Below are 144179 nucleotides of genomic sequence, written 5' to 3' on the forward strand. Positions count from 1 at the left end.
AGCCGGAGCTGGAGCCAGAGTCACGGCAGTAGCCTTCCCCCACGTCAAACCTCTGCTTCTGAAGCATCTCAGAGCTGCAGTCCATTTGATTGCAATTATTTAGACCCTGTTTCCCTGCACTGATCATTCAATTACACAAACTAAATATACACCTTTCTGCGGTCTGCATCGAACTTGCACTGACTGCTAAACAGGGGAGAGACATCGGCTAGTTTTGACAAGAGTGGGAGGAAACTAGTCTCCATTTCAAACTGGGTCTCCTCTGCTACGCCCAATGTGAAAATGTGCCCGGCGTGGAAAGCGGTTTATAAATCTACGCTGGAGTCCCTGTAATGCGGATTGAATTAGAGCCCACTGTAATGCCAAAGCAAACACAGGCTGCTGAATATATTTTAAAAGAGTCTCACACAGTCTACAAACATAATAAAGGGCCATATTTCTGGGGCATGGTTACTATTTCGCTCTCCTGCGCATTGCTCAGGTTGGGCCAAATCCATACGAGTTCAAAGCCAGAATTCACATATTTGGCAATTAATTAATAACAGATTCAGGAACGATTCCAAAGGAAATAACTCTCGAACAGCCTGATGTAAAAGCATAAACGTTAAAACGTCCATCTTGCCCGTCTCGTCTGCATGAGAGTGTTGATTAACACACACTGTCAATCGACTCTGGACAGATACAGTCGTAACAGAAGATTTAAATAATTAATTTGGGAATGCTCCCTGCATTCCTGAAAGGGTGGGAGATGTGCGTACAGGGGTCACTCATGGTCAGTCTTGTATTTCGGTCCCCTCCCTCCAAAAAAGGAAGACATTATCCAAGAAGGAGGAAATGTGCGCCAGCGTGACAGAGGAGAGGAATGAATCCTTCATCTGTGGGACAAAGAGCTTTCAGATAAGTGCAGAGGAAGAGGGGGAGAAATGGAGCAAGGTCAGAGAACATCCTGGAACATCCTGCCGAAGACAAAGCAGTGAGAAAAACAGACGATCTCTCGAAGCAGGGCGGGGAAGGCAGGGGAAAAGGACCGGTTTTCGGTTTACAGACAGAAAGTATTAGAAAAGAAACTCAGACTGATAACTGGCAATTCAACATTTGTCTCTTTCAGCATTTCAGAAAAAGAGGAACAGAGAACTGCTTCTTACCAGACTAAGTTTATTTTAGGTATTATGACTGTTACTATTGCTTTATTTAAATTTGTATACATCTTCGTGTTTGTGTTTTTTATTTTATGTTTTTAAAGGATTCACTATCATAAATGTCTTTTACATAAGGTATTTTCAAAACTATTAATGTAATATCCTCTTAGGGATCCTGTGACGAAATATGAAATGTTGTGTAATTTCAGGTTCTGTCTTATTTCGAGACACATGTGCATTTCCAAAAAATCGTGTTGATTTCTTTAGACAAGCACTTGGCCTGGGTCCATTACGCACACACACACAAAGTTTCATAATTGAAAACTGCTGTTGGAGATACTGAAACATTCCGGGTATTTTAACTATAGCGTCCTTTAATCTATCTGGGCTAATCAAGGCACGGACCTTGCAAAGGTCTCCTGGAGGATAGGGGTTATCTGGAGAGATGTGAAGACTAATTATTCTTTTTTCCCCCTGCTAAGGTAAACAAGACACAAGTAAAAACAGCTGTACACAGTCACACGCTACACCGGTATTTCAGAAGGGTTCAGAGTTTTGGGGAGGAGGTGATATTGCTGGGGGGGTTGTAGGTCCAAGGGTCATCACAGGTCGTCGCGAGTCACGGTCATGACATCAGCTTGTAGGCTGTTAAGCAGGATTAGAGCTTTGAATAGGGGACAGACAGAAACAAAAACACAGATTAGGGAGGTCCAGTGTAACCAGAGAGAGATGACCTCTTTGTGGCTGACTGCAGCGCTAGTGTCAGTGGGACACGTTGTGTGTGAGGGAGCAGTAACACGCAGGATGTTGAAGGGGAGGTTGGAAGCATGCTGCAGGAAACATATGTCCACATACCAAGAGAAAGACTGCATTTTATTGTATAGTTTTAGATGCAGGCTTGTTTTTGCCCATAAAAGGAAAAGGGAATTTCAATATTGAGCAAAAACTTTAAAACACTAATGAGACTAGTCATTTTGTCATAAACCCTGATAGGGACTCCCAAGATTGATTTTGTTTACAGCCTATTGTTTAACATGCTCGTTTAAAAGGTTTAGTGGAGTGAAAATGTTAAGACTCTCACTCAGTCATCGTGTCCGGCTTCCTAGGTCAAAAAGGATTGGCTAATTCACTGCGAATGTGTAGTCCCTGCATTTACTTTTGATATATCTGTACTATTCTAAGCACGTATTAAAGTTGTATTATGCTCAGAGAGTTCCAGAACCTCATATTTTCAGGAATCTACCGAGATTTTTGTTGTTGTTGTAAAGTGTCTCTCTGTCAAACTTGGAATGGTTCCAAGCAAAGACAATCCTTCTGAGATCTGAATGCAAACTGTCCAGAGATACCAACACACAGCATGATTTATAAGCCAAAAACCATGAAACATTGCTGGAGCGTTTGTGAAAATGACGACTCCATCTTGAACACAATAATTCTGGCTTTACTCTTCGGGTAATTATTTCTGAAACCACCACTGAGATGATATCATATCATCATCCATGGATGTGTAGCTATTCATGTGGAAAAGCTTGGGGAGTGCTCTCTATATCGGAATGAAGACATCTGCACATTTCCTTTGTGCGCGAACAGCAATATTTATATTCATTCTGCCAAAAGGATACTTGGAAAATCTCCATTCGCAGCCGTCATGTTAAACCTCTGACCGAACTCCTTAAGGATTAGGTGTGTGCACTTAAAACACCCCTAACTGTCTGTTTCTTATTAAGCATAAATGTTTTTATGAGATACTGTCACAGATTCATTTATACTGGTCACTTATTGTGTTGTACATTTAGTAAAAAACTCCTTATTTCACTGTAATAAATTCTAACATTTGTACGTATAAAATAAATGTGTATATTATGTTTGGCTGACTATAGCATAACCCTGAACTGATGGTCTGGATCAAAATAATTACTTGAGCATCATGATAATCACATGTACAGTACTGTATTCTTCATGTGACAACTTACAACATGGAACTTTATCCCTCCAAAACACTCAACCCTAAACCTATACTATTCAACACAGCAAGAGTTTGTCAGGTCATTTCCTGATAAACCGGCTAATGGGGTATTAAACTGCTATTTAAGGATTTTTTTATCCTACTGGCAACATGCATTTCTCATTCAGAACAAAGAACATCTGCATTAGGTTACACATGTCAGTTAATTGAAATAATGACTAATTCATGTTCAGATAGCCCTGGCAGGTGATGAAAAGTAATTCGTTTTGCAACTGAGTGAAACAGCACACAGACTATGCTGCTCAATGTAGTGAATGCATACCCTGAGTGTAAAAACAGCAAAGATAATATGTACAAGCCTTCTCCTAATCAATCACCAAGTCTAACATGCCATGAAAGATTTGGCATAATCTGCTGCAGTGTAGACCATCTGTAGACAAGAATACAGGGGGAGGTGGGAGCAAGTGTGTACTGCCCTAAAGAGTGGAGCATTTTATAAAGGTAAAGGGCTAGAATCACCACCCACCTGTTATTCTATGAAAAATAGATAGATAGCCATAAAGATAGACAGACAGATTTGGCTTTTACCTTAATTAATTAATGGAAAATTGGCATGGAGCAATAAAGCGTGAGGAGAGCAGCATGGCGTTTTATACCGCCGCACTGTAACACTAATCCCTTAATGAACCACTGAGCTTCTGTGGTCATTGGTTATTAATGCGTCTGGATCAGGCCTGCACACAGACCCGCATGTTCACACTGACAGCCTTAATTTTTGGGATGACTGAAGATTAATACGGCTTCACAATGGTCTCTTTCCCCCCGCTTTCACACTGGATAAATACCGTCACCTGACATGTCAGCGTGTGGCCAGGGCTGGAAACAGCACAGTGGTAGACATGAACAGTGAATGTGTTGCTGGCAACAGGACTATAGAAACAAGGAGATTTTGGGGTGTATATTTTGTTTTAGTACTAATGGATGCTATAGATCCAGAGACAGATGTAGATATATTGATATGTACCAATAAGGGAGGGAGAATGACAGGGATAGAGAGTGAGAGAGAAAGCAAGAAAGAGTGCACAGAGAGAATACATTTAGAATTATTTCCATTTAGAATAAAATACATATATTAAAAAGAAAATAAAGAAAATGATGAGCTAACAAAAAGTACTAACTGAAACCAGAAAAAGTCCCAACTCCAGCAGAATGCACAATAGAGCTCACATTAACAAAATCTGGGGAAATTATGATTTTAACCTGGGAAAAGTCTCACATAGGAGGTTGACTTATGGTTTATCTTCCAGCATGGTTAGTTACTCTATGGATCATATCAGTATATTATGGGCTACAGTTTTATTAATGCTAGGCCCTATGGTTTTATAATTACAAGTGTGCAAAAAAAAAAAGTGATATTAGCTGTAAAGAACAATAAACTGTTCAAAAGGAAAGGCCCAAGTACAAGCACAAAGTACTGTAGTGTATTAATATTTACACATCTGATCATGATAAATAATTAAAGCGCAAATAGCATGTTTATTATGTATTCCCTTTTTCATCTGCAATCAAGAACACTCTAGGGCAGTAAACAACAACGATTCCCCTTAATAGTGATAAACAAAATCTAACATCTTTCACATATGTCTCTATAAAGACAACGGAAAAAAAAAACCTGCCTCATAGCCAAAGCACAATCACAAAATCACAATGTAAAATGATGCATGAAAACATAAATAGCCGATTTATTATTAAGACATATTTTGAAATTCTTGCCAGTAAACACAGCTGAATTTTTGGGCAGCACATTTCCACTTCTCTATTCGCTCATATCTGATGTATTCCTACTACGTTTCTATTTCAAGTACTTACCACTGATTTAGTGTCTTCTCAATTTTTTTACATATATATATATATACACTCACCTAAAGGATTATTAGGAACACCATACTAATACTGTGTTTGACCCTCTTTCGCCTTCAGAACTGCCTTAATTCTACGTGGCATTGATTCAACAAGGTGCTGAAAGCATTCTTTAGAAATGTTGGCCCATATTGATAGGATAGCATCTTGCAGTTGATGGAGATTTGTGGGATGCACATCCAGGGCACGAAGCTCCCGTTCCACCACATCCCAAAGTTGCTCTATTGGGTTGAGATCTGGTGACTGTGGGGGCCAGTTTAGTACAGTGAACTCATTGTCATGTTCAAGAAACCAATTTGAAATGATTCGACCTTTGTGACATGGTGCATTATCCTGCTGGAAGTAGCCATCAGAGGATGGGTACATGGTGGTCATAAAGGGATGGACATGGTCAGAAACAATGCTCAATTGGCACTAAGGGGCCTAAAGTGTGCCAAGAAAACATCCCCCACACCATTACACCACCACCACCAGCCTGCACAGTGGTAACAAGGCATGATGGATCCATGTTCTCATTCTGTTTACGCCAAATTCTGACTCTACCATCTGAATGTCTCAACAGAAATCGAGACTCATCAGACCAGGCAACATATTTCCAGTCTTCAACTGTCCAATTTTGGTGAGCTTGTGCAAATTGTAGCCTCTTTTTCCTATTTGTAGTGGAGATGAGTGGTACCCGGTGGGGTCTTCTGCTGTTGTAGCCCATCCGCCTCAAGGTTGTACGTGTTGTGGCTTCACAAATGCTTTGCTGCATACCTCGGTTGTAACAAGTGGTTATTTCAGTCAAAGCTGCTCTTCTATCAGCTTGAATCAGTCGGCCCATTCTCCTCTGACCTCTAGCATCAACAAGGCATTTTCGCCCACAGGACTGCCGCATACTGGATGTTTTTCCCTTTTCACACCATTCTTTGTAAACCCTAGAAATGGTTGTGCGTGAAAATCCCAGTAACTGAGCAGATTGTGAAATACTCAGACCGGCCCGTCTGGCACCAACAACCATGCCACGCTCAAAGTTGCTTAAATCACCTTTCTTTCCCATTCAGTCATTCAGTTTGGAGTTCAGGAGATTGTCTTGACCAGGACCACACCCCTAAATGCATTGAAGCAACTGCCATGTGATTGGTTGGTTAGATAATTGCATTAATAAGAAATTGAACAGGTGTTCCTAATAATCCTTTAGATGAGTGTACAGTGAGGGAAAAAAGTATTTGTTTCCCTGCTGATTTTGTATGTTTGCCCACTGACAAAGAAATGATCAGTCTATAATTTTAATGGTAGGTGTATTTTAACAGTGAGAGACAGAATAACAACAAACAAATCCAGAAAAATGCATTTAAAAAAAAAAAAGGGAAATAAGTATTTGACCCCTTCGACTTAGTACTTGGTGGCAAAACCCTTGTTGGCAATCACAGAGGTCAGACGTTTCTTGTAGTTGGCCACCAGGTTTGCACACATCTCAGGAGGGATTTTGTCCCACTCCTCTTTGCAGATCCTCTCCAAGTCATTAAGGTTTCCAGGCTGACGTTTGGCAACTCGAACCTTCAGCCCCCTCCACAGATTTTCTGTGGGATTAAGGTGTGGAGACTGGCTAGGCCACTCCAGGACCTTAATGTGCTTCTTCTTGAGCCACTCCTTTGTTGCCTTGGCTGTGTGTTTTGGGTCATTGTCATGCTGGAATACCCATCCACGACCCTTTTTCAATGCCCTGGCTGAGGGAAGGAGGTTCTCACCCAATATTTGATGGTACATGGCCCCGTCCATCGTCCCTTTGATGTGGTGCAGTTGTCCTGTCCCCTTAGCAGAAAAACACCCCCAAAGCATGTTTCCACCTCCATGTTTGACGGTGGGGATGGTGTTCTTGGGGTCATTCCTCCTCCTCCAAACACGGCGAGTTGAGTTGATGCCAAAGAGCTCGATTTTGGTCTCATCTGACCACGACACTTTCACCCAGTTCTCCTCTGAATCATTCAGATGTTCATTGGCAAACTTCTGACGGGCCTGTACATGTGCTTTCTTGAGCAGGGGGACCTTGCGGGCGCTGCAGGATTTCAGTTCTTCACGGCGTAGTGTGTTACCAATTGTTTTCTTGGTGACTATGGTCCCAGCTGCCTTGAGATCATTAACAAGATCCTCCCGTGTAGTTCTGGGCTGATTCCTCACCGTTCTCATGATCATTGAAACTCCACGAGGTGAGATCTTGCATGGAGCCCCAGACCAAGGGAGACTGACAGTTATTTAGTGTTTCTTCCATTTGCAAATAATCGCACCAACTGTTGTCACCTTCTCACCAAGCTGCTTGGCGATGGTCTTGTAGCCCATTCCAGCCTTGTGTAGGTCTACAATCTTGTCCCTGACATCCTTGGACAGCTCTTTGGTCTTGGCCATGGTGGAGAGTTTGGAATCTGATTGATTGATTGCTTCTGTGGACAGGTGTCTTTTATACAGGTAACGAGCTGTTCACAGATTGCAGTCTATATCAGACTTTGTCAAACAGTTGTCTTGAGATACATGAAAAGCTATTGAGCACCGCTGAACAAAAGAAAGCTGACTGTTTTTTCTCTGAAGATCGTGTCCTCCTCCAGTTCCAAGCACTGAGATTACGCACACTGAGACACAGATTTGTTCTTTAACCTACAATTTGATAGTTAAATTGGGACTTATGGGCTGATGTAACACACAAACTGACAAAACTCCCAACTCTATATTGAATAAGTACTTCTTTATGTTAAAGGCTTGTGAAATAGTTTTTAAACAAATACATGGTGAAAGCATAAAGTTACGTTACAAATTTTGTTACAAACTTCCGGGGAACCCCATCATACAAATATTATTAGCTGATTTCTTAGCAGACACCCTTATCCAGGGTGACTTACAATTGTTACAACATATCACATTATTTTTACATTTGTACCCATTTATACAGCTGGACATTTACTGCAGCAATCTAGGTAAAGTACCACAACCCTCCACTTCACTACTGCACACTGCTGTCCGATGTGGCTTTCTATTGCATCCTTAACAGAAAGCACACATTGACTAGCAAACTGACTTGTGCAACATCAGAGTGGGAAGAGGCTGTCTGTGTGTGGCCACAGCCTAAACACACAAACCGGGAGACAAAGGATTGCATTAACAAAATATCAATTAAAATAAAGAGAATCACAGGACATTGCACACTTAAACATTATACATCCTAAGAAGTCAAGGTTTAGTGTCTGAAACATGTATATCAACTGTTAAGAAGAAATTAAAAAATTAAGAAGAAAAAAGGTTGTCTGGGCTGCTAGTAGCAATGGCCTTCACTTCTGCAGTCTAATCTGTCTTATCTTTTTACTATTACATAGAGGCTAAGCTGTTTGCCTCCGCTGTGAGATAAGTCCGCAATATTTCATTTCCAGGTGTCAGTGGTAAAGGAGTCAGGAGTTCTGCACGCCGACGTCCGCCCACCTTGCCTCAATAACAATAGAGCCACAGTGTGAGACGAGATTGGTTTTCCCCTGTTGGCACGGGGGCAGAGTTAGTTACACATCAGCACTACTGATCTGAGCATTACACATGCCACCTGAAAACCGATGATTCCTACTGGAGCAAAGTGCTTCACTGGGTCACACAGCATTTGGCCTTGATTGGAAATGTTATTTTTAATGGGTAGAGAATTTGTATTTAAGGTTATGCACTGAATTTGGGAAGTAATATTCTGCACCTGCTAATTCAATGCAGAATCATGCTACTGAGCTGACTGTGACAACCTCTGAACCGCCTGGAGTGCATTCAATCTGTGTATCACGCCTTATAAAATTACATTACAAAACCAGTTACAACTGAAACAAATGCACTGACTTGGCTTCCTCTCCAGCCACAAAGAAGATGTTAAGGAAAACTACTTTTAGGAAAATACCTCAAATCCTCCAGCTCAGCCACAGAGCTCTCTTTGCTTGTGAAAGGCAAAACTACCTCTCCCTCCAACATTGCTAGCCTAACAACCGCAAAGAACCTCAGAGACCAAAGCCAACAACAATATCCTTCCACACTCACAGTCTCTGACACACAAAGTCACAGAAACACACTAGTGCTCTTTGTCCTCATTAAATGTATTGGACTTTAGATTTTTTTTAAAGAACAAAACAAAGTTTGAATTTTCCCATAAGCTTTTTTCATGTATGTATTGTCTTTATTCAGAAGCTATATCAGATAGTAGGGTGGCCTTCTCTCTCAGTTAGGAGGGAGCAGCATCGCCTTTTATTTATCTATAAAGCACTGTTGTGTAAATTACCTTACTATCTCACAGCACTGTTAACATTCAAAATAACACAGTATGACACTCGTTCTCAAAGAGGGTTTATTCTGGAAACTCCTTTTGTTTCCACTGCTCTTGGTAGTACAGCCTTTAGTTTTTAGTTTGTGTGCTCCACGTGTATGGAATGCTTTTCAACATTCAGACTCTCTGGTTGCACTTGGTCACTTTAAATATCTGATTAAGGATCTGTTTACGGAGGTGTGTGTGTGTGTTTCTTAGGTTTTAAGTAACCTAACTGTAATTTTATCTGGTATGTTTTTGTGTTTGGTTATTGTTGACTTCAAGATCATCCATTGTATGTTAGACTTTTACATTTTTGTATATTTTTATCTGGAATACTGTGAACTGCCTTTTTATGACTTCCCTTGTAAGAGGGCACCCTTGAAAAAGAGAACTAGTTCTCAATGGGTTAAATAAACTTTAATAAATTCCTATTTCATGATTTAGAAATGTGGAATTATAAATCACACATACTAGTGCATTTAAAACTTTACTGGTATTTAAAAGAAGGAACCAGAATATTAATTAAAATCAAAAATCCACGGCCAATAAAATACAACTAACATTCCAACATAAAATATCATAGCGTTTCCCTTTACCTTTAATTTTACTAGCAGCATTATTGTACCAAAACATGTTTTCATTTTAGGAGTGTTGCTGTTACAATCAAAACAGTTATAAATATTACAACTGTGCCAGAGTCCATTGCTTTCTCTCTCTCCCTCCTCTATTTAAAAACAAACACACACACAAGCATCAACATCTAAATAATTGGAAGCCACTTGGTTTGTGATTTCATTTCCTCATTGTGGTAATGCATTATCTTGAAAATAGTCATTCTTCTACTCAGCATCTTTAGAACTTGCTCTCAGTTTGTTATCTACTTCCTGGGTAAAGATAACCTTCTGCAGTAAAAGTTTCTTTTCAAAACAGCAGCCAGAGTTTCCAGCCCTTGCATTAAACTCGTCAGTTCAGAAAGTTATAAGGTCAGCTTTACGATCTGGAAGCCTGAGGTAGCCAATAAAACTCAAGACTCCAAAGGAAGCTGTCGTCAGTGTATCGTCTTCAAAGGATGGGAGGCAGATAACCGTCTCTTGGTGGCCAAACATCTTTGATCGCTTACACTTGATTTAGTATGCCTTTACTATCCACAAACAGCATTAAATTGTAATAAAAAGATAACTCCCAACCTTACAAGCCACGACAGGAGCCAAAGCAACAATAGAACTCGTGCAATGAAATGGCAATATATATCTAACAGAGACATTTAACAAATATATTTTATTATATTTCTTAGCAGACGCACTTATCCAGGGCGGCTTACAATTGATCACATTGTTTTTACATACAATTACCCATTTGCACAGCTGAGATTTTGCTCGAGCAATCTAGGTACAGTACCATGCTCAAGGGTACAACAGCAGTGTCCCCCACCTGAGACTGAACCCAGACCCAGAGTCCAGAGCCCTACCCACTACGCCACACTGCCACCTATTTATTTCAAACACCACTATGTGTGAGGAAGCAAACATAATGTTCACATGAAATAGGTTCTAGAGAGATTTAGATTTTGTATCAGTTCTGCATCACTACTAGCATCTGTTGGTATTTTAAACTAATGTGCATCAAGTAATGGCTATACATTTTCCTTCATGATCATCATAATATATCACATCTATTCTTATAGAGATTGCATGAACCACCATTCTTAAATGTTACTGAAGACTAACAGAAAAAAACCTCCTTTGATTCTTGCATCTTGGAGATACTTAAGTCTAAGATTGTTATGTGTGTTATCTGACTTCATATTTTCATGTCTTCATGGTGACCCAATGCATTACCATAAATGTAATCAAGCCTTCATATTATCAAGTGTTTAAACTAACATGCCAGGGTGCTTGATCCAGCAGGAGACCCAGGCTGAAGGTGTGTAAGTGTTTGAGAGTAATTGAAGTTGAGCCCTGATAGTGGATGACTGGGTAGGTCATTGCAGTTGCTGTTCTGACGGAGTTAAACTTTATCTGGCAGACACACTGTTAGCTGCGGTGCCGTGAAGTTATTGTCAACAGATGCTGGATCATAAACTGTAATTAACATCGTCAGTTGAGACAGAAAGTTTAATATTTCACTGAATGCTTGGCTCTGCGCCATAAATGAAAACAAAACGAATTAGCAAAAAGCCAAAAACAAAAAAAATGGAAAAACTGTGTTTACTGTAAAGCTAGCAGTTAGGCTTCAGAATTCGATACCCTTGAAGTGATTAAGAATGAAGTTAAAGCATGACTGTCTACCTATTAAGGGAAGCTGCTGGAGGCTGCTGTGCATTTTGATGATGACATTTAGAAGAGCTGCACCATTTGGACAGTGTGGGGCAGACAGAATTAGACCGTGTAGGGCTAAAGGGCGTGCCATAGCATAACCTGAGACCTCTCTTGGGATCACTGCAGGCAGAGATACCACTACGATGAACACTAGAGCACTGGACTACGATGAACCCTAGAGCACTGGAGTATTCTCAACATGCTTAAACTCGTGTCACACGGGATTCAAAAATTGGTACACAGGCGTGGCATGAGCCTAAATTCACATGGCTAATTCACACTGTGTTGGGTTATCACTGGGTTAAGGAGAGTTCATGTATATTGAATTTCTCCCCGCCCACTAATCAAATCACTTCTCAGGTCTGGAGAAAAGAGAAACGCCCTGCCTTGCTTTCACAGCCCCACCCACGTGTGCCTCCCAGAGACCCTGGGCCAGCTCTCAAACAGACAGCAAAGTCCGCGCTGGCGGGAAGAGTACACCCACTCAGAGATCTCTGGGTTTTCAGGGCCTAGAAACAAAAGCAATCATGCCAGCTGTAGGATATCGAGAGACATTTACAGGGCTGAGAGCAGAGGCCGTCTTCAGCTGCGTGTGACACGACTGCTGTCCGGCCACAGCTTCCTTTCCCAGAGAGTTCCATCTGTTCCACAACGAAGTGGTGCGATCCGGCATAGGCAGGAATTCTTCTGGTAGAAATCATTTTTTGACCATGACGTGTCTCACCACAACGAGTCCAGCTCTCGGTTGCAAATTTGCACCCTGAGATCCCAAACCCGCCAATGCCCTCTAGTGGGAGGCTCGTTACAGCCAAGGAAACACCTCCCTTCACGTGGAAATGGATGGTTTGCAAATGCATTCCAGGGCCAACGGATAAGACTTCTCAAGCCACTAAATTCACACAACTATTTTCTTGGCATCAGTCCCTTGAATGATTTCAGCACTTGCTTGGAACTGAAAGGCACCCGCAGTGCAATATGAATGTGGAACTGAGGAACTGCTGTAGTGCTCTTTCTTCAGCACAGTAATGATCGTGCTAGGTGACAGAACCTGGTTCCAGATTCTAGAATGACAGCACCCTAGTTCTGGAAATGTGCCGGAAACAAAACTCTGCTCCACTTCAGCAGGACATTCAGTTAAAGCTGAAACACTGTGCTGTGAAATTAAGCAAAAAAACTAACCAACTAAAAATAAATAAATAAATCAGTAAACCCCAAAGGGAATCAATATTCCTGGGGTATTAAAACTTGTTTTACCCCAGTAAATAAAAAAATTACAGACACAAGATGAATGCACCTGAAACTAATTTCCTGCTTAATTTGTACTGAAAGTATCAAGCATCTGGCGATTAGAGACTAATTTAAGGCCTAAATCTACCCATCTTTTGTATTTTATCTCTTAAGTGTTTCATTTTTTTTTTATTTGTCTACTGAACGCATCCATCCATCTGGGGGTAAAATGAATACTTAATTCAGCCATGTGGCATCACAAACACGTAAACAAAAAACAAACGAACAAAAAAGGTTAAATAGCACTACTCGTAAAATTGTGTTGAACATCTTTCACGATTCCTTTAAGAGAATTATTCTCCATAGTCATCCGTTTGTTTGCATTTCTGTGTATGTGAGTGTGGGTGAGTGTGGTTATTGATGTGATCCGACCTTGAAATAATATTAACTGCTGACCTTTTCCCTAATGCATGAAATTGCCGCCGTGAATAAATAGCCAGCTCGACGCAACCAGATGCGCTGCAGCGCCACTTTGATTGAGAGCAATAAATAGAAGGTGGCCGCAGCTGCCGGAGAATGGATACTGTCAGCCTCTCTGGGCTCCTCTGGCAGGAGAAAGCAGCCGCTCCCCATGGAGAGTGCTGTCATCTCTGGGCCCTGTTCCTCCCCAGAGCTCTGCCACCGAGACGCGGCAAACACATCTGCGTGGCATGACTGGCTTACTCTAATGCTACAGAGAGAGAGAAAAAGCAACACCCCCTCCCCCCTCCACCAAGAAAAAAAGCACATCAGCTACAATGCAACATACAACAGAGACTGTGCAGTCTTGGAGCTGGTCAGCAGGGTTTCATTGTGGCTCAAAGACAGTGCTGAATCTTTCTTCCAATTTATTCCAAAAGCCAATATTTGGGACCCATAAAAAATAAAAATAAATCAGTTGTTTACAATGTTCCTTTTTTATATAATTCACAGCATGCCTGTCAATGCCATGGAAACTGTACAATGCATGTACCATTGCACTGTGTAACAAATAACTAGATTGGACACATATCATTAATACTCTTCACACTCTGTTTATGTAGACCCAGTTTGGAGATCCTCCACACACTGCAATCGAGACTCTTCGACTGTTTCTTAATTTACACAATTAATTCACTCTTGAAGCCTGTAAATTTAATTTAACTGTGCTTATTAAATTAGGAATTTCAGATTGTGTTCTGCCACTTCGCAACGTGATTACGGCATGGCTTCATTTAAAATTAGTTAATATATTCCTTCTTATTAAAAAGACATGGAGTTGTCAGCTGATGACACAGTGCCATAGGCTAGGAAACATGGGAGTAATGTATTACAAGATGCACACTCGGTCAAAGTCACCGAAATAAATTAATAGAAAACTCTAATGCTCCCAGAATGAACTCCAACATATGCCTGCTTATTCCATACAAATAAACCTCTGCTCACTATCCTACCTAGTCAATTAACATATAGAGGGATGGCATGTGTCAGCAGGTTAGAACAATGAAGAAAAAGTGTTACTAAGCAGAATAAAACAGAAAAGGTAATAATCATACAGCTTAAAACACAACATGAAGATTTACAACAAGAGGATATTTAATAATAAAAAATATTAATAAATATATCATGAATGAATCCTCTCATTTTCTGGTTAAATTGGGTACAGTAAGTGAGTATTTCCAGATCAACGGCCTCTTTTACATTAACCTCCCAGCCTTGTCACAAGAGGACTGGATATGAGGAACCCTTGGCCCCCCCGAACAGCCGGGGTCAACCGCTCATGTGAACTCATCTACAAGCATGCTCAATGAGATGGATTCTTTATTCCAAGAAACGCAGCCACGGAGAAGTACAACTGCTTATGGGAATTACGCCTGACCTTGATATCTACAAACCCAGGATCGCCTGGGGATTCGTAAGAAAAAGCGTGACAAAAACAGTATTGTGTGTGTATGCTTACAAACATGAACTGCGGTCCTGGTAAAATTCAAAAATTCCCATGAAACCAACCAACAATGCCCAATCTGGAAAGTACATAATAAGGGTAATTTTACCCATTTATTTAATTAATTTTTTCAGGACTCTGGTTCTGGACAACCTTTTTCTAACCTTTTTTTAACAAATATTGTCTGCACAGGGTGCCTTCTAGTCTCTCCTGGTCAAACTGGCAGCCAACACCATAGCTGATGGAGACAAAGCTTGATGAATGATCACAAAACTAGTCATTGCCCCCAACTTCAGGGAAAAAAATGAGGAGTCAAGGTTCAAATTTTAGCTTCAGGGCATTTCAGTTGAGAAAAGCCCTATATGCTAATTCTGGGAGCACGAGACTGACCTGGCACAGAATATTAGGAAGGATCTTCTTTCAGTGTAAGCACTCTGGACCCCATTAATCAAGAAGCGGTGCTGGTTTCATGAGCACACACCATTTGGCTCCAGTCAACACCAATACAGACCTCCTGTATCACATTGGCTGACTGACTGGGCTGAGCTGCATTAGGCAGTACACAGACTCAGTCATGGTGGGCAAGATAAATCTTCATTAGGATGTAATTAAGCAAGGGGGGTTGACTCTCGAGGAATTACACAGGGCCAAGGAGTGGGGAACTTTCTGGTTCGGGAAGCAGTACAAACATTCACCTAGTAAAGTAAGGAAAACAATGGAAAAATGCCAATGAATTTACCCGTGCAGAATGTGTTTTTTTTTCCTTCTGTTGTTTTTTAAAACGACAGTTTACTTGGCAAGGGCCAGTGCTCAGATCCCCCTAGACTCCCCCAGGTCCACTTAAAATCCACTCTGCATTCCACCAGAGAACGGGGCTGAGAAATGGAGCTGGAATGTGGAGCTGATGTCTAATTCAGTGACTGCATAATTAAATGGCATTTGTGTTTGTAGATGCTGTCTTGAGTAACAGCGTTGATTCATCAAATGTAAAGAAATACTGCACTCTAATTCAAAACAGACCCAGTTCCCTCCAGCTTAGTGCAGCCCAAGCCGCGTGCCATGGCCCTGAGCAGGCATGATCAGGTGTGCCAGAGAAAACTGGAAAAGTCGCAAAGGAGATAAGAGAGATCAATAGATAGATTACAGAATTGTGTGGGTGGAGCTTAAAGGCAACCCTTACCTTGAACATCCAAATCCACACTTCATACAGGGATAAAAGGTCATTAATGTAAAACCTAAATAATAGGCAGAATCAATATTCTGAACGGATGGAACAAAATTGTATCACCTTACTTACTTACTTACCCAACCCATTTGTGATCAAACAACACCCTGAACAGCACAAAAATAAACTGTTCCCAATAACCCACCCGATTACATCAGTGGGTAACCGATTTTAAGACCAAACAACAACCTGAACCCCAACCCTCACCAACACCCAAATTTCAAACTAGCTTCAGACACATCTAAACACGTCTCAGTTAGGCGAACAGAAGTGCGACCCTTACCTTTACGAAAGCTCAAGTTTACCGAGATCTCTAATCCTAACCCTAGCACAGAACATAACATAAACCTAATTTAAATACTTAACTTCATTTCCATGGAAAATATAGCTAAATAACTCTAAACAAACCTAAATGTAACCATAACACCTTTACCACCTTCATCTGCATACCTAATTTACTCGTATGTGGTCAAATTTGGTTGTTTTTCCCTCTCTCTGTATTTCAGCCTAGGATGTCAATTTCTGTCACAGTCCCTTACTAATGTACCTGCCCAGGAATAACCTCAAAATACACTCCTGTCACTCGCCCTTGGCATCGCCAGGGAGCGGAGAACCACAGAACGGCATCAACAACCTGAAAAAGCACAGAACTCAAGACAACAGCCACCAGCAACTGTTGACGTCAAGCTCCTGATTCCAGTTCTGAGAACACGTGGTTGGGAATTGGATCGCTTTATGCATTTAAAACCAACAAGAACACAAGAAAACATAATACAGATTGATCTCATTTATCAAATTATTCAAGAATGATTTCAACCTCACCTATCTCCCTTGATGGCTATTCAGTGCTCAATTAAGTAATGTGGGAATATGCTGCATGAATATTTTAATGCCAGACAAGACCAGTGAACTTTTCATTTTCATACGGATATACGGTTGACCACTAATGCTGCTTCTTTGAAATGTGTAGATCCCACTTCTTTCACCTCTTTGAATATAAATAAATGAATGATGACAAGTTTAAGTGTTTTCAACAGATGTATTTTAATGTTCATTATTCCTGACTATTGTTTGCCGTGACATTATATTGGGGGAGCAGAATAATATAATAAAATAGAAAAAAAAGTCACATTCTTTTTATTGATGTGTGATAATATCGCTTGTTAATTACTCGGACTGGTTGAAGGAGGGAGGTAAATGGCATACTTCATTACCCTAGAAATTACTTTTTTAAATGTAATTTGAAAGAAAGGAGAACAAAAAAGCTTCAAGTTTAGTTTGACAGATGACAGTGACTGCTTTGCTTGCTGCACACACTTTCGGTCCTAACTATCCCTGAGGAAATGAATAACCTCATTACCACTGGATTTTATTAATCTTTTTAAATGTTCCTAAATGCATTGGGGAGGGTTCCCTGTTTAAAATGCTGCCCATCTCACTATCCATCTGTAACAAAGAAAAAGCACATGCACTCGAAAAGCCTTTGTAAGGTGCAAAGTACAGAACTGAATCAATAACAGAGGAAACAATGCACACACAATCTCTAATGTGCTTCGCAGATGTCAGTATTCAGAGCCAAAACAAACAAGGACATTTGAGAAGTGCATTAGAGACACACATCTGTAACCGCGACAGCAAAAGGACAGAACGTCTGGCTGTGGAGAAGACAGACTGAACTGCAGTTGCAGATCCACAATGACACATTTGAAAAGAAAAATACAACATTTTCAGTTTCATTTTATATAAAAAGTACATGAAATTAGTTTTTTTTTTTTTTTACCACTAGCACATTACTCTAAGGCAGTACTATTTCTCCAGTGGAACATTAATAATACACATTTCTAGTTTTGACACCTATGATTAAATCAGATTTCTCCTTGTCATCTGAAGCCAGCTTCTGAATTTATTGGAGTTATTTAATAATGATTATTATTATTATTATTATTATTATTATTATTATTATTATTATTATTATTATTATTATTATTATTATTATTCCTAACAACTCAGGAGATTTTAATTATTGTGTTTTATAGACTGCATACCATATCAACTGAAAACATAAACCAAGATTCGTTAAAGAATCTTTAAGATTTATATGCACAACCTAGGGAAGGATGCTCATTTTGGATGCTAATAGCTGGATATGCTCACAAGAAAGGACACTATAAATCAGTAAATTACACAATTTATAACGATAACCGTGGTGCTGTTTATTTAAACTCTCAAAGAAAGACATAATCACAATGGAGTGGTCTATGTTCAAACATTTTCCTTAAACCCTACTGTTCTGAGGTTTAATAAAAACAAACTACAGAAGTGTACTTTAATCAAATAATAAGTACGGTACAAAGATTAGCATACCATAATCAAATAAAAAAATGAAATCGAAAGACAAGCATGTATATATACAAAGCATGTATATATATGCTTTTTGTAGTCAAAAAGACAAGACACAGAGGAAGCTCATATTCTCTGCATCTTCCCAATAGCTCTCCTACAACTTGCATAGATCCATCGTGTTATATCCACTTCTGAATCCTGCTTGTTCTGTTGGTTGGGGAGAAGTCCAGTGTGTCTTGAAGGCAATGTGTCACTATCATTGTAAATACTTTGTATAAGATGGGAAGTAGACTAATGGGCCTATAGATCTTCAGATCTTCTCCATCTGCTTTCTTGTGAAGGAGGGTGATGGTTGTGTTGTTCCAATTCTCTGGTATCTGTTTAGTTTTGAGACACTTCTTTGCAAAGCAAGTACAAGAAACCCAGAAATTTATTTTCTCCTACATGGCATCCATAGGAGTTTTAAGTTTATCTCTACTCCATGCCAAAATGGTTTATTTAAATGTTCATTCACTTTATTTTAGATCATGTAAACTGTTTAAAGGTCTATTTTTATTTTACTTAATTGTATTATTGATGTGTTATTTTATTTTGCTGTATGTTTGTTGTATGTTTACCAGTCTGTAAAGCATTCTGTGGCTACCCTGTGAAGGGTACTATACAAACAAAAATTGATTGATTTATTGATTTGATTCAAGTTAAATGGAGTTTATTTTGAGCAACTTACAATTCGCTGATGACAATGTCATGTTTGCAAAAAACACCTGAAGACCTGCAACTTCAAATTCAAGATCTCTTAGATGCAAGCAAGAAAACTGGACTTTAAATGAGTTATGTTCCACAGCTTTGTTAAATCTAAGAAAACTGAAGCAGATCAACGCACGCTTCAAGAAGTCAAAAGCTAAGTCTACCCTGGACAACAAATCTGCGCAGAAGAAGAGTTCAAATGGGATGGAGTGCATTTGGAACAAACAGCACACTGTTGAAAGGAAATCTACCCACTTGCCTGAAGGGAAAAGTATTTGATCAATGCATACTCCCCGTGCCCACTTATGGCTGTGAAACTTGGTCATTAAATGCAAAAATGTTACAGAAGCTAGAGACGACACAAAAAAGCACAGAAAGATATATGCTTGGAATAACAAGAAGAGATGAACTAATGGATCTGAGAGCAAATGAAAATGTGACATCATTGTCAAAGAATGAAAATGTTAAAATGGCAATGGGCTGGACGCATTACAAGAAGAACAGATCAAAGATGGACAAAGGAAGCTATCAAATGCATGTCAAGAGATGAACAAATACCAAGAAGATGACCACATGAAAGATGGGAAGATGAAATCATACACTTTCCAGGTGTGAAAAGAGAAGCTAGTGGAAACACCTTGGGGAGGCCTTCATCCAGCAGTGGATCGATATGGGCTCATGATGATATGCATGTGTGTGTGTGTGTGTGTGTGTGTGTGTGTGTATACATACACACACAAACGGGGAGTGTCACACTTTAGGGAAAGACCATGTGGAACTCACATGGGTCTGGACTGCCCTTTGACCTAGGGGTCCCGCAAGGGGCAGCAGATTGGATATGTCTTCTCCGCAGTGGGAGACCCTGAGGGTGTCACAGAACAAGAACAACAACTTAAGGAGCACAGGGCTGGCTTTTGTTTATGGTCTCCATACAGATTCACAAACAATTTAAGTCAAGCCATAAGGACAGAGGCCTCTTTCACATACATTAAAATTCCATTAGTGGAATCAATAGGCTGAGCCTGCGAGGGAGAAAACGATAGAGGGGCTAACAGGATTATGCAATCAAGGACTGACCCAGTGCTGATGCAAAGACTAGGACAGGGGAATTATTTTACAGACCTGCCTTAGGCCCTCAACCCCCTCTCCCTCCCACTCACGGAACAGAGACCTTACATCCAGATTACAGAGCGATAAGGAACTGTGCATTACAGTGTGGTGGACAGGGTTACAGTACAGTGTGGTGGCAAGGGCTCGATTTACTGTCGGACAATATGGCGGTGCAGAGGAAGCTACGAGAGGTACCAGTGCATTGTGTTTGGGGATTTGATATCCTGTCAAGAAACACTGAAACATTCTCATAAACATTGAGCACTGGCCAGTTTTACTTTAAAAATAGTTTGCCTAGGACTGGAGGCCAGGTTTCCTAAACTAACATGTCCTAAATCCATTAATTTCTCTGCCCCTCTTGGCATCCATTTATAAGGTGAGTTTATAAAGGATTCAATAAAATGAATTAAAAACAGATGGAATATTAGGAGAGAAAGAGATGCTTTCAAGGTACGGTAAATTCTAACTTCCTAGTTCCATTTTAAGTCAAATAAACACATCTGCAATCGTCTTCACATTTATTCATCCTTTACAGCTGAAATTTGGGACAGAGCCCCATGGACTGCACTAAACTGTATTGTGTCATTTATACATATTCTTCCTGCTACTTTAGGTTTTTTAAGGTCTTACATTTCAGTTATGCACAGGGTTCTATAAACAATGTTTCTCATCCACTATTGATGTCACGTTCCCACAGACCACCTGATAGAAGCTCCTGATGGGTGAGTGATGTTTATTGTTTGGTTTTTTAATAAAGAAAACAAGCTGGGTCTTGTGAAAAGATTAGCTTTGTGATAAACATTTTGTATGCATTCTACACACTGTGTCTAACAAAGGAAGTGACAGGGTGGTAGGATTGTGAAACAGGGGACAGAAATGTGTGGAAGGGAGTAAGGAGCTAATGTGGAGTCCCGATGGATTCAAGAGTAGAACTCGGCATATTTATGTGAAAGAAGTGTATCGATACAAGTCCATGTTGGCTCCTAAAAGCCATAACATCCCATCAGCTCCAGGAAGGCGGATCGAATGGAAAGAAGGCATTGTGTCTGGCCCCTGATTCACAGAGACACTCCCTCTTCTCCTCCACTCTGCACAGTGCGTCCTGTGGCAGACTGCTGCCTCTGGCAGGTCCGCTCTCCTGCACAGGCCCCCTGCGCTGCTCTCTCTGCACCATTAATGTGCATTAGAGCCTGTTAACTGAACGGCACCACTGAGCCCAGGCTAATGGAATGGATTCACTTTTTGACCCACAGTCACACTGTCACTATCTTTTCTGTTTTTTTATTTTTATGCGAGGGTGTATAAAATGCTTAACTAGCAATTCTAGTTGTCAGCACTATGCAAGTTTACCTACTGCATATTCCTCTAACTGTATACCATAGCTCTCTACATGTCCAGAGTACATATTTTATATATATATATATATATATATATATATATATATATATATATATATATATTACACACACACACACACAACTGTCCATGTGTAAAGAAAAATGCACTCTCTCTCTATTGACCTGGGGCAGTTTTATGGGTTGAAATGCAGTACAAATGAGCGATGGACCCCATAAAGAGATCGCAAAAGGACAGGGTTTGCTCTTTAACCTCTGTCTCCCAGCCACACTGATTATAGAATTATTATGTAAAAATCCCATTTTCATGCAACCAGGTCACAGAGGTAATAATGGACTGTGACAATGCTGCATGCTGAAAGCATAATTGGTATGATCTGTCTCTGCAGAGAACACTGGCAATTATCTAGCAATGGCTCACTAAAAGAATAAGCTCTTAAAAATAAGTATATATAGTATATAAGAACTAGAGATTCTTCGGTCAATCAATAAAACTTTGTGGAAGTATGTTGGCAACTTCAGCTTTAAGCTGGCCTGGCATGACTTACTCCTAGTCATAAGGCCCCAAACCCCCCTCCCTGTTAGCTCCAGACTAGACTCCTAAGTGGATAGTGAGGGGGTTTGCGATTTAACAGATAAGTGGACAATGCCATGAGGAAGGACATCACCTTGGGATCAACAACACCGATCTACTTTTAGTGGAAGCTGACCCAGGACAGTTCACAGACAGGTCAGAAAAGGCCATCCACTGAAAATGGGTCTGGAAGGGGCTCTTAACCCAATCTGCAAACAAAGGCAAAGAAAAGCCATAGGTTCAGAAACTGCAACTGTCACTCTGTCAGCAATCTGCCCCCCCTGTAATTGACAGCTGTTTCACAGACAAACACCACCATGAACCCACAAGCCTCCACTTGCCAGTTAAGCCAGTAAATACGCAGGTACTGGTACTTCCCCCCTTGTCTCAAAATACCCATTAGAATTTATTTTAATTTATTTCTTATCATGATAATGGCCACATGTGCTTGATTTAAAAGCCCTCAGAGATCCAGGTGAAAAGTCGAGGTCGAGCGTGTCATCCACACGGTCGTCCCTCACAGTGTTCACTGCACACCCACCGTTGGACAGGACTGTTGTTTTTATTTATTTTTAATCGCGGTTTTCATTGCCGTTTCATTGCTCTTTCCGTCCGACTGAGCAGAGTTAGGCTAATCTGACACAGTTCGCTCTCTCTCTTTCCTTTTCCTTTACTCTCTCATCTGAAGATTATTAATTATTAAAGCGTTCATTAAAAGATGAAGGGGGAAGGAAAAAAAGGGGGGGGAGAAGTAACTTTGCTCAGTTCTTCTACGCTGTCCCTTTCTATTGAGGTTACCCCAAGATGAGCCCAGGAATAGAAGGCGCTGCTTTGCCCTGCTTCTTATTTCGACAAGTGTTTTGCTTCACAAAATGTGCTCTGGCTGATGCGATGTGACATTTATTGCAGCCTGCCCTTTAGGACTGGCTTTTTTTTTTTCCTCTTTCTTTTTTTTTTTACATCCCAACTCCTATCAGAGTTAAAGCAGATCAGGAGTGATTGCAGTGAGTCGGAGGTTTGGATTATTGATGAGGCTGTCAGAAAGATTATTTGTCAGTCCTGTGCGCAGGCCCGGCACATCAGAGTTCAGCTGTGCAAGGTTTAAAGAGTTGGCTGCTCTGAAGTTTGCAGTGACTACTGAAACACCGATCTGAGTGCATGTGAATGTGTGTGTGTGTGTGTGTGTGTGTGTGTGTGTGTGTGTGTGTGTGTGCGTATGGTTCACAACTTTTAACACTGTATCACAGTTAAGGGGCACGTGGAGGAAGTGGATTCTCGTTTGACCTTTAGGTCCTCTTATTTAAAAAACATGTTTTGTTTATCCTTTGAAAATAGTTTAGAAGATTTTTTGGAATGACAGTGACATTAGGACATATGTGCATTGTGGTTTTAAAACGGATGTAATTTTTTAAATTCTACTCACTGTGCCTTTGGAACTTTCTCTTCCGGGTCACACAGCAAGGAACTTCCCATAATTCAGTGCTCACCCTTCTGGAAGTGTGATAAGAGGCTGCTCATAATGCAGTCAGAAGTTGGGGAGAGAAAATCAATCCATATATAACACAGTCCTCCACTAATAATGTCTGCAAAAACATTAATAATGCTCATGTACAACTTAAACTAAGCAGGCAGTGGCATAGAATTCAGAAGTCTCTGGGGGTCATTGTTAGACTAGATAATTTTAACCTTCCCCCCCAACTCAAAGAAACTCCCTTCCCCAGTTTGCCCAGCTCCCTGATTCTCACAAAACCTGCTATTCTTGTGATGAGATAAAGGAGATCTGCAATCGAATGTGATAACTTTACATTACTTTATGGCAAATGCAAACGTGTCATCTGCTTTGCTTCATAAATGGGAGAGATATTGACCTGTATCCCATCTTGCCGCAGGATCTATGGTATTACAATAAAGCATCATGTGTTGAAATTCATCGAATGTGATAAATATTGACTTATTTGCTACACAAAATATTTGACTCAAACAAAGTAAAGCATCATTCCTACAAATCCAAGCTAAAACAACCTGAATGGAAATTAGCAGACTGAGAAGTCCAAGACCCACAAAAGTTATTGTTTTCCTCCTTTTTACCTTTGTAAATTTGTACCTTTTCATTCAAATGACCGGAGTAAAATGCTTAGTGTAAACCATTCAGTTGCATGGTGAAACAAAACGACATGTTGACCAGCAGTGTTTTCTGCATTTCAAATAATGGTTTTGATGGTGCTGCAGGTACCCACATTGGGATCATTGTGGTATGTCAACTTTCACTTTTGGAGAGTTTTTGTAAGAAAACATTCTTCAAATATTTCCTGTGTTTTTATATTCCATTAACTCTGAAGTAGGGAAAAAAAGGAATTTTGACTCCTATCCAACAAGGAAATATATGTTAACAACATATACCTAACTGACGTTTGGTAAATTCAGAGATGCATAAACTCGTACTTTTCTGAACAAACTCCTCTCTTTTCAGTAAACATTTGTCTTCTTCCTTTGGTGAAATCCAATTCTATGAGTAGACTGACCTATCTTTTTTTTTTTTTTGTGCCCATTTGTCTAATATTTGGGACACAATTTGACGACATTGCCAAAATTTGTTTCGGGCTAACAGTGCCACGGAGAGCACCGATATCTAATGGGAAACATACAAATAGATTAGCTGAAAAGTCAATGCCAAGCCACTCCGATCATTTACAATAAACTTTGTACATCAGCGCTTTTAATATGAAAAATGTGTGGTTTGGATTGAAACCTTGATCAATGCTGACACTCAGAAAATCGCGAACTCTGCTGGCCTGCGAGCACCTCTCACAACACACTCCTGGCAAAGGACCAGGGTCTAACTCAGCAATTCTGGCCACACTTCGCTAAATTGTAAGCAGCTGAATGATATTGATTGAGCATGCCAATTCCTCACTGCTGTCTGGCTCTTGGTTGCATTCTCCGACCTGATTAAAACTGAAGAACTGAAGAGAATTCAGCACACTCTTATGTTTAAAATAAATGCATACATAAATTCATGTACAATCAGATTCTAGTTTATGGAGGACACAATCCACTCCAAATTAAGCCCCACTTGCTATTTATTGCCCTCTTCCTCCAAGCCATATTGCCTAGTAAAATTAAATACAGAGCATTTACTTCATATCACTCCAGAAAGATCTGATTTATGGGTACAAGAGAAACTGATCTAATTGCTTCAGCACTAGAGCATTTTTTTCATTTTTTTGTAATCCTTCATTTGTTGAAGTCAGAAGTATCCAGGGCATAGGAGAGGGTAGAGATCATGCTGGTGTCAGATTTGTCACGTCAAAAAAACATACGCTTGACAGGGGCTCAGAGTGCCAATGTGCTTTGTAGTTAAAATTTTGGCATAGTTAGGAACTAAGACCCAGAATGTCCTTTCTTTTAGAATGTACCGCTGAAAACTTTTCAATCAATCTACACCACTGCGAAAGAGAATCAGTTTCAGCCAAATCATTACATCCTTTCCTGCAGAATTGCATCACTGTGATCGTATAATTCTTCCACCCTCCCACATTCTTTTTTAAATAAGACAAAAATCATAAAATCCATTCGGTTTCAAAATGCCTAAAGTACGCAAATGATGTAATGTGTTGCAAGACAATTGCGTCACTTAAATTTTCCTCTTTTGCAAACCCAAGAAGCATGCATATACATTGGGGTTGTGGGTCATTACTGGATCTGGTGAGGGTGCCGGGACAGTATTGCCGAAAGGAGAGCGCAAGATCTAGAGAAAACAAGCAAAGTTGACAAGAACTGATTGCTTCACTTCAATTTGTTTCAAGCACCAGCAAATGTGTAACAATAAGACTTGACACATGAACGGGGAGTGGTAAGCGACTCATTTTCTCATCATTGCTTACTCCAGTGACTGGTGCTAGCTGTTTCTTCCGTTATTTATTTTTAAATTGTACCTGAAATCCTCTCAGACCGAATCTATGAGACTCGCAAAACATATCGTGAACTTCTCTCTCGTCGAACCCTTAAAACCACCCCCCAACCCCACAAGAATGTGGGGAGTGACATATTGAAAGCACTCAGCGCCACTCTGGGAGGTGGGGGGGGGTTGGGTTGGGAGGCCCGGGAGAGAGCTCAAGGGTACAGTCGGGCCGCTTCCCCAGTCACACACAATCACTCTCTCGAAGTCTGCTGGCTCTAGCCTTGTGTTCTTGCTGACAGATCGGATAGCGGTGTAAAGATGCTAGTCCTAGGTCAACCTTCCCAAGATGTCACGCTTTCAAGTAATATCAACCCCCACCACCACCATCACACACACTCCTTCCCGTCTCCCCCTCACTTCAAAGAGAAAGGAAAAACAGAAAAGAGGACAAGGCACCAACCTTAGACAAGACTGAGACATGCACATTTTATTTTTATTTTCTTAGACTAGCACATTTTAATTCAACAAACACGCAACCCGACCAAACAAAGTTCAGTTCCTAAACAATCCCATCTTTTTGAACACATCAACTGTTGACAGCAAAAGCTCGTCAGCAGCTCAAATGTAGAGAATGGGTTTATTAAAACGCACATAGAGCTGCTACATGATCCATATTATTTTAATATATTTTGGGCAAATTCACTCAGGTTTTGCACAGGTCATTCATGCAGATCTCAGTATTTTGAATGTCCTAGAGTCACACAGTCTGAAAACCATCCATGGCTTATTAGAATGGAAAACAGATGATGCCTGAAAGCAGGGTGTGATGTATTGCAACAAGGTAAGCTGAAACTTGCTGTGTTTTGTCAGCTTTCTCAACGAGGATCATTTTTCCCCACTCAGTTTTCCAAACTTTATTATGGGACCCCCTTGGGCTTTCTCGATGTCTCTCAGACGCCTTACACACCGTTTCAAAACATCTTCTAATTTCCATTCAAAACATTGTTTGGGTGGGGAGAAATACATATATATATATATATATATATATATATATATATATATATATATATATATATATATTAAACTACAAAAAAACTTTTCAATAAATAAAATCAAAATATCTGACAGCAATGAGAAACGACTACCAGCCTGCGGTCTTGGTGTCAAAATTCGGCTCTCGAACAGCACGATTGTTTAGCTGTCTATGCTTTTTTCATTTTTTAAAACACGGAGGAGACAATTTGATGGCACTTTTCCTAAAATAATGTACTGTAATGTACTACAGCAAGGAAAGCATTTCCTTTTTAACCTGAATATCATGGGCAGATGTCTCAAAGGCTAGGCTAACTGTTCAGATATCTGCTAAGAAAATAAGATATTCAAAGACAGAAAAAGGCTATAATATGAGTAATACATTGAGAGATAATTGGAAGCCAATGTCCTCTGAATGTTATTGCTTGTATTCATAGTTTCATTAATTCCGCTTCTCTGCATCCTAAGACACAAACTGAGGCCTCTCTCTCTCATTCGCTCCTATAAGAAGACTTCTGATAATTACTTTTAAGAATTTTTAATAATCTGTTTTTTAATGACAACATGCAAGAGTTCCAGTGGTGAATGGCAACACCTTGCTGTTTTTTTGTTTGTTTGTTTTTTAATGATTTTTAAGACCACAGTTCTTTACTTTTCCCTTCAATGCAGAAGACATAGTCTTCATTGGCATACTGGGTGGCAGCTCGACAGCAGCAAGGGACTGTGTAAACACTGGGGTTTAAGATGGGGCTTCAATAAATTACAACTGTACATCCCCCTTCTTGTGCTCTTCATTAGTTATTTATAAGTCGTGTAAGAAAACCCATAAAGTGTCTTTAATTTGTCTGTTTTCTACAAAGAGCAAACATAAATTGCTTGTTTATTCAGCAAGCTTATTAAACACTTAAAACATTTAAATCCCCACAACCCGTTTTACAACAATAATCACAAAAAACAACTAAAAGAAACTGAAAAAAGTACAAATAGCCCTTTCTTTCTCTAGCCCTTACCTCAGCAGCTCAATAGCTCCAGTGCTGACTACCACGTGCAGCCATGTGACTACATCCCTGATTACTGATAACAGCCTCATTGATGTACTGAAGTCTGAAAGGCTTTCAATTAGTCATGATGCCTTTCAGGTTGATGCGAAGATGGGCTGTATTTAAGGGGATGTTTGAATTTCACTGCAAAGAGAGAGAAAGGGCATCTGTGTAGTTTCCATCCTTGCTATACTACCATTAAAGACACTGCCATGCTTTTGTGTAATGAAACAGTGTAGTTACACTCTGTGTTCAGGAGACGGGGGAAATGAAAAAACTCTTTGACTTCGTAATGAAAAAAACTCAATTGAAACTTAAACCAATTCTAGCAAAAGCAAAAACAAAAATATAACATTAGAATTGTAATAAACCATGCAAAACTATACATGTTTAAACTCAAAACTAAAAGACAGGAAAACCAGCGGTGTGGTTTCGACCCCTGACACATTCCCAGGCCTGATGAAACTACAGCTCCAGGGCAGACTGATCGCCAAGGGCTTCGCAAGAATCCAGACTGATGTCAAAAGTCAGAATCGGACCCACACTAATGTAATCAGATGCAAACAACACCAACAAAGATCATTCCCAGCAACTCTGACATTTAAACTTTAAGCCCTGCAGGCTGCTTCACCATTTCTCAATAATCAGGCAGGGTTAAATAAGAGAGAAAAAAAAAAAAAAAAGAATTTACTGCGAGGCTTTCTGACATTTCCTAGATTAAAACAAAATGCAAGAATGCTTCCGATTTGTTCTTGTATACTTAAGATCTTCAGACGAAAACAATAATAGATTACAAAAACTCACTCTCACAATAGCAGCGGTTGCAAATAACAGTAATTGATATATATTTTAGCAAAGCTTTTAATTTCTGCTATTTAAAGGGGGCCAGGAAACGATGAGAACTCATTCCAGTCAATAGCAGCACTTCGGATATTTGCCAGAGTATCACTGACCTAGATTTTCAGTTTTTCCAGAGTAACAGAGATTCATGAATGTTTGATTGTGCCACACATAACAGAGGTGCATTAGATGCACAATAGCTTTTGAATTTACAACAGGGTAAAATATAATAATTCCTTTTCATTACAGTGAATAGTAATAAAAAAAATGAAAGTGATAAACCAAATTAAAGTCTCTTTACTAGAAGATATGGTGATTATATGTATAAATGCAGTGACATATAATGCTACTGCACTTATTTATAGAGCGAAAGTAATAATAATGACAATAATACCAATCATTTTCTAATGATTCATAAAGAAAATATCATATGATAATGTTTTAAAGGTACTGTGAAACTAGGAGAGACAAACAAAATTTTAGATTTAAGAAAATCAATGCTTATGATAGACAGAGGGCAAGTTAGGTCATGGCATTATCATTATTATTATCATTATTATTATGGATTATCAGGGAGCTGCTATAATATAATATAATATAATAATATAATATAATATAGTGCAGAATATGTCTGATGCGTCTCCCTGCTCCCTAAGAATCAAGAATACAAATTCCAACTCTTGTGTTTGGAGAATTTGTCATGAAGGAACAGCACAGGGAAAAAAAGGTCGTTTTCATCAAGCTTTTTGCTTTGTTAATGTGGTAATTACTGTGGTATTCATGAAGCTATATACTTCCTCCCAAACTCATTCCCAGGAGCACCAAACCACAGTACTGTACTCCAAGGCACGCGGGAGGGATTCTGACGAGCCAAACCCTCATCTGCATGCTGGCTGTTGGTGTACAGTAATTTTTTTCTGTTTTCCTACAGCAAACACTTGGATGAGGAGACTAAGGTTGCCGAGCATTAATTGGTGTGATCCACCCCCCGCCCACTCCCTCCTTACTCCTCTGCTCCCAGCCCCCGTCCCCAAAACCCTGTGATATTACAGCAGATCGGCGCGCATCAGCCGTTGTCATGGTCACAGTTTCACCTTTTTTCTTTTTTCTTTCCTGGAGTTGCCACGGCAACTATTCTCGGGTCTCAGCATGCCTCCTCGGCACGGAGCGGCCCGGAACTAAGAAAATGGCGCCAAGATCACTTAGCAAGACTGTCTCGCTAACACGTCGCGTGAAGATGCACAGATCCGTGCATGTGGGCAACAAAGGCAAAGATCTGTTCATCTGATTGCCATGAGACCAGAAAGAACTGGTTTAGAACACACAATCTCCAAAAAGCACAGTTTTTGGCAGCGTTGGGACAGCAGGGCACACAGCAGAAACAATCCACTGGGCTTGGTCTCTTACAGTATTGATATTTCATCACTCACAGGAAGAGGAAAGGCAACAGCTGACTAGACAGAGGTGAAGTACAGGTTCTGCAAATTGGGAGTGGGATCCAAAAGTCATCTAATTTTAGAGTTAATGAAGCCCCCTATCTACGGGATTTGATGATGTCCTCAAAGGAGGTGGCTTTTAATAATAATACATACTCTAAAACAAACACACACACACAAACGCACAAGGTAAAAAGGGTCAGTGAGCTTTACTTAATACAAGCATGTGTGTATCACTCTTTAACAACTCAGTCAAAAACCAAAAGAGGGGAAGGGACAATGAAAAATGGTCTATATCTGATCTCTGTCATGGCCATCCACTTGATCACCCTTTAGGCCTGGCTTGGAAAGCGCGCTCTCGCATCCAATCGATAAAGTCTAATCCCTAGGTCTCCTGGTTCCCCCGTTGCTATGGAAACGAAACTGTGACTGTGGAGAAGCTTCACAGATATAATGGGACAAAAACAAACAAACAAACAAACAAAAGACAATTAAATGTATTGAGCTTGATACGAGTCCAAACCCCTGCTTTGATAACAAAGACAAACACAATAATTAAAGATAAACATCTTAACACCTTTCTCTGAAACGTAATCTGCTCTTTATTTAGTCAGTCATACTCATGTCCCAAGAAAATAAAATGTGTATTATTTTAATTTGAGCTGATAAACACTGAAGGAAGGCAAGCAGGAAAAAAAGCTTAGATTGAGAAAAATAACCATAAGGATTGTATTTTGGTGTTCACAATCACAGTGATGTTTCTCAGACAATTGTAACTGCTTAAGTATTAAACACATATCTTGGGTAGCTGGTATTCCACAGCTTAGCTCCAACACTTTTTATAAAGCACCCATCTTAAAGGAAGTGAAACGGGGCACGACAAATGACCGCAGGCTATTTGAGGAAAGAAAACAAAACAAGGCCAGTTCAACCCGTCATAGTGTTTCTGCTTTTTTCAGGGTTCTGGCTATTGCAATTCAGGGAGATATAGGGCCGGATTAAATCAAAAACTTTGACCCACCCGCTAATAGAAAACTACAGAACTATACTCAGTTGCGGCTACATTTTCAGTAAGATGCCACTTTCTTTTAATCATAAATGTAACTGATATGTACAGGTTTGTAGTTTGCTATTAGTGGGTGGGTCAAAGTTTTGATTTAATCTGGCCCATACACTAGTCTCTGAAGTCTCTTGTGTGGGTTCTAGAGCACCTCCACACAGTCCAGCAGTCTCTTCTCCGAGTCCTAGAGCACCTCCATACGCTCCAGTCCACACACACATCACCTGATGTTTCGGTTTCTCTGGGGTTGAAAGCTAGTCCACATACAGCATAACAGCCTCTTGAAAGGAAAGCCCTGACAGGGAATATTCTTTTTGTCCCACAATAAAGAAAGTGAACTGATACTGAGCATGTTAGTTAACTATAACAACTCAGTTACTCTATCAGAAATATGTTTTTGGGTCAGTAGTGTTTTGGGTCTGCGAACCTTATCCAATCATGCAGGAATGTGCTGCTCTTAAGTGGCATATGGGGGCAAACAATCCACATGTTTTCTGCATCACTTAACTGTACATTTCATGCTTGCCCTGATGCACCATGACCCTGGCCTATCACGGCATCCTAATGTTAATGTGAGAAGTGGCAGGGAAGTCTACATTGCACATCTGGCATACGGAGGAAGTACACTCGCATCCCACTACATGTGTACCAGAAAGAGAACAAATGAACGAGACACGGTAAAGGGAGTGCAGGTGAACATTGGAAGATCACACTAAACCACTTAGACAAAGTCATGGCTTGGAAAATACATTGTTATCTACTTTAAATGGTTTAATAGACTTAGAAAAGGCCAGGGTAAAGTGTGTCAAGAAAAAAAGATGGTAAAATTCTGACAGACTTGTTGGAAACAGCTCAACCAATTAGAGAGCAGCAGAGTAAGCCTCTTCTGCGTTTATGCACCCAGACCCACAGGGGGATTATGCTAACGACATGAGATAGTCTTATGCTAATTATGATGGCTAGAAGCAAGAATTAATGGTTTTAACTATTAGCCAAATAGACAGGGAAGCGCAGCCACTCCTTGCCTTAGTGCTTCGTCAACATGAGGGCCGAGGAGAGGAAAGTAACGGGAGGATATCTTGGGCTGGAAAGATGGCAATGCCAAGCTCTCCGGAGAATCGCCAGAAAGACCCCCTGGCCAGCAGAGAGCAGGGGGCAGCATCTCACAGCCTCTTCACTGAGGAGCGGAAAGACAAGATGACAGACACACAAAAAGAAGGGACTGTATAAACACAACAGCAAGCCTGAAAATACATCTTTCCCTCCATTAAAAAACTAAATGAAACAAAGAGTTCTAATGTTATACATACAAACATACATACATACACACATGCAAACACACATAAAATGTCTGCCAAGCTCTGCAACCATTTTGCACTTACACAAAAAAAAAAAAAAGGTTTCTTAGCTGGATCTTTTCCCAAGCTATTCTCATTGCGTGGAATTTAGGAAATAAGAACGCCTTTAAAAGAAAAACACAGTGCAGTGAAGTAGTTTAAAGACTGTTATATCCCCAGTGACACCTGTCTCCAGTGATTAGAAACTATAAGTAATCCTATCAATGAGTGACAAACAGCACAGCAGTTGAGAACGCTGTTCAATAGCCAGCTAAGGATGGTTATTGAGCGGGTATTTAGCATAATACTGTGGAAGTTATGCAAATCGTCGCTTAGCTTATCCGCTTTGCAAGAAACCCATCTAACAGCAACCTTGATTATGAAGAAAGCCGCACATTTTAACACTGCAGTGACCAAAGACAGATGTTATACAGCTTTGTGTTGTCGGTAAAAGCAGTATTGTCTCCTGTGGGCAGTTTGTTGCAGGAGGAGGAAAACAAAAACATACAGTCATAGTGGTGACTCTGTATAGCTTTGCAGGGCCAACCTGAATACAGACTAAGGACAGGACTCTCAGCTGTACCAGGCTAAGTCGTGAAGCCTCTCAAACATTCCCATAAGGGACCTGTGCAGCCAGCTTCGTGGGACAAATTTGTTTTAAAGATGAGCCAGGCCTGTCACTAAAAAGCAAACAGAAAAGGAGAAGAAGAAGAAAGAAAAACAGGATGCCGGATCTCACCAGCAAGCTGTGGGGAAGGTTAGTGTGAAGACGCTCTCTTCTCCTCACTTCTGCTCAATCCCATGCTTATGTTTATTGCAGGTGGAATTCTGTCTTGGATATTTAATGACCATTTTTGATTAAAGTTCTGTTGACCTTGCTTCATTGTCTACTAGTTTTAAATCTCCTACCTGCACTTATCAGATCTAGATGTACCGGCCTTCATTGCTACCATGAAATGGTCTCTTGTGTTTGCAACATGGCCCAAGGTGGGCAGGCACCCTCAGGTCCAGAAAACACCACTCGACAATAAACGCAGCTCCAGCAAAGAACACCGCACATAAATCCATTTCAGATGCCAGATTGTCTCTAGATAACACAGTGGATTTAAGTAAAGAAAGACAAGCGGCCTGTCACTAGTAACTTGTTCATCAAAGAACCTTTGATTATATAAAATGTCAAGTTTCATCATGGAGAGACCAGTGAGAAATTGGAATAGAGCTGTCAACTGGTTACAAGATTAATATAATATGGCACATCATAAGTTGAGATAGTTTGAGGAGGGAAATATTAAAATACAGGTACTGTAGAAGAAACTGGCTTTGCTTCCTACAAAATAATAAATAAAAATTGTGAACTAACAATGCAGCAATCAGCAAAATTAGATGAGAACAAATTCCTGTCTTCTTTACGTTTTGAGTATTTTTTTCTTCAAGTGATTTTTTCACCAAGTCCTAGGCAACCCCAGTAAATGATCATTTCACAGTTCAGTACACCATGTAATTGATGCCATTCTTCGCGGCAGCCAGTCTTACGGGCATGTCGTCTGCATGCACACTCACCCCCCCAAAACACAAACTTTTTTACATTACGTGAATCTAAAAGTCACCCCAGGCCCCTTTCACTAAAATTATTGCATCAAGGGCAAAGTTTATAATTAAGAAGATTAACTTATAAACTCACCTATACAAAAATGTGGACGTTGATACAGAGAGACTTGACTGAGAGACTTGTAGATTTGTCTTTAATTGATATAGGGGCAGGACAAAGGGATTCACATTTCATTTAGATTCTCCTCTGTGCTCACCTCTTTGTCTCAGATGTAATGATTTATAGGTAGAGAAACAAGCTAGCAGCCACAGGTTTCTGTCTTTATGAAGACATTGACTTATGGGATAGGAGGAGAGGGTAAATCATGTCAGCATCTAACGACCTTAGCACAAACAGTTATTGAGTGTCAAGAATGATGAGACTTTAAATGGAAACTATACAAGTGTTTTAAGAAAATATTTAAAAAACGGTTAATAAATATCTTTAAATCATTAACAAAGCTCCATGTATTTCACTTCAACAAAAAATGCATACCCTTTAAATTATTTTTTTCCCCAAACGTTTTGTTTACAGGAGTGAAAGGTTCATTCAATAACAAATCATGCACAGAACGGATTTTAAAACCCTGCCAAGTGAGACTTACAGATTTGTAGTTGCAATTCGGCAATGCAGTCGATCTATAAAATCGTGTAATAGAGCTGTCAGACTCAACGCTCTTGTTTCCATAAGTATTCTGTTCATCTGGTGGGTTTCACTGGTTTGAATCAGAACCGCAGTGTTCACCTTCACCGCATGGATCTGATCCAGGCACACTGTTCTGCAGACTGAAGAGAACTTAATGAATAGACCTGACAGCTATTAACTATGTTAGCATGTATTTCTTTCTGTAGAGGAGTTACAATGAGCTGGGAGGGCATCACCGTACTGAAGGAAATCAGACATTCCTGCTGGGACAGACACAGTTGATGATGCATCTACCCATCTGAGAAACGTATGCCTCCATTTAAAACAGATCTCAGGGGGAAAGAAATGATCCACATTCCTGCAACAATTAAGGACAGGAATACTAAGCATTTTCACATTGTATAGGTCACACATGTTGGATTGGACCCTGGAGATTTTTCTTTATACATAAGGTTTTCTTAAAGGAACCACAGTGTGACTAGTGCAACAGAGTAAGCAAAGGGGAGAAAAAACAGACTTTAAAACCCAGACAGCAAACAGCATTAAGATGTGTAGCTCAGGTAGACAACACGCCACAAACAGTTTACATTCCCAGTGATGGTGACATTTTATGCCCTCATAACCAAGCAGTTTAATGTATTTAAGAACAGGAACGGAAATCTGCATTAGGAACAGTGACAACTGAAAGCAAACTAAGTTCTCACCCGAACGCGCTCCGCCACTGCACACACATGGCCTTGGCATAGAGACCGCACTACATCTCAGACCAGCTCTCCCTAATCACTGTACAACCCCCACAAAAAATTTGGCCCCTCTCCTCAAGCAACACACATGACTGAAAGGCCGGGGGTCTGCATCGAGAAACGCACTACCCCCTCCAGACAGGGCAGGACCCGGCGTTCTGAGCCACTTTGTGCGACGGGACATTGAATCCTTTTGTGTTGCAGAAGCCGGGAGTTCTCCGGCGATTCATCATTGACAGCCGAGCCCCTCTCTGAGAAAGAATGAACCGCAGTACCGCTCTCAAACCCCTCGATAAGAGTCGTGCCCTTAGCCAGACATTCTTCCATGTCAGATTCATGTGAATAAAAAGACCACATTCCGGATTCCTTTCCCTCCCCCCTTTACACACTGTAACAATGACAGCAAAGAGCAGAGCTAGCTTTGTTAATGTGGGGGACACAATTCTGTCTTGTATGAGGTCATTAATGGGGTTCAGCTGGTAGGCAATGGGGACAGAATAAGTAGAAGAAAAAGAAGAGGAAAGGATATCAAACTTTCTTTTTTTTTTTTTTTTAATGTCCTCCCTCGAGTGAATACTCCCCCTGCCCCCTCCCACCCTCTTCTCTCCCCCCACCTTACAATATGTCCTCTTCCACAGCAATCCCAACTTGTGACCCCTCCCATATTATTAGGGCACAATAGGCTTCGGTTGTGGATTGTGAGAAAAAGGGGATCTGAGAGACGATGTGCATTCTCTGGGACAAAATGGGCTTTGGCAGGGGCGTTTGTGTGTGTGTCAGTGTGTGTGTGTGCACTAATGCCTTTTTTTCCCAGCAGCGGCAGCAGCAGCAAGATTTTTTTGGTGGTGACATTAAAGCATGGGCCCCCAGAGATAAATAGGAATTACAGGGCTGTGCATGGCTGAGCAACAGCCCGAGAATTCCTCCAGATGCATTCTTCAGAGGGGGGGGCGATATGCACATTGATTAGGCTAACCAGTTCATTCCACTGGGACACCAGGGCAGCAACCACATTCTTCACCAACTCATGAGGTTAGGCAGTCCAGTGGCCTAGGACAAGGCTTTTGGTTAACAAGAGGTTCCTGTTGAAGGCCCAACTCTACCACTGGTCATTTAACATCCTTCAGATGGCCCTGTTGTCATTAAATGTGTAGATGCATTGGCCATGATTTACCCCCCGATCAACTATGTAAGTTGCTCTGAATTAAAGGATATACTAAATAACATTATTAGTAGTATTTCTATTGTTATTATTTTTGAGTGAGAGCACAAGTAGTGTTCTTGAAAAATATACTCATCCTTACCTGATACAGCTCTTTACATCTAGTTTTTTATTATTCACAAAAAAAGCTGATCATAGTATCATATCATAGTAACTTGTTAAATCTTTGGCACACTTGTTAAATCTGTGCCTGTTGAAAACTTGCTTAGTATTTTCTAATACATAGTTGTACAGTTTTCTCTGACCTTTTGAACTTTTTCTCTCTACATTTTGTTTTAGCTCCCTTAGTTAAGGACACAATGCACAAGCCCCATTCCATATGTATATCAAGCTATTGTTGTTGTTTTTTTGCTTTGCCCCTTTCTGCACATTACATTCCACACAATTAAGCCATCATTTAAGTGGGTTCACTTTAAATAATGTAATTTTAATTAATATTCCCAAGTTGATTCCCAAGGTTTTTCCTGAATCAAGTGAAGACTCCAGTAGTAATCAGACCTTACAATTCAGTAATATCCTCACTTGTTATGTATTTATGAACTACAGTATCTGAGAATCACATAATGAAAACAACCTTTGCTTAACCAGAAGCCTTTGGGGAGCTGTTGTGTAGTCAGCCATCTCAAGCTGATCTCAGAGCTTCACAATAATTGCATTAAAAGGGGGCATTTGTGCAGCTTTGTCACAGGGGTAGTCCTCTACTAGCTGACTGCTCTTGCAGTTGGAAAGCATTTGCCTATAATAAGTGGGGGAAGAGGTCGAATTGTCCTATGTAAAAAATGTCTGGGAATAAATGGAAAATGGATAAATTCCACTGGGTTTAAATAACAAAAAAATTGATGATTTGGAAAAAAGCTTTGCTGTGTAGAATGAAAATTGGGCAGGAACTGGCTGTTCTCATGATTATGTAAGAAAATGAACTTCCTTCAAAACAGCACAGGAATTGGTTACCAAGAGAAAATAGAACATAACACCAAACTAAAGATGCCAAACTGTAAAACTGTCAAAACCATAACTGTGAAGACTGCTAAGGGCATCTGTTAAGAATGAAATAATAAAAATATACTATAGCTAGCAGACAAGATGCATCTTTAGTTAATCTCACAATTGCGGTACGCTTGTTTTAATATTTGGATTTTAGCTGAAAACAAGCAGGAACATTTTACTGCAGTGCCTGAAAAACACACAGCCAAAACAAATTGTTTTTTTCTTAATTCTTCTCTGTAGTAAATACAGAAGAATATGAATCTGTCTTCTCTCTAGAATACACGTCTTTGCACTGTGTCAGTTTGTACGGTTCAATGTTTAATGCACATTTTCTTGGACAAACGCATCAACCAAATAAAACCATCACCATCGTCATCATCTAAAAGATAGTTGAAACACACAATGATTATTCATTAATATCATTTTAAATGTAAAAAAATATATAATAAATAAAAAACTCATGAGACCTATGCATTACAGCATTTCAAACTGATTAGCAGCTAAAATGTATTATGAATTTTAACATTTGTCTTGTCTCCATTACAGTGCACGTTTTCCAGTTGTTATTGTCCAGCCCAGATGAGCACCACTGAGAGACAAAAAAACTCTTTGTAGTTGAGCAGACATCTCTCAGATTGAAGAGCCATGTCCCGTCTTAAATGCCTTTCATTTGTAACAAATGCTTGAGCCCCAAACTGCTGAGAATTCCGTTGCCATGGGCAACAAGATTAGCTCGGCTGGACATGATACAGGCCTCTATTCTTCAGACAGCATCCCCTATTCTATGCTAATTATAGGCAGCACTGATCTTTTGATCTATATTAAGACTAATTAATAGCAAAGGAAGACATATTTTGCAACTGCTGGCCCCCTTTGCCATGGTATCAAAGCCTTGGCATTTGCGGCTCTCCAGCCTGCAAATATTTGAGGTATTTCTGCAGATTTTTCAAAGACACTGGAATTGCAATCAAACGGGCACTGTGACACTAAATAACAATATTGCGAATTCTGAGAGGGACTTATTACTCATGAATAGCACCACTGTGTAACTGCAAAATAGGAATGCTTGCTCTGTTTTTGATAAAGATTTTATTTTTTTAATTTAAAAATTAAAGAAAAAAATCCCTGTAATGCAGAATGAGCTGCACACTTTCGGATTTCTTTGTTATGAAAAATTCTCCCTTTTCACATTTGCACGTGTCATTGTTTTTCCTCTTCTGTAATTTTCAGTGTACAGTAACAGACGTGTCCATGGTAACATGTTGAGGGTACTTACTGTCAATTGGGTAATGAGAAACCTGTGTTTGACTTCCATGACAACTCCCAAATTGGAAACTTGATAGCCGGTCATTGTGCAGTGGGAAATTAGCTGACCTAGCCTCACCCACTGTACCGCTCTGTGACCAATTTCAAGAAGAAAGTGGTGAATTACCAGATCTCTCTGAAAAAAGCAACAACCAAAAAAAGCAATCAAGCCTTAGATAAACATCAATAAAACTATTGAGTTCCCGTACAAATATGCACCAGTCTTACACAAATTCAGTCTATGGTTATCAACTGTTTTGCCAACCCAGCCAAAGGTCATAGGTCACAGCTTGTGCACAGGTTTCTGTAGCATCAACAAACACCAGGCGAGAGGAGATCCTGTCTGGAGGGATCAGAAGGAAAACTCCTGGATTGATTCCTGTCTGCACAGGCCAGCTTGGATTTCACATTTTCTGCAAACATTTGTCTCTAAAGAAATAAACTAATTAATAAAAAAGTGAAGTGAACATTCGGTCTCTCTACATGTAGTATGTTTTCATCATATTTGTTTTCCAAACAAATCACATTAAAATAAACAGGCTGGCCATACAATTGTCTCATTCCCCTTATTAAGGAAAGATGGCAAAACTAATTTTCCTGCAGTTCACAAAGCATCTCTTTATCCAATAAACTACCATGATATGACTGCATCTGAAACATCAATGACCGTGTTAGGAAACTTATATCACTTTAGTAAGAAGACGCTTCTCATGATGATGATGTGATCACTGCTACACACATACTGGCTTCTTTTAAGAGATATTTGAGTATGCCAACAAAACACGCACAAGCCATGAGAAGATAATATGATATGCTCTCCATTTCATAAACCTTCTCTCACTTAACAAAAAAGCTCATAACTTTGGCCCCAGGGTACAGTTGCTAAGCAGCTCAAGTAAGGGCAGCTGTTTTCCATTAACACTAGACATACAGAGTCCAAAACATACACCTGTGATAACTGCACTTCGGCTATATGGCATGTTAATAAGAAAGGTTTTTTTCTTCTTCTCTTCTAAACGATAATACATGAAAGACAATATGCCCAACAGTCAGATCAAAATCTGGCTTTTCCAGAAAGCTCCCTAGAATAAAGGAATCTGTACAGTACCACTAAATTGACTCTCTTATAAAATGTAGTACAGGAATGGTTGTTACATTAATTTCACATCCCATAATGAGGTCCTGTGTCATAGTATACAGACTAAATAAATGGGCTCATAAATAGAAAGCAAGTAAAATACACAGGCAAAATAGCTGGTCAGCCCAATTATCAGAATAATGAACATTACATTACAAATATATATAGGCTATATATTCTGATGATATCAAATGCGAATGGTGGGTTGTTTTAAATTTGATTGTGTGAAAACATATATCCAAGTATGTGAAAATCAATGGCATGCCAGGAGATAACTCTGAAACAGAGAGATACAGGCAATGAGAACTGGGTGGCAAAGCTGACCTTCTTGAATTGCACTAAAAGGAGAGTGATGTTGAAGCCTGATTAGATGAAAACCGATACAGAAAACTAATGGCCCAATCTAAACCAACTAGTGCAATCCAACGACTGTTATGCAGTGCAAATTGAAATCTCCCCAACATTCCAACAAGTACATTTGGCTGCTCTGCAAAATAATCCTGCCAGTTTGTTTTAATGCTGTATTTAGCACCTTGATTAAGGAGTATTATTCATTTCCCACAGCAATAAACAAAAGAGAAAGACTAATCAACAGAGAAAGGATGTTTGTCTTAACACATGCCAGCTTCCAACCCAACAAGCCAAACTGCCTGATTTACTTTAGCTTTGCTGAAGTCACGTTTCCAAGATTCCTGTGTACCACACTGTGTTCCACCCGGTGGCATATTCTGGGCTGCAGCATTAAAATTCGGCTTTAGCTTTGGTAGAAATATAAAACATAACGCATATATATATATATATATCAATGTATTAGGAATTTTGTCTTTAATTTGTAATGCATCCATAAGAATCTTTGTTTGTGTGACAGAATAAAGCTGATAGGCCCTAACACCCCCACCCCAACCCACCCCCCGGCCACCTCCGACCCCCCCTTATGAAGATTAATTGTTAAATGTGCCCTCTCTCTGTCTGTCACTTACACTCTTTTTAATTATTGACAAAGGCAGGGCTGGCTCAGAGTGCACTAAAATAGCTGGGAGTATTCTGGCTAGAAGCCGATGCAGAGAGACTGGAGTGGGGCTGATTTGGGAGTGGGGGGGGGTGATGTTAGTATAAACGCTGCTACAGATAAACAGTTAATGTGCTGTGCAGTGGCCACAGTGTTGGCGATGTTCATCGGGGGTGCTTACTGACTGTCCTCCTTCTTCAGCCTCCCGTTGAGCTGCAAGAGGAGATCCAAAGGTTGGACTTATCTACCTTAATGCCGACACAACTGCCCTCCCCCCTCACCACAATGGTGCCTCTGACGTCTGCGGGCAGCGCCTCTTGTGATGGGAGATGCTTGTAAGCCACTTGCTCAGGCAGCAGGGAGCACGGTGATGCGAGCTTCCCTTCCCTCCAAGTAGAGCACACCCCCCTTTGATGCTTATCCCTGTCATCGTTGCAGTGTTCAATATCTCTCTCTCTCTCTCTCTCTCTCTCTCTCAGAGGAGAGCACGGTGCTGTAATCACAGACTTCCAACACCCTGACAAAAGAGACCTCCCCTCCACTTGCAGCTCAGGCTGACTCAAGAAACGCAGTCCCGGTCCACTGCTAAAAGCCACACCTCCTCAGTCCAAACACAGCACTCTGCAGCACCCCCATAGACGTCTTCTCCAGCACATGCACCCACAACTGGCTGGAGCCATCACGGCTTGCCTCTGTCAAGCTCGATGACCTGATTCGGCGGCTGGATGAATAAATGATCCCAGACCATATTTTATTCACTTTGCTGCAAAAAGGAAGATGAGGGCAGGCTGTTCTGGCCACAGTCAGCCACAGTATCGCAGACTGCCGAGGGAAAAGTCACCTCTGGCAGCTCCGCAGGGCTCCTCACTTCCAGCAGGGCCGGCGCTCGGTTCGGAGCACCGCCTTGGGGCGACGCAGGGCTTCTCCCATTGAGCCTCCCTTTACCCCCGAGAAAGTGATTCACAACACCAGCGAACACTATCAAGAAGGGGCTGGGGTTGGGTTATAAGTGTCCTGACTGACCAAACAAACAACAGACAGTCCTGATGTGGCACTGAAATTCTATTCAAACACTAATACCAATCCACTCCACTAACTTACTTCCATATCTCCAGACTACTGCATGTTAACCTATCTGACTGTAAGATTCCCCATTTAAATATCTAAAGCAGAATCAAAACACACACACGTACACAGAAATACACAAAACACACAGTAGTGCAGGAACACAGGATTCACAGCATCCTATGGAGGAATGTCTTACAAGGGGCTTTTGTGGGACCTGGTTGACACAAATCCCTGGAGTGGACTTTCCTCCAATCTTTATCCTCCAGCCACCTTATTGCTGTTGTTCTTCTATGCCACAGACAGCTGAATAATTGCGTCTCGATGGTACTTAAGTGTCTTATGTGACCTGTGATGCCCCACCGGCTTTCCAATACAGGGCAGTCCAATCTTCCAGAAGGCAGCAGCACAAAATGGCCGCCCCTCCGCTGACTGCTGAGTGCCACCCTGCAGTGATGGCTGCCTCCGTTTGGTAAAATATAAGCCATATGGACAGATGTGAGTCTGGTAAGTCAAAGAACACTAAATGAATACTGTGTTGCAGAGGATTAACTTTTAAAGGCTCTTTGTATTAAATCCTGTAAGTGTCTCTGGGTTACTATTCCCAGGGCAAGACAGCTGTAAAAATTTTAAGCACTGAAAACATACAGTTTTAGCACACTACACTACTTCTGATGGTGGCTCGGATTAAAGCAAAACTTTGACCCACCCGCCAATCACAGATCGCAAACCCGGTGCTTAACAGAGGCTTTCTGTTGGGTAGACGCAAAGCAGCCCCTGGCATACAGATAGCCCCACCAAGGGACAGATTTGAGATTTGCAATGGATGGGTAGGTGACAGTTATGTCTTAATCCAGGCCTGTGTTTTACAATCAATGTCAATCTTTCTTACTGGAATTTTAAAACATTCTTCTTACGAGGGATTTTTATGGCCATTTCCAGAGTTACCCGAGTACAAGAACCATAAACCAGGCAGGGATGAAATTACTTAAATCATGGGTCACACTACGTTGTGATCATTATGTTAGATTAGTCTCATATAGCATGCTGTTTGCAAATATTTAGACATTTACCACCATTTTTAAAGTAAAAGCTTACTTGTAAAGCTGTAAGGAAACAACAAGCAAAAAAGATTTAAATAGTCAACTAGCACTAACAAAACCTTAAGCAGGATGGTACCGTCTCAATTCCACATGTTTATTTAGCTAGGCTGAAGTTAAAGTAAGCATATATGCAAGATGTGAATCATTCAGGCATTTGTCATGAGCTTTAATGAACATTTTTGCTGGCGAACAAAAAGAGAAGGAAAAGGGCTCTGTCAATGTCACCTGATGAGCCGAGTTTCACTGCAGATGCGTACACTTCCTTCCTCTGTGAGAGTACTAGACTGTATGCTGTATCTGCTGAAGCAATGCCATAATTTTTTTTTTTTTAATGCATTAATGCATTTTTATTTATTCTATTAAAGAAACTGTTGAAACACGTATCGTGGTCACATTGAGCGTTAAAGTTCAGCTCTCACATGGAACATTAAAGATGTAAGAGATTTAATCAATGTGCAAATGAGCTATTATTGAGATTTAATGGAGAAGTAACAATTGATTTAAAGGGACTGTCAGGAGGTAGCTGAAATCCCTTGTTCTAACTGCTGGCTTGCATTATACGTAGGATGGGTGCATTTAGGGATACAGTGAAAAGAAAATGACAGGGATACAAAAATAAGACATTCGATGTTGTTGCTTTGCACTGATGATGAGCATTATCTCTTGTCCTGCAGACACTAACTACAGTGTTAAAAAAGGACAATTACACCGAAACCGTGGAAATCTTCCATAAACCCATGGTTACATACTGATATTTTAGAGAAGGCCCTACAGTTAAATAACTAGAAAACAGGAAACAGCACAATACATTGTCAATATTAATACATACGGTCTGTATCCCAGCATGCAATACAATATGAAGTGTGACACGCTTCTTGTGTACACCACACTCTCTTGTGAGGACATGTTTGCCAAAAATCAGATGGTTCCTTAAAAAATAACAGACATGTAAAATCCCCGTGGCCTAGTTTGAGGCCTGTAACTGATTGTCCATATGGCCAAAAACTTTTGCATACCGAATTACATCAATCCTTAAGCAGGAGAAAGAGTTATTTGTAGACAGTGTTTCTTATTCAATGGCTTCAGTTTAAGCCAGAAATCCACTAACCCCCAAAATAAAATCAATACATGATGCTGACTTTGGCTCAGGCACAACACCTTACTATGCTAAATAATGCAACACACTAAGCCATATATTGACTTTATTAGGTATGATTTGCCACATAATTAAAATTAACTCGCTGTAATGAATATTGTGATTGGGATCCACCCGAGTCCAACCACACGATGAGTGGTTTGATGTGGAATGTATTAAGTCTGACTAGACACTTAAAAATCTGCATTTAATTAAAGACATCGTTTCCCAGTCACACAAGTCTCCTTCAACCATCCCGACAAGATCCTGTGGCATTCAGAAGGAAAATTCTGCTTCAAGTCATTGTCAGAGCGGCTTCCAAAGCAGTATGTGCAAACTACACAAAGGCTTGGTTGTCATAAACTTAATAGTCAACTAACTGAGAAACGTTTACAGACAAAACTTGATACCTTTACTTGCAGTCTTCAATAACTATACAAATATTTTTAAATATAAAAAACTTGCACAGGATATTCTTGTATTTCAAAATTTAACATCCTAACTGTTGTTGCAGGCGCATACCTAAGCACCTTAAGGGAAGATAGCCTGCGCAGATCTTCTTCACACCCTCTACCACAACTAAACTTATCTCCCCGTCGGTAACTTAACCACACTGTCTCTGTTGAGCCACAGCAGGCAGCTGCTGACTGAAATCCGACTATGCCACTCGATTTCCTGTCCCTCGTCTCACCCCCAGAGATGGCGGTATGAGAGCAAAGACTGGCCTCTTCACCGCTGTCTGACTCATGTCTCCTCCACACATGACAGACTGCAGCGCATTTCGCTTCAGCAAGTTCAACCCCCTGAGTCCTGACTTTCGAGTGTGTTAGGTTTTGTGTCCTGTGTTTGCTGTGCAGGACGCAATAGATGCCCGCCGCGTCGTTTTTGTTGTGAAAACAATAGATTTCGATCAAAGCACTTTAATAAGACTCATACGTCCCATTGCATAGCATAGGGTGATCCATATCAGGTTTTTACCAGCTGTGCAGACTCTGCAGATCTGCAGCTTATTTGTTTACGCTGAGATAACTTAGCCAGATGGGGTGGGGGTAAACATCAGTACAACTTGAAGCTGCTTAGCAATGGGTGTGTTACTAGTTTCCCTGAACAGCTATTAAGCATGGAATTTAACCCTGATGTTTTTCTGCTTAACAACATTGATTCTAAAGTTTGGCTCTGATTTCTGGGTAGCAGCCGTGTGTTCTTGGCTTAACTGTGGCCTCTGTCTGGCATGTAACAACAACACAAAAAGAAATACAAATAAGTGGACAATGTCCTTTCTTAAGACAGGGTGAAACCTAATCTACTGCGCATGAAGCTGTTAATGATTAAAACTTCATAAATCATGCATGGATCTGGCACATATTCGCTCCAGATGTGTGGAATCCCTCTGGCTGGGATTCGAGCAACAGAGGAAAAAGCCTCCTGGGCTCACGTGTTTAATGTATGAATTATACACTCTCCCTGCCGTACGAACACTGGATACCCAATTACACTGCTCTCCCCTGGCCAGCGCAGGCATGTAAACCCCTTCCAAGATGGAACAGCTGTTTGGCCCTGCGTCACACCAAGGAGAAGATTCCTGTGGGGGCTGGCTTTGCGTTGTACCTTCTACAGAGGAACAAAGTTCCCACATTTGCACACCTATCTGTATAACCTGAATAAATAAGACTTTCATATATTATTATTATGATGAATATTATTTTTATGGGTTGTGAAAATCTCTGAACCACAAAGTTGAGTGTGTCTGAGAATTCCCCCCTATCGGCCACGTGCTCCACCCAGACAGAGTTCACCAGAGCCGTCTAACCAGGCCATTAATAATTCTCTAATGGCAGCTGATATATGGGCAGTTTAAGCAACGCACACACAGAAACACACGCACAGATGGCTTTCAACAGCTCCTATTACACGAAGAGAAGTCAGAAGTTTAGATATACTAATAACAAAATTTAAAAAAAAGAGCTGTCAAGACTTTGCTCAGAAACAAAGCAGAATACAGTATAATAAAAAACACATGGCAGTACAAAAATGCAAACACTGAGAGAATGCATTTTATGAGTAGATAATTTGGGTATGAAAGCAGTGGGTTGTTTTTTTTCCCTCATTCTTTTATTGGGTCTAAGAGCTGCTTCTTGTGCATACATGCTGTAAGTGCTTCCATGTGTGAAACGTATATACACTCACCTAAAGGATTATTAGGAACACCTGTTCAATTTCTCATTAATGCAATTATCTAACCAACCAATCACATGGCAGTTGCTTCAATGCATTTAGGGGTGTGGTCCTGGTCAAGACAATCTCCTGAACTCCAAACTGAATGTCTGAATGGGAAAGAAAGGTGATTTAAGCAACTTTGAGCGTGGCATGGTTGTTGGTGCCAGACGGGCCGGTATGAGTATTTCACAATCTGCTCAGTTACTGGGATTTTCACGCACAACCATTTCTAGGGTTTACAAAGAATGGTGTGAAAAGGGAAAAACATCCAGTATGCGGCAGTCCTGTGGGCGAAAATGCCTTGTTGATGCTAGAGGTCAGAGGAGAATGGGCCGACTGATTCAAGCTGATAGAAGAGCAACTTTGACTGAAATAACCACTCGTTACAACCGAGGTATGCAGCAAAGCATTTGTGAAGCCACAACACGTACAACCTTGAGGCGGATGGGCTACAACAGCAGAAGACCCCACCGGGTACCACTCATCTCCACTACAAATAGGAAAAAGAGGCTACAATTTGCACAAGCTCACCAAAATTGGACAGTTGAAGACTGGAAAAATGTTGCCTGGTCTGATGAGTCTCGATTTCTGTTGAGACATTCAGATGGTAGAGTCAGAATTTGGCGTAAACGGAATGAGAACATGGATCCATCATGCCTTGTTACCACTGTGCAGGCTGGTGGTGGTGGTGTAATGGTGTGGGGGATGTTTTCTTGGCACACTTTAGGCCCCTTAGTGCCAATTGGGCATCGTTTAAATGCCACGGCCTACCTGAGCATTGTTTCTGACCATGTCCATCCCTTTATGACCACCATGTACCCATCCTCTGATGGCTACTTCCAGCAGGATAATGCACCATGTCACAAAGGTCGAATCATTTCAAATTGGTTTCTTGAACATGACAATGAGTTCACTGTACTAAACTGGCCCCCACAGTCACCAGATCTCAACCCAATAGAGCATCTTTGGGATGTGGTGGAGCGGGAGCTTCGTGCCCTGGATGTGCATCCCACAAATCTCCATCAACTGCAAGATGTTATCCTATCAATATGGGCCAACATTTCTAAAGAATGCTTTCAGCACCTTGTTGAATCAATGCCACGTAGAATTAAGGCAGTTCTGAAGGCGAAAGGGGGTCAAACACAGTATTAGTATGGTGTTCCTAATAATCCTTTAGGTGAGTGTATAAAGCTCTGTTAATGGATTTTGATATTTATAAACTGTAACAATACCAATCCCCTTCGTGTTTAAAACAAGGAACGGCAACACAAAGGGAGGATAATAAAAAAACTAGGAACTTACAAATATATTTTCATCCTAGATGAATACAGTAAGAATTAGAACAGCTACGTTAAGTTATGTTACACAGAAACACACGTGGTGTATATTGAGTCCAACAAGGCCGAACTGGAACATGGTTTTACTTACCAAAATAAATTTCCCTTTTTCCACGTTTTTATTCAGGGATTTGAGACGGACTATGATGAGTGGTGGGGGGGGAATTATTGAAAGGTCTGCATTGCTTTCAGTCGTAAATCATTTTCCTGCAAGGGTTCCAGATTTTGCAGTACTGAGCGTTTCTATAGGGCTGCTGGTATAAGATAACAATTTTAAGTGATGGAACCACAGAAGCAGCCAAAGCAGTCATGCAAACCCCTTGGCAAGACTACACAACACTATCTGAATGATGTCATCGGCATCAGTAAGACAAACCGGGCCTAGCACACATATAACCACAGCGCGGCAGGCAGGCAACTCTCTCTCTTCAAAATGAATAAATCCCGAACTTTTGGAAGCTATCAATTTCTGACTTTGACATGGATGGCAACCTGATCCCTATGGAGTAAAGAAATGCACATGGTAAAGTGATACCAGGTTAGGAATGTGTCAAACGTAACTGCAGTAAATGAGAAAGATTCTTACAGAGTGCAGTGATCCAAATTTCCCGGGAGACAGGAGGAATCGGATATTTCATTGGTTCATATAGGTGGGGTAATCGTAGTGAGCGGTTATGTGATATGTGACTCGAGATGAAGGGTCGTTGTAGCACCTTTATGTGTTGCTTACATTATGAGCAAAACCTTCAAAACATTTTACCCTAGAGCACACGCTTAACCTTTGCTGAAAGAAATACGGTCATATTCAAGAACACAAAGCCCAGTCATCCTCACCATGACCAAGCTATTCTTTGATATTAATTTTCTCTCTTAAATATCAGTGGCTTTGAAATTTGTCATGTCTGTGGAAATAATTATTAAGCATTCAAGCGACAGTGTCCTCTGTGTGCCCTTGAAATAACATTGAGACTAATTTCAAGGTTACTGGCACAAAGTCAACTTTCACTGGCGTTTGTGTGATTCAAGTCTCGGTGTGAAGTCATGCTGTAGGGTAGAAGGTCCCTGCCTGCCTGTTAAATCACTATTATATATTTATTTCTCACCTTTCATGTGCAATAGGACTGTTTCTTTACTCAAGCATGGAATGTCATATAGCAAATGTACCTGACAGGCTGAGTTTAGTGAGCACATTTTGGATTCCTATCCTCGCAGATATGGCATCGTAATCTTAACTCAATTATTTATATATACAGCTGTGGATAAAATTAAGAGACTACTCCATGTTCAAAAATCAGTGTTAAGTGGTCTCTTCATTTTTTCCAGAGCTGTATATATGACATCTTAAAATTGCCTAAACAATAATGAAGTCCCCATCTTTCACTACATTACGAGCTTGCAATATTTATGAAGGTAATATTTCCAATTTCCAGCATCTACTGTGCACTGACTTTACCCCATATAAAATGTTTCGGACTCGGACAGAAGTGGATGAGTTTCTTGCTTGAGAAAATAAAATAAAACTGTTTGAGAATAATCCGGTATTTTGCAGACTCATTCAATTACAGAAATTAACGACTACAGCAATGCCTGCTGTAAACTGATTAATCAGTGGGTCTCTGTCTAATTATGCTTGAATTACCATCAATCGTGTCTGTGGCACACTCACCGGTAATCTGCCGAAATGCATCCCACAGCCAAATTGCCCTTGAAATAATTAAGAGGGTGTCTATAAGACCCTCAGCACTGCCTGGCAGACTGAAACACGGCCAGCCAAATCAACACTCAACAACAAATAAATAAAGTGCAAAAAAGGCTTCCCACCCATCCAATCCCTGATGGAAAACACTCAATATTCTTTACATCAATATTTTTCTGTTGGAAGGTGTTATACAGTAGTGTTTGAAAGTATTTACACCTTTTCATGTGAAAAAAAATATTACTCATTTAGTTGAAGAAATCACGTTAAACTGTTGTTACTTATCTAAGATAGCTGCCGAACCTTTGAAATAACTGTAAAGATTAATTAATCAACTGTTGATTAAAGCCAGTTAAGACCAGTGTAAACATGTACACAATGGGCTGCTATTCCATAGAAATCGATGCAGTTGTAAGCAGTTTTGATTTCATTTTTAAGACCAACAGGTTTTTCAATGTTGACTACCGTAGTCACAGTCTCACTAAATTACATTACATTGCAGTGCCGTATCGCATCTCAGTCTGTGGGTCAACTGTTTGTAATACAGTACAGTACAGTAGAAGAGCTAACATTAACCTGGAAGTGTGGCTTCAAACACTGCACAAGAACTTCAGTCACCACAGCAACTGAGCAATATGAGCTCAAGGAGGTTGTGGCACCAAAAAAGTAACAAAGTCATCAGGTGTGCAACTGGGTACTGGGTGACAGGTGGCGTTCTCTGTCACTCTCTCCTGCGACGTGCCTGCTGTGTAAGAGATGGAGGACGGACCTGTGAGACGGGGGCCGGGAGCCCACCAGTGAGCTCTGTCATTTTCACTTTTAATTATCTGGGAAATAAATCAGTGCGAGGCTGTTGCCATGGCAGCCAGAGGCCGGCTCTGCGTTCGCCAATCAGCCTGCAATGGGTGAAGCCATTTCATTAACCTTTAAAAGACTTGATATTTATTTTAGCAGCGGTGCTATGCATATAAATTTCTCATTTTGAAAGTGAAATGGCCCAGTTATAAAAACCTCTCTCTAGGCATGACACTTCAAGCCCCCCCCACCCACCACCAAATGCAATCAGTTTGCCAGACGGCTTTCTAAACACATGTTAATAAAACATTTTACGCAGGCCTATTCCAGGAAAAATCCATAGACACTACTTATACTTATGAGCTTTTGGTCCTGTGGTGTCTGGACACATATCATCACTCCTTATGCTTCACTGGAAGGCGGCTGCTCACACAAAGCTACTTGAATTAAGAAATGTATTTATTTGTCCCAAGGCAACTCAAATTAGTAGTATTTAATAAAATATATGTAAATTATTGATTATGCCTCTATAAAAGATTTCCTAAAACTGCAACTCTATACTCGTGAACTGACGTGCTGGGAAATCTCCAAATAATAAAAATGTCTAAGAACCACAACAAACACCAAGCCGCTGTGATTACAGCACGGCCTTCTCGCTACACTGCCTTGTATCTGGACCAGTTTTCAAACTTCAAAGACAGCCAAACCTTTGTTGACTTTGCATAATAGTCACATTAAGCACAGTACTATAATGTAATCTCCAAACCGGTTTCAGCACATATTCCTGGGGCTTCATCTTGCTGATGATTTATTCATATTAAACTCTGCCATTCAACACCCTCCTTTCAAGCCATTTGTACAATGCACTCTCTCCCACTTTACTCTTACACATCCAATTGTTTTAAGCCCATAACTTCAACTTCTTTTTATTACTGTTACTTCTTTCCAGATTCCATATAAAAAATAAAAAAAAAGATAATCTGATGAAAACATTTCAAAGAAACAATGAGAGATGTTATAGCGCTTTAAGGATTAATTTTATTTAAAGTGTGGTTGGCATGAAAACCTCTCGGAGCAATCGAACTTGAATTGCACCAAAGGATGTCCCTTGGCAGTTCAGGAACAGAAAGGACCCTTTGTGTATTGGTATGTGCTAGTTAAAAGGCAGCAAAAATCTCTGGATGCTTAAATTGTAACAAAACCTCTTGTGTGGGTAATTCGATTGTAATGCATGATTTCGTAGTGAGTAATACAAAATCAAGTCAAGAAACTGTCCACGTTGCATTCCATAATCCCTGAGCAACAACTCCGACGGGGAAATAAACAACACAAAAGATTTTCACTTCCGTGCCCGACTTCCGAACAGATACGTGGAGCTGCTTCAGCCTAATTAAAACAGGAGTCATCTCATCATGAGCAAGAGAATACAGCTATCAGGTACAACGAAATTACATGGGAACCAAGCACTACACTGGGTCATCTGCAGTCAACGATGCGCAAGGTGGTCTGTAAATACTAATTAGACGACACTCCTGAGCTGAAACGCGTTCAGGTTGAGTGAAAACTCTGTTGGAGCAAAACAAACATGCCTTTATTGGAAAGGACACAGTTCACGCAATCAGTCAGGATTTTTCCAGAGTTTCAGCATTTTTCCATGACTTCGCCCTGAGCCCCATCCCCAGATACTGATCCTCTCTGTTCTTTAACACTTGCTTCAATTTTGAACAGATGTCACATTCAAAGCTGTTGTTTCACCATATGTGTTCATAATCTTTCAGTCAGTGTCAGGATATCGTGACAAACTGCAGAACTATCATTCTGTAAAGGCTGACATTTTTTACGATCAGTATGTTTTGTGACTTTTTCTAGCCAGAAATGTTTCCAGGTTTTCCACATATCCTGCCAATAAACAGAACACCCCTCCACGTGTTTCCTGACGATGTTACTCAATGTCATTCAAAGATGCAGTGGGCCATCATTTTGCACTGGTTTTTGGATGGTGCCCGAGTTGCTCATTCCCCACGTTCAGTCGTACCAGTCCACACGACACTTGTTAAGGCACCGGAAAGCGTGCCAGTCCTCAGGGGCTCATAATACTCCTGCTATCTCCAAGACTACTTCAAAATAAACAAAACACTTGAAATGCTGTAATCAAGCCTGTTTCTATTAGTGGTTAAAGTAAAGTGCACACTGTGATGAAACAGATTCAAATCAAAGCTCCTTATACAGACACCTCTCTGTTAAACGCTGACTGATGTACAATGTGCAAAGGATGCTGGGTGTATTAAAATCATCCTGGCCCGCAATGGTGCAGCCGCTTTAAGAAGTGAGTGTAAACTCTTCTGTATCTTTATATAAAACCTTTTTTACTTTTTTCTTTTTAAAATCTTTTTGGCAGATGATGTATGTGTAATGAACAGTTTTATTTCAGGGCCACAGATCACCACGCGGGTAGAAACAAGGGAGAGTACTCTCACAGACAGTGGATGATGCGACTGTCTGCGAACTTGCAGGAGTGTGTCTGGAGATTTGACTTAGTAAGCACTCATTTATTCTGAAGCAATTGGGAGCTGTTCACCTCTCCGCTGCACAGCAGAGAGCTACTCAGATCTCACAATTAAGCAGCTCTACAGTACATACCCGGCACTCTTGACACTCTCACTGGTCTCCATGGCATTTACAAATCGGTTGTGTGTGTAACCCTGGAAAATGATCAACAACGAGGCAGTATTTGCCACTGCAAGTGTGTTGATAAATCACCCCAACCTTCTTCTTTTTTGTACTGCTACCTCAGCATTTCATTAATATCATAATTAAACAGATATGACATCAAGCCACCAACCACCCCCTCCCCCCAACCACCATTAGCACCAGATGACATTTTAAGATGGATGGGCTCCGAAACCTTTCTAAACTTTTCTGCTTTTCTTGTGTAGATAGCACAGTACCTGGTTTCCAGTGCGTGGTGTGCAGGAATGGTCCAAGCTAAACAGCACAGCTAACGAACAAAAGGGGGTAGGGGCAAAATGTTGAGAATACTTAAATAAAATAACCAGATCCAATATATGGGAGGTAACATTTTTTTAATCACTGTCACATAGCACTAAAGTCTAAGACTGATGGCTTTACAATCCGCAGGTTCTATTTTTAGTTTTTACCATTCCAACCCACAGAAGAGTCCAAAGGAGTATGTTTTCATATCATTGCTGTCAAATGCTCAGATATTATCATGCACTGCATACAGAACATGCCTCTATGCAGTAGTATTGCAGTTGTGTCTTTTTAGAAATTCCCAATATTTCCAAGATTCCCTGGTTACAAAAAAAGATGAAAGCACTCAATCTCATGCTTTTTGGTGAATGTATGGACATAAATGTTGTTGTATTGCATAAAGATATTTTATTTTAACTTATTAGTTAACTGCTATAAAATGTTCTCCAAAAGATGAAAGGAATGTGCTGTAATTACTATACACTTTGTTCTTGAATACACACAAAGACATTTCTAAAACCAAACCCTGTCTAGTGAAATTCCCTTTAAAAGGTGATATCTACACAATGTACAATGCCACCAGGAGACCGATCTTTTGTTTGTTTTCTTCTGAGCACTTAAATTACTGCCTTGATCACTTAAAAAGAAACAGAAAAGCGAAAGGGATGACGGTGTGCCGGTTCAGCTGAAAGCGAGAAACCGGAGCCTAAACCTCTTTCAGATCAGAAGAGCTCATTCTCAGCTGCCTAAGTGGATCACAGTCTTAACAAAAGCACCGCAGTGATTAACACAATCTGACTCAACCAAAGACTGGTGAGAAAGTTTCACGTTTTGTTTCGCATTTTCATGGGCTTGAGCTGTTGGGATGGCAATATCATTCAGGCAAGAGCTCCTTCTCCGGAGCCCTGGCTGCATCTGATTACTTTCTAAAAGGTTTCAAAGGAAATTGGGGAGAAGAGAAGAAAAAAAGTTAATTAAATCAAATCTGTGGAGTTAATACAGTAGTACAGGAGCTGGGACAGATAAGGGAGACAGCCAGACTGGAGAGAGAAAGAAAAAATCTATTTAAGCAATAGCTTAGACCACGGAGGACAAAGCTTTTTGATGTCCACTGGCGTTTTGCAAAGTTATTGGGCAGCACAGACATTTTGCCCGAGAACCGTTAATTGCATTATTAGCAAGTTAATCCTGCACTGACTGTATTCTAAATGTCATCCATTGGGAAGATAATTCCGATAAAATTTCTAACGGGGTCAATGAAATGGAAATGAATTTGAGATTAGAAACTATTAGTGGTACATAAGTGCATTCCTTACAGCAAAACGATTCCTAATCTCCCAGCTCATGTATGAAAAAGAGACTCATCCCACTATGTAAGATGTATGGTGCATTATTCTGCCAGCAGAAGAGACTGTGGCTGAAGACAGTTCTGGAAATCTAAGGAACATCAGTGCTGCATTCTGAATGTGTGAGGGGTTTTTTTTGGCGGTAAGTAAACGAACATTCGAGTCACCGGCCCGTAATTCTTCTGGAAGGGTCACGTATACATGAAGGGCTTCAAAGATGGAGAACACAGGAGGTTTGTTGTGAAGCTGACCACAAGAAGCTGTGTGGGTTCTGCCGCTACACAGGGGATGGTTTGATTTCCTGGAACACTGGTCATCAATAGTTTTAATAACCTTCTTCAGACAAGCCTCCAGCCATGCAGCGCTACAGGAGATAAACATTTCACCATCCATGCCTCATTTATTATGCTGCTGGGTGTTGTGGTTACTAGCAGTTCTGGAAAGCCAATGTGCCTACCACCCTAGTGAGCAGTCAGCTGGTAGACACCCAACTGAGCTACAGCATGCAGCCGTGGTCCACCGTATCAGCCGTATCACGCACCAACCCAGCTCTACTTATTAAACAAAACAGAACGGGGGCTAAAAAACATGAAAATCCTGAGCCATGACTGCTCGTCTAATTGCTAACATACGGACCAGGTTTCTACTGCGGGGAGAAAGAAGAGCCGACTCCATGCAGAAAGGGTGGGGGGGTTTAATGAGTGTTCAAAAAGGTACCTTTAAGTGTGGAGTGCGGAGGCGATGAGTTATTTATATGCTCCGTCTGAAAGAAGTGACACGCACAAAGCGAAAAAAGGGAATGACGACACAAGGAGAAAATGACTCGTTTCCATGGAAATGAGCTGCGATCCCTTTTCTGCTGCTCCTTGGTGACTGTCAGTCTTCCAGTTCACCTGTGAACAACAACGCTGACAAGCATGGCCACTGCAAAGCGTAGGCAAAACAAACAAACACAGAAAGAAGAAAAAAAAAAAGAACATGAAACCCGCTTTAGATAAAAGACTGCGGTTTAATTCCTCCATCATTCAGAATGGATGAGGTTGTTTTTTAAATGTGTAGCTCACTGTGGAATTGCCCTATGAACAAAAACCAATTCAATCAAAAGGGAATGAGTAAGGTGTACACACACACATTTGAATAAATCCAACTGAGTCTTTCAGAAAGTCCCTTGTGGGGGTGGGGGGATGCAATAAATATCTTTTAACATCACGGAGAGTTTGTTTCTGAAGAAGAGAACAATGTGCAGGGGTGACAAGAAACTGATTCTCATAAACATACTCAATGACAGGGACAAATAAAGGAAACAAAACCACAAGACATCCTTCAAGATCTTAAGACACTTTGGAGTAAAGGAAGCATCCGTGTGCACAATTTCCTAATCGTGAGCCCGAGTTGCTCAAGTCAAGAAACTTTTGACAGCAATGATTAACTTGCAAATACTGGGAAACACGAGCAGAAAATAAGCAAGTCAGCAATTAGTAAAAGTAGCCCAAGCACCAGATACAGTGCCAAGTGAGATGGATGTTATATGCACTCTGACATTAACCCGTCCTTAGATGATGCAATAGTTAGTCTTTTGGTTTTTTTTTTTTCCACTAAACATACATAACTGATACACACACCACACTGTGCTTCCAGAGGAACAGGTGGAGAGCACCGAAGCTGTAAAAGATGGTTTTGAACATGTTTTCCCAAACACCTTCCACAGACAAGTAAGCGTCCTGGTGGAACAACTACCAGCCACCCCACAGAGAGACCAAATTTGAATCTGCCTTGGCACAACGTGGCTTCAGCTAGTCCTAACCCTCGTTTTTAATCTAGAGCTTTCTTCTGCTTAAAGTACAGTCATCACTGACACAGCTGTCCCGTTAAGGGCCAGTCAGAGCCGACTCTTGTCCTTGTTTCATCTTCCTTTTGCTTTGTCAAAAGCCTGCTCAGTCTGTGCAAGTGGCAAACCTGTGCCTTTATGGCTCATCATATCTGCAGAGATTTACACTGGAAAAGTAATCTGACAGAGGACTGTTCCTCTGTATCGTAGAGGTTACAGGAAATTATTGTCCCCTTTGACCACCTGAGATATGAGAGGATGGTTCAGTGCATTACTGGCCTATATTTATTATTTAATCTCACCGTAGGTCGTCTTGTTTTATTTCTGGTAATCTTGTCAAGACAGATGGTGCTCTTGTAACCCAGATTCCACACTGAATTCTGCCAGTAAGAAAGTGATGGCTGCCAGGCTGCTTCCTCTGGGATTCCCAAGGTGTTTGGTAAACTCGTCCATGGCATCACATGTGGCTTGGAGTTCTTTAAAGGCTCAAGTCTTGAAGAGAATTCAACTGCACTGCCGATTAGGTGTGTATATATATTGTACATGTATGGTGACACGGTGTTTGAAGTAAAGAATGGCAGACAGGCAAGCAATACATCTCAGTGGGACCTGGTACACCCATCTACTGTCCGGAGAAGTCTGGTCAGAAGTGGCCTTCATGGAAGACTTGCGGCCAAAAAGCCATACATGGCAACAAGGCCGAGCGACTCAACTATGCACGAAAACACAGGAACCAGGATGCAGAAAAATGGCAGCAGGTGCTCTGAACAGATGAGCCAAATATTTCAAATTTTGGCTGTAGCAGAAGACAGTCTGATCGCCGAAGGGCTGTAGAGCGTTACACAAATGAGTGTCTGCAGGCAACAGTGAAGCATGGTGGATAACTGTGGTTAGTTCTCCAAGATGTTTGGGCCAACCTACCTGCCAAGTAAACTTCAGAAACTGTGTGCAAGTGTACCAAGAAGAACTGATGCTGTTTTGAAGGCAAAGGGTGGTCACACCAAATATGGATTTGATTTAGATTTTTCTTCTGTTCACTCACTTTAGCTAATTGATAAGTATAATCTATTAAAATGTCTATTTTTGAAAGCATTCTTACTTTACAGCATATTTTCACACCTGCTTAAAACTTTTGCACAGTACTGTACCAGGTAATAAGATAGCTGCTTTATTAATAATCAGTTGAAAGCGTTTTTTTTCTATTGTGTTTTGTACTATTGTTTTTCCACAAATAAAAAAATTCACAGTCTTGAAGTCTGACTATTTTCCCAATTATTTCCACCTTTAACATCTGGAATTCTGGGACCTCAGCACAAAACTCATCCACAAAAGTGTGCTCTTGTGTACACTCGATTGTCACTTACTTGTTCCATAAGGAATTGGGACACCCCTTAAGATGGCGAACAGACTACATCTGCCCCACAAGGGAAGGTCACAGGGGAGCAAGGGAGACCTTTGGGACACAGCCAAGGAGCGAAGACCTGAGAAGAACAGTTACCTGCACCAGGAAGCAGACCACAGAGTAGGACACGACTCACTGGTAAATACACCTTTGCATTTGGACTTGGACATCAATTTAGGATTAAGATTTGGGCAGTTTGCTCCGTTTGTATTAGTGTGGTTTTGTTTTACTAGAGAGGGAATTAAGAAGTCAGTGAACCTCTAAAGGAGCTAAGCTTTTGTTTTAGTTTTGTTTTCACCCCTGCACTGTAAAAAAATCATCAACTTCTGCACCATATCCCTGCCTTAATGTAAGTTTCCCAAGACAGTGCCCACCCTCCACGGTGTTACTATATATACGTCTCAGTGCACATCAAAGAGCACACTTTTAATCTCCTTCCGAATAGTTCTGTGCTCACTTTTTCACACCCTTTATGATAAATCCCATCTTCCAATTCATGTAACTTGTGCAGTGATGCTGAAATGAGCTGATAATGTCATGCAAACAAATCAGGAAATTCAGCAAAATTACTCTCTGGCTTGTGGTAGAATTAGTTAAATGGCCATCAAATTTGTAGTCTATATATAAGAAAGGATGTTAGCTTGCCACAATCCCGATGACTGGACACTTATTGCAGATTTCTCTGGTGCACATTCCATTCAGCAAAAAATTTAAAGGCCCCCCCTTTGATGATGAAGCAGGTGTCTGTTGAAGATATTAGCCCCCCTTTAACTGGTGTTAATATTCGGTCTCTTGGAATTGATCTGTGAAATTCACACCTCAGAGCAGGACTCTCTCTCCACTTCATCTTAACCATGACAAGTGCACTGAAGGAAATATCAATCACTCTGGCTCATATCGCCACTTATCAGACCAGAGAACAGCAAGAGGCATTTCCCATTACTAGGCCTAGTCAAAGCCACAGAAAAGAAAACACATTTAGTTATTTTTTAAAGGAGAAAATTTACAAACTCATTATATACACACACTGCTTAAAAAAAGTTAAGGGAACACTTAAATCACACATCAAAAAAGATCAAAATCTTTACTGTACATTGTGTAATTCTTTGAGAACAAAATGACGTAACAATGGTCAATGGAAACCAAAATCACCAACCAATTGAGGGCCGGATTCAAACTCACACAGAAAATCCAAGTAAACAATTGAAATCACAGGCTGTTCCACTTGTGTGAATTTCATCACGGCAACTCATAATGTGACTCAGTAGTGTGTATGGCCCCCACGTGCCTGTATGTACTCCCGACAACGTCTGGGCATGCTCCTGATGAGACCTGGGGGATCTCCTCCCAGACCTGGATCAGGGCATCAGTGAGCTCCTGGACAGTCTGTGGCGCTACTTGGCAGCATCGGATGCACTGATACATAACGTCCCAAAGGTTCTCATTTGGATTCAGGTCAAGGGAAACTTGAGGGACAGTCAATGGCATCAATGCCTTCATCATCCAGGAACTGCCTACACACTCTGGCCACATGAGGCCGGGCATCGTCCTGCACCAGGAGGAACCCAGGGTCCACTGCACCAGCGTAAGGTCTGAAGATGGGTCTGCGGATTTCATCCCGGTACCTAACAGCAGTTAGGGTACCCTTGGCTAGCACATGGAGGTCTGTGCGACCCTCCAATGAAATGCCTCCCCAGACCATCAGTGACCCACCACCAAACCAGTCATGCTGGATGATGTTGCAGGCAGCATAACGTTCACCACAGCGTCTCCATACTCTTTCACGTCTGTCAAACGTGCTCAGTGTGAACCTGCTCTCATCTGTGAAGAGAACGGGGCACCAATGGCGGACCTGCCAATTCTGGTGTTCTCTGACGAATGCCAATCGAGCTGCACAGTGCTGGGCTGTGAGCACAGGTCCCACTAGAGGACGTCAGGCCCTCATTCCACCCTCATGGAGTCTGTTTCTGACAGTTTGGTCAGAAACATGCACACCAGTAGCCCACTGGAGGTCATTTTGTAGGGCTCTGGCAGTGTTCCTCCTGTTCCTCCTCGCACAAAGGAACAGATACTGGTCCTGCTGCTGGGTTGATGCCCTTCTACGGCCCTGTCCAGCTCTCCTCGTGTAACAGCCCGTCTCTTGGTATCTCCTCCATGCTCTTGAGACTGTACTGGGAGACACAGCAAACCTTCTTGCGACGGCACGTATAGATGTGCCATCCTGGAGGAGCTGGTCTACCTGTGCAACCTAAATGGGCTGCAGGTACCGCCTCATGCTACAAGTAGTGACAAGGACAATAGCAAAATGCAAAACTAGAGAAGAATCAGTCAGGAAGGATAAGGAGAGAGCAATTGTCTGTGGCCTCCACCTGCAAAGCCATTCCCTTTTGGGGGGGTGTCTTGCTGATGCCTCTCCAATGCACCTGTTGTCACTTTCATTTGCACCAAAACAAGTGACATTGATTCACAATCGCTTAGGCTTCCTAACTGGACAGATTGATATCCCTGAAGTTTAATTGACTTGGTGTATGACTTTTGACAGTAAACTGTCTTCAGCAACCTCACCTTGTTAGTTTGGCTGTTCCTCACCCAGTTTTATTCCTCCTGCACAGCTGTTTCTGTTTCAGTTAATGATTGTGTTTCAACCTACATATTGAATTGATGATCATTAGCACCTGTTTGGTATAATTGTTTAATCATACACCTGACTGTATGCCTATACACGTTTCCTTAATTTTTTTGAGCAGTGTATATATATACAGCTCTGGAAAAAAATAAGAGACCACTCCAAGTTCAGAAATCAATGTTAAGTGGTCTCAATTTTTTCCAGAGCTGTATATACAAAAATCAACCCTAACCACAACTAATCCTACCTGAATTACCCAACTCAATACATGAGCACATGTTCAGATTTCTCACCAACAGTAACTTTTGTTTGTAAGTTTGTGAGTGTGGGGGCAGACAGGAGGAATGGAGGGAGGGAGGAGTTGGTGTGCTGGACAAGTTAAGTGTCATGAAAAGGCTGGGAATCACTATTGAACTGTTCAATTCATATTCTTAAAAGGGTCACAATTTTTAACCCCTGTATATGGTATTAATGCGTGAATTTGAGAAAGTTACAAATTTACATTCCAGAGCTCCGAGTACATTGTGATTTTTCAATTAATGTAAATATTCAGACACCATACCAGCAGGGCAGAACCATGTTTTAGCCTTTAATCAGAGCATACTTCATTTTAAGCAAAAAAAAACTTCCGACATCCAATTAGGCAAAGGTTATTTTTATGCACTGCAGTTTTGTAATGGAACAGACTTTTCACATTCAATTAAGGAGAAGGATGGCAATAGCTCAGAAACCATCTCATTTTAAAGATGAGTCCATTAAGCGGAGAATCGGGCTGAAGAATCTGACCGAGGAGAGAGAGAAAATAATGAATAAAGGAATTACACAGCAGGGCTAACGAGGGGAGAAGACAAACAAATAACTAAATAGAAAGCTCCCGCTGAAATTTGTTCGGGTTGAATGCTCGGGGAGAAAAACACCACAAGCGTTTAGTACCGCACATCTCTGGAGCATTTTGAGTTTCAGAGTGGAGACCAAAAACAAAAGTACGAACCAATCTGAGATGATCAAGTTATGTATCTTACAGTTATTTCATCAGGGCAAACTTATACTGAAGTCAAATAATAGCCCAAAGTGTTGAAGTTGTCCAAGGTTTTACCAGCTGCCGGCTCCCATATTTAAGCCAACAGCAAGTGCTTGAATTTCATGATTGTCTTTGAGGAAAAGTACACTGACAGCCCCAGGAGCCCAGCAAAACAATGTAATCAATACTATAAAATGAACTACTTTGTAATACAGTGTGCAGTTCGTAAAAATAAAAATGAAATGTGCACTGGTTTTTTTTTTTATTTCCCTCCACGAAAGCTATGCACGAACACAAGAGCTCTGCAGGAAAGGGGGGAATGGCTGCTGTAGTTCTACCTTGCCATTCATCTTAACATGCACAAATCGTACACAGTCTCGGGTTTAGGAATATCCAAAACATGTTGTGTTTCATGAGCTCCTGGTATCCTTCTACCTCAAGTGCAGTTAGTTTGGCCTTGCTTCACCAATATTTAATTTCTGCATCAGATAATTTGGTGGCCATTCCAAGTCAAAAATAATAATTGAAAGATCTGTGGAGGGCTCAGGGAATTACCACTGTACAGTGTTCTGATGCACGATGTGTCACAATGGATATTGAAGAGTGGTGTTTAAATGGTAAGAGTTTAAAATCTAGTGTGAAGTTTCTCAAGAGACCATATAATGGGTCGAATCGGACCATTTTCCCATTCGTGGCAGTCCTATGTCCCATACGGAGAGACTGGGCACACGCTATCTCATCTCGGTCCCAAGGGATAACCTCTCAGAAGCTGTGACCAGCAACGACAAAGACAGCTGCAAAACGCAGGAGGGAGAGAGCTACCTGTAACCTGAGCCATCTATCACAGCCTCAACTTTAAATAATGGAAACTTAACAGCCATAAAATTGAACCGACATTTAATTTCCCATAAGAGCCACTTGCATGTTAAACAGAGGCTCAAACGGCGAGGATAAATTACAGCGACGAGGACCTCGCCGCCTGTTTTCACGGATATTCAGAATGGATCTCCCTGGGCTGCAACAAATCCTGGCGAAGCAGGCAGCCACGGCTCTCGCCCTGCATTTCAAACATGCTAAAGCCCCGGACGACACTGTACTAATTGAGTGCGATCGTTTCCGAGACAGAACAATGCACGAATCACAAACTGTTTCAAGGAGATGCCCAAGGAATGCGAGGGTTTTAATGCGCATGAGTTCAGCATGCATTTATTATCCTTACACGAGTCTTAACAATTACAACATTATTATTTGGCCGACTGCGCTCATTCAGATTTAAAACGTTAAAGACCGTCCAAAGCTTTTTAAATATCATGGTGGGGGTTAAAATATATACGGAAGAACATTATTAATTAAATAAGTGGCAAAGACTAGTGTGAAACACTGAGACAGCCAGTAACACTTTTACAGTTTACTTCCCACCTTGACAGTTGTATCTCAAGTCAAGTACATATTAATGTGTGAAGTGTTCTTCACCCCAGATGATTAAAAAAACGCACCGTGTTACACATGTATGTTACGATGCTCTTTAAATAAAGCCTTGGTAAAGTTCGAAGCATTATGATTGCAGAGCCCATAATAACTGAATGGCTACAGTACTCCCACTACATACCAATTTAGGCCATCTTAAATTTTAATGAGCTGCATGCGACAGAGAACAGCGTGTCATTTTCATCCCAGTAACAACCTTTCTGTTTCTTTTTTTTTATCAATAACATGTACACAATGAAGTAAAAGCTAATGGCATTTAATGTAATCTATGCTCAGTCACAGGCCGGAAAGATTCAGATTTCGCCTGCAGCCAGAGGGGGAAATAATAAACACTACGCCTCTTCTAGTGACACTAGACTTTTTTTGGAAATGCATTCTGGATAAGGATCACAGCTCATTTCTCCCTGCTAAATGAACACTTCTATATTCCATATGGTGTTTGACTTCTTCATTCAGGTTTCTCTCTTCACTACATGACATTTCAGTGTTTAGTGGGGAACTGCTGAGATGCACTCTTCTGGCATCCATAACAGACAAAGCTGGTAACATTGTGTCTGCCACACACCCGTGCACGCGCACTCCCCAAAAGCCAAAGACTACTGTGACACTGTCAGCTAACTGGCCTGGTGACAAGACTATTTTCTTTGCCCCGTTTGCCAAAAACAATACTGCCCAACACAATTCCTGTAAGAGGACTGGCTGGCGTGGACACAAAACCTTACGAACACAACCTGTAAACTTCTCTTGAACAGATGGCTGCTGGTGCAGTACATATTTCTCTTCACATATTTCTGTCTGATTAGTTGTAAAGTTACCCACAGTCCAGACTGAATTACAAAAACTGTAGAGTATGAAGATTAAGGGCACAAACATCCCAATAAGTGCTTTCTGCCAGTGCTTAGTTCCCTCTACCAGCAATGCAACTACTTAATTTCTATATCCATATATATTATTTTTGTGTTTTAACATTAAAAACATGCACAAGGTTACCACAAAATACACTCGGGTCTGAACTGGTCTTGCTTGTGATGTGGTACCATCAAACCGGGAACTTTTGATGGCCAAGCTGGGACTATTCCCCACCCGTTCACTTTCTCTGTCATCCCCCTTGACCTTCCTACCTGATGACAGACGCAGGAGTAAAAGCAATAAAGAGACATCAAATGGCAGGCAGGCTGGTTAGGAGTGGCAGCCCTATTCTGAATGAAAAGAGAGTGCCAAAGGGAGTGAGGAAAATTCACCCCGCCTGGAAAAATCAAAGCTCAGTGTAGTCGTAATCTGCCCAGTAATTGCAGGAAAAGAGAGACTGCGCACCTAGTAACAGAGCTGCAACTACAAAAGAGAGCAAGTTTCTCTCGACAGGAGGCATTTAAATACAAACAACCACATTCTGAAATGATCTTCCTCCCATTTTATTCCCAAATGATTATCAACCATAATGCTGGACACAATCAATCTATAATCATTCCAACTAGGCCTCAATGGCTAATCTGTAACAACCATAAACTGTGGTTCTGCTGGGAAAAGAAATAATTACACTTAGTTACCAGTGCGCTAATCCTTGTTTTTTAAACTGACATTTATTCATCTCCAGTTTCAACACATCTTCGGGCCCCATTTCTATAAAGCTCCCTCTTCCCGGTCTCTCAGTTTCTCTCGCCTTCTGTCCCGAGGCAGCTGGATTTCTCCTCAGCCTGGACTCCTGAAATGAGACTGGCTCGTATTTCTTTCACATCATTAAATGCCTCGGCAGCCCATCAATCTGGGCTATTAACTCCTTACACGGGGTGTCTGCGGAGCGGAGATTGGCCGAGACTGGGCCTCTGCGTGTCTTTACCTCCAGAACCAGTTTCCTCAGAAACACTCAGTGGTTCAGTATTAGTATCAGTATAGCCTACCAGCTGGCAGACGTCCCTTACCTCGTTTCCACAAATGTTATTGCCAGCCTGTGTCGGCACTGTACTCAAATGGCAGAGTAATGAAATCGTGCCAGGCTGTCCACACAAAAAGTGTCATTCCGCGTAATGACGCAATACCTTGAATGGTAGCCATGGTAGTAACTGTAAACGCAGTAGTGTTAAGATAGAGTTTATGAACACAATGTTTATTTTATCGATAGAGTTCAATTAGAAGAAATTTAAAAAAGACAAAGTAAAGCCCGCTACAGAAGATTTACATCATCACTTCAAAGATGAAGGATAGCAAATTAAAAGGTAGCCTACGTTTTTTGATTTTATTTATTTAGCTATATACATTCAGTGCCATGCCAGAATCAGATATGTAAGTATGCTGGTACAGCATGGTACTGACATAGCAGGGCACGGTATGGATTTGTACAAACATTGCAGATACAACTCTACACTCTTCCACAACAGTGACAGCACCATGCCAGCACAGTGTTGCAGGGTCATGGAAACAAGGCATCAGTCAGATATGTAGCAACTTAAGTCAGTTCCTCTTTAAGGCAGCACAGATTACATAAACCCTCCCATCCAAAAGAAATAAATAAAACCGACTTGTTTGCCCTCTGACCAAGATAATGAATTGACCAGAATTTTCCTACCGTGTCATATTACCGCTATCACAATGTGAGTAGCGCTGATGTGATGAAGGCACAGTTCGTTCCAGTGTGTCTTCGGTGTAAAGGTAAGACTTCAGATCAGCATTATAATACTAACCCCATTCTTATCCCTAATTATGACCAGAAGGCCAACCACAGCCAATGCCAACATGTGGAGCCGTGCATACAACACTTATTAAGTAATTCAGCTTACACAGGTCCCTACTGGGAGACTCAGGAGAGTTTGCCTGCCCTGAATTCCAGCAAGTCACAAACTTTGCTTTACTAAAGCCATTCTTTAAGGTACAAATCAGTCATCTTAAGAGCTAGAAGACATTAAGCATCAAAATACCCTTCTCAATTTACTATGCAGACTTGCCTTCAATTCTTTTGTTTTTCTTGGCATTCAAATTCTTCTGAACATTACCTCCTAAAAATCCTTAACCGCCTGAAGCCTTGCTTTTGTACCTCTGAAATGGACTAGAATTACAGGTCTTTATTTGCATTGTAAAAGATGATTCTATTGAAGTGCACAAAAATGATCTCATGCCCAAATTCAGGTGGCACCTCACACTCTGCCTGCAAGACGACACTTGTTTTTAGTGCGTCTGAGAGGAGCTGTTAACCTCTGAAAGGGAAGAAAAAGTTTGAAAGTAGTTTCCCAAAGGGACCATAGCAGTGAAAGAGGTGCTTATTTAGGGCTTATAGTTCTTAACACAGTGCTGAACCCAGAGCATTCTCTGCATTTCTATACAGCACGTTTTCAGTACAAAGACATACTGACAAAGCAAGTAAAAAGTTATCAGTTCCTGGTTTACAGGTGGGTTTGTGCGTGTCGTCTAACAAAATGTCTAATATTACAACACACTTCACTTAGCACACAACTAAGCAAGCCTTTCAAGACAACTTTGCACAATTTTGCCGACAGCCCACCTCTACACTGTTATCACCACCACTGCGCTCGATTTCACATTGTTCACTACAGCAGGATTGGGTCACAAGGACATGAAGTTTAATTCTTAGCTCCTATGTTGTGTTGTAAATTTGCACCTGGTTTGCTGTAGTTGCTGTATGTGGTACTGTGTACACCTTCACTCTGCTGCCTTAGATATGTCTATTAAAACACCCTGCATTACATGCGTTTTGGACTATTTAACATCCTATAATTCTTCCTTTTAGGTTTACAATGGAATTGCATCTGAATGCAAGTCCCTTTGTTGGTGAAATGACTTATAATCACGAAGTAAAGCAAATCACATCTGCTGGAATATGATAAGAACCCCCTGGTGCTGCTGGATACGAAACCTTGGTCTACCTTAAAAACAACACTAGACCATTTTTTCTTGGGGGGGCGGGGGCATACATACATACCTGGGTCAAATTTAAAGTCTCACACGATTCTCCAGTCTCAAAAGCAGCAGAAACCTGACAAGCCTTAACCACATTAATCCTTTGAAAGTGTAGGACATTTTAGTCTGTGGCTGTGTGGCAAGTGCAAGTCGAGTATTAACAAAGGTATTTCCCTAGAAAAACCAACAGATGCCTTTAGAAATCTGGGTTACACATACAAATACTGTATTTCACAATTATCATGGCAAGGGTGTTAGTTTCAGTCTAAATCCACAGTACTTTCTGGTGCGGTTCTGTTCTCCCCCGCTAAGGAAGAAGTTTTGATTCCCCTAGATTCATGGCCTGTATCACATAAAGGCAGCCAGAGGAAAGAGATTAACATTTACATCTTCCAGGGACGCTAGACTTTTATGGAAATGCATTCTGGATTAGGATCATGGCTCATTTCGCCCTTTTAAAAGAACACTTCCATATCCCATATGGTGTTTGACTTCTTCATTCAGGTTTTTCTCTTCACTACATGGCATTTATGTATTTAAATACATTAAAACTAAACACAAAATGCACAATTAAAAAAACAGCAGAGCAGCTTTCAACTCAAAATCAATCTCTTTCTCCCTGCAGTGCAATACCTCCAGGATCTGCAGTATTTCAACACATGCACAGTTACAATAAAATATATATAAATAAAATTATATATCTATATACATACACACTTAATAAAAAAACAGCCAAGTAATCGAAGGCTCCTACTCCTCAAAAACCAAACACTCCCCCTAACATCCGCCGCCCCCCCACCTCCCTCCTCCTTTTGTACAGTACATCTCCATCATCTGAAACACATCTCTTTCCAAAAGCATTAGCTAAGTGAGAGATGGCCATGCATTATCCAAGCAAGACAAATCAATGTTGAATCCTGATGTGGTTCTGCCAATACAGCCCCCAGTCTCCCCCCTCCATCAGCACTCCCACTGCGTACTGGAAGGGAGGGGGGTCTTCGTACATGTAGACATCTACATGTGACGCACACTAAAAGGGAGGGCGGGGGGCGGGAGCGGAGATGTAATAAAAGGGATTGTTTCCACGGTAATCTGCCTCCCTGCTACAAGTCTCTTACTTAACCTGTGGGCAACGCTGGTTAGGATACGAGGGGAAAAAAAGACACGTACAGTAGAAATAATCCATTGCGGGTATCTGCAGCATCTAGACTGCATTTGACCCACACAATTATATATAAACAAATATAAATCAGTGGATTGTCTGGTTTGGTATGGTATGGTATATATATATAATGCTGTGGCACAAAAGAGTTGTTTTGGCAAAGGACTGCCGATTATTCAGGAGTAAAAACAGTCAGTGAAAAAGCACCAATCACTGTTGCAATGACTGTCGGTCTGTGGAGAATAGTACCGTAATGGGTACAACTATTCAGAACCATAAAATGAGGTACGCAATTGAACAACGGTCATTTCTGTAAAATGAATTTAGTCAGCATGAAAAAATCACATGCAGAATTTTCTAATTAATTCCCATCGTGCTCAAGCCAGCACAAAGATGCAGATTTGCCTTGAACCTGGGAGCAACGCATGAAAGATGCCCTGGCCAACAGCACCATCTAGTGTTCAGAGGAGAGAATACACTCACACGCCTGTTCCAGTGCGGGCGGAGGCCAAGCACTTGACCCATTCAACAACACAAGCACTGCAAATACTCCATCTATTACATTACAAATAATCATCATAATGAAATAGCTGTATGAAGAATAAAAGACCCAGCTCCAGAACGATTAACATTAATTAATTACACTTAACCTTCACACCTACTTATGCTTAGAAAAGGCAAAGACTAGGCAGAGCAAGAAGAAATCCTAAGTAATAAGGCAGCTGTACTGAATGAGGCTAATAGAGACTGGGCTACACTACTACGCCTGGCACTCTGTTTCCCCATGGCTATCTGATGTTAATATTTAACCTCATGTTCACTCCATTTCCATGTTCATATTCATTTTTTTGTAGGCTTGAGTATCAAATCACATTGAATGAGAAAGCTGTATTTAAAATGCCACGTGTACAGTGTGATTGGAAGGCTGTTGTTGTTGCTGTTGTTGTTGTATACTGGCAGCAGATCCAGTTGCTGTTGTTTCGGAGCAGATGATCGTCACATGGCAGGGGTCACATTTGACTCCATTAGAGGACTTTCAATGCTCACAGACCTGTTTTTCCTAATGCAGATATGTCTTTTGTTTTCAGTACAGTCCATAACGTGTCCATTCAGCCTGGACCACCATAAATAACTCCTAAATAATTCCAATCATCCTGACAAAACCAAACCGTACAAAAGAGAGCTTTTTTAAAATTGAATGAGTAGGTATACTGAGAGCCCCATGTTAAATCTGCAGTTGAGGATACAACTCCAATTTCACTGCTTCGCAGCCGCAACATCTGTGACACAAATTCAATTTGCTTTCTTCACCTTGCTTGTTTCTGGTAAATGATGAATTTCTAATGGTTTAAGCCAGCAAGCTTTGGCCAGGACTCCTTTATGATCATACAACTGGGTAATGAATCGCTCTAGCCACCTTCCCCCCAATCTACAAGACTACCGTTACAATAATGCACCATGGCAAGTGTTGAAAATCCATTGTGGGATTAGCCGGGGATTAGGGTCCTGTTGTGTTTAGAATTAAGTATAATGTGAGAAAAGCAGACACACACCATTCAGGTCAAATGTGCTTAATCCCCTTTTCTGCAAAACAGTAACTGCTCTGAGACATGAATCAACCTGGCAACTGAAACACAGCCCATTCCACTGGCCGTCAGGTCAACACAATATCACAGGAAAACAATGCCCAGTAAGGTAATGTCATGTTTGTCTCCCAGTTCCCCTGGCATTTTTGTAAAGCAGCTGTCCTTCTGACAGCAAAGTTAGTCGCAGTAATACTGGCTGAGTGTGACCACTGGAGGTTTGAAGATTTAGATGATATAGTGGTCTTTGGCTGGACTGGTATCCACGCTCTTACTTTGTGATTCAGTCGGCCAAATTCAACGACTAGTTAAAATCATTTGACTGCCTTCGGAAACAACAAAGTACACCACTCTGCCAGATGTAAATCCAGATTATGATTAACAAACCACTGAGGTCAGCACAAGCTGGATTTGGTTTGGCCACAATGTGGGGTAAAAAAAATAAAATAAAAATAGCATGTTTGTTGTGGTAGAATATGTGCCTGCATTCATTGTGATAGCAGACAAGAAATTAAATAAATAACAATGAAGTCCAAAAAGACAACTAAATGTGCAGGATTATTTGTCACAAGAGAATCTGAATTGTGTTCCTTGTCCTTAGACGTATTCCCCTGCCCCCCACTGTGTTTTGCAACTGAAATAGGCGTCTCCGCTGTCCTCGGGTTCCCGTGTTCTGCACCCCCGCCTTCACTGCACTACCACGCCTCCGCCCTGCACGCGCTCAGACAGGGACTCCCCAGGCAGTGGCTCAGCTGTCTGACCGTCAAAACGGGAAGGTCTTTTAAATCATTATGCCAGTGCTACACTAAATGTTTAAACCTTATCTTAAGTAGGGGGTACACCGTCCAGGGACTAATACACACACACACACACACACACACACACACACACACAAAAAAGACAGGAGCCCGTGCTAACAATGTCCTAGAACTGATCCTTAATTAAAAGTGGTTTCAAATTATTCATCAACTGCATATTTTGTAAGTCACCCTGGACAAGGGCGTCTGCTAAGAAATAAATACTACTACTACTAATAATAATAATAATAATAATAATATGCTTACAGGTCTCAATGCATGTCTTCATAAGAAAACAAAGTGCACTAACCATGCATTAGTGAAGGCCAAACACAAAGGGTACAGTGTGGGGTTTGTCTCGGGGAGAGTAGCATTGCAAACATTTTTACATAACACCCTTCCCCAATTACACATCTCTGAGGGTAAGGAAGAGGTATTGCAGAGATCGACGGCTCTGCACTAGAATAGAAATAGATCATGCTCATAACACAGAAAATACAAGGTTAAACGTGTCAAAACACCCCGTAACACATTCACACACTCAATATGATTGAATCATTGGGGCCCGTCCCAGCACTGCTCACCAAATAGGGGGTACGGGCTCCGTGGGGCCCCTGGGTACCAGGGCCTCTGCAGCTGCTGGCCGGGGTGATGTGCATTGGCCTGCTCCCTCCAGGACCCTCCTCCTGCACTGACATCTTCAGAGCTCATGTCAGCTTGGAGGAAAGAGGGTGAGCCACACCTGTCAAGAGTCAAACATCACTGCATTACCCGGATCTAATGTGGTTATTTTTAAAATTAAATACATGTAAATAAAATAAACACAATTCTTTTTAGAACTGCTCCCTTAAAACATTATTTTCTTTGTAGAAGTGCAAAATAAGCACGGTACGTAAGTCTGATGCTCGCCGGTGTGCAGAAACATCGCCATGTCCATCTGTTTTGAACACAACACTTACAGACCTATCCCCCTGTATCCCACACACCACTGTGACGTCACTCGAACCCAGACCTTACCGTCGAGTCAGGAGGTCCTTTGTGCTAATGTCACGTAGTTAAAAAAATAATAATAATAACAATCCATATGTAATAATAATTAGCTCTCTACCGAAAGGTTGAGAAAACATTTTTTGGCATCCTTAGCATAAACAGTTAAATACACACCGCCATACTACTTTTTACCATCGTGAACTCCGACTACACTAACACATACACCATCATTTCTCAGGGAATGTGTGTCTGTCAGTATTTGGCCAGCTGTTGTGTGTGTGTGTGTGTGTGACCGGAGTGATTGTCTGTACAGAATCATCATCATCATCATCATCATTTTTAAATATAGGTCCAAAGGTAAGTACCGTACATACCAATTTAATTGACCAGTAGTTTATTTTTTTTGGCGCGACCCTCACCAGTGGGCGACATACGAATATGTTAGTATTAGTAATAGCTTTATAGGTAAACTGTTAATTTTAGTATTATAGAGTATTTTAATGGGACATCAAATAATAGTACATTTTACTATTAAAGGAATGGCTGACATCCTTACTGCTGATTGGCTATCGCCCACACAATGACGCAATGAAAGTTTGAGCGCATCGCAGTGAATCACTATATTCGTCATATGAAGCGCAAGAACTTTAGTAGATAGTTTATGGCAACATAATAATAATCTTGCAAGAGAACAAGACTCCATCTCATTTGCAAACAAATTATTCACACCGTTCATTTGAAGCAACATTACCATTTTATTTTCAGTTAATGAATATTGTTGAACTAGATCTACTCTTCAATTTCAGAATTTTTTCCCAGAATGTGTTAAACAGCTTTGACCTAAACAAAACTGCTACCAGTTGACTGAAGACTAAAAGGTACCAGCTGACCAGAGACAGGCTGTGTGCACAGGCTTGAGTACCATAGCACGCTATTGACTTCTAGTAACATTAAAAAAATTGTACACCCCCTGATGGTTTCTTGATAATCCTTATTAAACTAAATAGGAGTCCTCACTGGAAGAATAAATTAATATGATGTTCAATTATTGTTTTCTGCCAGAAAGACACGATTTATATTAAGATATCGGAGTTCCATAAGTATAAAATACAAATGAACCAGAATAATAATGTTTTCTTCTGTTTGTCAGGAATTAATAGCATCTGCAGACCAGTTGCATTTGTCTTCAAGACAAAGGCCATGATCATAAAAGGAGAAACATATATTGCTCAAGTTAATTACATGGAATAATCAGAAACAAATAATGCCAACAACACTTTAGTCTGCAACCAAACATTGTTTAAGTCAAAAGAAAATATACAGAATAAACCATGCTGCTTATCTGACCATACTAACATGCTATACAAAGCCTTTTATATTACACTTACAGACAGTGGAAAATGAGCAGCCCTTAGAAATTGTAACCATTGACACTGATTTGTTTTTTTTTGGTCGCTAAAAACAAAACAAAAAGATTAACAAGAGCTTGTTAGAACTAGATGAGAAATCACATACTCTTAACATTCATCACAAAGTAAGAACAACCCAACTTTGATTTCCTTTCTCGGGTGTTTGCAGTTTGAAGAAGAAAATAAATAAATCTGCAGATTTTAATATTGCACCACTTGAGAGTAATCAGTCATCAAAAGCAGAGCCAAAAACAATGGAAACTGGCTCTTAGCAGCTCCCGATTGGTTGGTTGTTATAGGAGGAGGAAATTCCCCAGCCATCTGACACCCTGTTTTGTTACTTATCAAAATACCCACCAATTTTAACCCTAAGTAACCCACTGTGATGTACAGATCAGAACCATTTCACAGGCTTAACAAAAACAGATTATCCCAATGGACCAGGCCTCTATATGTGGCACTTGTGTCACACTGGGTTATAAAAAGATGCTCAAAACACTGCAAAATGTGTTCTTTTCATGACAGTCCAGTACTGAGCATCTTCACACAAGATGAGCAGAAAGTACTAAAATGTGTGTGTGGGGAGGGGAGGGATTTACCAATTTTTCCCCTTCTGTTTTCCTCCTCTCAGATGTGAAGGATCAGTTCACTGCAGGTCTAGAGTGTGATAAGCAGCTATATTTGTACATCATGAACAATCAGCAATATGAAAATACAGGATGGGCAGAATGGCTGAAATCACTGTGGTTGCTCTGTAGTTAGACAGTTAATCGTGAGGTACATGTCCCTTGCACTGCATAAAGATAATTTTCATTAAACACTCTTGATTTCACACAGCCTTCAGATAGGTCATATATTTGACATAATGCAATATTTAATGTACCATAACTATGAATGTTTTTATCACTTTGTTAAAGAATAAAATACATCTGTTAATTTACTCGTGCTACTGAAGAGTTAGTAAATCTAGATTTAGAGTACAAAGCAGAATTCTCTATGTATACCAAAAATACCTCTGCTCACATACAGAATCTTTTCTTCAATGAGAAATTAAGCAGCTTAATGAAGAAAATAAATAGATGATGGTAATAATAATAATAATAATAATAATAATAATAATAATAATAATAATAATAATAATAATAATAAGAACAAAAGAAAGCCAGAAAATGTAGAATGCATTTCCTAGGCTAAAATTTCAAATTTTGGATAAAAGTGAGGATTTATGCATTTTTAATGGCATTCAAAGAAAAAAACAAAAGAAGAAATCTTGAGATTTCCCACCTAGAATATTAAATAATTTATACAACTGATTTTTCTTCTATCCAGAAGATTACTACACTTAGATATAAGAGCAACCATCTGAAACTACAGAGAAAATTAATTCAAGAGAATTAGTCCCAAATGGTTCCCTATTAGACCAACAAAAAACAAAGTAATGACTTTGTCTAGAACATAGAACATAAAACAAAAAAATGTTTTTAAGACTAGCTTTTGCACAGTAGCAATTTAACTTATTGCCTTTCAGGGGATGATATATCCAGCAAACACTTCAAAGCTATAGTCCTCATTCATCTGATATTCTTCTACTTCGATAATGGGGAACACGGTAATGTCATATGAACAGTTATACATTAAGCACGGTTCTTGTTTTAGGAGATTCGACACTGTAACTTTTTCTTTTTCCTATTCATTCCCAATCCTCCCAATCACCGTCCACCAGCTGAAATTAAAAAAGAAACAAATATATATTTATTGGGTTTGATGCAATAGAAAGGTGTACTTGAAAAACAATCTCATAATTCTGAAGACTAAACCTTCAGTTTGTTAAAAAGCTGCTTATTATTATCATTTAGGCTAATAAAAAGGTCTGGGCAGTAACAGCACTTTGAGGAATGGTGTAATATGAATAACAAAACAATTATGCTAACAACATCTTCAGGAAATGTAAACAATGACTGCACATTGGTAAGCCATTCTTATGTGCAGATCATTCAAGTCAGGATTTAATCAATTTCAATGAAAAGTGCGATGACAGTTAGAATACATGCAGACACACAAGGCAATCCATTGGGGGGGATAATGTTCTTTAATACTGACAAAATCAAGTCATAAATTACTGGGACAAGAAGCACCTTCACTGAAAAGGTTACCTCAAAGTATTAGATGTCATGCTCTTACTTTTAAATAATGAAATACATTTTATGTAATTTGTTTAATGTAAGAAATTGATAATTAGCATAAAGTAGCATACCTCTCCAGTGGCTTCTACTTTGGAAAGAGCTTGCTGGACCTCTTCTTCTGTCATGTCTAAATCAAAATCCTTTTCCCAGTCCTCACTTATGTCAGTACTTGACCCTGCAGGATAAGAAACATTACATTTTTGAATGGTCTGAGAAGCACCAACGGAGGGTTTTAACAAACCTATGGGAACTCTGCAAGTCCGTGTATACATTTCTGTAACAGCAGGACACCGAGAAAATGTGAACCATCCCTGCTGGAAGCTCCACCGTTTCTGTCCCATCAGCGCCCTCCCCATCCACATGGGTCACCAACGTCACTGAGCTTTCACGTTTCAACATACGCCCTGACTTTTCGGTGAACCAGTTCCTTTGCAGCTGTGAACCCACTTACCTGCACAGCACCAATTCTAACCACACACAGCGGTCGTTACCTTTCTTGCCGTTGTTTGAAGGTGTGGATTTGCCGCTGTCTGAGTTCAGTTCAAAAACCCGCAGGTCCGTTGGTCCGTCTTCTTTCAGAGTGTCTGTCTTTGCGGCAGCTCTCAGCTCACCCATTTCCTTAGGTGCCTCCTCACCTAAGCCCTGCACTTCCAAATCCACAATCTTGTCCATTTCAGACAGCCTGTCGACCACCTGCGGCACACTCTGGCTTAAGCATGTCTCCTCGAAGCTGGCTTCCGATAGTTTTTGGGTGATTTCCTCTGTCATGCCATCCTTTCTGTCGGTGATGACGTGCCTTTCAACCTGTGTCATGAGGCTGATGCTCTCACTGCTCACTGATGGTGTCACATCTTGGCTTAGCAGGTCGGTGGTAATGTCTCTGTTTCTGGACCCTGGCCCGGTTCCCGTGATCAGATCCGACAGAGCTGCCACTTCTGGATCGGTGGTGTCGAGTGGCGAAAGGCGAGATTCTTCTACAGGCTTGAAGTCCAAGCGAGAAGCAGATGCAGCTCCTAAAAACTCATCTGAACAAAAACATTTAAAATAAATAAAAATTATAGGAAAGAAAAAAATGAAAACAATTTCACGAAAAACACTGGAAAATACTGTTTACTTTAAACCATGCACACATACTATCATGTTATCGCTTCTTTTGTGATCAAACTATGAAAGCCAAGGAGGTTCTATTGCATTGAAATGAATATGCTATTCATCCACTGAACCTCTGGTTCATGAAGAGATGAAGGGAGGGCTTCCTGAGTGAGGGCAACCCTATTTTGCTCTCGTTTAGGTAGATCTAGCAGTGAAATTTTCCCAAGATTGAGTCTAACCCAGCTGTGGGGGGTGGAGCACAATGTGCTGGTGTGTGTACGTCCCCTTCACTAAGTTACAGGAAGTGCAGACATACCTTCCTCTTCCTCCCAGCCCAGTTCCTCGGACTGGGAGGTCTTCTCAGCTCTTTGTTTTAAGGCCACTCTTCTTGCTTCTTCCTGTTCAGAACGATAAAAACACACTGAATAACACCTGCAGCACAGACAGTTATCCTAAACAGTGACTCAAATACATAAAACAAATAAGCAATTACATTTTCTGCCCCTTTCCAACTTAAATTAAAGGTTCTGCAAATGTCTTGTCAAAGAGGGACCTGATTCAATCACATCTAGCATGGACAACCATAGTCACATTGAGAAGATCAACTAATTATTCAGAAAATGTTATTGGAGTTATAATTGTTCCTCACTACTATGCTTCTATAGAGGGACAGTTAGATGAGTTGCTGCTCCCCTAATTATACGCATTTGCAGCTCTGCTCTGCTACAGATTAATCGTCCACGTCGTGTTGATGCACTTCTTGTCCACTTGGTGGTGTACACAGGGTGACAAAACAGAGTACAGTAATAGCTAAAGAGACTAAAATGGAAAGGGCATTTAACTCGACAGAGGAAATACATTAAGAAAAACAACTTCAGATATGTTGTCTACAAGAAATAAAATCTATAATGGTGCATTTATTTTTCTTCTCAAAAAAATATCTTAGACAAAGGCTCCTTTCAGTGCACCAGTACATTAAAGCAGATGGAAAGACAATACCATCAAATACCCATTAACAGTATAGTTTTTCATTGGGAAAGTAAGCATTTAATCCCTTCTGAAATGTCAGAACCTTTTGATTCACACAAGAGAGCTTCTTCAGCTTTCTTACCGACGATTCAGGTCACTGAACTAACCTGATCCAGCTGATAGACTTTGTAAAAGTAACGCTGCCAGAACTCAGAATGGGCCACTGCTGCTGGAACCTGTATACATGAGGAAACAAATAAGTTATTTGCAAAATAGTATTTTAGTTAAATATTTAAGTTTATTCAAATAAAACCATTAATGGGGGATATTGCAGCAATGTTGTGGGAGTAGGTAAGCTGCTAACATGTTTCAGTAATTATAATAAATCCATGTACTACCCTCACTCAGGAGGAAAGACCTTACTTTGGAAATTCAGCCCAGAGACTCATACTTGTTTCAGAGTACCAGTACCATGTTCTTTTGGGAAACAGAAAACAACAAAGACCATTTTCACATTCAGGAACAAGCTCCAGTATTAGTTGGACCTGGGGCACCCTTACCATTTTGGTGTAGAGAGCTCGGATGGAGGGGCTGCTGACAAGGAGTTCTGAGATCTCACTTTTCTTTTCCTCCAGACTGAAGCCTGAAAGCCAGGCATCAAACTGTTCCTGTGGACCTGCATGACAAAATCAAGGCTGTATGTTGTTATTACTGTACAACAAAAAACAAAAACAAATCTATTCTGCCAGTGACTATGCCATTTGTATGCGAGTAGGCAGATTCTGATGCCAATAGTTAAAACTCAAATTTTAGACTAAAGGTAGTACTATTTTAATTGCTGGTCTAATGGCTGTTTCTCTTGTGTGCCCACACACTCAACTACCTGTGAAAAACCAATATAAAATTAATGCGAACTACTTTAAGTATCAGTCTGCTAGTTCTAACCTTTGAACAGCCACTGCTCAAACAAGAACTGAATAATGAGGACAACTGCAGAAGTAACATAAATAAAATAAATAATAATAAAACACACATACCATCTGGCTCATTGCAGTAGGTAGCAGGATCCGCCTGTAAGCTATAAAGACGAGCCTGAGAAAGAAGAAAAATAACTGTGAAGTGCATGATCAGTGTTAAAATAGTGTTACAAATTTTGGGCATGACTGGGGAGACATACCTTTGTGCTGTCATACACCTCCGTTGTGCCTGCAGGCGTTGCTACTAATGTGATGACATCACAATCGATGGTTTTGTCAGGCGGCGGGGCGAGAGTGTCCGTTATCACCCCTAGTATGTTAGACAGACCCTTTTTCACCTTTTGAGTCGTCTCCGAGGAACCTTCCACCTGTTGAGATCAAGGAACAGTCAAGACACGGTTGACAGCTTTCACATCTAAGTTTGCAATTCTGTCATTTTTATATACAATGCTTGCAATAATTACAAGAGTAAAGATGTTAAAGACTTGCAGCTAGATTAAAATCCACAATGACTCAAGATAAACAAGGCAAGGCAAAAAGGCGAACTAGTCCTATATTCTATTATCTGTATTTTTTGTCATTTATTCCCTGGTTCCCATTTCATCCATGTGTAAGACTTACTGCTAGTTTCTCCTTGACAGCACTGGCAGTGGCAGCAATGGTACAGGCGGTGTCATGTTGCACTACATTGGTAAACTCAGTCAGGTCACGTTTAAGGAACTCATAGGCTTCTGCAGACTGTAGGAGGGGGGTGGATAGATATATAATAGATTACAGTAATTTCTAGTAGATGCATTCAAATGCACACATGCTGCTGGTTACAATTTTTTTTAATTGAATATTTCTCTCAGACTGAAAATGGTGTGCAATATTAAATAGCATAACAAAATATTAGTGAGGTGTTTATCCTTACTGTTACTACAAAATATATTGATTTCAATTGCAGTTATATCATAATTAGACTAATAAGACACTGTTCTGATGTTATTTACAAACAAAATATTTAATTAAAGACGATTTCATACATTCATGATTTTCAGGATCTGGCTACTGTACTGTTAATTTTAGCTTAAGCATTGGGCCATACATATGCAAAAATAAACAGGCGACAGTAAAATGTAATCTGCTTACTAGGTGAATTTAACAAAGGCTTACCTTCTCCTTGACAGCCTGAATGCTTTGTTGGAACCAGCCTCCCCACCAACCTCCTTCCCTAAGAGATTAACATGATAGCAGATAGAAATAGTACAATATTTTAATGTGTTATGCAAAACAAACAAGCAAATTTGACAACAGAAAGGAAACAAATTGAATAAAAGCGAGAAGACTGGCGTTTCTATTGCAAAATCCGACTGTCCCTCTTGCTGCATGCTAACTAGCTTGGCTGTAACTATAACGAAGTGGAACAGTTGTTTGCTAAAAATATCATTTCCAATAACCTATGCATAATCTCATGAAACGAAACCATTTATTGCAAACAAGCCAATAGAAAACTAACATTATTTAGACCACGATCGACTGTGTGGAGGAAAATACACTGATGCAAATCTGAAGATACAAACAAGTCGTCTTCCTGCTGTATTATGTTGGCATTTTTTTGTAAACAAACCCCAGTCGGTTTACTCCTGGGTCGGGAATCATACGGTGATTTCAGTTGAACCCTTCCCTTGAACACAATAAAGTTGCACAGCACACAGGCTGTCATCGTATAATGTGGGTGCAGTTCATGTAGGCATCGACAAAGGGGAGTTACAAATAGGAAATAAACAATCAAATATCCAACGACATACTCACCCTTCAGCCATCTTCACAGCATGACATCATCAATATTTACTGAACTCTGACCCTTTCGACTGACGTAAAATAAATATGCAACGAGCGATCATTTATTATATTATGCATTGCACGTAATTGTATATTTCTGAACGGATATCGACACACGTTTTTAGAATTATAATAAATACAAAAATATATATAATACACGAAAATAGCCAACTCCGCCTATAGTACGTCAGGACAGACGCAAAGGTTTGTGGGATGTAAAGAGGTTTCTAGAGAAAGTTTTACATGGAGACACTTTGGTGGCTGTTGTTTTTTGTGTGTGAACGAAGTAAAAGTCAATACTTTGAAAGGGAATTCATTCACATTTCGTCCCAGGCTATTTTAAGAGAAAATGACCAAACCGACAGAACGGCATTATTATGTATTGAATGCTTTTTATTTTGACGCATGAGTTCTGTGGTCTCGTTCGTGTTGCGCCGATTTCCGCAGCTCTGCGCGGCTCCACCAATGGGATCGGTGGGATTCTGCAGATCTGCGCAGAACTGCGGAAATCTGCGCTACAAGGACGCGACTCCTGGTCAGGCCGAGAGCTAAGGGAAACGGTTATGTAACGCAGATGCCTGCAGTTCTGCGTAGATCTGCTGAATCCCACGACCCCATTGGTGGAGCCGCGCAGAGCTGCGGAAATACCCTACACGTTTGTACTGCCGACAACATGTATTTATCTTGCGTAGGGTGTATTAATGTTGTTATTATAAGGGATATATATATATATATATATATATATATATATTGGTATGACGATACTCATTAGCAAGTTTATAATAACCTACCTAATGTTATTATGTTTATATTTTATATAAATTATGTAACTTCAAACCCAATGATAAACTGAAGATATAAGAAATAGTAGCTTTTTTGTGTGAATGTACTGATTCATATTTAAAGAGCCACATGTTAAAACTGTCCATCGTCACAATTACAGCCTGAAATTCACAGTTTGGCCTGGGATATTTTAGGTTTTACTGGTATAATAGGCTATGTAATAAATTTACTTCAAAAATACAAATTATAATTATAAAAATCCAAAGAATATAACTACACTACATTGTGTGCCATTATGTAGCCTATACAATACACAAATACATACATTTCATGATATGATTATAGGAAGCACTTGCTTTTAATTACCTCTGGGAGTTACCAAAGAGTCATCTTCAATACACAAGCTTAAAGACTGAAAACAAGAAGGCCATATTTTACGTGGCTCCACACAGATGTCTATAGCCCATAACCTCCGCAACGCAGTTGTATGTTTGTGTGTCAGAACATCATTGTTGTGGTAAATTAGTTTTGACTATGTACACTGACATAAATTATATAATTATATAAAATTATATTTAAGGAAAAATATGATTCAGTTTGTGGTGATTTTATGCAATATAATTGAAGTTTTGTATAATATACCAGACATGCACTTCATCCTTAGTATAAAATATGACATCTGCATGCTTGTTTATCATACTGCTGTTGTGGAAATTGTACAGAAGTTTCACACGTTCAAACTCGATATTTCGATATTTCAGTAGATGTTTTTTTTGTTGTTGTTTATTATACAATAAAATCGTGCTGATGCCTCGTAAAATCAACACATGAATGGAATTTTAGAGAGTCATCTTTTGTTGTTGTTGTTGACAGCACAGCAAATGATCCTAATGTCATCCAATTATACCTCCAAACAGCCTTCATTTCCTAAGTGAAAACAAACATTGGCCCAATCTGTGCTTAAAATGCAATGTGCTTAACTCAGCTCATCTCCACCTGAGCCCCCGAGTGAAGCTGTCTATGGTCGCACTGTGACCCTACCTCAGCTGTGTCCTCTTCATTAGCATGTGCAGAGAAAGCTGTGCCACGACAACGAGAGGTCAGACGGCAAGCTTTAGGAACAACCCACCTTTCCTGAAGCCCCTCAGCACCCATAAACACACATTGCGTATCTATGTTCTGCAATATGTGTACCCTGTTCTGCCCCCACTCTTGATAATTAGCCCTTCAAGTTTTCCAATTAGCTCTGTCTATCTTCCCCTCTGCCCAGCAGTCAGCAATACGTACCAATGTATTGATTTACATTTCCCCAGTTGAGCCAATCCATCTGTTATCGTGCAGTGAGGTATGTTATACTTACGGATATGAATATGCCCCAATGTTCCTACGTATAATGCAGATGCTTTACTTGTCCTCTGTGCATTGAACAAAAGAGACAGCAACTGTCTTCATTTTCCTCCCTGTCTAATTTGTTTGTCATTAAAAAGCATGAAAAGATGTTCCTTAAAAAAGTATTTTAATGAATGACACATCACTAATGCTCCACTATCCTACAGTCCTCCATAATTGTCGTTAGGATTGTTTTAGGTTGTTTTAGCAATCATTCTGAACAGCATTTCATGGCATTTTAATTTAATGTAAACTTAAGTTTGTGATTAGGTTTAGATATATATATATTTTTTTGGTTTGGTTTTAAAAAGCACTAAAAAGACAAACATTACTTAAAGAGAGATTATGGAAAAGATCAGCTGATCAGCTACTCCTGATTTTAAGCCACTTAGATGTATTTGATAATGTGCCATGACCTGACAGCTCTAAACTCCATCCAGACACTAACTGTGTGAGTGTGGCCACTGCAATGTGCAGGCCCATGCCTGGTTAACACAAGTGTGAAATAAATGTCAGTCAGTATAGAGGTGCTACTGCCACTGCCGCCTCTCCATGGGCTCCAACCATCTGCTGCCAATCAGGAGCCACCAGCTTTGCATAAGTCAATGTTGCTAATTATCCAGGAAGGCAGGGAAAAAGAAAAAAAAAACTGATAGCCCCAGATCTCCTCTAATCCCCACAATGTGTTCAGCTTCCCGTTCCCACCTGGGCTGGCTGGGTTGCAGTATCAGGGGGATGCTGGGACCAGGTGACATCAGTGCTGCCGTCCCCACGATGGGCTCCCTCTTTCAGGGCTCGCAGCTGCCTCCCCTGCCGTCCTGCCCACAGCTGACGGCGATGTTGGAATCGTAACAAAGGACCAATCTTTAGAATGTCAATACGGCTTCATAAATTAGAACTAACTGCCTTTGTTCTGGTGAGTGTCAGGCCCTCTGGTCAGACAGTGCTTGTTACGATGATGAAATGGATATTGAATGGCTGGCCCTGTGTCAGAGGCACGAGCATGGAGCGGGCGCATTGTTCCCCGGCTGCAGCTATTGTCCGGCTCCGCTCAGAGAGCCCATCTCTCATGGGGGCTTTGCTCACTGAGTGGGGAGGATCTGCAAGGGAAAGCAAAAGGAGAAGAATCCCTCTTCATTAAAGCACATCCTTCCTGCCTCTTCACCCTCCAGCACAACACTTCAAAAATTGTAATCTGGGAAGAGGCAAAAGTAGATATTTAACAGCACTTACTTTGCTGTGTTCCCGCTCAACAAAAGCTGCCATTTATTTAAGTGTTAGGAAAAAAAGGTGGATTATGTATGTATATATAATTTAACATAATACCAAACGTATGCTTTGTTGTTTTCATCACAGGTTGAAAACATACTTCTTTGAACTATAAATGTTCAGCTTAAAGATTTCCAAGGAAAAGCAAAATTAAAGGGTGACTAATACACTGTAAAATCACAATAAATGCTCTGTTCTTGAAAATAGGCATATTATAAGTCGACCTAATGAAAAGAAAGGGTTTTAAATAATGATTTGAATAATTTATAAAATTGAGAACCAACTAACACAATTTAGTTTTCCTGATTGTTTCAACTACAGAGCACTTATAAGACAAAATGTTTGACCTTGCTATAATTCTGCTTTTTGTGGAGAAATTAACATAACATCCTTCATAGATTAGTATAAATCAATAAATTACCTCACAATCACTTAGGTATACAACTGGTGTGAACTAGGAACATTTTAATAGTACATTTCACACAGTTTAGTTAATGGTGAGGTAAAAGTAAGTGGATGCATTTAAAAAAAAAAAGACTTGTATCTGGCACAGTTGACTGTCTGCCCTTTCAGTTAACATGTTTGATTTTCATCTACACGGTCCAAAAAAACCCTTAGAACTTAGATTTATAGTCATCTCAGCCCCAGTCACATTCTATTGCTCCATCTTGCCTTTGTTGGCTACACTTTAACAATGGTGGCGACACAGTGTTCCCTACAGCTGGTTAGCAACTGAGACACAAGTGCTGTCTCTTTAGCCTGTCCCCAGGGGCCTCACCCCATGAGTCTTCCCAGAGAAAGCCCCTCCATCTTCCCCTTGGTACCAACCACAGAGAGGCAACAGAGAACAATTACGAGGGTCTTCATGTCTAAGTGGAATCTGCCCAGCCTTGGAAGTACAGTTTATATCCATAGATGCTAAACTGCAGGATTATTTTAAATAATATAGTTCTAATTCTAAAGATGTAGCCCAGGATATCGTCCTCAGTCGGGGGTAAACGTAGCACAATAAAATGAGGAGAAAACAGCACTACAATAAAAACTGCCCTAGTGCAGCTTAGAAATCCTTACCCTCTGTGTTCACATCTGCAGTAGTTAACTGTTAAAGAGCTTGTGGGTCCCTATAAAAAGTAATCTGTACCTTAAATGTAATAGCCAGTATATAAGTGTAAAGCTGTGATTCTGTAAAATACAATTCATGCTAGATAAACATATATATATATATATATATATATAACTACACAATCGTGACATATCTAAGTCATTGCACTGAAAAATTAAAGGAGAAAGTCAGGTATTTCGTACTTGTAAAACCTTTATTTTAGAATACAAAAAAAAAAGAAATTCTATACAAACACAGAAACTTCGTAATTTTTTACAAGTTGGTTGTTCTTCCTCAGCCAGTAAGACAATTCAGTAGCAGCTGTCTTTTGGTTGTTTTACAGGCAAACACAAGAGAGAATCACAGATTTGGAAATGCAAAAAAAATAAAACAACACAAAACACATGCCAGAAGCAAATCTGATAGTGGCCTAGAATTTGCTTATTAAAATGGACAATTAAAAAAGAAAGATATAAAAATAGCAGCTTATACAAAAATGAAACTCTTTATATATATACATATAAAAAAATGAAATCTAAAATATTTATCTTTTCTTCTACTAACTTTACAACATATCCACAAGGAAATATAAAAGACAGCATATTCTGTCTTGTACTGTCTTTGAGAGTCATTTCCCCCCAGGGCTGTGGCACAATAAAACCTGCAGAGATCACCCTTACGTGCCTTGAAGGGACAGAGCTCAGGTCTGGGCTTCAGTTCCTCTTCACTTGCTCATAGACAAGCTGGACAAACTGGCTGTGGAGAGTGGCAGCGGCTGGCACAGTGAGCAGGGGCAGGGCAGGCCTGGGAAATGGCGGTAGGAGCTGTTGAGGTGTGCAGGGTTGTCAAGGTCCTTCAGCAGTGACTGGAGGGGAGGACGGAAGCCCAGGTAGCTGGCGGACGAAGGTGAATGGGGAGCGACGGCGGCAGGGGGTGGGTGCAATGAGGCAGTGCCCATCAGGGAGTGGAGGGACTGGGCCAGAGGGTGCACAGGCAGCTGGCCGGAGGAAGAGGCTACAGGGCCACAGCGAGATGGGTGGGTTGGGTGGCTGCCGCCGTAAACATCGCTCACAAGTTTTTTCATCTCATCCAGGGAACTGGAGAGCATGAGGATGTAGTTGCGGGCGAGCAGCAGCGTGGAGATCTTGGAGAGCTTCCTGACTGAGGGCCCCTGGGCGTAAGGCATGACCTCCCGCAGCCCGTCCATGGCCTGGTTCAGGTCATGCATCCTCTTCCTCTCTCGGCTATTCACCTTCAGCCGCAGGTCTTGCACGTCGTCCTCTGACAGCTCCCTTTTGGCCTTCATCCTCTGCCCGGCTCTGTCCCTCTCTTCCCTGGATCCCTGTTCCTCCTCCTGCTCCTGGCAGTAGGCCTGGAACATCTTGTTGGAGAAGAACCTGCTGCCCCCCTCGGGGAACTCCGGGGAGGACGAGCGACTGGAGGTGGACCCGGCGTCTGAATCCATCTCGGCTGCCAGGAACGTGAGACTGAAGAGACTGATCTGAAATTGGAAACTCTCTCAAGAGGTTCTCTTCTCTGTCCCACGTGGTGAGTTGCACAGATTGTTGACAATAAATAAATACATATATATATTTATATATATATATATGTAAGAAGAATGAACTTTCTTTATATTTTTCAAAGAAATAAATAGAAAGGGAACACAAAGGTACCCAGCTATATGTTGCGTTTGTAGGTGGCTGTGCTGAGCCGCGCAGTGTTGTTCCAGCAGTCCTGCAGAGCTCTGTGATCAGCCTGTTTAGATGAGGCTAATTTATAGGGTTGCTGTCACAAAGGAACAATGAGCCGCATAATGAGGTTGTTAGGATGACATCCAATCGCGGAGGGGGCACACTTTCACCGGTCCATTTAACTTCTCAAATACTTAATCCCCCTTCAGCCCACATTAACTCTTCAAGCACCGAATTGCCAACACACACACCGTGACGTCAAATATACACAAATATATGGAAAAAAATTGAGTTCTTAAAATGTGTACCTATTTTTAGTTTTACCTTTTTTTCTCAGATTTTATTTGTTTTATCTGCAGTCGAGATGTTTTTCTGTGATTTGTTATTTTTAAATGGTGGTGTATTTTGTTTGTTTAATTGAAAAAAAGGAATTAACATAAAACTGCAGCATTTCTTCTCCGAATAAGCATCATCATCATTATTACTACTACTATTATTGAATACAATTGTAGGAAACTGATTATTTCAGGTACAATAGAATTGTATTGACTTACAAAATGCCTCCTGGGAGCTGAGTCCCCTTAAGCAATGCCAGAAGCAACACTAGTTATTCCCCCCTTCAGCATCACTGTGCCTGGCCTTGCTTTAGCAATGTGCAGCTCCCACGTGGGGACCCAAACCCACACTATTGTGCGCTCTCAGAATCTGGGACCGCATCTCAATAACAACTTCCATTCATAATCACAATAAGAAAGACCAAACTGAACTAAGAGTTTTAAAGTGGAGAACAGTGGCAACCATCAGTGGCAACGTCACACAGTAAAGGAGCCAACTTTAAGTATAGAAATATATCTGTAACAACTGCCTTTCATATGGGGGCACAAAGTGGTTAATTTAGGAAAGCAAAATACATAATATTTTCAGAATTGGTCCTTACATTTTAACAGACAGAATTGCTGTAAAGGTTTCGTGGTGAAAAGAATAGTGATAGTGACTTTACTACAGATCGGCCATAAACAGAGGGAAATTAACCCAGTTACATTCAATGGATCTCATGGGGGACTGGGTGGGGGGAAATAAAAACTACTTGAAAAGATACTTGGCAACATCTAAAGGCCATACATTGTCACCTTCTTGTGTGCATTCTGTCGTAAACCTCTTAAATTAAGCTGGTTAACTTTTTAAGCTAATGTGCAGCGTGGGTACTGATTTACAGTGCTGAAATCCCTCCCTCCTCTCATTAACATCACTATAATGCACTCTATCATAGTGCATTGACACCGGTGAACAGGGACCTTCAGCTAAGCTCCGATGTCAAGCACTATTATCATGCAGGAGTTCACAATACTGTAAGGTGCAGCGGATTTTTAAATTAAGAGATTTACTACACAAGTTTCATTGGAGCAATGTCTAGCATAAAACAAAAGGGACCTTATTATGGGATACATCGGGGAATTCTCTTTTGATAGACAATACTAATCTGACCACAATGGTGCATGTTTTAACTACCAGTACAGAAATTAAGGAACCATTCCCTTGGCAGGTGAAAAATTGTGGAGATAATGATTTATCTCATATCCAAGTCCATTTTAATTTGATTTTGTTTTCAATATACATAAATAATGCGTAAAATTGACAGAGACAGACTAAGCAGGATCAGTGCTACGGTATGGTCAGACCTTTGTACAGTTATTCACATTTTAATTGAATTTGATTTTATTTTATTATACAATATGAAGTCTATGTTCATTTTAATTTTTTTCACTGCTTGAAGGGGAAGGAGCACAAAACTAAAATGATCACTACAAACTCATGTAGAAACAATTTTGAAATTCATGTTTTAAAAGACCTCTGGCTGTAGCAGAAGCAAACATCGCTGTTAACCCTGTGCCCAACACCACTGGTTTGCATTAAGATGAACTGCTTTACATTTCCAGAGAAGGGGCATTACTGGAAAGCAAAATCTCAATATGAGTGCACGTGTCTCTCGACATTGAGAACTGCGAGACAAAAATGACTCAGTGACTTTATCTTGTTCGCATTAACTGAGTTTAGGACAGAGAAACTCTTTTAAGCTTTGTATTATTACTATTACTCTGCAGATTCCCCTGTCATGCTGTAATGTAGGTGCAGTTGCTTGAGAAGTTCCACTCAAGAGTGGGCAGCCATTAGGGGATCTTTGGGACATTCTGTCAGACTTCTGTAATATGTTTTACGTCTTTGGTTGAAAAAAATATATTACGCATAAAATCCTTTTTCTTAGTTTCTGGGAATACAAGCTTCATCTCTCCCAATATCCAGATATCATATTATCTTTGGCTCAAGCAAAATAAATGCATTACGTCATCCGGTAGAACAAGATGATACATGAAAAGCCTCAGTTCCTGGTCAGTTGTGAATTGGGGAATTTACAGGGTTATTACTTTTTTCTTATATTATCCACAACAACAACAACTGTTTCTAGTCTGCAAAATTTCAATAGATAGGAGGAAAAATGTCAAAAGAAGACAGAAGCTGTGTGACTGTGATCAGGAAGCTTCCCTCTTTTTTTAAAAATAAAAAGATTTTGAAATAGAGAAAACGCTCAGCAGCCAATCAGGGCAACAACCCCCCACCCCCCCGGCTGCTTGATGGAATTCAGGGGACTTCACAGACCCCTACTACTTTTCTGATACAGTTATTTTTTCATTGATGTCAACATTAAAGGTGGTGCGAGGGTGTTTAAAACATTAAGTTGTGGTGACAAACAAAATAATTAAATCCTCAGATGCTGTAAACTCTGAGTTACGTTCAGGAATGTCCTGAGGAGAGAGCCAAGTACAAGTATACAGAGCTCAAGCACACATAAATCAGCAATTAAGAAGCTGAAGTGGCTAAAACACCAAATAAACAACTTCATACATTTAGCAGAATGTATTGTACAGTGTGTGGCCCTCGCTGAGTGTGAACAGGCGGTCAACACCACAGCTGGACTAAACCAGAATAGCCTCTCAAGAGCTCTGGGGGTATCAGACAGACATGAGAGTGAATGCTGTTCCAGACCTTATGTGTTCTGAGTGGGTCTTAAAGGGCTGGATAGTGTCTGTAACTAGCTGATCACAGATCACAAGGAGAGCACAGCAAAACAAACAAACAAACAAAGTAATATTTCTGGACCATTTCTGAGGGAAGGTGGGGGGATAACTGATCATTCAAAATGTATCCTCCCCCCAAAAGGTGTGCTAAGTATGCTGAAGATCTACTTATATATACACGGGTTAAGGCCACACTGGCTTTGTTGACCAACAAGGAAACACTGAACCAGCTTGCCAAGCGCTGAGAACGTGGACTCTGCTGGGCCTGGGGGGGCAGCCGGCTTCTAGTGCACTCGAGCCCCATGGAGGGCCTGCTGGGAGGCTCTGATCCCAGGGTCCTTGCTGAGAGAACCTCTTCACCATGGATCAGAACAAGCAAGCAGGCCAGGGAAGAAGGGTCTCTTTTCTCTTAACTGGAGTGTTTATCATTAGTGCCTAAGAAAAAATAAAGAAAGGGGAAAAAACATACAAAAATGGCCACGCATGCCACCTCCTCATTGCCAGCAGGGCATTGTAGCTTTGATTATTCATGTTGTGAGTATCCCCTTGAAAAAGGAGGTGAAAGCCAGCTCGCTATCAGCCAACGATCCCTATTTAACAACATATGGACTTTCACATGGCTAGGCAGCAGTCCAAATCAGGCAGAGCCGGCCATGCCCGCAGAGTCAAATGGTTGGTAATTGGAATTCTCTTAATTAAACGTGAATGCAGAGCTAGATGTTAATTTTTTGTATTTTTTATTTTATGCCTTGTTTTTTGAAGAGGTACTTTAGTTGAAGGAACAAATGCGCCCTGGTCAAATACAAAAGATCATTCAGTCGGGTAGTTCTCCATCCTAGCCCCAGTGTATATAGCGTGTGCATACAGTGCACAATGTGCATCAGCGTGATTAAACAGCCACACAGAATACAGGCAGTAGTGTAACCAAACTATTATGGCCCTTTAAAATGAATATAAAAAGTCACTCTGGATAAGGGCACCTGCTAAGAAATAAATAATCTGTAAATAATAAATAATAATCAGATTAATCTCTGCCAGTGTGAAATATATTTATTTTCCTTTCAGTGCTTTTCTCATCCGTTATTCATTTATGTGCTGATTAAGGGCCACACAGTGAGGTGGGAAATTAGTTAATTCTGGGGATGCCTTTAACATCAATTTATCCACTGTTTCTTTTTTCTTTCTTTTCATTCCCCTGCCTCCTCAGGCTTTAGCCGTGCCTTCAGATTTAGTCCCGTCAATTGCTTTGCCCTGTATGAAAGTGTTTAACTTTCCCCAGCCGTTGTTTTTTCAATCCCCTCTTTTGTCCTCGTTTCCCTGGGCCCCCCCCCCCCTCTCTCTGATACCCCCCATTTTGAGCTCAGTGTTCATTTCTGCCTGGTTCACTCCTTCTGAAAAGACTCAGGTGACCAGAAAATTAATCTTTTATGCTGGGTAAGCTGAAAAACATGTGCTTGTAGCAACAGCAGATAATGCTAGATTAGCGCCATCGGAGCTCAATAAAAATGCAAAGATGAAGAGCAAACTTTGCCTTGTTGTCGTACGGCTCTCTCTTTAATTTAATTGTGAAGAGGGAGTAAAAGATCCTTAAAGACACTTTTCTTTTCTTTCTTTTCTTTTCTTTTTTAAAAATATTTGTGTCATTAACAACAGCACGGGGAACAAGAAAAAAAATCTCCTCAAGGAAGTTTGAAAGAGCTTTTTGATCTATTTGGTTTTGTATCAGTTTCACTTTTTTCTTCAGAAGGGTAGAGAAAGGAATTTTATGAGTAGCTTTAACAGTTAAAAACTTTCCCCTGTATTTTTTTTTCACTACAGCTTTTTTTTTTAATCATTAAGCTTGGTTTACAAGAGGGAAAATGACCGATCTTTACTCAGGGTTTGCTTCAAATGGCTTACTGCACAAGAGAAGATAATTCATTATCAGTTAGAAAGCAAAAGTTAAAAGGCACAGCCCACTTGTGCAGGGTTGAAAGAGAGGAATCAGCAGGTTGCCAATATACAAGCCCATTTCATGGTGTTTTCTGGTCATAAATTACACCACGAAGTACCGGGAGGCTGACTGGGGTCATGAAGGCACAATGAGGAAAACAGCCCCTTCAGACAAACCCACTAGGATTCTATGGAAAGTGAGTCTATTCCTGCAGCTCTCACACGCCAGCCTATCTGCAGGGAGAGTTGCCATTTCAAATTTAACTTCATAGCAGATGAACATCTTAAAATTAAAGGAACACAAGCTTCCTTCTTTTTCCATCTAACTTTTCAGGTCCTGGTGATCTTTCCAGGAAAAACTAAATGGATCTAAAAAAAAAAAAAAAAAAAAAAAAAAAAAAATATATATATATATATATATATATATATATATACATAATTTTTTTAAGATTGTCTGTAAACATGCATGTGTTCTACATTATATGGTATGCCACAATCTTCTGTTATTTCCAGCTGACAGCATTTGCTACCATTTTTGTTTTGCATGTACAAACTGTACATAATAATCTTAGCTTCTCTGATTAGCTAAAACATTCTCTTTAATCACATCACTGTTGTGACTTACTAAGGATCATTGTCTGTAAATAAGAACACTTTTAATTTTTATTCTTGCTCTGAAGAATACTTCCAAACATGTGTGTGGATAGGTGTAGTTAGATTTCCCCATATTTTTCTCAAAAACCTCATGACATTGAAAACGACAACATAACTATGTCCATAAATCCTATCCTGATTAATCTCTTTCTCGGCTACAGAGAGAACTCAGTTCATCCAAGTGCAATAACACTTTCTGTTTTATTTTTTATCTTCCATCAGCAAAGGTCTCTGCAGTCTTCACATCGAGAGAATCATGGAAACCCCCAGCATGAATCTTGCAGATCCATCCCAGCTAATGAAGAACAGCACAGACGTAGGGCTGTTTCCTTTCTGAACTTGCCAGAGAAGTGTACATTTAGCAGTGTTAATAACACGAGAAAGCACCTTGAAGGAATAGATACTGCATACGCTATTCTCAGACCACTGGAGTTAAACACATCTCACCAAGCAACTTAGAACATTCGAGGACAGAAGTCATCAATCTCTGAATCTGTATTCACAACACAGACAACGCAACTCAAAACCCAGACAGAATCACAGAATCAATGGAAATAAGGAGCTGCACACCCACAAGATCAATAGGCGTCCCTGAGTACATAAAAACATTTGAACACACCATAAAAGGGAAACAGTTGCAAGGAAAACAGTTCACCGAAAAACAAAAACTGGGATATTTTGACCCCTGAAATTCCTGTACACAAAGTGAGATACATAAAACATAAATTGAATAGTAATGTGTGGGACTGTAGCACATGTAGCTGTGAGGTACCAGCTATTCAGGTGCTATTAGACAACTTTCGTTATTGCTTTTCTATTCTATTCTATTTATGTTCTTTTTTTAAATGTGCAACACCATAAAGTATGTGCAGAACAGTCTTTTAGACTTTTGAAGAATAAATAATTTCTAGAGTTGCAATACTTTTTCAGGACCGTTCTTATTCAGCATTAAATGCCAAAAGATGTAATGTGTACATTTACTCACTATGTGATTTGCAGATACTCCAATGCAGTAAAGCCAAATCAGCAGAAATGAAAATATAATATCAAATTTCATCTGGCTTCCAGCAGCACAAAAGGAAATACCTTTGAAGTTATATGTTTTTTGGCCAAAAGTTGAAAGCCTTACAAAACAATAGCATTGACAGCCTGGTTAATTCAGGAGAGCTGGGGGCAGGCAGGGGACGCAGGGCTGTGAAAGATCCCCAGGGTGACAGTCTGTACTCGTCTGTACTGCCACAGTCAGCAGCTTCCTAGAGACGCGACACAGACAGACGCTGCTGTCAAAGCAGAGAAATATGCTTCTAGAGAGAGAGTGAAAGAGAGAGAGAAGCAGCCCAGCTTTTCAGAAAAGGTTTAGGTTTTGATTATTATTATTATTTTTTTTTTTTAATATTTAGTATTTGGATTTTTCTTATAACCCCCTCCCTCCCCCTGCCCCCATCCCCTCAGTACACCCGGCCCTTCTGCCCAGGACGGTAAGTGCTGTGGCATTGTGCAGGTCACACTTACAAACAGTTGGCTGCTCAGCGGAGCGTGTGGGACGCTTTGTTTTCCCAATCTGCACACTTCTGCTGCTTGTTCTACCGCCTCTCGCCCCCCAACACCCAACCTGCACCATAATCCCCCTCGGCTCATTCACAGCCCCATTCCTCCTTCATTATGCCATTGTCTCACAGTGTTACCTATGGTTATTTTCACTCGCCCTGGCAACGCGCTGTCGCCAGCCACCCCATCTGTGAGCTCAGCATCCAGCTCAGATCTCAGGCCTGACATATGTCCACTTAAGCCCACTGGCAACCTCTGTTGTTCACTGATAGCCATTGTTTTTGGGCAGTCTCGTGCTCATCCCCGGCTACTTATCGTTGACCTGAGGTCAGCCAGGACAAACAGTTAGTGTTGGTGGTCACCTCTCTCCATTGTATAATAATTAACAGAGGCCTTTTCTCCAGCGCTGGTGAGTTCTTTTACTGAAAGTGTGCTCTGTGTACCACAGCCCCATTGACAGGGTAATATTAGTTAGTAACACGTGATTAAAGGTATTTGGGAGTTTTAATGAACTCAGAGAGTGCAATTACCCAGTCTTAATAAGTGTGTCTGGTCTCATTGTACAGAAATTCCTTAAACCTGTGCAATAACTACTGAGCCTGCCAGGAAACTGAATTACTCAGATATGTGATGCATTTAGGTTCTTATTCTTTATTTCCAATCTAGAATCTAGAATCCGTTCCTCTCTCCAATTCATTCCATTTTTAATTAAGTTAAATAGTTTGTTCTTAACACATTTTATTCTCACCATGTTTTTTTAAATATCTTCTGAAACAGGGACTTACATACATAGATGCATACATTCATACATTCAAAATGTAGGCAGACCAACCAACATATCAATAAACAAAACTTTAGATAAGACAGACAAAAGACAGTTATCATGCTTCATAATATTTGTATTTTTTAACACAGAGTATGGTTCATTCTGTGTAAGAATTCTTCAAATAAAGTCACAGATGAAAGTGTGAGAAATCCTGATTTCATGACTCACAGAATCTCAGAACAGCTCCACCTTCGTCCCAACAGATTCAGTGTCCCACACAGATGACCTCACTATTTAGAGGGCGCGACCTCTCCATTCACTTTCCTCCTGTTATTTAACAAGTGGAACTGCGACAGTTCACCAGCGAGGGAGGGAGGGCAGGATCCCAGAGAGCCCCATCAAAACCCAGCCCCTCCCTCCTGTGTCGTATCTCTCTGTGGGGGAGGACAAGCCCATCTGCCCCCCCCCTCACAAACACACATCTACACCACAAGCTATCAGATTCTTAACCCACAGAAACAAACACAAAAAAAAGAAAAAAGACTAACAAGACAATATACTACGACCTAGTTTACAGCAGGTCTTCCCATCAAATACATACTGGAGGACTGCAGTCGGCCTGTTTAATAATTCTTTCCCCCCACCTGCTCAAGGACGGGAATGTGCCCGAGTCAGCAAATAATTTGTTAAAGTAGTTAAGCAAGATCTCAGGGTGAAACAAAAAAATGATGCTCGGTAGCCCTCAGCCTGTCTTATTCATACTGAATTTGCGCAATCTTAAACGCCTTGGCTGTGGTTTTGGGTCCTGCTATCCTTTCCCGTAATTCAGCCTCCCATTATCAGTGAGTGGAGTAAATGAAACTCTAATTACAGTCAGGCCTACAGGAGAAGTTTGATTCAGTCTTTACCTTAATTTCCATATGCTAAACACGAGTCAGGCCGGTCGGGAGTGTGAAACGGCTGCAATGCCTCAGGGCTTGTATAGCATTGTACAACAGCAGGCCACAAGGGAGTACCTGATTTGTCTCGTTTGTTGAGTTCTGAGCTCAGTCAGGCTATTGTTGTATTGAGAAAGAAGTGAAATAGTCTTACGTGCCTGTAAAATTAACCAAACTGTGCAGCCTGTCCAAAATGTCCTGCATTTACTGGAACTCCTAAGGACTCCTCGGTTTTCTTATGCAATTTAGGAGAAATAACCCAGTGAGTTCCACCTGTTTTCCAGATGAATGCGGCATGATTTACCATAAGGCCTTTGAGGTCTTCACTGCAGCTGTTCTCGAATGTTGTCCCACGGTATTTTCTGTTGTTGTTGTGTTTTCTGAAAGTGAAAGCGTTTTGGACAGGCAACTACAGCCCTGCCTTGTTTTTTTACGATATTAAATATCAATAGACTTTTATGACCAGCCATAAATGTAGATGAAAAAAGAAATCTCAGTTGGGTTGGGGGTTTACGCAATACAGAAAGGACACAGAATACAAAGTGTGAGTATCTCACTTTCACACATTTAAGTCTTATTAATTTACTTAGCAACAATATTTAAAAACACACACACGCCTCTCAAGTAGCCCAGCTACTTTTAAATACAATTGAAAGGAGCTCTAGATGTGTCAGTGTACCTTTTGTGACTGCACCATTACACCCACATGGATATGAACCAATTGAAGTAAATTACTTTTTTAAAATACATTTATGTGCATGCTTAAAAAATATATGAATACATTATAGCATTATATAAAAACCACAGCAAAGTGGAAAACACAACAAAACAATGCCAACATAGGTGTGTGAGGATACGACAAAGCTCGGCATTATCATCAAAACAGGATTAAGGAGGTAAGATTTGCAAACTGCAAAATGAAAGCATGCAATTTTTATTATAATCCTATGGTATTTGAAAACATCCCCCCCAAGTTATAAAAAACATAAAGAAGAAAGAAAAGACACAAAGGAACAGCAGCGTTCGAAGCAGAGGAGACACAGGAGAAGCAGATTTCTGGTTAAACATTTCATGAGGCCCACATGTCATTGTCTAGTTAACAGCGCGATTGTGTCCTGTTAGTAAAGAAGACTTGACAGCAGGCATGAACTACACCATGCCTGTCAGAGCTGAATAGCTATATTGAGACGTATGGGCGGCGGCAGAGTGCCCAGCCGACACGTGGCTTTGCTCCATAGCCCGCTGTAAACCAGGACAGCTTGGACGGTCTCCCTTTTCTTCTGCCCCCACAATGCAGAAGAGGACAAGGCCCACACAATGCTGCACACAGGTAGCTCCTCATTTCTACAGTGTGGGCGCAGGCTGGCACAAAGGAAGGGCAATCCTATTATTGCCTGGCCCCTGGGTAATTATGGGCTGATGGAGGGGAACTCTGGCTGAGCCTTTAAGGATGCTGCATTGTCCACCTCATTGTTCGGAAGGAATAGAATTAAGAGAAAAAAGAAAGAGAAAAAAAACGCGTCATAAAAAATTCTCTTTAATTGGTGGCCTATAAAATTAGCATTTCTAAGCTATTTCGGTTTCCTCTTTTTTCTTTAGCCTTTAACTCCCCTCCCACCCCCTTTCTTTAAAAGACTATAGAAATGTTGCCCCCACCACCTCTTCACCACTCCCATCTTACCTAAAAGACCGCTCTAAACACAACAGTTATAGACAAGGCCACACGAAGATTACCCTACAGAGTTTCAACACAGAAGTCGTGAACACAAAACCATGAATCAAAAGAAGGAAGGGAACTGCTGCAGTACTCAAGTTGCTGTCATTTTGAAAGACCAGTTCTGTCTATAGGGAATTTTATTTGACATCACTGTATTCATGCTTCCTCAACAGAAATCTTAACTGTAATGCTAGGCTTTACAAAATAGAAGTTGGAAAAAGTCCTTTTAATCACTATAATCACCAGCCTAGTACTGTGAATTATTATTAGCCTATTACGTAAATAATATTTGCATTACTCTGTATTCTGTGTTTAAAATATCTCCAGGGCTTTTTGTATAACCACAAACAGTTTTAGACTCATGTCATATGTTGTTTTAGGCACAACAAACATTTCACAATATCAAAGCTTTATCACTAGAAAATGTCTGCTTGGCAGATTTTGTTATGGTGCTTTGTCACAACCATAATTTTCCATATTAATGAATATAATATTAATCTCCAAATTGTCCTCTCTGGAATCTTAGATGGATTCCACTTACACTCTAACTATCGAGTCATTAACTCACATTACGGATGGATAGAATCTGTCTGTAGTTCCTATGGAGGCTGCCGGTGTGTCCCTGGGTACAAAGCTGTGTCGAAACAGTCACTGAATAGAGGAATTAATGATTGTTAAATACTGTAGTCTTCTTTAGTATTTTCTGAGCTTTGCAGCATCAAATGTGGGCACTCTTTCGATACAAAACACATAATTGTTGTCTTAAGGTTTATTCAAATGGTCTTTGTACATGTTTTCAACAAAGTAATGCTAAGACTGATATTTAAGGAATATATCTAAACTATTAAAATCAAATTTCCCCTTTGGGGATTAATAAAGTACTATCTTATCTTAACTTATCTTAAGTCTGGACTTTCCAAAACGACACAAGTGTGTGCTCCACCCTAAAACCGTTGTCACGTAAATGTGGGAAAATAGAAACTTAAAATACTGCGTACATATACAAAGCATACATGCACACTCACACTCACATACATAAAATGGCATTTGCTTAACTGATGACTCTTTTGGTTCCAGGGTGAATGCACGCAGGAAAGAGAAGGTCATTAAAGGTCATTGATAACAGCATTAAGCCTGTCTTTAGAAAGTGCATTTTAATGAGCAGGAATTAAGCATGGCTTTGTGATGCCGGTGGCTGATAATTACATACTGCTGTGTTTCCCAACTATCAGAGCACTTTGATTGTGGGCTGGTGATGTCTTCATTACAATACCACTGCGGGGCCAGCCACGGCTCCTCCACTGCAAGATGTCAATGCTCTTTTGTTCCTAAAGAAAATGAACATTGATCTGGACAAGTAGAACAAGCATCAGACGCGAATGTAGATTGTGTTGGTTGAGAAAAATTAAATAAACAAACATGCAGCTTTTTTTTTGTGCAGCTCAAGGTAGAAAAAAACTAGTACATCTGGTTTACAGTATGTTGGTATTATGTAATAAAACTGTTTCAAATTATCATTCATGAAATGCATATTTAATCAGGAGGTGCCATAAAAATAACAACTGTTTTCCTTTTGCTCTCTTTCTGTGCAGTTGACATTACCAAGGAGAAAGTTTTGAGGTGAAAATAGAGAGTGCACTGTGGTATATGTGCAGGAGTGCAATCTGCAGACAGTGTTCAGCTCAGAGTTGCAAAATTCACTGCAAGAGGGAAGTGTGTTGGATATTAAGTGACTATCCAGCTAAATATTGTTCATTTCAGTGCATGTGATGCAATAAGTTACTTGGCGAGTGCATGCATTTCACTGCATGCATCTGTTGCATGCGGGCAAGAAAGGGCCGTTGTGGTTTCCAAGGGCACAGTTCTGAGAAGAAGTACAGAGGCTTGCCCAACAATTTAAGGTTTCAACAGTCTACATGGCACACCCAACAGTCACTGGAGGTATACACACATACATTTCCTCAGTATTGAGAGCAGCTGAATGCCAATATTGATTAACAACATATTTAACAGGGTGAATGTCAGCCACCGACTTCAGTGACTGCTGCGGTTCTTTTTACAGTTGGCCTGTTATTTTGTTTACTGCTGTTGTCCTTCATCCTGCTCCTGTTTCAGAAGTATGAGGTGGAATTAATGTGTTGAGAGATGTAAAACCACCACCCCCAATTTCCCCCCATTTCCCATGGCACCCTATGTAAAAAAACAAGACATAGAGATACAGTACATGGCAGGCCTCCAGTACTATCCATTACAGGTGGACAATGGTTAGCCCAGATACTTTTAGTAGTGTAGGAGCAGGAAGTGTCTAATATAGACAAATGTGGGGGCGAATGGGGTTCAGGAAATACATGTGTTTACACAGTCTCTGAAAAGCACTGCAATTCTGCCTCAGCTAGACTATGAACAAAAGCAGAGAACATATATATATATATATATATATATATATATATATATATATATATATATATATATATATATATATTCAAATACAATCTCATTTTAAATAGTAGGTTAGATTTTATGAATTAGCCCAGTCATAACTAACATCACAAATTAAACAAATCTAAGATCCAGGCTGGGGAACACACAGCTTGTGCCGACACAAGGCGGCCCACTGTACGCCAACCCTGCCAACACTGTACACTGTTTTTTGGCCGATCTCCAGAATCTTCACTTCCAGAGAGGGATTTCCCGGGGGCAGCCCCATGCTGTTTAAAAGGCTCTCAAGGTGATTTTGAAATGGGATTTACATCAAAACACAAACAAATTTACCAGCATTAGTTGGTCCACAGTTTCCACTTTTATAACAAATACCCGGCACAATGCGGTACTGTCATAGTGGGGACAACTTAAATGTTGAACTTAAGAAGTTTTCCACAGGCATTTTCCCATTCAAGAGCTCATGCCATCTATACAGCCATTCATTAAGACAGGAAACTGGTAAAAAAATAACAGATGTTATTATTCTAAAGTAAATTGTATGACAGCTCTGTGACATGGTGTTATCAGGTTGGCAGTTAGGTCCTCAAAAACAGGACACTGTTCAACAAAATATCGCTGCACATAACAACTGTTCCTACATAACAGGATGATAATATAATTCACTGTCATCTGGAACGCCAGTATCGTTAGTATCCCCTTGTGTCCAGCATAGGACTATACTGCCCTAGCCTCTTGCAGAGTAAAGTGTTAAGCTTTATAAAGGTGACACTACAAAGACAGGCCTTCAGATAGAAAGCAAGAGAACTGCTGATGATCATCAAACCACTGATATTTTTCATTAGGATAATTTCATCAACATCTTAATCATAGGTCTAATTATAGTTTTGCAGTGTGAATCTGTGCAGGATTATTCCATTTGTTTGTTTGCACATTATCTTAAGAAACATGTAGAAAACTGTGGGAACCCGAAGACGAGGCAGCTTATCCTGCAGACAGCACACCTCATGCAGGTGTGAAACCTGTAGGGCAACGCTTCTCTTCATTTTCCGTGCATGCAGAGTTTCCTGAGGAAAAACAAACACCAAACAAGAAACATCCAGTTCCTGAGAATATTCATGGCAATCCATCTTGTCTGATCACTTGTAGTGCCATCTCAAAGGGATGCAGTCCCAGCGGCAGGATGAACTCGGTGGGGGGGCATCAGAAATGACTAGGGGGGCACAAGTCGGTCAGGGGTGCTGGCCAAGTGTGGACGGGGCAAGGGGGGGGGGTGCTCACAAAGTGCAGTCCAGGGGGGTAGAACAATAGCAGCATGTATTGACAACAACGCACGTGATGGAAATTGCGGTAAGACATTTCTACATGGACAATTAATAACCGGGGGTGGGGGGGGTAATATTCAAACTGGGGGGGCACTGGATCTAAACTGAGGGGGCAAAGCCCTCTAAGGCCCACCTATAGTGCCGGCCCTGCAGGGATGCTAGTTTAACTCATATGCTGTAAGACTAGATACCAATTTAAGATTAACTTCCATGCAAATGTTGCAGCTTGGCTCTTGAATGATAAAATGAGTGTTAAATGTGAGATAAATACTTTTTTAAAACCATGTCTGACATAATCAATAGCATCTGATGAGCTTAAGTGTTTTACGTCTCTATAACCTACTGTACCTCCAACCTTCAAAACCATATCTTCCCTATACCCTCTCTTGTCTCAGTCCAGATCAGGATGGCACATCTGCCCAACTTCTGCCTCCTCACAAGTCACAAGAGCGCACCTGTAGCGCACATGTATGACACAATCCTTTTGTTTTGTTTTAGTTCCACTACATGTTTGCTATTCAAGACTTTTTTTGTTATAGTTGACATATGTTACTGTATCTGCAACAGTATTTTCTGCTTCGCTGTTCAACTCTTAGTGTATTACGCTGTATACCACATATTTTATGAAACCACTGTGCACTATATATGTTTGCATGTAACTTTTACCATGCAATACTTTTCCTGAACCTGTGGTTAAAGGCTTCAGTGAAATAAAATAACAATAGTGATATATTACATCGTCTGCGAACCCTAATGAAAGTGATTCAACAACACTATTTTAACAAATGAAATGATCCATCTGTTGTTGCAATGTTTAAAGAATGCAATAACTGTGCCAGACAATTACGCACCAAAGCGAGAGGTAGCCTTAATACGTTTATGGTATTGTTGTTTTATGAAAGTGCATACTTGAAGAGCAATCAGTCGCAATCCTTCACATTTCAAGACAGACACAGTATAAAAGTGGGTCACGGCAAAACAGGTCTGCCGCTCGCAGTCACATAGAAAGGAAAATCCCCTGTTCACCAGATAAGGTCACATGCACATAGAGGAAGAACTCAGTGGACTGCAAAAGGGGAATTCCGCCACAGTCTCTTAAAAGGGCTATGCCAATGCTGCATTTAAATTTCATCACCACAGACTGACTTTAATTGTAGCTGTTTGATAAACGGAAAATGTCTGCAACTTGCGCCTTCTTTGGGTCTCACAGCAAGCGACCACAATACATCGCCAAATGTAGCCTCCCCGAACAATAACCAATCACAGCTGTAAGGTAAAAGAAACAAAACGTCAATTTCTTCTTTAATAACACTACCTGGTTTTATTTACTTTTCCACTGTTTTATTATCTGGCTTTAATTTTCTTAAAAACAAAAATCAATTTGTGCTACTAACCCCCAAAACGTTCTATTACGTATTTGCTTCTGGTTCTAAAATTCCGAATTTAATACAAATTGCCATTATATGTTTATTAAGGAATTTAGGAAACAGACTATAACATAATTGTCATTATCTAATGTCAGTAGCAGTCGGTGAAGATTTATTTTGCTAATTATTTTAGTGTTTTGTATGTTAAGACGTTGCTATTTCATTTTTTCTTATGCATTACAAATGTAATTGTTTTTATCTTCACTTTTACTGGAAGAAATGCTTTATAATCTTTAAATATGTGTAGCTGCTGTCTAAACATTTTTTCCAGTACATTATTATTATTATTATTATTATATTATTACACATACTTTAGGACTTGTTTCAGCATTTGATTACAAGCTGAACCACTGGAACTGTCAATGAACCCTGCAGTGTTACAGCGTGTCCTCTTCTCTGTGCAGTTGGATTGCTCCCTCTCACCCCTCAAAGGTTTTCCATAGCTGACTTAAGATGCATTTTGTATTTGTTTTAATTGTATTGAAGTGTAAAGATAATGTGCATGTTATATTAAGTTGCTCAGTCTTGCAGACGAAGGTGAAGCTCATTCTCATCCGAGTAATCCGCCAGTCTTGTATCATTCTGCTGGGATTTACACACAGTGCTCGTTGGAGCTGCAGGCTGTAGTTTATTAACCCTGAGTAGCACTGAGTGGAATCAAAGAAATGTAAGCTTCACAGGTGATGTCCTGATGTTTTAAAGGGCTATCTGCCTGAAGGCAAACACTTTCAGAACTCAATAGAGATTTACTGTAAAACTTGGCATTTAAACCACCTTACAGTTGTATAAGTTTAACTGGGGAAAAAACGCCTAAGCAAACAATTAATGTCATGCATTGATTTACTCTAGTAAGTAAAAACACTTTACCCAGCATTGCGCTAATTCTCAATATAACAAATTGCAGGACATATAACTTAACTGCACAACAAAGTTATCTGTTGTAAATCTTTCACTGAAAGCCCTAATTAACATTAAAAAATAATACGTCTGTGTAAATGATGTATTCTGTGTACAATACGCAGCGAAAACTATAGATGCTACTGTTATTAGCAACATGCACACGTCGCACGCAGCCTCAAAAAAGATGCACAAATGCTAAGATAATAATATAAGAAATACAATTTCTAATAGCATATTGTGTAAAATTTAGGGGGAAACACTATAATAGCAAATTAGCGATACCTTACTGATCGCTAAGGACGCTGTGGAGAAAATACATGAAATGCAACTTCAGGATATTAAACAAAAGTTCTGTGATTACGGCACTCCATGTGCACAATGACTGGACACACCATTTTAATTGATTTGCTGCAGCAAGAGGCTGTCCAGGGCTGGTCTGCAGTATAACACGACTCTGTCAGTGTTCAAGGCTATGCTGACTCCTCCATTCTGTCGGATTAGATGTACCTACAGTTCTACAACACACACGCCACACTCTACAATTTGGCTTATATTACACACTGCCTTTGAATTGATGAATTGTTTGGGCATGAATGTCATAAGGTGGAGAGGCCCTTTAGCTGGATCCCTCCGTAGCACATTTTGAGGGTTTAGAGGCAGATTACAAAGAAGATGTATGGACAACCCTATTGTAATTGTATGGTTATATAATTCAAATAAATAAATAACTGAGTAAAGTATATAATTATTCACTTACAGCAATTATAGAAAGAATACATAGAATAAGAAGGTTGACACACACACACAAACATGTTCAATTTAAAACATTCGTTCTAAGAGTGCAGTTTTCTTTAAAATTAAAATACAAAACCTGCACCTGATCCAATGGTTTTAGCCAAGATAGCTTTTGTTTGTATCACAATAGAAATTAAATAAATCGACATCTGTCTTCATTCTTAGAACTGATGTGTTACATTCAACACATTCTGGGTTTGTACAACACAATTTTGTGTTAAAATCCACCAAAGCACAACACAGTAGTGTGTCTTTTTAACAAAGGTCTGTGTGGGTAAAACATTATTCTGTACACAAATACATTATTGTATTAAAAATACACATTGTGTTGCAATTTTGTATATTTTAACACAACGTTGTGTTAAATTAATGTAACATTCATTCTAAGAGTGTTTATTGGTTTTATTTTTCACTTTGTTTTTTTAATTTATATGTTTGTGTTTGTTTTACTGTAGTTTCAGTAAGTTTCCATGTTGCTTTTTTAATAACAATCATTAAAAAAAAAATTTCCTGTTAAGTTGGGAAGTGGTTAAAGTTGTCTTTCCTTAACGTAAAGCAAATATTTATCTGTATTTGGTCTTAAATGGTTCAGGGAAAATAATGATTAAAAAAAAATCTCACATACTACTTTTTAAAATATAAATAAATTATATATATATATATATATATATATATATATATATATATATATAAGATTTTAATATTTTACATATTCTTTCAATAAAATAAATGGACTGACAAAACACATCATCTTAAACATTACCAACTGAAAAACTGATGACAGAATCCAAAGTAGCAGCATTTAATAACCAAAAACAAACAAGAAAAACCTCTCATTAGGGCCTTTTATTTAAATTTACGGATAGCATTCCAATCTGAAGAGAGGCAACATGCACACAGTAAAGATGTCACCTGAACACAGCAACGAAAACCACATCCTGGAAAGGCTGCGTTTTGGCTGATTAAATGATTCTAATATCAAAGTCAGATGCTTGTCCTGTGGTTTCTTTACTGAAATGCTCCACCACAGGTTGGGTGACAGGTAGACTCCTAGGCTTCTTCATTCATAAGATGCCACAGAAAGAAAAAAAGAAAAAGAAGAAGTCACCTATTCTCGGAAACAAGGGCTCCACTCATGTTGCCTCACACACTTGCAGATTGGATCTCCGATTAACTGCACAAATCTGCAGGTATCAGCCCATTCAGGACAGCTGGGGCTAAGAGTGGGTGTGACAGTGCAACAGGAAAGAGGTCAAAATTCCACCTGTGATCTTACTGTAATAGTGGTTCACAACCGCCTGTCACACAGAGCAACACTATAGATCTACTGATTATTTAATAGGGCTCATTCATCACTCTCCTAACAGAGAATCTCTCATACAGACATACTGGGACCATTTGAATGATGGGGACACTCGATTGATTTTATCTTGTTATAGATAGCACATTGAAAGTAACAACAACACGGCACTGATGTAATGATGATAATAGATTCACCATTTAAATGATTCTTTAAAGACTGGTGACACAATATTGGGCTAGAGATTACTTGATCTCATGTATTAACCTGTGCATAGTAAATATTGCCTTTGTTGGGCAGTTGGGCAGTCCCAGTTATAAGTAACAGCAAGTGTTGGAAGTTAGTGACTATTTGTGTTCTTGGTGACAATAGTCTTTGATCTGCTGTTCATATCAGGACAGTGCAGCAGGTTGGAATCAGCCTCCAGTATCAGTTGAAAATGTGTGTTAATGTGCGTTAAAATTAATGGGGAGGGCATTAGAACTAGAATAATGTGCACTGGAAGGCTGTGTGTGAAATGAGCTACTGCAGGGGAGATGCCGCTGCATTGTACTCTACAATGAAGTGCCCCTGGTTCATATTTTGGGAGGGTGTGCTATAGATTATGCATGTATTTTCATTAGTAGATTTTCTATTTGTAACCTGGTAATGTGGGTGCCACAGTGCTGCTGATTTGCATTTTTAGAGAATTAAGTGAGGTGTAAAGAGCATCTGGACAACTTTCTACTGCTCAAAGCAATACCGCTGACCAACTAAAAGGAGAGGGAGCAGCCAGCCAAAATGAATGTACGCAATTGAACTAATTCACTGTACATGCAGAGAACCATCTCCTGGATAGTTACCAAACAGGTAACACATTGAGCCACCTATAACAGTACCATTATTTTACTTAGTACCATTTATTTTATTTTGCGCCAGGGGGAAGGATAGACAAAACAAAGTCCCCAAATCCCCTTTGTCCCGACTCTTTCATACCGTCCTCAATGAATCTGTGAAAAGAGTTTCAGTCAGGCAACAAGCTATACCACATTCAATCTTTCGTTTCACTATTATACAGGAAGTCTTTCCGTGGCATTTGTTCAGTATCTGGATAACGAGCATACATATCTTGATGTGCAGCTTTTCAATTGAGCCCAGTGCAACAGTGTGCATTAGTGGCGGAGATTCAATGGGAAGGGTGGCTGGATGCGCACGCACAGAAATAATACCAGTGGCATTATTGTGAACCCTGCTGGTCTACTCGCCTTTCTTTTCATTTGAACTGTCTAAGTTCCTCAAAATGCATGTGCAGAAGTTAATTTAGGCACCAGAAAATCGCCAGTGTTTCTTTCTGTGGGGTCTTTCCCCACTTCAGCGAGAAAACGGCACTTACATTGCATTGCCCCACTGTGTTGAACAGGAGAGTGGCTCTGCCCGAGTTTTATTTTTAGAGTTTGGAAAGTCCCCCTGCTGCTACTCCCACATCCACATCCACCCCTGCTGCACGGCTGTCATGACGGAAATATACAACTTAGGTGAATTAAACATTTTGAACAGTATGAAGTTAAAAACACACACACACACGCGCGCAACATTTGAACTTTTATGTAGGTAATGGAAATTATTAGATATAATTTACCCATACTGCTGCAGATTTCCAGGTAAGCTTCATTTCACCGAGCAGCCTGTTTTCGGGACGCGAGCAGCCGGCGAGCTGCGGTCCTGCAGCGGCTGCGTGTTACCGTAAGCGTTACTCACCGGCGCACCGATCCAGAGCTCAGAGACTTTCATATTGAATGTTATGCGCAGTTTTATTGTTGATGTCATTTGAATGTATACTGAAATATAAGACAATTGAACGTGTTTCGCATTTTAGTATAACAGTGACAGCGTTGCTCTATGCTTGTTTGCGCACCTGGCGATGTGCTTTTTTTCTTCTTCCTAAAACCAGCCTTGCCTGACTACAATGTAAGTTCCAATAAGAGCAAAGTCGTCTGACTACAAATATAGTTTTCGTTTATATATGTTTATACTAGAAATGTGACTGCAGAACAACCTGTTCTCTCTCTCTCTCTCTCTCTCTCTCTCTCTCTCTCTCTCTCTCTCTCTCTCTATATATATATATATATATATATATATATATATATATATATATATATATACACACACTGCTCTAAAAAATTAAGGGTACGCTCCAAGTTCAGAAATCAATGTTAAGTGTTCCCTTAATTTTTTTTAGTAATATATACGTATAGGCCTGTGTGTGTATGTATGAGTACTGTATACTGTCTCTGTGTATATGTACGTATATATATGTGTGTGTATGTATGTATGTGAGTACAGTCTCACATGTTTTAAATGTTATATATATATATATATATATATATATATATATATATATATATATATATATATATATATATATATAAACATTTATTTGTATTATATAAGTGAAAAGTGGACCAAATAGTAACAAACATCGTTGATTACAACTGTAAAGTGTTTTGTTGTATCAGTTTTATCTATTGGAAGTTATGCATTATGTAATGCCATTTGTTACCTATACTGTACTATATTGACGGCCTCATCTTTTTCTACAATGCATGCAGGGCTTTTCCCTCTTGTATGTGTGTGTGTATGCACACACACACACACACACACACACACACACAAATAATAATTGCATCATAACCATTTTGATAACCATTGAGACATAAGCCAAATTATAATACCTTTTCTAGAACATGGAGGAAAGAAGACAGCTGCCCCAGTCACTTGAAGAAAGCAACCTGGCCAAAGGGCTATTCTTGAGAGAATCCATCGCTGAAGACATAACAAAGCCGAGCAACGCCATGCCGGCCGTGCTGCACCTCAGGACCCTGCACCGGTACAGCGTGAACCTGCGCGACCCCAGAGCGGCCCGGGCGGCGGGCAGGGAGCTGCTGGGCAGGGAGCTGCTGGGCAGGGCGCTCTTTGATCGGAGTCTGCTGAGGCAGCTGGAGGACTGTGGCTGGCTCAACTGGTGCAAGCATGCCACCACCCTGGCGCCTCTGAAGAACGGGGGTAAGGGTGGGGTGGGGTTATGTGTGTATGGCATTATATTCTTGAAATCTGTTAAAGCAATCTGCATTTGTTACAACAGGACTTGTACTTGTTTAAAGAAGTATATATTCATGTTTTGCACCGTTTTTATGATATGATATGAGTTATGATTAACACAATTTCCAGTAATCTTTTTAAAGGCAACTGTTTCATTGTATAGACGTGGTAAATCAGAATATTTCCAATTTTACTTGGCAAAGAAAAACTACCGAATTCTAAATCATACCATTTAATGATTCTTGAATGTTGAATGTTGCCAACTTTTTTTTAAGACACTGATAGCGGTGTTCAACATCAACAACGATACTACTACTACTACTACTACTACTACTACTACTACTACTACTAATAATAATAATAATAATAACAATTATTATAATTATTATTATTATTATTATTATTATTATTATTATTATTATATAATACTTGTCTTTATTATCTAGGGAAAGGCAATAGCCTGCTGGACGCTGTTTCTCTGTACATGTGGGGGGTCCGGGACACTGACCTGGTGCTACGAACTGCTCTCTATAACACTATGCACCAAAATAGTCATGCTGACCTTCATATAGCAGGACACCGATGGCAGTCACTGGGAGGACACAGCGGTCACTATACTGCATGTAGGATGCCGGTAGGGTTGTCATAAATCCTTAAACATATACTAAATACATGACCAGTTCAATATGCAACAAAACAAGCCGAAATTTGTAATTGTTTATGTTACAGTAACATGTCTGTATACACTGAGGTGTTTCCATTGATTAGGAAAAAATAATACATCAGTAAACTCTAGTGGGTTTGAACCAGTGTTACAAAAGAGGAAATCAAACACTCCTTAAAAATGACTTGATATTTAGATAAAGACTTCTGCATATGTGTTGACAAAGCTGTGTCTTTACCACATCAAGTATTCAAGACAGGAAGGGGTTTTAGGAGAAATCCTGCAGTGAAATCATGTATTTCCACCATTAGCCCTCAGGCCTTAAAGTGACTTCTTTCTGTACAATATGACATGTTTATAAATATAATGTGGGGGATGTTCCAGGGCATTGTCCTAAGCTGACCGCTGATGGAACCCTCAACCTCCATTACAGATGACATTAGAAATATCTGATTATTTGAACTTTACTGCTGTGTCTTGAAATCTGTAGAATGCACTTTGGCACGCAGGAAACAATAGAGAAATATGTGTAATGTTGGCGTTCTGTACTGTACTGGATACCTAGACATAGAGAGAGAGAGAGAGGGAAGAAAAAATCCTTTCATGATAAAAATCTGCCTTCCTGAAGTCTGCAAATTTCAGCGTTGCATAGCTGTGCTTATGCATTGCACCTGTGGCTACACTGATAGACAATCAGACGGGTAAATAGATCACTGAGACACTTCACAGGCAGGACGGTTTCTCAAAGACATTTCAGTGTGGTGTAAATCCCCTTGGCTCGACACACTTACAGGGGCAGGGAAGTGTGCAGTGTTATTGCTTAGGTTGAATTAACTGCTCCTGATCATTGAAAAATTGGTATTATACTATAAACCACAATTCCTCTTTATCAATGTTGTGCTCCGTCAGGTTAGCTTCCTACATGCAAGCCAAGACATGCAAACCTGAGGCCGTGCAGGCATTGGCTGGAAATGATGAATGCACCGTGAGTCATGCACAAACAAACTCCATGTATAAAGTGCAACATGTCTATGCATTCCTATAACCAAAGCCACTACAGTGCCTCTTCAGAATCCACTGCATGGATTCCTTTCTCAGTTTCTTGTATCGGTTTTACACGTCTTTAGTAGGTATGGAGGCGAGTGTGTGAATTGAAAGACACTATAAAGCAGCCAGTTCAGTTCATAAGGTTATGAAGCAAATTAGGAAAACAGACTTCAACTTTTTTTTCTCCAGACATAAGATTAATAACTTGCAGGATCTAGATGTTGTTCGAGTTGGCAGCCAACTTAGACTGGGCCACACAAATAAAATATGGATGAAGATGTTTTTTTTTGTATTGTTCTGTGCTTGATCCAGATGTCCAACGAAGAATGGAAGGCGATTGTGAAGGTGGCAGATCCCAGATCAGAAGTTGAACCCCCCCCCATCATTTCAAACCAAGACATCTATCTCTTTGTCTTAGCCAACATTATCCGAAGGCCAATTATAGTGTTAGGGGGTAAGTGGCTCACATTTCTATGGTCTATCTCTAACAAATTTGACAACTACAACCAGAAGGCATAAGGCCGTGCTGTACAGGCCTTTGGAAAAGAGGAGGTACCACCTGTTTGTGGAGATCAAAGACATCTGGGGGCAACAGTGTAACCTGGTTTTAGAATTAGTCAACATCTAAAGACCCCAGTGCTGTTTGCAAGAGTAATTTTGCCCAGGGCTCAAGAGGAGGCAGGAGGCAGCGTCACATTAAAGGGCGTGAAACATGGGCCACCCAAGTACAGAGCAAAATCTTTCCCAGCACCTTGTAATCACAAAATAACAAAACATTTATGGCCCCTCTTCCTTTTTGTGGGGTGGCAAAACCTCCTGTTAAAAAACACTGCCCAGGAGGACCTTTCAAAATGCGAATTTATGTGACACTTCCATCAAGTCCGCTATCCAAGCTCGCTGGAAGTGGTATGGGATGGGCACACAGTTACTTCGAATCACATAAGATAAATTAAAAGGAGACGTGTTACAAATGGACCCTTTTCATTTTGTTGGCAGCCCTGGTTAATGATTCCAGTTTTGTTCCTTTGCTTAACCAGGAAGCACAGAGGAAGCAATTGATGCTTCCTCCAATACCCCTGCCGGACCTGCTGGGATTTATCTGCCCCTCCTCTGGGACTCGGAGAAATGTTACGGATTTCCTGTTGTTCTGGGATGTGTGTATCCATTCTGCTGTTTCACGCCACTGCTCAGTAACAGCCCCTCAGCGCCCGGTAAGGAGGCCATTTCCTTTCTTGTTTTTTTTTTTTGGTTTCAATTCTCCGGTTCTTGTCATTTTCTGTGAACAGGCTCATGTTGTGTTTGCCCTACAAGCTCAATGAATTCCTTTCTTTTTGGTTATGATGATGAGTGTGCTGATAACTGGCTGACCACTGGAGCCAGCAAATACAATAAGTGCATGTATCTCTGTAGTGTGGAGGGATGGCAGTTCCTGTGGTTTATGTAAGAAATGAAGGCACTGTGTACGACAACCACAGTTACAAAAAACACAAATCATAGTTTTGAATTGAACCAATAGGAATTTTTAATTCTCTTAAAATATCCAACATTCCAATATCTGATATTAAATTATATATATACACCGATCAGCCATAACATTATGACCACTGACAGGTGAAGTGAATAACACTGATAATCTCGTTATCATGGCACCTGTCAGTGGGTGGGATATATTAGGCAGCAAGTGAACAAGTTGATGTGTTAGAAGCTGGAAAAATGGGAAGCGTAAGGATCTGAGTGACTCTGACAAGGGCCAAATTGTGATGGCTAGACGACTGGGTCAGAGCATCTCCAAAACTGCAGCTCTTCTGGGGTGTTCCCGGTCTGCAGTGGTCAGTACCTATCAAAAGTTGTCCAAGGAAGGAAAAACGGTGAACCGGTGACAGGGTCATGGGCTCATTGATGCACATGGGGAGCGAAGGCTGGCCCGTGTGGTCCGATCCAACAGATGAGCTACTGTAGCTCAATTTGCTGAAAAAGTTAATGCCATTTCTGATAGAAAGGTGTCAGAACACACAGTGAATTGCAGTTTGTTGCGTTTGGGGCTGCGTAGCCGCAGACCAGTCAGGGTGCCCATGCTGACCCCTGTCCACTGCCGAAAGCGCCTACAATGGGCACGTTAGCATCAGAACTGGACCACGGAGCAATGGAAGAAGGTGGCCTGGTCTGATGAATCACGAGTTCAAGGTGTTGACTTGGCCTTCAAATTCCCCAGATCTCAATCCAATCGAGCATCTGTGGGATGTGCTGGACAAATAAGTCCGATCCATGGAGGCCCCACCTCGCAACTTACAGGACTTAAAGGATCTGCTGCTAACGTCTTGGTGCCAGATACCACAGCACACCTTCAGAGGTCTAGTGGAGTCCATGCCTCGACGGGTCAGGGCTGTTTTGGCGGCAAATGGGGGACCTACACAATATTAGGCAGCTGTTCATAATGTTATGGCTGATCGGTGTATATATATTCTAAATTCAGTTAGAACATTCAATCAAAATACTGTATATATATATGTATAAGACAATATGTATATTTATATGTTATATGTATATTAATATATGTATATATATGTTTGCACACACTGAAAATATTCTGGGTCATATCAACACCTTATATGATTTACAATAGCAAGACAGTCTTGTTCCAGATGTCATTCATTCCATTTTAGCCCCTTGCGGTTTTATTTCTGCCGTATAAAATTAAACAACAACAACATTTCTGAATGGAACGGAACATGACTGCATCACTAGTGTCTTTGAGAGCACAGAAGGAGTGACTCTCTGTTGGGGAAATTCCAGAGGCAGCTCCACTGTAGTCGTTTTGCTGTGAGGACCACTCTCCCACTTAGAGGTGATGCAATACGATTGTTGAAATGTCTCGTCAGCCAAGACAAAACGAAACTCCTAAGAGTCACAATAAAAAATGCTTTAAATGATCTATTCTAAGGAGGAATTGGAGCTTCCAGTTTAAAAACATCGAAGGACTATCACAAAATGCAAGAAGAGTTGTGGTCAAGTACAAATATGCTCAGTGCATAGTGCTTCATTTTAAAGCACTTCACTTAAATTGCTTCACTCCAACCACTAATTGAATGAGTAACAATTTATTTTAAGTGAGAAGTTACCACACTGATGAAGGGGTGTATGGAACACTTACAGTACGGCCTACCTACAATGGCACATATTAATACTGTCCCTGAATATGGTTGAACAAATTAAGTGAGTATTTCTCTGCCAACCACATTTCTCTCATGAATTTCCAGCATACTAATATTCCACCTCATGTGAAACTAATACATGTAGTACCAAAGTCCATTCATCGTTCCAGCTCAAAGTGCACATTTAACTTCATGCACGATGTAATTGATATTCTTTAAAATATATATATAGCTTATGCAGATATGTTATTTTTGTCACACGCATGGTGTGTCGCTACACTTGTATTTACGTCACTGTGGAGGGTAAACAAGGCAATGTTATATTGACATAACAAAACTGTAAAAACAGCGTGCCAGTTCGCAATGGTTCTGTTCTCCACAGGACCTGACTAATTTAACTTAAAACCGAGGGACCTAGTCAAACCAGTTTAAAACTTCTGCAGCTGTTTAGCAGGGGTGTGTTACATATACAGTAACGTTAGGCTGAACAATGAAGTATTGTGCACAAATACTGAAGGACTGTCCACACACCGGGAGATTTAATAAGATCAAACTAATGTAATGTTTTTGTTTAAAAATTCCAGTTGAGCCAATGCATTGGATTTAAAAAGCACACCACTTCCTCGTTATATAGCTGGTGTTGGGGTTCAATAAAAACGCAATATATCGAGGCTGCAATTTAGGGAGACACAAATGTAAAATAATAAATTAATAAATGGTCGCAAATACTGGACAACTAACTTTTGTTTTACTGCAGGCCTCAGAAATTATAATGAGGGGGTGGTGTATTTCAGTTGTTGCTAAGAAAGTGTTAAGCAGAGCCTTAAAGAAAATCCTAAGTGTAACTAACTCTGAAAAACCTAAACATATCACAGTTTAAGGTCAGACTCACCTTGAGTCCAAACATACCCTTAAACCTAATTCATGATTTCTCAAGTTGTCAAATCAATGTTCTTCTATATGTTGTGGGCTTTACAGCATTTCTTAACTTTCTGTTGTATAGAAATTGAAGCACTGCCCCTGGTAATAGACACTAAGCACAGAGTGAAGGAGCTGCCAGTACATTTCCTCCCAGAGCCTGACCAGAGCACCAAACAGCAATCTCTTAGAAAGTACCTGCATCTCAGTGACGTGTTTTTTGGAGACAGCAGTATCAGTGTCGCCAGGTGAGAGTTCTTTTCAGGGTGGTACCATAACTAAACACCGTCATTCACACAAATTTATTCTGAAGTGTCTGTTTGTTTGCTCCACTTGCATTTGTTCCACAGTAATGAGTTTGCTTGCTGGAGCTGTGAATCTGTATACAGAGGACTTACAGCAAAATGCCTTTACAATTGGCACAATGTCCTCTAGAGATTAAAGCAGCTTTTTCATCACAGGGATTAAAATACTAAAACCATTTTGTTCCTGTACTTTTAGGCTGGAGAGTCGTAACTTACCAGAAAACCTCAACTTAGTCCAGGACTATTTTAAGTTGGTGAACTATGTGTGTGCTCAGCTCAGTCATGAAATGCAGGGAGCTCAGGATATCTGCAGGGAGCAGGAAAACCAGGCATCCTCAACATGCTTCTCCATCACCAAAGACAAGTGTGCCACAGAGCACTGTCTGTACTTCGCCTCCAAGTACACCTGGCCATACTGCCACGAGTGTCGGGAGGCCTCCCACGGCCGAGCCCTGCCTCCGAAGCCGCCTTCTGCAAAACCCGGACACAGGGAGGGATGGAAGGACACGAGAGAGTACAGCTCGGGCAGCTGCTTCTACGGAGACCGACCCGCCAAAGTCCAACTTCCTGCTGGTCCGGCGTCTGCCCCCTCTGCACCTTTCTCCCCCGCACATCCGCCTGAGAGCAGAAGCCAGGGCTCCAGCTCCCAGCCCCAGAGGACTAACCCAAGCCAGGAACGCAAAAGCACCGTCCATTTTGACCCCTGTCAGCCATCGGGTAATGTGTCTCCACAGAGGACCGAGGGCAAAGCAGTCAGGCCTGTGCCGTTGCATGATGAGCCCTGTGAGGGGACGGAGGCCTTGCTGTGTGGGAGATGCATAGCTTGCAAGAAAGAGACCCGGACCTTTAATGGCCTGTGTTTCAAATGCCTGCAGACAGAAGAGACGTCCAACCCCAGGGAGGAGGCTGAGCCGTCGCTGTCACCGAAAGTTCAGGACACTGGTTCCCAAAGTGAAAGGCAGTTCATGGAGAGGTGCATCACCCCAGGGTGCATGTACTTTGGCACCTTCGAACACAATGGTTACTGCACCTTGTGCTACTTTAACCAGGGTGAGCAGATTCAAATTTTCACTTCCTTTTCCTGGTGTTTTTCACAATTACACTTAGATGCAATGCTGCACTAATGTTTAAAATTATACGTATACATCTGGATTCTCTGGCTCAAACACATGGCATGTGCATGCAGTGGGCTGCAGCACAGTAATGCACCCCCCAACCCCCCCCCCCCCAGTTTTCTCTTGGTTCAGTCAGCGTACAGCAAACTCTCACTTCTTATTCAATATAATTTATTATTTATTCAAGTCAACCAATCACTGTTTCAAATAATGGGTGAGAATATTCTCAGCTGTTATACAACTGTCTTCATACGTGCTGGGTGAGAAGTGTGTTGATTGTGACCCGAGGCCTTTGCTTTCCAGACAGAGCTCCGGCCTCTCGATCACAGGTCCGCCAGCAGGAGACCCCAGCAGACCCCCCCCCTCAGATCTCCTCCATTCTCCGTAAGATGCCCAAGTGCAGTGCTCCCGGCTGCAACATGCTGGAGACCCCTGGTTTTAACAGCTTCTGTGAAAAGTGTTTCCTGACCCACAACAAAGGCACGCTAGAATCAGAACTGAACTCCGGACTGACTCGAGCAGAGCCGTCTATCCAGGTGAGAAAGGACAGCGGGGGAAGGGAAACTGGGGAGGACTGAAGACATATGACAAAAAGCTGTGCTTTGATTAATTTCTTTATTTTGTATATTTGCAGATATTACAGTTCATTGCTAGACTTTGCACATAAAATGTTTATTTTAAGGTCCTACACCCATTAGATATGTGTGTTTGGTAAGAAATAATATTGGTCTGTTTGTCTTTTGAATTGACAGTTATACGCAAAGGAACATTTGTACCTATATACAGGAACACAACACTGATAAAAGGATCAAATCTGGTGGAAAATGTAAGAAGTGAATTGGTTGAAAGAAAAAAACAAATGGAGACATAAAACCCAGGTGCTTGCTATTCAGTGACACCTGCTGATGAAAACCTGTCATAACAAATTAAATGTAGAAGTCTCCGACCAGCATATTATTAAAATAATGAATATGTATTTTAAAAGTGTAGGAAGGGACTGTTCTTATTGGGCAATTAACCTTTTTATTGGATAAATTTCCATAATAAAATAAAGACAGGTTGGGCATATACTGGCCCTGTTAAACACCTTTCTTTCTGGGTGAAAATATTGTATACATATGTACATATATATTGACTTATTTGTTATTTTTCCTCACCCATTTACTATCCATTTTCCTTCATATGATTTCAGAGACAGGCAAAACCAATTGATGGTTACTTCAGGCCCCCGGCCCAAGAGCCCCTGCAGGAGAAGATGAAACTGGCAGCCTGTGTGGAGAGGAGGACAGGCCCCACTGGCCCCACAGGAAACTCCCAGGCTGCGGGAGAACTAGACAGAAGACAGTGCAGAGACCGTGCATGTGTGAACTTTGGCAACACAAGATGTGATGGATACTGCAATCACTGCTATAAAAAGTATCGCAAGTAAGTTCAAACTGTCAGTCAAGGAAAGTAGAAGCCGCCTCACAGCACTTTAATGTCAACTGTGTATATAGTGTATATGTATATCTATAAATAGTTTTATTTTTTTAAAGCTTTGTGCACAATTACTTCCCTGTAATAAAGTTTACCCTCCTCAACTTCAGATGCACCAAATTGTTTGAACAATAAGATATTTGGTTCCTTTTTTTTAACAAATTATAATAATAATAATAATAAAAAAAAAAAAAAACACTGCTTTATTTTATGGGGTGGGTTTCTGTCCTTCTGAAGAGTCTAAACATCCCTGAAAAGGAAAGGGGTTTTAGGTACAGCTTTATAATAAACAGAAAATCTGCAGTTTATTATGATATGGCATTGTATTTTCTGTGTCATGCTATATTAAATTCCAGGAAATTATCATGTGCTCCCAAAGCACATATTATGGGCAATTCCCCCCTCTGCTGACAGAAATATGAAGTTGCAATGGAGAACATTAATACTCATCCAGACTGAAATTGGGCAAATTTAAACTGATACTTGTTTCGACTACAGACAAGGAAAAGGGGATTTTTATTACAAATCAAACACAGTAATAGAATACTCTGTGCCTTTTAAATCTAACCAGACTCTCTGCATCGCTTCAGGGATGATCCCCGCTTCATTGAATTGCCTTTTGTTGCTATTCTCTTGCGAGTTCACTTAAATATTTAAATTTAAAACCTGAACAAGCTCTTGTGCCTCCTTGGTAGTTTAAAAAAACAAAATAAAAAAGGCCAACCTTTCTCCATATCCATACAGTTTGACAAAAGGAAAAACTAACTTTAAGTGAAACATATACTGTAACAGCCATAAACACAGAGGGATTTTTAATTGCCTAGTGCCCTGCATTATTTATTGGAGCTATTTTCATACCATTCCTTGCTGAATATTTAACAGAGACATACTTGGCACTGCCTGAAGCTGAAGAAAACCAAAAGTTAACTGTTCCTAAGGCTGCTGACTTGTCCAGTGTATCACAGTGCACTAAAAATGCATGAGCACATGTGCCACGAAATGTAACATGAAATAAAGAAAAACAAGCAATCAGTAAAGATGAATAAAGCCTGCATGTATTTAAACTAAATTATTTCCTGACAGAATTATTATTATTATTTATTGCTTAGCAGACACCTGTATCCAGGGCCACTTACAGTTTACACCAGAAGCAATTTAAACCATTACAAAAGCACAGCAAGAGAATCAATACAAAATACAATTTAAATCATTACAAAAGTGTAGTAGTAAAATCAATACAAAATACAATAAGCAGATATGCTAGTTCAAAGAGCTAACAAGTGCAGACATGATGCAGTTAAATCTAGGTATGTGGTAAGGGAGGGGGTAATAAAACAAACAGAAGGCCTGTTTACTTGGGACTTTTTTAGTGTACACCAACATGTAACCATAATTCTATCAATTAAACTTTACTTCAATGCAAAGTTTAGCAAAATTATATATTTTAAAATTGAAACAACTTAAATGTAATTAATACATACATTTGTCAAATGTTTACATTTTTTATTTCTGATTTTGTTATTGTGAAGTAGTAAAGTGATTAATTAGCCTAGCGTTTAGGTTAAATAAGATTTCTGCTCACCTCTGATACATTGTAGTGCAGAAGTAGAAACACAAATATATAATACTTAATATAATTCAAAATGCTAATTTTAGCGGGCGAGCTACACATAGCCGTACATATGACCTGCCTGTAGAGATATCCGTAATTAATACCCTACTTTGTCAAATGTTCAAATTTAGAAATGTTCAGTCCATGATATTTTTCTTGAACTTCCAAATTGTAAGTCAAAACAGATATGGCAATTCATTAGCCTAACAGCTAATGTATCCTTTTTAGTTATATACTGGACTTTAAAATGTTATTGTATGAATGGATGATGATACAATCGCCTGTGCTAGGTTTGCCTTTGAAGTCCTGGTTAAATCACCTTTTTCATCCTCTGCAATCTTCTCAGAGTCTTTGATGCTGTCCATATGTTGCAGTAATTTTGCTCTCTCCATTTTTACAAGACAACACAAGGTGTCCACTTCCTAATTGATCCCTTTGGAACACCCGGGTGTTCTATTCCAGAGTGTTCAGAACGCTGCTGAGATGCTCCTTCCTTTGTCTCACCGCACACCCCTTTCAACAGCACAGTCGCACAACTTCAAACAGTCAGAAGAAACCAGTAACACTCTGCAGGCCTGTACTGTACATATGCCACAGTTTGCCAGAATTCCCAGGAGTCCAGTGATTGAATGTTGTGACATTTCGAATGCTATATTTACTTTCCTTGCATATTCCACACGTACTCCGTCACTACAGACATTACAAACAGACGAGTAAAATCCCTGGTGTTTGCTGACAGATTTCCACGTCATAGGTAAGCATACAAAGAATGTTATGCCCTGCAAATTAATACAAATTCTCACAGCCGAATAAAAGAGCAACAGATATATGCTTTTGGCATGACCAAAAATAAGCTAATACCGTTTTCTTTGAGAAGACAGATGCATTGTGTATGCTGCCATTTATGCTATACACTGGAAACATGAATAATAGATGTGTGTATTTTACTTTGCTCTTACATATTATTACCATAAGATGGAGACATACTGTAATGCTTTTTGTTTAGGTTTTATCATAAACAAAGGGTTTGCATTGGCAGATTCCTGCAACATTTCTACAAAAAATAAAAAAATAAATCTTGTGCCATTTTTGTAGTCTGTGTAACTTACTTATAAGAAACTACACAACACTACTGAATCATATTGTTAGGCAGGGAACAAGACTCCTAGCAGGCAGTGAAGGACATTCTCAACAGATGGGACAATTATTTTACAAGTAACGTGTTGGGGAACGTGATGCCTTGATATTGGTGGGGGGGGGGGGGGGGCATTACACATTTGCTTTCAATTCTTTTTTTGCTTTATTTCATGGTCCATTCTATTGTGCATCCACATTGTCATATACATTTCTTCCACCAAGCTCACCTTTCTGCAGAGCAAGAACAACCAAACCTGAAACATGGCAGTGTCTCTGCTCTGTGGTGCGGCAGTGTACTCTAAATCATTACAAGCGATGTCTGTTGTCATGCTTTACAGAGGGTTCATGATATCCGCTTTCAAAATGACTCCCGACTGCCTCTCTTCCCGTCTCGATAATTTGAATAAACTGATCATTTTTGCCTCTAAAACAAATCCATCAGGATCATCTCAGGCAAGCAGATACTCATTGTAACACAAGCTGGTTCTTATTACAGCAGGAGTGCATCTGCAGTCCTAACACGCAGATGACACACTGATGAGGTTTTAATCATCTCTGCTGATACAGTTCCTGCACTTTTTTTCTCCCCACTTCTACTAGATATATGTAATGTAAACGAAATTGTATTAACATGTTGTTAGTCTTCATAAATATTATTTGATTCTATTATTTCTCCGCAGTGGTTTATGTGTTGCTTTTTGTTCCCTGATGGCTAGTAATATTCCTCTCAGTTTCGTATTATCTTTGCTTGCTGTAAGCGATGCCTCATTAACCTTATCCTTTGAAGCTGATTCTGTAGTAAGATTTTATGCCCAACATAATACCAGAATCATGCTCAAATAATTTCAGACAAATTCTGTTTTCTGCTTCATACATACAGGAGGAAACATTGTAACCACCCCACGGTATTCTGTCCTGTTAATCATTTTCTTTTTCTTATTATTTGTATGCCCATTCCAATACCTCATGTGACACACACCTATTGTTTCATCAGGATTCATTAGCACTGACTCAATTTATATATGTACTCCATGTCCAAGACATTAAGCCTGTACATGTTACAGACGAGCAGTCTATAGATATTTCATTTTGTGTGGTTCCTTCCCAAAGTGCTGCAGTTGTAACGCTGTTCATAACCCTGTACATTGGAAATATTTCAGATGTCTGAGTTTCATCCATTTTAAATGACAAATCACTGATGACAATAAACACTGGATTATGGAATACATTTGCCAGAGCTGAAGTGTCATATTCTCACCACCGCTCTTAGATCTGTGTCACTAAGCTCAGGGCTTTAGGAAATTAAACCGTGATGACCTCCAGTGATCCAGCAGGGTTGTTCTCTGAAAAAAGCAATTCGATTCTGCCTCTTACGCATGCATTTATTGACAGCATAAAGAAGAAAAAAAAGAACATAGTTATATATGAATGCCTGTGTTGGAAAAATTACTCTCTTACATGCATAAAGGAAGATATGAGAGGATCAGATTACTGTGATAGTGCAGCAAAATAACTCAGAAGAGGTAACAGAAATAGACCTGTTTCCACATTTATCAGGAGATTTTTAAATTGGTGTCTAATATAAATCCCTCTGAATATGTAATAGAGCCGAGTGTTGCAATTCAGAGTGTTCAGCTGGTGTTCAAATTAAAAAAGCACTTGTGCAGTTCAACTCTGGTGATGATGCTCAGATGTAGTCATTACTGTCTCTTGCACTCACCTCCCAATAGATCTGATGCCTTCACCTGAAATATGACATGGTTCCTAGTTAGAAGGTAGACATGCTCAGCTTTGAAAGGGTTACCTTCTCGCTGGGGGGGGAAATTCAAGCATGACTTCAGAGAGTCACTAAGAGTGCCTTGCTGAGACACCCTGTTCTGTCACAGTTGTGCTGAGTGAGTGTATGAGATCTGTTTCAGTTTGTCAAGATGGATGGTTGTAAACCTCCACTGAACATGAGGAGTGTATGACCACACGCCCCGCTCAGGATATCAGAACAATCCTGCACAGTATATACAAATAATCAACACAGCTACTACTGAAATTATGCCAAACACAGTTCTCTCGCACAAAAGACAAAAGCATCTAGTGCTGGACTATCCAACGGGTAAAGCAGGAATCCTCTCTAGTCTTACATCATCTGTGTGATGGATGTGGGAGGGGAGGGAATGAAGGCTGAGATCAGCAAATAAATAATGTTAATGTCTCCCATTTGGCAAACTGATTGGAAACAGTATTAAATGTCAAAGCCACATGAGGCTGGACTTGCAATTATATTAGTCATTTCCATGATGACTGGTTTGCAAGCAAAACATAATATCGAGAGAGTAGTGGTCTTTATGTAAAATCTGTGAAGTTAATATGCTTGGAAATAAACAAGTTCCTCCCGTTTTTGGTGGCAGGCGGCTCGATTCCACCGCCAATATAAAAAATGGACAATTGGAACTGGAGAATGCCTGAGAATGCCAAAAAAAAAACAACTAGGCTGAATCTTTATAATAGGAATGGTTCAGATTAGCACATTACATCACAATTGCCACAGATCGACTTTGATTGCAGTTTTAATTGGATTATTTATGAAGAACACACATCAAGTAAACATTCTAATATTCTTCAATGCACAGCTGAGGAATGATCAAAGACACAGAAGCTGATGGAGAGAAATATGTGATAACTCTTTTGGGCCTGGAATTTATCTAGGAAGGTTGCTATGCTACACAGGGATTTGGGTTTTTCTTTCCCACATAGATCTCTGGAAATAGACCACATTAGCTCTACCTCCATACAAATTAAACCTATAGATTTAAACTGATAGCTTTCATAGTCTCCATGTAGGGGCTGAGACTTTCTGCTCCCGGCATGAGCCAGCAAAGTGGAAGTAACTCCTGTAAGTACAACAGCTACAGTACATCAGAAGAACAGTGAACACTGGATTCATTTTTCTGTTTTAATTTGCCCAGTTTAATCATCACTTAAGTCAATTTAACTCAAGCCACCAATCTGCTCTAGAAGTACTCTGCACAAATGTACAGAAAGCAAAATGCAGTGAAGGACTGGGATGGGTTATTAAGCGAAGGCGTCTCGAGTGTAACAGGATGCGTTAATTAAGCCCTGTATTAATTACTTATTTCTGCTTTTTCATTTTTTCCAAGTTTTGTCTCAGCCAGAGATTTCTTTGGGTTGTTGAGTGCATTGTTTAAAAATGCAACATGACTATTTTTGAGTGCCTGAAACATGCCGTGTGTATGATGAGCACACACATTCTGCAGGAATTACTGTTTATACTCTTTAAACAGGCTGCCCTGGGGCTCCATGGTGGTTTCAAATATGCCTCCCCAAGGATCATATAGGGACCCCCAGAAGCTAAATAGACTGTAAACGCCATTATTGTCCGTGTGTACAGTTTCTAAAACTGCACATTACTCAGTTTGGATCTCCCATTTTTTAAAACCCCTCATTGTATGAGGTTAACTACAAACGCATGCATCATCTGACTGTGCTGTAACACAGACAACCACAGCACCAAAGTTATCATGCCAAACCAAACATCCCCCAAAATGCTCTACTGTAGTATGCCATGGCAAAACCACAGTAAATCCAAGTGAGCTCACAAAGCAAACATGATAAAAACCATAGCAAAGTAAATGCATGGTAAAAACACAATTCGAGGAAAACTACCAAGTCACAATGCAAATTTACTGTGGTAAATTTTCATCAGGGGAAAAGTGTTTAATGCTATTGACTCTTAACAGATCAATTTAAATCCATGTTTAAGTGCTTCTGGTTAGACCTGGAAACTTATATATTGGAACTAATGATCCCCTTGCTTGAGAGGCGTGGAGTCACGTGCTCAGGGAGGCCAATATTAGTCTGTTCCGTTTACTGAGGCCAGTGAGTGCCGCACATAAATAAGTCACATCTGCTACACGTCACAGCGGCGCTGGCAGGGGACAGTCTGCGCTGGCCTGGAACAGCATTAGCCACCCGTGGAAAAGGCTCTGACTTTAATGCACAGACGAGACCTGCCTGCAAGTGCTGACATCGCTGGCGCTTACTGGGTCCCTGCCGGGAACAAATGCGTTCATGCAACTTATCGCCCACATGCCCCCTAATACCTGGGGGAGTTGGTAATTTGAATTTTCCCTCTGAATGACTGCTCAGTCACGTTTGCTTGTGCGCACATGGCTTGGGTGTCCATCAGGCATCACAGAGGGGTGAGGCCTCGCATTGGCTGTCAGTGGTCTACAACTGAGCTGATCAACTTGCGATGGAAACAGACAGTCAGCAGAAGTCAGAAAACTTTGCTTCACGATCTCTGACAAACCATTCATAAAAAATTGACAAAACTTGACAAAGATAGATAAACCAGTCAGTGATTGGCCTCTATGTGCCCATGCTATGATGACACTGGAGGGTCAATCTGCCTTTTCGTTCCACCTTTGAGCTGTCATTCGACAGTCCTGCACAATGCCAACAGCAGTGCAATGGCCGGCTCTGCAGTTCAGTCTGAGCCTTTCCATTGGTAGTGTCCAGAAGGGCAGGCAGGTACTGCTGCTTAGACCTCAAAAGTCAGTACAGCCAGCATCAGCATCATATCCTTTTAACTTAAACAGTGAAGTGTGCTTATCCTGAAATGTGTTCAATATTAAAATCGCTCAGAAACCATCAAATCGTATGTTTTGAACCGATGACCCTAAAGCAAAAGGTTCATGAGAACATAAACTAAAGGCTTCTTAGAAGTAAACATTTCTGTTGCATGTGGTCTGCATGTGCCTTTGTTGCTACTGTAGGAGTTCGTTGGTATGTTAGTTGACTGTGAGATAGTGAAGTAAGGTGAAAGTTAATGACTTCTGCAGGGTTTCTTCCCAGCATTCACAGTCAGCAGAAGCCCTCAGGCCAAATTCTTCTTCCCGAGCTAGAGTTCTGTGTAGCTAAGCCCACTCCTGGGAGTAAGCTAAAGATCTTCTGGTTTATTTACATAAAAACGGTCAGCCCACGTTATTGGGGATTGAGAAAAAGGGGCAGAGAAAAACAAATAAACATAAAATAGATTTACATAATAAAGTCGGCCTCCACAACATGAAGTCAAGGGTACTGTTTTTCACATCAGTGGCTGTTTGATACATATTATTTTTCATACTCTCATAAGCCCACCACCCTCCATTCCTCTTAGGAGTCAAATGTTAAGCTCAGAACATTGAAGAGGTTTAAAATTAGCACAGAACAACAACAACAACAACAAGAAAGAACATAAAAGGTCTCTATATTGCACTGTGGGTTTTTTCTTTCCCAGATATGTACTCTAGGGGACTCTATACAGCACAGCCTGTTCTTCTAAACAGACAATAATGTCATGTCAAGAATTGATGGGAATTGGGTGTAAAAGCTCAAAGTCATTATAAAAGGCTCTCCGTATCTTCAATATTTTGATAGAAAATCCATAGGCGGCATCAAATTCCAACACAGGAAACCCAATTCCTGCGGTCTCTAACATTGCACATACTTCAGCACTGATGGTTTAGCCATTCCTCTAACCAATCAATACGTTTTTATTTGTATATTGTAACGACAGTTTATAACATGTTCACAGATCTAAACATAACCAGAGGCCCCTATTTCAACTGTTGCCAAAATATATCATCATAAATAACATACATAAATACAGGCCTAACAAATCTATATTGACATTAGGGTAAATGTTGATTTACGCAAAGTACAAACCTATCCTATCACTTTTTATTTTATTTTATTATTTATTGTCAGAAGCCACTTTCTACAACTTATAAATCAAAACGTGATAGGGTATAGATTTGTAATTTATGATTCGTGGGTAGGTCGAAGTTTTGATTTGGTCTAAGCCTGGGAGCGTTTTTGCAAATCACAACACCATAGTCTTAAAAAACACACAGCAGTGAGAGTGAACCTCGGCCAAGGTTTTCGCTGATTTTAATTAAAAAATTAGACATTGTGGAATACAATTAGTAATAGCTGTAATATGCATTCTATTTTAATTGCAAACCGGACACTGCAAGCACTTCTCGTGCAACAATTGTAATTACAGTACATATAAACTAATTAAATGCTCCGATACCTGTTTAGTAAACTTATTGCAACATTTTGTTTTCATCACAGCATATGGAAATAACTGTCAACTGTCAATAACAGTTAAATCTGTGGCTTTCCATTTGCATGTATACATCACGGCAGGCAGGTACTGCTTCTCAGACCTCAAAAAGTACCAGTACAGTCTGCTTCAGTATTACATCCTTCTTGAGCACAAAGATTCCCTTCATAAACACTTAGTTACACATATGAACTTAGGAAAGAATACAAATGAGTAAAAGATTGAACACGTCTTGCATGTTTGGTTGCTGGCAGCTAATGGATAAAAAAAGTAGACCATAAATTGAGTTTGAAGGAACTTATAATGGTGTGAAATAAGGACGCAAATGTTACAGGTCAGTCTGAAGATTTATCACAATATGGATGTGAGCCACCAAGGTATCAAAGAATAATACATATCGTTGACAGTTTTACACCCTACAGCAAAATACAATAGCCAGTCTTGAGATAGACAGTTCCATTTGAGAAATGCATATGAAAATCAATGCCTTAATAACTGGTGGATCAAAAACAATAACATTAGAATGTATATTCTGTATTGATGTTCCTGGAAAATTGTGTTTTAAACAAATGAAAAATCATACATGTGTCTTTACTCCTTACAGTACTGTTACATGACATTGATTGGGGTTCTACAGTTTTGACTTCTTCCAGACAACAAATAAAACCTGTGGTTGCACAGGTGCTACATGGGGAAAGGAACACCAACACACAATCCATTCCAATTTGCATTTGTATAGCACCTCCAGGTATATCAAAGCATGTGTTGCAGAAAGGGAGGCTGAGAAGATGTTGCTGTCTAAGTCTCTGCTGTCTGATGCTCTCTGGACGTGCCCAAACTTACCAGCATTGACTAATCACGCAGGTTACCCATGCACTGAAACACGGTGCTCATGTATGAACAATGCACACAGGATACACGTGCTAAACAGACATGCAGACCAGGCTTTAATACACAGCTCTTCCAAAACAATGGACTTCCTTACAAAAGCCAAGTGGTGGCTGGTGCTGTGCTCTCTCAGAGGTTTGCTCAGCTGCACTGGACAGGAAAGCAAGGATTTCAATGAGACTGGGTCAGTGGTAGCAAGTCTGTGTTTGGCAGTGGTTAAAGACAATGATATTGTTTCGAGGAGCAATATCTAAGCTTTTCATCCATTACAAGACTAAATACAACCAAACTGATGTCTCCCATAGACAGAAAATGGAAGGAATGTGAAACTGGAGTCAGTCTGAATGAATAGAAAACACGCAAGTGTTTTCAGGGAGGGCACAGTACAACATCAACAGAGGTGACTGGCATTGAACATTGAAAGATTCTGTCCTGTTCAATCACCACTGTTGGAAGAATTGAGGGAAACTGAATCATCTAAAGGGAGAGGATAGAAAATCAGAGTTTTCAGGGTTTCTTGGGCATTGTTCAACTTGAAGACTTCCAGATCTTTGCCTTGAAGCCCCCAAGTGTCAATTTAGTCACTCACTAACAATCCCACACATACTTGATACAAATGTATTGATACAAAGGTTTTGTACAGAATCAGTTTGCTTCTCTCTACTGTCCTTTTAATTTGCTCTGCTTTTTGTTTTTGCTTTTTTGGCACCCACTTTTATGGCAGGCCATTTATTTTGAAAACCTTTTTTAAGAGTGGTGTAATACTACCGTTGATTTACAGTACAGCTGTATGTGAAACACCAAGCCTAGGGCAATAGCTGTGCATAGAAATTACTTTATCAATAGAGCAGCGCCCTGCTTAGTGCAAAAAAAAAAAAAAAAAAAAAACATTTAAGGCAATAGGGTTTCATTACTGATGTGTTTAAGACTTACAACTTGTACGACAGCCACAATGCAGTCAATTTCTAATTTCCGCCACGTCCAGGTTGTAATGAAGCCGTTTTTCTTCGACAAATATAAGCGACAAAGTTGCCAGTCCTGTTTGATTAGCTTGATAATCACAGAGTTCATTTTGTAAAATAAGACTTAAGATATTACTTTTATTAACACCCAGGAAAACATTAGCAATTGTATTATTTATATTTATATGTCAAGATGCAGATGACTAAGTATGAAACCCTAACCTAATTCTTAATAAATAAATACATAAATAAATAAACAAAACAAAAAAACTCCAACTAATTTATCTGTCACTATATCAGTGTAGACCCATTTGAAAAAAAATGCTGTATTCTTCAAAGCTTTGCTATGGCAGATTTATCCCATTAAGATAGATCCAAGAAGTACAAGTGGACCATAGACAGATTTAAGTACAATATGCAACACACACACATATATATATATATATATATATATATATGTGTGTGTGTGTGTGTGTGTGCGTGTGTGTACATAAACCTGACTGGAAAATAGAGCACACAAATATAGTGTGTAAGGGAAACCAGTTAATATGTTGATGTTTCTATAAAAAGGTGCTTTTGAACTCTGACTACATCTTGCCCCGAGTGGAAAACTGCTGACAGGGATGTGGGGTACTAGGGTGTAACAAACAGTTAGACCATGAAAGAATATCCTGGCATGCAGCCAGCACAGATGTCTCAGTAACAATGAACAGGAAATCAATTCACCAAATAAGGTTATGTTACTGGTGATCAGTGAAAACCGGAGACAGGACAGGTAGGCGATGTTAGAATAAAGTGCATGAAAATATGGTTTTATTAGCTGCAATTTGATCACATGTTGCTGAAACTCTCTGAGCTGAATGTTATGCAGAGAACCGCCTCCACAGGCCGAAGCACTGAGTGCTAAAGAGTTGAGGAAGAGTAAAGCAGAAAGAAAGGGTAAAAGGTGGGCTGCCAGGTTGAGTGACAAGCGTGACTTTGGTACATTTTAGGGCTGAAAATGTTATCCACCTCAGTGAATTGCGATCTGCTTTGCAAAGGCACATTCGTCAAACAAGGCCTGTGGGATGTCTGCGCATTACTGACGTCCCCTGCAAGGACTGGTATGAGGATCATTTTAGTCTAGACTGCAGGCATCGGGGTGTAATATTTTATAGGAACATGGTCAGTGGTGATTCATTTGTTCTGACTTTGAGAGAACAATCCTTAGCACACCTTATTTTTCAAAAACTCAGTTAAATGAGCTTTCTTGGAGTGGTTCGTTCTTGGGTTCTGATTAAGCCAATTTATCACTTTGGAAGACAGAGCAGCTCCTTGTAATTTTATCAGCCTTGTAAAAAGACAATAGAAAAAATGCAATCACACTAAACCTTAATTTGTCCAAAGTGGCTACTGATAGGGTATTAATTAAAAAGGGGTGGGGAAACAACACATACATACATATACAAACATAATACTTGTCACTTGATGGTGGGTCACTCTTCCACAGCAAAAACGATGATATTTAACTTCTATAAATGTTGTAGGTTCTAATTGTCATACTTAATTGAAACAATAAACAGTTCAACTGAAACAACCTGACCATCTTGTTCCTAATAACCAAATAATACATTCCTGTAGATGAAATATATATTTTACCAGGCATCATAAAAGTTGTGTGATTGCAAGTCTCTGAGGACTTGCCTTCACAGCCTTCTGTGTCTGGCAATAAACTAGGCCTAGACCCCTCCACCAATCCACCTTCTCCATTCTCCATCACATACACATCAAGGACTTTGCCTGGGTTTTGCTAGGTCACTCACTCTCCTCTTCCGCCCTCCAGTGGTGGAATGGGGTATCTTAGAGCATCAGGAAGTCATCATCTTTGCCACACATACGAGGTCCTCTAGATTGCATTGCAGCTGAGCGCTGAATAACCAGTTTGTTCACTTTTATACCCCTGCTCTCTTTACTCCTTGATTGTTTCATATTAGCCAGAACTGTAAGCTGTGGCACCGTGACTATCCCGGGTGTGGGTTCCAGGAGTGCAGCTCCATATTGTGCATCATGTGAGCCATACCTGACACAATGTCATTCCCAGTGAAACCGAGACGGCCAAGCTCATTTCAGTGTGAGATAATTCTGTTAGTATTGCAGTGGGGATCTGAAATGGCCAGCACAGTCATCAATTAGCACCAGAGAGCGAGGCGCAGACCTGCTCTTGTCAAGCCTGTTTTATGAGTTCTTTCCCTAAACAGGAATCAATTTCCCAGCCTGCTAAAATGAAAACTGCTTTCCTTCTACTAAAAAGTTACAGTTACAGTCTTTAATTTATGAAAATAAAAAAGGAAAAGTGAAACAATAAAAACTACAATAAAACAATATGCCATTATATTTCACATTCAGGAAGCATTTTTTATTTGTCTGCCTACTTTAGATGTAAAGAATTATTTCACTGCAATTACGCCCACTGTTAGTATAGCCTGTTCACTTAGCAAGGTAATAATACTTAAAAGTGATGTGGGTTTTGGAATATTGCGTGCAAAAAAAAAAAAAAAAAAAATGGCATCAAATAGGATATTGCAGCAGGTATATTATCCTGATATATTAGGCCATTTTCCTTGAAAACAAATAAATGTTTTTTTGGACGAAAAGGAAATCAGCTGAAGAATTTAAAGAAATAGAAAGTTAATACAGATGCGGAGAGAAGGAGAGCAAAAGGACTAACGCCATTGCAATCTGCTTCCTTTCATTGACCTTCTGAAGGAAGAAATAGAATAATCAGATAATGAGAATCTTCCTGGGCCCATTTTCCCATTAGGATAATTTAACTGATAGAAAGAATTTTTGTTATTTAAATGTGTGAGGCTGTTCTGCTCTTTAGTATCATGCAAACCATAGAGAGGAAGGTATCAGAAGGGACAGACAGGGGCGAGGGCTGAAATGTGAGGGGAGACAGACAATTACTTTAAGATTGATGCCCCTTTCACAATCTCCACTTTGCCCTTCAGAGAAATCCTTTTGCCAGGGCTAGAGGTCAGTGCCACATAAGTGGAGTTAAAATTGGGTGTTTTAATCACCATTCCACTTATACTTTGCATTTCAATTACTTTTTAATTTGCTCTTTGACAAAGGAAGGAAGCTTTATAGCCTTGAACTGGTGACACGCTCATTGAAAGCAGGACTCTCCTCTCTGTTTGTGGGAGCAGACTGCAATTTTACACTCCACAATGTATATATACTTCTATTAGTGTTGCTTTGGCACTTCAATTCAAAGGTAGCACGCCACTTGTATTAACACTTTAGCAGTGTGTGCTGCATAATTTGTTAGAGAATTAAAGTTTTAATCAACCATGTAGATGATACTTCTCTTTGTATTGTACTGAGAATGCACATTTGCAGCTGAGGTTGAGAATTCAAAGGAGTATGACTGCAGTCATTTCCAGGCTCAAAGGGATGTAATATAGGGACAGGATAAAGGAATTTTATTTCTCTAGCCTTGAACTGAGCAGACTGCAAGAGGAATTGGTTTGGGTATTCAAAATAATGAAGGGGAGAGACTAAATCACCGCAAAGAGGTCAGAAGTGCCAGTATTTTGGGAGTATTTTAGGCTGGAAAGAGGAGGCATTTCTTTACACAAGGACTTGTAGGGGTCTGGGACAAACATACTCAGCTACAAGGTTGAAGCGGACTCTGTGCTCTGTCCAGATGTAATCTAAAAATAATTTAGTAAAAAAACACACACAAAAAAAAACCAATTTGGCTGATATGGCCTGATCTAGTTATGTGCAATGTGCATGAAGTCTAATACTGCAGATCTATCCACATATATCCTGCTCATATATACTGTTACTCATTAGCATACCCCTGATTGATCAAAGCAATTGCTTTGGGAGTGACAGGAAAGCATGCAGACCACTTTTCCTACCCCAAATATGAGTAGGAGCTGAAAGCTAGTATTGAACTCTGACTGTTGAATTCTCCAATGGTGCTATTACCATATCAAATGAGGGACAGCTCCCCTGAACTTCTCGCTTTCCCCTACTATGGGATTACCGCTAATGCTGGGTCTAACGCTTGCGATCTGAAGGCGGATTACTCCAGAGTGACCCAACCAGTCACAGCTTTGATATCACATATCTGGCTGGTAGCAAATCAACTCTGACCGAGGAGAGGAACCTGGAGAGTTTACAAGTACTTGGATATCCCCCCAGTCGATATTATTAGAGCCCGAGATCAGGGGTCTCTAAACCCAGGAAGGCCTGGGCAGTCCTCACCAACAGCAGAAGCCCAGCTGAAGAGTGGTGCTCTTTGGGCGGATGGAGAAGATGAAAGATTGCGATTTACCCTTGTGCACAGTCTATATCTGCTGAATAGAGCTGGAGATAAGGAGAGGAAAACCGTCATGCATGCACGTTTGGGCATTGAGTAGAATACTTGATAGCGGGATATTTCACACCCACAAAATATATATATATATTCAAATCGCACCTTTGAGAAAGCAGGGAATCATGCAGCTTTGACAGGGATTATAAATATTTATTCTGGATGTCCCGTTTCAGATGTCAAAGATTCACATAACTAGGTATACAAATAAAGGCACAGAGACCACACTTTGTAATCTAATTTGAACATTAAAGGTCAGGCTAATGACATGATGTGAGACATAAATGGCACCAACCCAACAACAAGGGCACAGAGATTCTTCCGTGTCCATCCTAAAATGATTATATATATATATATATATATATATATATATATATATATATATATATATATATATAATACTTTAGACATTTAAAGAAAAAGAAAAAAGAAAACCAATTACAGCATGCATGTCTCTACCAAATTCTATTCACATTGTGGGGTGCCTAATCAAATCTAAGTGCTCATGTCCTCGTTTCAACTTCGGTGACCTAAAACAGTTCTTCTATTTGTACTACTTCCTTCTCTTGAAGTTTAGTGAATTTCGCATTTGTCTTCAAATCTGTGACTTTACAATGTCTCCTATTGGGCTGTTCGCAAACCATATCCCAGCATGCATCTTCTTAGTGCCAAATGATGTAAGTCAAAGCTTGAGAAATACTGCTGCAAAATTATACTTGCTGAGCAGACACAGAAGAACAAAATGAAGCACAGATGCAACATTTGTATATATAATGTAAGTCATATTTTTCCACCCCCCCTTAATGTTGATCATAAAGCATGGATGTCATGTTTCCTGTGTAGCAGATGGCATGATAGTTTTATTCTACTCATCTCTCATTGCGAAAACACAAGAACAGTATAATAAGGACATATTTGCTTCAGTGGGTGTTCTTGGCTTCTCTGGCGCTGAAGCAGATATGAATATGATCATTTCCCACTTCTCTAATGAGACAGACACTGAAGCAGTGCACCCCGGCGCAGCAGGCCTGTGAAGAACGAAAGTTCAGAGTCGCACGCCTGACTTCAGAAGTGCATTACAATCACTGCTCACACTAGTTCAGAATTGACTCATTGGCACCCATTACGGCAAGAATCAAAATCCACTGCACAGGTCATGTGATCTGATTAATTACTGCAGACTTATGTGAGCGGCCATGTTACAGGCCGTGTGGAGAACCAGACTTCAAACAGACCCCTTGGCTTTATACTGCTGGTTTTGGCCATAACACACCTATTGCATATCCTTGTCAGGTTTTGCCCTGCAGGCTCCTGTTCCTCATTCTTGCACAGAACAGCCAGTTTTATTGCACCGTTTATGTTATTTTACCTAAGTGTGTGCCTGTGTAAACTCCCTCAAAAGAAAGGTAACAAGCATTACTTTTCCAGCACCTGGAGCTGGGTTTCTATTACAGATAACTGCCTGAAGCTCATCTGAGACCAGCGACACCTGTTATGCAGTGGGAGTCTTATTTGAAAATCCCATTTCTGGTAGAGACATTATTTTAGGTAAGTGCCACCAATTCAAGGATGTTTTCATTAAATTTCACCTGTAGTGCAAGTTGAGCTATCATTGTAACCCAATTTCACAGTGAGAATCTTGTCATTAAAAGATAATAGCTTTACAGACCTGCAATTCTCTAAAGACTGCGGGCAAGTTAAGTAATTTAACAATAGGATGGTCCCTGAAAGAGCACCCCACTCTCACTGCAATGTCTGGAAACCCACCAAAGTTACCACAACATGTTTTTAACCTCTGTCAAACAGAGCACAGTCATAGTACAGCACTACCAGATCAGGGTTGTTCCAAAGCTTCATTCTTCCATTTCCCAGAAGATAATGTTAAATGTTTAAAATGTGTGATTCAAGAGAGATGCAACAAAGCAATGAAAAACATAATTACACAGAGATAAACCAATAACCTCAGATACAGAGGATGTAAACATATTTCAGCACAGCTAGATAGAGGAAGAAGAAATGGGGGCCAAAAGATATTTGCAATTCAGTAAAGCAAAATGTACAAAATGGTTATACAAAGTACAACACAATTATAATTTCACAGCCAGGAATATGGTCTTCCATCGGGAAAAAAGCAATTTAGTTCAGCATTTATTTAATTGTTTTTAACCCACAGGTTAGAGCCATTGTACATTCAGTGCTTTCCATACAGCCCACTGTAAAGGGGAAATACGAAGATAGCGCCACTTTGAAAGCAGCATCTGAGTTTTCTGCTCGTCTAACACAGGGTACACTCATGTTGTATTACTTTCCTGAAAGGTAAAGGGCCCCTCTGGTGTAGGGCTTGTTGGTATTTTTAAATAATACGTATATTTGAAAAACTTTATTGGAGTCATATGCATTTAACTTCAGCACCGCTGCCCAGTCAGACAAGCCCACAGGTTTCGTTCTGTGATCCGGTGCTGCTCTGTAGCATGTAAGTCAATAACAGCAGTGCAGGGGCAATGCTGTTTGCCAGTGGAAAACCGCAGACTTCATTAATTCTCGTCTTGCTGGCTGAGCAGAAACTCAAAATCAGTATTCAGATAATGTCCAAACCTAATACACTCATGGCTGTTTATTAGCCCAAATGGACCTGCATTGCAAACAAATGGGAGAGGTTTTTCAGCTGACAGGGAGAGGGGCCACTTATTGCTTAGTAGCATTGGTGTACAACTAATGAAAAGATGAAGTGCCCATTGCTACAGGGCTCTTATTGACAAGGACTGTTGCTTTATGGGCAGGATGCCCTTAAACATACTCGTACATGTCCAGCACTTCAAGAACAAGCCCAAGCACCGAGATCTAAAATCCACCTCTCCAATCAGCCTTTCTCTGAAGAGTCCATGTTATTTTTCCTCTTCAGTCTCCACTGGCAAATTCACCAGGTACCCAATGATGATGTCAAGCCAGACTCAATACTGTTAATTTTAGTCTTGCATACAGCAAGTGCTACATCGCCAGTTAAGTGGTCGTCCTTTTCTTTTCAGCACTATGGAGCTCTAACTCGGTGCTCATCACAGAGGGTAATTTCAGGCTGATACACCGGCTGTCTGGCTTCATTCCTGACGCAAAACCTGCAAATAGCCTGAATTATATTCCTCCCTGAAAACACAATTGAAGACTTGCAGGAGAATGGCTGCGGTGCCACTTTTGCGTCAGCCTTACAAAATCATAATTCGGTTAAGAGATTGTATTGACACTGCTCACAGAAAAACAAACCAAAAATAATTATATAAACAGTGTTCTGACAGCAGGGTGTACTCATTAAAGGACAATAAGATTATCTTTCCCACGTTAAAAAAAAAAATAGATATCCTGTAGTAAAAGCAATCTCAGTTTAATGTTACATTCACATGCGGGAAAACTCTGCATTCATTGTGTTTACAACAGCTTTTGGGGGGAGAAGCAGAGCACCATCAATGATCCCAATAGCAGGAAGAGGAGTTTAGAAACCTATTTGAAATCCGTTATTTATCGAGTGATAAGATAGAGGGTAGATCAAAGAGCAGAGAAAGAGAGGGTTACGATTTAAATCTTCAGCAGGGAAGAGTGCAGGTTGGAGTGAACGTGTCTGGCCGACTCATTTTCAAGTCATCTTTATAATGAGTAACGCAGGGTTCACAAATAAAGACAATCCATAGGAATAAGGTGACACCATGAAGGAATATGGTGACAGAGGAGCTATATCCATATGGAGAAATTAAACCATGAGATCATTCCTGGTGTCATCTCTTTTTTTTCCATCAATTAACAGATCAGAAACCAGCAAACTGGAAAAATAACATATTGGCCTACCGTCTGCCATACAACAAGCTTTCCTGAAGAGAGCAGGAAGTGGCAACACTATAGATCATTTCAAGACTATGAGAAACACTAGAGACATGCATTTGGAGAAAAATAGATATGTACCTAGTACAAGCATATCACAATATTTTTTTCACATTTTACAATGCTTTTACCATATAAATTGAATTAAAAATGTTGGTTGCATTTCTTGATGCTGTATTTGGGAGTTATAATTATTGAATTCTGTTTCTTTGCACTGTTGAACACTATCTTGGATATCTACAAAAATATTTAAAAAAAAACCCCACAAAATAATGTTTCTTAAGAATCAGAATCAAATCAAAGTCGATTCCTAAATCACAAATCCATCAATTCTGAAATTTGTGGAGTTGCCCATCCCTGACACCCCCTGAAAAATGTATATTTTAATAACCATTAACAACTCATTCTCATACACCAAGGACAGGACAAAAATGAGAAGCATGTTATTTACAAGAGCTCCAGTTATTGGCAGTAAATTAATACATATTCATGTTATTTCTGGCCTACAAAGGAATACATACATGGAAACATGCATTTATCTTTTAGGTTTGTTGTGATTATCATCTTTTTTCTTACCATAACTGACACTGGCTGGCATACCATTTTTGGATCTGGACTGCAATGTCGACAACCACTTGTTTCTATAGGGTATTCCACTTCTTATGGAATTGAGAGAGGAAGAGTGTGATTTGCAAAAGCTATGACGTAAATAAGAGGCATTTGACATTCACAGATTACAGTAATCTAAAGTGCTTCTATATCTGAAACTGTTTGACCTGATGTTTCACAATAATTGCAGTAATTGGTCGTTTCATACTTTTATGGCAGAAAAGTGACGCAGGATTCCAAATTAGAGCACAAATTACTCTCTGGATAAGATGCTGATGCTTTAGCAAGGTGAGTCACACTATCTCTTTTGTTAAGAATACCTCTATCCCTGCAGCTAGTCCACACACACGCTTTGCACCTGTCTGAAGTATAATCCAACAAACAAACAAAACACATCTGCCATCACTGCTAAAGAAACCCGAAACTCAGAGGGCTTAATCACTGCCAGCATTCGTTGCCAGCCGCTCTGCTGATGACAGACAGCTGTCTCAGAACACGAGCGGAGACGAGATCCTGCTCCCATTGTTTTCTGGAGGTGTCTGCTTATCAAAACGCTTGAGAGGCAACCTAATTAGAAAAGCAAAATTGATTTGCCAGCTGAATTCCTGAATCACCGTCATAAAGATAAGCCGTGCGTTGTAGAGATCCTATCGCCACCTGGTTCATTTTGGGATGAAATGATTTTCTTCACTAGGCTGGGAGTGATTACAGATATCATGCAGGCTCTTATTGAAATGCACTAGTTTCGCCCTCTTTCTCTGTCAAAGCCTTGTGTTCCTCACATCCTGCTCATAGTGACAACCCTTCCTGGTTTCTCCTAAAGTACAATCATTACACAAAGGCTAAAGTAGGATAAACTATTTGCAGGGAATAATGTCTTTTAAACCAGTACATCTTTAACATAGTATGAAACCACACAAGTTTAGCTCAGTGTATAATCCATAATAGTGACTTCTAATATATGGTTATTAAATGTTTCCCACAGTAGAATTAAACCAGAAATATCTTCAGAATTTGGAGATGTGAATACAAAAATTATGATAGTTTCTTGTCCATCGTGTGACCCTGATACAGGGTGACCTGACTGAAAATAATAGATAAAAAAGTGTCTGTACTGCTCCTGTGCAACAGTAGACCAGACTTTTACTTGTGAAATGTGCATTCTAGTCTAAGGGTCACAGATATATTATTACAACTGTATAAGACAACTGCCCAATTAAACAGGAACAGATTTCTTTCTGAGACTTCTGTGAGTACACAGAAAAGATATACACCGCAACTTCACTCCATAATTGTTTGAGGCTGAATCGATTTAAGATATTTAAAGTATATTCCTTATAATATAAGAGTCTGTATAGGACAAAGGCTTGTGTGTTTTTATAGTACACATAAGGAATACTACATACTTTTTCACTGTTTCTGGAGGCTGCAGGCAGCATTTGAACATAGGACTGTAATGTCACATTCATTTGGCCGATGTCTTAATTGTCTTCACTTTGTCACTAGAAAGAAGGCCGGAACAAAGGGAAGCGCATGAGAATTCCTATCAGAGAGAGACCAGAACGGAGCCGTTATCATCAGAACCAACGAAAGTAATAAATGCTCAAAAAGATAAAGACAATTGCTTTAAAAGGCGAACAATAAAATAAAGCCGTTGCAACTACATCCATCAAAGGCCTGTGCAGTTTCACCTGCCAGTATCGCTTCCTCTCAGCTGGCCTTACAAAATCCATACACGGATACGAGAAAAAAACATTTTTTTCTTAACATATATATATTCTTCTTCTCTGCACCACAACCTGCTTTTTCGATTGCAAAATCTGACCTCCACCTCTCACCGCGATCCCACTGCTGTTCAGAGACAAGGCACGGTGATCCTGCAGCACCTTCTATTGGTTTCCGTTTCTGTAGCCAAGAAGAAAGCCCCAGGATAAATGTTTATGATTTTTTTTTTCCTTCAAAGCAATACAGAGGTGCACTGCCTGCACTCATGAGAAATCTCACTTGGTCTTTCAGCTCCGCTTCTCAGTATTTCCATTGAAGGAGAACAAAAACAAACAAATGTTGATTGAAATGATGTTTATATAAATAAGAGAAAGTAAAGGAAAGAAAAACTTCAGCTGACCCAATATAACATATTTTAGGAAACATCTCAGTGGCTCAGATCTTTATACAATACAATATCACAAAAATCTAAGGCTGACATGATATCTTCTTTAGCACAGTACACTGCAAGTAAGAAGAGACTTGTCTTCAGTACATGCAAACCACTGTCTTGTTTATTTAACCATGTGAATGGCAATGGCATTTGAAGTTCAGGTATAGCTTAAATATTTTCTCTCACTGTAAAAGTGCATCTATTTTTATACTTAAACAGGATTTGATATTACTTCACAAACACTGTATACATATGGACTGCAGTGTGTTAATGAGATTGTCAACCCTTGGTTAGTAGTAGTGAACACTGCAAAATCTGTTCTCACACAACACACAACCAACCACACTGACAAGTGCAAACACAGCTGGCCATGTTGTTCTGTGTTCATTACAGTTTCCCTATCTTCTAATCTGGTTTGCAGACAATGTGTGAACCACTGAAATTGTAGTTTAATCCATTCTCCAGCTCGAGTACATTCAGCATTCTGTGTTAATATAATAGTCATTCCTGTAGCATCAGCGGAAATAACTTTTGCTTTCTGTCTGAAATGCGCCAGTGATTAAAATTCAGCCAGCTCTTTGGGAAGCCAAAGTCAGGCGTGTTCGCTCCTTTTGTCCTACTCCATTCCCTCCGAGCGGCGAAGAATCAATGCCACTTGACACTTATCATATGCAGCAGAGAAAGATTTCTGGAGTACTGGTAGCTGATGGGACTTAAAGCTGCATTGAGAGCAGCTTATTTATTTAGCGAGTCGTCTTCTTCACAGCTATGGATTCTGGCAATTGCAGCGTGCAGCCATTAATCCTGTTTCAATTCACCGTGTCCGATTCTAGAGATATAAAAGCTGGACTCTGGCCGTATTTTTTTTTTCATTTGTATGGCTATTTTTAAGTAATGTACTTTTTTTTTTTCTGTTGTTAAATTGTATAAAAAAAAAGGGGAGAATTATAGTAATCACACAAATGAGACTGTTTCCTTCTGAGAGAATTAGACATTCTGCATGTCGTTAGTGCCCAGTTACTGCTGTGCTTAACTGGTAATTATTTTAGGCATTGTTCCTTAAAGCACACCATGTAGATTATACGGTATTGGTGCAAATTTACGGTGCCATACTTACTTGTATGGCAAGACAAATTATAATTTAGAGATATCTTTAATTACTTTAAAGATATCTTCTAATCATTCCAGATGGGAAAGGAAACCAATTTGATTTAGTTCGCTTTGATGACTCTTATCTTATCTTAAATATTGACCACTTTCACTGCAGCTATGGTCACTTTGCAAGTAGACTGCATAATCTACTACATAATTGCAGGTTTTGGTGGGATTTATTTTCCCCTCTGTAAAACCATTTTCATCCATCTGCTTGTGTGGAGCATCATACATTACCGGGCCTAAAATAGGTGCCTTTCAAATAAGGTGAGTGCCAGCTGTTTGCTTCTCACATCTACTCTCTGACTGGTCTTAATGAATGGGGGAGGAGGGGACGGAAAAGAGAGAGAGGAGAAAAAATATTAATTAATCTGGACATTGTGCCAGCTGTAGCCTAATGAGCCTTCCACCTTCCCTGAAGGACTTCTGGCAAACAGACGACTGCAGAGGACAAGGCGCAGCTGAAAGGGGATGTCGTAAGCACGTGCTGCTCACCTGGTTAACGTGCGCGCCAGAACCCTTACAGGTCATGTAAAGTTATGCTTATCATTAAGGACTTTTTAATAGGTCCCTCTTCTCTGCCTTCTCCATCTTTGGAGGCCACCTATGTATGGGAAGGCAATTATAATGTTACAACATATTAATCACAAGATATTAAAGCTCCCTCTCTGCCAGTGTGCGCGTTTTTGGGTTGATTTAGTGCACTTATAATCCGTCAGGAGCACAACCAGCGAGTAGTAGAAACGAAGGCTAGCCTGTATAATACTTTGAGCACACGTTTCAATGGGGAGCATGTAAAATAACAATGAGTTTATAGTGTGCGACACTCCTAGACTTGGTGGAGACATCACAGTGCACACACACAGTACCAACTATGCCAGCTGCTCTGGGACATCGGCCATGGTGTCAGGAGATGGGACGGGCTTTGTTGTGACTGAGCCTCTTTCTTCATCAGAGCAGGGCGATCGTGTTCAGTGTGATCACCAATGACGAGAGGATCTTCACACAGAAAAAACCAACACAGTTGCCACTAGCAGGAGATTCTTACACCTCAGAGAAACATAGCATAGCATAACTTGGACCACAATCTGAGTGTGTCTCTCATTTGGTATATGGATCATAATGAATAACAACAACAATAAGAATAATCAACAGCTACACAAAACTGCAAGTGCACACACTGACAAACAGACTTCTGTTTAACATCGCCTATGAAGCACAAAATGCTTCAATATCATTTTTGCAGGAACCTTTTGGCAACAAGTTCTTTTTTATCCCTTAAAAAATGGAGAACCAAATACAGCAGCCTCAACTTCACTCAAAATTAGGTTCTGCCTTTCTTGGCAGAAGCTCTTACTTGCTCTACAAACAGTGCATGCTTAACACAAGCATAGCCCTGCTAATTTCTTCCTTCACCAGGAGAAGCATCATGCTGTAGCGGCAGGATGCCACCTTCAACACTCATAACCTTGGATGCTCATTCTTGACAATTCTAATCACATAAGCCAGAACATGGCAGAGACTTCGGTGTGTGCCCCTTGCCGTTTGTTCTCCCCACTCTGAGGCACAGTGTGCCGAGAGCATCTGAATCTGAATTCCGACCAAAGCAAAGCATGCGTGATATTGTCTGCCTCACTCTGCTAGACACATTGCGTTGCCTTTCAAGTCACATTTTGTTCAGGTCAGGTGCAATCACATATCGCAATCACAAGAACTGTTACTGCTTTTCCTCAGCTGAATGCCACTTCATGGCGTGTGTACTAACTTCCTTGTAGAGATAACGGGGTCGACAATGACAATGCGTGTTCACCAAAACAGAGCCTGTGTGAGCAGTGTGTGAGGCCTGCTGCCGCTCAGAGAAAAGTGACAATAGAGAGACACAAACAAACAGGCCTTGCATTGTTCCTCACAGGGGCATTGTCACGTTGATAAAAACGTTACAGGATTCACTCAATGAGAAATGGCTTTAAGGGATGCCTCTGAAATGTGTTGCACTATTATATGCTCGATCCCAGTCACTCTGAAAATCCCCATCTGTTCCACCATCCATCACTGGCTGCCTCTCAGCATAAAACAAAATCTTGGAAATCAAAATAACTTCGAACAAACAGGAAAGCAGCTGTCTGCAAAGCTTCCCACTGTCCCCTGCTCACCATGCATCAAAGCTGCCTTGCATAGTCAATCAACCGCACACTGTGTGTTCACCCTCTGGACTTACCAGCCCCTCAGGTTTATATGTTGAAAAATAATTAATTAATGATCCTTCCCCACAGACAGACAGCCTCAGATCAATATGTAGATTTATAACCGGTAAACACAAGTCACGTATTCTGAATTTGTTTGCCCTCATCTCATTGTTACAGCTGGAGCCAAGGCACAGCATCACTGATCCAGTTCGTATCCTGATCGGAAAAACCTGGGACATGACAGGGCCTTGATGTCTCACTTTTAATGTTACATTGAGAAGAGTCTACTTAGGGACACCTCGGTCTGTGCAAGAAACCATTTTGTGAGTCAATGGATAAGTTGGCCACTCTTCAATACACACAAATTAGCTGGTTAAATGTCTTAAAATTAAGGGCTCCAGTGTACTTCTCACTTCCCTCCATTTTCTCACAATGCCTTCCTTCCTCCAAATACTTTCTAGTGAAACACTGATTGGCCTCGACCTATCGAAATTGAAGGGGCGTTGATCACAATCGCCAGAAGAGGAATATAAATGCAACACAAAAAGTGGCAGCAAATCTTGGTTTTGAAATTAGTGTGAAAAAATAAAGTGTGTGTTTTTTTAAAAGGCAGGGTTAAGAACTTAAATTAAATCACATATTTTTAGCTTTGACCTTTTTTCCTTAAGAACAAAGTGGTACACAGTTTTAAAGGGCTAACACGCTTTGACTGGTGTTACATCTACAGGTGAAAGCAGACTTAATTAAGGTTTACACCAGCAGAGCTGTGTTCCCGTGTCATGTCTATGCTCTCGGCAGACTCTTGTACACCGGCCTGGTACGTCCTGGCCAGTAGGAGATTAAACCATTAGGTTACATTGATCAATTAAATGTCTTAACATTAGTGCTTTTCATTATCTGTTCAATTCAATTAAAATCTCAGAACGATTCCCTAGGCACCAGTTCTGAGTAATCCAGCAGTTTGAACCTCTAGCAAACTGAAACTACTGTGGTGGTTCCACTATTCTCAGGCTTACATTGTAAGTGTCTTTCACCTGAGAGTGTTGGTGTCTTATAAAGTGATTTGTCATTGATTTCCAATGATGTAGCCCCCCGTGACACACATCAAGATGCAGGGATCTATAAACTGCTGGTCTTCCCAGTGTTAACCTATCGAGTTTAATCCGAGTCATGTGACTGAAACAATTGTGGTTGAAGCCACTGTCACAGCAGGGACCAGCTGGAGTTGAAGGTGATGATCTTGGGTGGAGGCCCTGGAGGGAGCCTTAGACTGAAGCCATTGCTGGGCAGGATCACACATTTCTGGTTTGAACGGCAACATGTGCAGATGCGTTTCACGAGCATTCAATATTCAAATGAGAGGACTTGGCACCATCTGCAGCTCATCTGGCTTGTGCATAAAACACAAAAAAGCGCTAAGCAATGATGACGACGACAACGAAAAAGACACAAGCAGCAAAAGGTTCACATATCACATCATGATACACTGCAAGGCCCATCTGTCAGGGCTGCGGGGGCCCGTGCAGTGAGTGAGCACAGGTAGTCAGCATTAGTCCTCTCCTCTCATAGCAGGGGGTATGTAAGACCAGTATTAGGAAGATAGGCCATTGGCTGCTACAGTCCTCTTTATAACCCCCGAGCTACGATCTCAGCCATTAAAATCCAGATCCAACTCAGCACTCCAATGCGTCTGGCAAAGAGAAACAGTGCCAGCCCGCAAAGAACTGGCATATTAACCATGAGCACAGCACGTTTTAATAGCTGACCTAGATAAGCAAGGATGAAGATCAGTTCCTCAAATAACAGGATTTGACTCACATTCACACTGTTTTAGAGGGCCCCGATGGTTACACACATTCACACAAAGCCCACAGTTTACTTTGGAAGCCACTGCAGCTC

At 40.3% G+C, this 144179-nt stretch overlaps 3 protein-coding genes across 6 annotated transcripts; 1 reads left to right on the forward strand and 2 right to left on the reverse strand.

Moving 5' to 3' along the window:
- Window positions 1–73238: 73238 nt before the first annotated feature.
- On the reverse strand, window positions 73239–80495 carry bsdc1 (BSD domain containing 1). Of its 3 annotated transcripts, none has more exons than XM_066717377.1 (11): window positions 80386–80495; window positions 79747–79804; window positions 79213–79329; window positions 78792–78959; window positions 78652–78706; window positions 78175–78290; window positions 77782–77850; window positions 76962–77043; window positions 76045–76578; window positions 75625–75728; window positions 73239–75093 (listed from the first exon to the last, which is right to left on the reverse strand). In XM_066717377.1, exons 1-11 carry the CDS (start codon window positions 80394–80396, stop codon window positions 75061–75063), a joined length of 1347 nt encoding a protein of 448 aa, XP_066573474.1. In that variant the 5' UTR covers window positions 80397–80495; the 3' UTR covers window positions 73239–75060. The 3 variants fall into 3 exon arrangements, with proteins under 3 accessions (XP_066573474.1, XP_066573473.1, XP_066573475.1); XM_066717376.1 differs by lacking the exon at window positions 80386–80495 and adding an exon at window positions 80201–80332; XM_066717378.1 differs by lacking the exon at window positions 80386–80495 and adding an exon at window positions 80090–80111.
- A 4676-nt stretch (window positions 80496–85171) lies between these two features.
- On the reverse strand, window positions 85172–86789 carry olig4 (oligodendrocyte transcription factor 4). The gene has a single exon (XM_066716342.1). The coding sequence runs from the start codon at window positions 86421–86423 to the stop codon at window positions 85683–85685; it is 741 nt and encodes a 246-aa protein (XP_066572439.1). The 5' UTR covers window positions 86424–86789; the 3' UTR covers window positions 85172–85682.
- A 15306-nt stretch (window positions 86790–102095) lies between these two features.
- On the forward strand, window positions 102096–119917 carry LOC136763399 (tumor necrosis factor alpha-induced protein 3). 2 transcript variants are annotated; one of them, XM_066717380.1, is made up of 9 exons: window positions 102096–102315; window positions 108185–108506; window positions 108989–109176; window positions 110566–110707; window positions 111291–111464; window positions 114409–114571; window positions 114825–115678; window positions 116047–116279; window positions 116496–116925. In XM_066717380.1, exons 2-9 carry the CDS (start codon window positions 108188–108190, stop codon window positions 116541–116543), a joined length of 2121 nt encoding a protein of 706 aa, XP_066573477.1. In that variant the 5' UTR covers window positions 102096–102315; window positions 108185–108187; the 3' UTR covers window positions 116544–116925. The 2 variants fall into 2 exon arrangements, with proteins under 2 accessions (XP_066573477.1, XP_066573476.1); XM_066717379.1 differs by lacking the exon at window positions 116496–116925 and adding an exon at window positions 116936–119917 and having other exon boundaries at window positions 102100–102315.
- Window positions 119918–144179: the final 24262 nt, after the last annotated feature.

The sequence above is a fragment of the Amia ocellicauda genome, chromosome 11 (assembly GCF_036373705.1).
Source record: "Amia ocellicauda isolate fAmiCal2 chromosome 11, fAmiCal2.hap1, whole genome shotgun sequence".
Lineage (NCBI taxonomy): Eukaryota > Metazoa > Chordata > Actinopteri > Amiiformes > Amiidae > Amia > Amia ocellicauda.

Bases quoted from the DNA above. Each gene is read 5' to 3' on its own strand.
- bsdc1 (XM_066717376.1), bottom strand. From the start codon at position 80,232: ATGATTCCCGACCCAGGAGTAAACCGACTGGG. The intron at 79,805-80,200 runs GTTTGTTTACAA...TTAATCTCTTAG, and splicing joins CCAGGAGTAAACCGACTGGG to GGAAGGAGGTTGGTGGGGAG. The intron at 78,291-78,651 runs GTATGTGTGTTT...TTTGTCATGCAG, and splicing joins CTACTGCAATGAGCCAGATG to GTCCACAGGAACAGTTTGAT.
- olig4 (XM_066716342.1), bottom strand. From the start codon at position 86,423: ATGGATTCAGACGCCGGGTCCACCTCCAGTCGCTCGTCCTCCCCGGAG.
- LOC136763399 (XM_066717379.1), top strand. From the start codon at position 108,188: ATGGAGGAAAGAAGACAGCTGCCCCAGTCACTTGAAGAAAGCAACCTG. The intron at 111,465-114,408 runs GTAAGGAGGCCA...TCTGTTGTATAG, and splicing joins TAACAGCCCCTCAGCGCCCG to AAATTGAAGCACTGCCCCTG. The intron at 114,572-114,824 runs GTGAGAGTTCTT...CTGTACTTTTAG, and splicing joins AGCAGTATCAGTGTCGCCAG to GCTGGAGAGTCGTAACTTAC.